The 122075-nt window shown below is 44.7% G+C and overlaps 11 protein-coding genes across 27 annotated transcripts; 5 read left to right on the top strand and 6 right to left on the bottom strand.

Annotated features, from left to right (window-relative positions):
• Positions 2756-4469, bottom strand: LOC8082009 (ethylene-responsive transcription factor RAP2-12). The gene is made up of 2 exons (XM_002465704.2): positions 3404-4469; positions 2756-3320 (listed from the first exon to the last, which is right to left on the bottom strand). The coding sequence occupies exons 1-2, from the start codon at positions 4179-4181 to the stop codon at positions 3091-3093; spliced, it is 1008 nt and encodes a 335-aa protein (XP_002465749.1). The 5' UTR covers positions 4182-4469; the 3' UTR covers positions 2756-3090.
• LOC110434014 (ethylene-responsive transcription factor 1-like) lies at positions 13430-15125 on the bottom strand. Its single transcript, XM_021457473.1, has 3 exons — positions 14812-15125; positions 13878-14661; positions 13430-13778 (listed from the first exon to the last, which is right to left on the bottom strand). The coding sequence occupies exons 1-2, from the start codon at positions 15071-15073 to the stop codon at positions 13916-13918; spliced, it is 1008 nt and encodes a 335-aa protein (XP_021313148.1). The 5' UTR covers positions 15074-15125; the 3' UTR covers positions 13430-13778; positions 13878-13915.
• Positions 20309-21722, bottom strand: LOC8082008 (ethylene-responsive transcription factor 1). Its single transcript, XM_021462207.1, has one exon. The coding sequence runs from the start codon at positions 21327-21329 to the stop codon at positions 20460-20462; it is 870 nt and encodes a 289-aa protein (XP_021317882.1). The 5' UTR covers positions 21330-21722; the 3' UTR covers positions 20309-20459.
• On the bottom strand, positions 27129-28397 carry LOC8082007 (ethylene-responsive transcription factor 1). Its single transcript, XM_002465702.2, has one exon. The coding sequence runs from the start codon at positions 28266-28268 to the stop codon at positions 27294-27296; it is 975 nt and encodes a 324-aa protein (XP_002465747.1). The 5' UTR covers positions 28269-28397; the 3' UTR covers positions 27129-27293.
• LOC8057668 lies at positions 31831-32875 on the bottom strand. The gene is made up of 2 exons (XM_002465701.2): positions 32354-32875; positions 31831-32226 (listed from the first exon to the last, which is right to left on the bottom strand). The coding sequence occupies exons 1-2, from the start codon at positions 32692-32694 to the stop codon at positions 32046-32048; spliced, it is 522 nt and encodes a 173-aa protein (XP_002465746.1). The 5' UTR covers positions 32695-32875; the 3' UTR covers positions 31831-32045.
• On the top strand, positions 36832-38004 carry LOC8082006. The gene is made up of 3 exons (XM_021451416.1): positions 36832-36990; positions 37155-37278; positions 37359-38004. The coding sequence occupies exons 2-3, from the start codon at positions 37213-37215 to the stop codon at positions 37713-37715; spliced, it is 423 nt and encodes a 140-aa protein (XP_021307091.1). The 5' UTR covers positions 36832-36990; positions 37155-37212; the 3' UTR covers positions 37716-38004.
• On the top strand, positions 43959-49951 carry LOC8082005 (protein STRUBBELIG-RECEPTOR FAMILY 7). The gene is made up of 16 exons (XM_002468344.2): positions 43959-44406; positions 45447-45579; positions 45676-45747; positions 45833-45907; positions 45996-46067; positions 46156-46227; positions 46342-46413; positions 46502-46567; positions 46646-46711; positions 46794-47089; positions 47177-47466; positions 47814-48085; positions 48601-48736; positions 49025-49155; positions 49249-49405; positions 49496-49951. The coding sequence occupies exons 1-16, from the start codon at positions 44265-44267 to the stop codon at positions 49634-49636; spliced, it is 2193 nt and encodes a 730-aa protein (XP_002468389.1). The 5' UTR covers positions 43959-44264; the 3' UTR covers positions 49637-49951.
• LOC8057666 (ATPase 10, plasma membrane-type) lies at positions 68336-73320 on the bottom strand. 3 transcript variants are annotated; one of them, XM_021460519.1, is made up of 18 exons: positions 73231-73320; positions 72975-73106; positions 72757-72891; positions 72457-72636; positions 72152-72358; positions 71944-72063; positions 71739-71858; positions 71509-71631; positions 71258-71362; positions 70984-71128; positions 70479-70891; positions 70346-70378; positions 70189-70270; positions 69920-70092; positions 69347-69508; positions 69051-69233; positions 68795-68967; positions 68336-68686 (listed from the first exon to the last, which is right to left on the bottom strand). In XM_021460519.1, exons 1-18 carry the CDS (start codon positions 73303-73305, stop codon positions 68590-68592), a joined length of 2658 nt encoding a protein of 885 aa, XP_021316194.1. In that variant the 5' UTR covers positions 73306-73320; the 3' UTR covers positions 68336-68589. The 3 variants fall into 3 exon arrangements, with proteins under 3 accessions (XP_021316194.1, XP_021316185.1, XP_021316190.1); XM_021460510.1 differs by having other exon boundaries at positions 69347-69520; positions 69932-70092; XM_021460515.1 differs by having other exon boundaries at positions 69347-69520; positions 69932-70092; positions 72975-73112; positions 73240-73320.
• On the top strand, positions 77305-84902 carry LOC8057662 (phytoene dehydrogenase, chloroplastic/chromoplastic). 14 transcript variants are annotated; one of them, XR_002455285.1, is made up of 11 exons: positions 77305-77475; positions 78160-78423; positions 78504-78610; positions 78731-78815; positions 78916-78973; positions 80746-81488; positions 82023-82140; positions 82312-82450; positions 82891-82935; positions 83404-83539; positions 83700-84237. XR_002455285.1 is itself a non-coding variant. In XM_021465468.1 (7 exons), the coding sequence occupies exons 3-7, from the start codon at positions 82435-82437 to the stop codon at positions 83966-83968; spliced, it is 351 nt and encodes a 116-aa protein (XP_021321143.1). In that variant the 5' UTR covers positions 81027-81488; positions 82023-82140; positions 82312-82434; the 3' UTR covers positions 83969-84237. The 14 variants fall into 14 exon arrangements, 3 of the variants coding, with proteins under 3 accessions (XP_021321132.1, XP_021321143.1, XP_021321139.1); XR_002455286.1 differs by having other exon boundaries at positions 77306-77475; positions 78232-78423; XR_002455284.1 differs by having other exon boundaries at positions 77306-77475; positions 78181-78423.
• Positions 84974-87387, top strand: LOC110437142. 2 transcript variants are annotated; one of them, XM_021465450.1, is made up of 4 exons: positions 84974-85399; positions 85478-85686; positions 86078-86495; positions 86832-87387. In XM_021465450.1, exons 2-4 carry the CDS (start codon positions 85636-85638, stop codon positions 86939-86941), a joined length of 579 nt encoding a protein of 192 aa, XP_021321125.1. In that variant the 5' UTR covers positions 84974-85399; positions 85478-85635; the 3' UTR covers positions 86942-87387. The 2 variants fall into 2 exon arrangements, with proteins under 2 accessions (XP_021321125.1, XP_021321128.1); XM_021465453.1 differs by having other exon boundaries at positions 84974-85686.
• LOC110433421 lies at positions 93046-93630 on the top strand. The gene is made up of 2 exons (XM_021455533.1): positions 93046-93298; positions 93411-93630. The coding sequence occupies exons 1-2, from the start codon at positions 93110-93112 to the stop codon at positions 93546-93548; spliced, it is 327 nt and encodes a 108-aa protein (XP_021311208.1). The 5' UTR covers positions 93046-93109; the 3' UTR covers positions 93549-93630.

Genomic DNA, 122075 nt, shown 5'->3' with positions numbered 1-122075 from the left:
GTCCACCCGCCAATCGCTCCCATCCCATCCCCGTCCCGTCGCCGCCACTTCCTCCGCCGGGGGCGGAGGCGAGGCCGACTACGAGGTCTTCGACGACCACCGCGCCGCGTGGGAGCGTCACGAGCAATCGGTGCAGGAGCTCCTCTAGCGGCGCCGCGCCTACGCCATGGCCATGCGGGCCTGCCTCCGTCGCCTCGGCGAGCGCGAAATGGAGCGCCACAACCGCGCTCCGAGCCCTCATGGTCCGGCTCGAGGCCGATGGCCAGGTCGACCGTCTCCTCCGCGCGCAGGAGGACGACCACGCTGCACGCACCGGCGAGGAGGAGCAGATCCAGTACCCCTTCTTCACCAAGGGCACGCAGGAGCTTCTCAAGGCGCGTGTCGACATTGCACAGTACTCGCTGCCCCGTGCCAAGGCCAGGATTGAGATGGCCAAGCGCTACCACGAGGATTCCTATGAAGGCCTAGAGGCGGAGGCCGAACTCGTCGTGAAGCAGGCCGGGGAGTTTGTCTTGGAGTGTAGCGAGATTGGAGATGATCGCCCTCTCATCGGTTGTTCCTTCTCTTGTGATGCATCAATGCTGGACACAAGGTATTTCCTCTTAATCATACGAAATTACATATGCTTTGTTCATGTATGTCTCAAACAAATGTTGTGATGAAAGGATGTTGAGAACTGTTACCTATTAATTGTATTATTATGTGGCGGCTGTGACTGTGGGCTTTTGTCACTAACTGCGCCGCTGGTTTTGCTTTGGATTGCACTGAGCGACAACAAAAGTGGACTGATCTGACGTGTTGTTTGATGAAATTGTTCCCTCATGTGATGCTTTTATGCTTTCTTTACCTAATATTCTTCCCTTTTTAATTTCTATACATATTTTATATCATTTTTTACTCTTTTTCCTCCACTGTACATGAAGATTTATGATTTTTTTATGGGACATGATTTTTTTCTATTTCTTCTCAAGGTGATTTTCGATATTAGATTGGTAGTTTTGTTTGTTTTGGTGGGGTTATATTAATTTGATTCAAGGTTGGACTAAACTCATTTAAATTTTACAAAAAGTGTACAATTATCAAATAATAAATTCTATACCCCGTTGCAACGCACGGGCATGTTTTGCTAGTCAATTTAAAAACCGAAATTTACACTCCTTGAACTATTAAAACCATCTGACTTACCTCCCTGGGCGATTTTGATATTGGTTTTGAATGACGTGGTGCCACATTAGTCGTTGTACGTGGTGCCAAGTCATCCACGAGGGAGGTAGATCAAACTTTCATGATAGTTTAGAGAGATCAATTAGATTTTATAAAAATATATAGAATTATTTTTTATAAAAAAACAAAAAAAATCTAGAATAGATATACACTAAAAATACTACAATCCAAATATATAGTTCAGGCCTGATTGATATGAATAAGGATAAAATACGTGTTTTACTTACCTTTATACTCCTCATTGGACATGTATGTGTAAAATTTGTATATGGAAGATGTCATAGCATGTGTAAAATTTTTCATAGATATTGTTCGGAAAGAAGTAGGTACTTGTAGTATTAGACCCAAGAGATATCTTAAAAATTTCAAAAAAAAAAGAGAGATATCTTAACAGAGTTCGATTCACTAACCTGTAGGCCAAATTCAGTGCACGCACAAAAGAGGACTATTGTTGCTTGCATTTCAAAAAAATGGATAGAACACCTTGAAATAGGATTAAAAAAAAACTCCATCCTGAAACTACGGAGCGGACGTTCTCACGCCGTGGTGACCGCGCTCCGCGCATGCCGCTTGCCACGCTCCTTATGTTTCTCGCGTCGTCATCCTAGCCGCTAGGGGTGAAAGTGGTGTGGATAATTCTCTGAACCGATCCGAATCCGAATTTTGAGGATATAGAGAAGGACTTTTAACATCCGTGCGGATACGGATAATCCGAATCCGATTGTCCGCGGATACGGGTAGGATATGAAATAGTTAAAATCCGGCGGATATTGATTATCCGCAAATTTTATACGGATTATCCGATGTTCAAAATAGGATATCCGAAGGTTTCTCTTCCAAGACTAAAGAATTTAGGATTTTAAAAAGTTTGTTAGCTGAGGACTTTTATTTTATGATGTGGTTGTTTAATTTTCTAATTTTTAAATTAAGAATTTTGCTAGATGCTATTATTTATTGGCTAATAATTTATTATTTTTTAGTGGAGATATCATGTAAAGTGTTAATTATTAGTGTGAGAGCAGCAACATGGAATGCAATGCAAGATTATTATCTATTGTCTATTCTTGTTCTGTACTAAATAATTCTTGACAAGCATATAAGGCCCTGTTTGGTTCCCCTTGCTAAATTTTAGCTAGCTAAACTTTAGTCACTTTAGTAGCTAAAGTTCCAAACACATTGACTAAAAGGAGCTAAAATAGTTTAGTTCCATTAGTCATCCAAGAGTAGCTAAAATAATTTTAGCTAGCTAAAATTTAGCAAGGGGAACCAAACATGCCCTAATTCTCTATGTATGCACATGTTACTCGACTATTAAAATCCGTCTCCGATCCGTTTCCGCTCTATATCCGTACCAGTTCCGACTACCGAAAAAAACCGTATCCACATCTCCATTCGTGTATTATCCGCTCCGCACCGAATTTGACAAAGAAAAGCGGATTAGGATATGGGAAAAACATTAGGCTGCGCTTCATCATCTGGTGGACGTTACCATAACAGATAAAGCTAAGCTATTAAACTAAATGCAAAAAAGTATTCCAAATACCCAGTATGCCTTATTCAGCAATCAAGTAAGACATTATCAGGTCCAAGAGCATTCAGGTCCTTTAACACTCAGGACAGAGTTTCCCAGAAAAAAAAAAAACTCTAGAAATAAGCTGCAAACAGAACTGTAACTGTAAGAGTAGGTAACTGTTCTAGTGCTCTTCTCTTACAAACACATTGTTCAAACTTCACAGTCATCATTCAGCCATCTATAATAGTCCATCGACGGCAATGGAATCAAATAAAAATTCTCCAAACACCAGCATTTCAGTTTCAGCACGAGGATGGAGCTGAGACATCATCATCGGAGTGACTAGTGAGTGATCAACGAAGCACTTGGGAAACCAGCTCAACAAGCTGCCTCTCGCGTGTCTCCAGGTCCCTCCGCAAGGCAGCGATCTCCTCCATCTGACGGCTGAAGTCGGCCGCTGTAGCCTCGCCCCTGCTGCCGTGCCTCATCAGCTCAGGCACGATCCTCGCCACCAGCCGCTCGTCGCGAGGTCCCTGCGCGATCAGTTCCTGGACCCGCACTAGCGTGCTCTCGCCGGCCATCTCTGCAAATCATATCACCTAGGTCATTAGTGCCTTGTTTGCTCATGTGGTAAAGCTAGCATGGCTGTCATGAGATATTACGTACCTGCATCTCCGTCAGCACCCGTCTTGCCGTCGCCGTCACCAGCCGAAGCCGGGTCGTCGAGGTCGTCGGAGGCGGGCGGCAAGTTGAGATCGATGGCCACCGGCGTCGGCGTCGGCGTCGGCGTGGGCGCGGGGGCGGGAGCGGGCGCGGGGGCGGGGGCGGGCGCGGGACCCTGGTGCGGGATGAGGGGGAAGTTGAGCCGCGCCCTCTTCCCGCGGATCCGGCGGGCCTCGCGGTCGTACGCCTGGGCGGCCTCCTCGGGGGTGTGGTACGTGCCGAGCCAGGCGCGACGCCCCAGCTGCGGGTTCCTGATCTCGGCGGCCCACCTGCCTGACTGGCGGCGCCGGACGCCCCTGTACTTCTTGTTGCGTGGGGTCGTCGGATTCGTGGAAGTGGAGGCACCTGCTGAAAACGGCGCGCGTGCGCGTGCGCGTGCGCGCGCTCCATGTTGGAGTGTGGTGGTGGTGGTGGTCTGACTGATCGTACCAGCAGCAGCAGGAGGAGGAGCAATGGCAGCCTTCGGCTTGCGGGCGCAGCCGCCGGCCTTAGGCGAAGCTGGGGGAGACGGCTCCTGGTCGTCGTCGAAGTCGAACTCCTTGTCGTCGAAAAGCTGGAACTCGGTCTCGAAGTCCTCGAAGTCATCGAAGTCATCATCGGCCTTCCGCTTGCCGCCGGTGATGGTCCCGCGCAGGCCGGCCGCTGGCCAGAGCGTGGAGGCCGTCAGCGGGCGGTGCACCCGCGCGGGGATGAGTTCGGCAAGGATGGCTCCCCCGCACATGTCGTTTCCCCGGGCTCTTCGTCTTGGACGTCTTTGCAGTGCAGCGGCGGCACAGGGACAGAGGAAGAGGGGAGTCTCGCTCTCGCGCGTGTGAACTGTAAAGGAAAAAAAAAATAGAGGAAACAGGTGAAGTGGGCCGGCACGGTCGGTCTCGTGTTCGTCGTCGCACCCCAAATATTGTGGGCGCGCGCCCACAGTCTATGGGCTGCGAGTCGAATGCTCGGACGAGGATCGAGTACGAATCTTTCTTGGAAAAAGTATGCAGCTGCGCATTCTAGTTCTAGAGCTCCACTGACTGACTGCTGCTGACGATGATGCAGCAGCCACCATGTAAACATTGAGGGGGAAGGAATTGCATCCTTGATAGCGATGCCATACTATGATCATACTATGGGCAAAACTAGCAGCATAATCACTCACATGCGTCTCATCAAACAACTGTGTGTGTATAACAGAATTGCCGCCTAGCTAACAATAGTTCAAATAAATTGTTGTCTGAACTTTACAATAAGCAATATATATTTGCAAGGATTAGCTCATTAGAACAACAATCCCCATAGTATGTAAACAAAGAACTAATGTATGCAACTTTATTATAAACTATCTAACTAGAGCAAATGATAAAAATAGCAAGCATGATCATAATCAACAACATACTTGGCAACAAAATTACTAAAGAGAAGTTTTTTTTAAAAAAAGATACACTATATTAATAAAAAAAAGAAGAAGCATACATGCACGAGAGGCGTAACCTATCACAGTGGCACCGTGTAGGTCGAGAAACAAAGCTGACTACTCGCTAACCACTGAGCTACTAGGAAATGCTAGAACCTTTCCCCTGCAGCAACATCCAAAACGAGCATGTATCCTTGATCTTTGTGAATATTGCCTATCCTGATTGTCTTGATTCCCTAAACACCACGAAATTTCATTGCTTCCAAATACAAACTGTAAGAATTGCTAATGTATGCGCCCTTTTGGTACATGCATTGGTCAGTCAGTAGAACTATTCGTCCATATCTTGTTCATCATTGCATTGCAAAGGATGTAAATTTGGGCAGCTGGACGGCTGGACCAAACTACAATAAGGCACTAGACTTTCTTCGAGTAAGGGCATTAGATGAAGAGGTGTGTAGCCGTTTCCAGGCACCTTTCACATAGTGCACAGAAGTAATTAGTTTTTGAACCCCGAAATCGTAAGCATGCTGCTATCTAGACCTTGTTTTGCGGTAGCATCCACAAAAATAATTTGCACTGTGGCGGCACCCAGGCTTTCCAAATTAGTTTGGGAAAATTCGAGGTAATCCGTAGCGTCTAGCACGCGTGTTTGTAAGGCCATTTCTAGATGCTAGATGATCTCATTGACAACTTGAAACTACAACTTAGCATTGCTGAGAACAAGGATTTGCTCCATTGTTTGAGAGCCTTCACCGTACTATACTTAGGTGGTTATGCAATCTTATCATCTCCAAGTCACCTCTATCTAGTTGTCTCCATGCTCATTCAACAATCTCATAAATGTCTAGCGCTCACATTCAGAACCGTTCAAAGCGGAAGGCTACTTTCTTCAGCGGAAGCAGGCGATTGCAAAGGAATAATGGGTAATGATTGGAGAGTGAGCTGGAGAGGGCCATCAGGTTTGAATCTACAAAGGTGTTGTCCCAAGGAATATTGCAAAAGATATAGTCTAAGTGAACTAGTGTTGGATTGCTTTGATTGTTGCTCCAGGTGAATTTGCGGTTAATAAGCTTTATTTCCAGTAGCTCACTTGCATCAAGTGACTGCCTGAAATCTCTCATTTGTCTCCTATTGATGTTATTATTATTCTTGTCCTCGGCTTCACAAGTGAGGTTAAATTCATCTAGACATAACCATGGGATCATTCCAGTTGGCTGGCAACTTATTAATTCACTCATAAATTTAAATTTCTTGTTATTCTCAGTTAGCTCGTATACTGCAATGATCCATATGGAGATGCTACTTAGCTTGATGGCCATTTTCATTGAAATTGAGTAACATCTTTTGACCAGCAGCTGTTCTGACTTCTAGTCTTGATCCCAAGCCACTAATATCCCACCTCTCGTGTCATTTGCCTCTACATTCATACCCTCAGCAGCTATAGCCCAAAAATCAACTGCTAGGTGATTAGATCTGCTATTTAACTTTGTTTCTTACAGATATACAATTCTTAGTTTGACTTGTTGGATTATCATCTTTATGGCTTCACTTCTTGCTACACTATTCAATCCCCTCACGTTCTAGTTCAAGAGCTTAGGCTCACTATAAACTGTTAGTGGCACCAATCATAGGCAATAAAATAACAAATGCAAGAAATAGCTACCAAACCAAACTTTGTTTCTAAAACCAAAAGAACACAACAACACATCAATCATAACAGGCTCAGCTAGGGGGACAACCCTATAGTTCCACAGTTGTCTCCTAGCTAGCAAACTATCCATAGCTCCTAGGAATACGTTATAGACACAGGCAATCCTAACTTGACTCGTAGAAGACCAATTGGTGCTAGCACTGAGCAACGATACATGGTTCACAGACCAATCAACACATCATCACTGATTGCCTCTAAGTCTTTAGGAGACCTCCATGTACATTGCACACTGTGCTATTGCAACTAGAGTCTTGGCAAGCTTCTTGTTTCCAAGACATGTGGTGACCCTAAGAGCCTTGACCAACTGCTCTAGGAGGTTGTCCCTATACATGTCAATGTAGGTGTTCACTGCTGCATCTGGTGTTGGAGACTTGCCATTAACAAAGTCAAGCTCACGCATGAGCTTGTGTTGCACGCATTCAGCCACCTACACCTATGAGGGGTGGGCCACAAGTCATAGGCTTGAGCGGGTGGCAGCCATGTTCTTTCACAGTCTACCATGCCTATTGGGTCTAGTCCTGGGGTCACTAGACGCATGACATAAAAGCAACAGGGTGAAGACACGCTTGAAGATGTAGCAGCAGAAGCTACGCCCAACATACGTCCCATCTAGGTGGTCAACATAGAGGTCATAATCATCTTGCATCTCCTCCACAGGGGTCTCACTATAGGTGTCATAGTCATCCACTGCCTCTTCCTTAAGGGCCTAGGCGTAAAGATCGTTCCCCATCGACAACCTCTACCAGCACCTACGAGGACAGAGGCAAGATCAATGTACATCTTGGTTACCTAGGTCAAGATGCCATTGACCTAGCCATCATTTGATGATCTAGCTAAGTCAGATTGCTAGGCTTCTAGGCTAGGTTGTCTCTCCTAGTGGGCCATCCTGCCTAACTGCTTTTTAGGTTCTAACTATTAGCTAAACTCTAGGCCTAAAACAGATATCTTTGCTGGTTATCATGTGTTCATCCTAAAGAATGTTTCTCATGGTCCATTGTGCTGAGACTGGATTATACATTCTCATACGTAAGGACTTAGGCACATCCTCGTCATCATCTAGCGAGTAGGATGGACTAGAAGTGTCACCCCTCTAGGAGAAGAGGGACTCCTTGATTATTAGGTCCTCCTCCTAGAAGCGGTAGCCCCTGGCAACAGATGGAGACCTACATAGCTCAGCCAATGGGTCTAGTTTTATCGAGTGGAAGATTATTAAGGTGTCTAAGGTGTTTCTAGATCATCCTTGGGCGGCCAGTGAGCGAGAACGGTGATGTTCCTAGTCCTAGACAATGTGTTGGAGGAGGTCATAGCCGCACATGGACCTTGATGGTGAGTGGGTATAAAAATACCCTTGGTCTAACTGCTCCTTGTCCAGTATCATCGCTTGGTGATAGGTTGGGGATGAACACATGCACACCCTAAAGGCGTGTTTAGAGGAGCATCCTCTACGGAACAATTATCGGACTCTAGAGGACCTACTAGTGTTGTTGCGTGGTCAAGGTCCCATCATCGTAGTCATGGTCCTTGTGCCTCAAAGGGGGGGACTCGAGCATGGTAGGGCTAGAGCCGCCTCTTGTCAGCCATCGCCCACCAGATGATGTCTATCTAGTACGCTAGGCCTCCAGTAGAAGGGGATGAAAGTTGGTGCTGACCTCCTTGTTTCGAAGAAGGCCCTAAACTTGACGCACCCGTGGTTTGGGTCCACCAATCCTTATACCCAATGAGGTGGATTAGGATCTCCTTCTCCCTAATCTTCCCCTTTGGGGGTGTAGATGTGACTCGATCCGGCCAGATAGCATGGAACCACTAGGATCAGCTTGAAACCATCCTCATTTCATGCCTTCAGGGGACATTTTCCATTGTGACCTTAGCATGGAACCACTATGTAGTCTCAATGGCACTCTTGGCAGTGCACCAAGGTGAATTAGGAGGACAATCTCACCCACCTCGATGGATCCCTTGCACAACTCACGATCTCTCTCTTAAGGGAAAGCTCAAAAATAGCAACGAACCCCCCGACTTGAGGCACCTAATGATGATGTCATGTCTCGACATATGCAATTGACTGCTCAAGGCATGAGTCATCTCCAGTGCACTAGCCTAGTAGCCCCTTCAATGGCACGACAATGGTTACCGCGTGCAACATCAACCACTAGGCCTATCTAGTTATGGTGTCAGTGGACTATGCTGCCACATGCAGAGTGGTCGAGGGCATACCTAGGCATGTATTCCATCTCCAAACTAAAGGCGGCTGGGACTCTAGGTGCATTGGATTGGCTAGAGGTAGAGGCGTCGTAGCATTGGTCGAGTGATGAGAGAGGGGAAAAGGTAAACTGACTGTGGATTTTTCAGGGGAGAAGGTTAGGCGAGACCAGAGTTCATCGAAGATTGGATGGCGACAGTGAGGATTAGGCAATCACGGCTAAGGACTGGCCCTCTACACTTGAGGCATCATAGAGGATCTCTGCACTAGGCAACTTAGAGGTCAGAGGCAAGGCATTGAAAGCAGTGGCCAACAACTGCCTTTTAAAGGCCTCGTGGGCACTCGCGATACGTTCATCTCTTCTCCTCTTCGCCATGACTATGGCGCTATCTTGCTCTAGAGGTGCAGACTGCCTCATCAATGCTTTTTTCTAGCTTTTTGCCAATCTGGTGAAAGGCCTTAAGTCTATAGCACATTAACACGGGACGACTCTCCATGCACCCACCGCCCACAAGGGTCGGAGTTAAGGCCATTCCAAGTCGATATGGATGACTGCTTGGAATGAAACATTGTATTGAAAGGAGGATCCTAAATTGGTAGAGTATGCCACGTCTAGCTGGCGCCAAACCGGCTTACAATGATGGAGGCGGGTGGATCGAGGTGGCTAGTGGCGTACCGTCATTAGATTCGGCGTGGATCGAGTGGATTGAGGCATCCTCCATCGATCTGACTTGGAGCAGGTGGATCGAGGTCATCTCCCTCTTGGCATCACTAGATCCGACGGATCCCACCACAGAGACCGATGACACCCTTGGAAGCATAGCAGAGGTCATCGGGTTAATCTCCATGGCGAGACCGGCAGGCTTTTCAGCTTCCTCCTCATCAATGGTGGGTTGAGGCTCGTCTTCAATGTCGTCTGCATCTGCCCAGTCCACCAACTCCACTTCTTCAGCTTCTTCAGTCAGGTAGGGTGGGGTTAGGATGGGTAGAGGGGCCGCTGCCAGCTCTGTGGAGGTGTGGGTGGTGAGCTGGGTGGTGATCGACGATGGCGGAGAGACTGCTTCCAAGGGGGATGTGGCCGGCGGCGACCGGGCGGCCGCCGCCGGGGCCAGGGGAGGGGGCTCACTCTCATTCAAATCCATCTTATTTTTTCTTTTCTAGACAATATTCGATGCAACCATGATTTATATGGAAAGTGGAACCACTCCCTTGCGAGAAAAACCAACATGCGACAACATGTAGGGAATCTACTATAAATATAAAAGATATAGGATGTGAGAGTCAAAGTTGACTTCAAAGCCTCATAAATTACATTATTATATTGATGTCGGTTATTGGATCCAACTTTATTATATGATATAATATTTCTTGAACTTGGAAAATAATTTTTTAAAGGATTTACAAATTTTATGGTTGACGAAATAACTCCAATAAATCCTCCTAAATCCATGTCCACTCATATGTCGTCAAACGATGTAGAGACTACAACCTCGTTCCATTATTAAAAAAAAGATCCACGTCCACTCCCGTGGGTAGTCAACGTATCACGTCTCCTCTCAAACCAAAGTACCTTTTCGCCCATAAGAACGAGTCATGCCATGAAGTCATGGTTGCAATTTGGTCACTATATATATATAAGCAACATTTTGCAAAATATGTGAATATCGAATGAACCTCAAATAGATAGAAGTTGTCACAAGAAAACATAGATTGGAGTGTTTTGCTTTCTCCGTTTTTCTTTAATTGCTTATTTGATAGTAATACCATACATGGTTCTTTTTTCAGCTGGCGGTCTGGGAGCAGGAGTCCCATGGTTTTTTCGTTTGTGTTTTGCTACGGCACTCCCAAACAACCATAAGCTCCATTTAATTAGATTTGGATAGTTTTACACATATTAACAGGAAAAAGAGAAAATATTTATAGAATAGGATAAACAGAAAAAAAAATCTTTGTTTATATGTAAGAAATATTTTCTTGTAGATCTCATTGTTGCATGCGTGATTTCTTGGATGTGACATTTTTTTAGAAACTTTGGAACATTACTTGTGATTAGTTGGACAATGTTTGGTTTTTGATGCGTGGAACATGGAACATGAAGGAATTTGATTGGAGCACACATATTAGCTTTTTTACGCCTAGAAGCCTAGAACGTGTGTTTGTTGAGGGAAAATAAGAGACCAAATAATCCATGCCCTTGATTTTTAGTAGGGATATAACAATTATCATATTAATTAAAGGAAAAAAAAACAGTTAGCCTAGCATGTTAATTTTTTATCAGAGCCACACTTGTTATGGTGCTACTAGTAGCACACCCGACGTCATGCACAACCGTTCGAAAGATAAACAGGCCATGTCAAATATGTGGGGAGTGTGCTCCAATCATGTCAAGTTTGGCGGGAATGTCTTAATTTAGGTCTTGGTTGAATGTATGTGTATCCACTTCAATCCACATGTGTTGAAATAGATTTGAATAGAATTTTGTTTAATTCTACTCCAATCCACTTCAACTGCACATGCCTTAAGCGATTTTTTTTTCAAGATGCCTTTTCCTTTGCTAGGGTTTTAATTATTTAATTGATTTATAAATGTTAAAATCTATAACTGTGATTTATTTGAGCTATTGCCTCCAACAAAGTAATGGAAGTACCGAAGTAAGATCTTTTCTGTTTACTTTGCCTGCTTTAGCTGCATCACTCACTTGCAGCTATTTGGAGACATAACAGAGTCACGAGCTGAACGAGGAGAGGGGCTCTGGTGGGGATGGGAATCATGAGATGGTATTGGGACTGGGAGTAACTGAGTAAGCAATGCCACTGTCTGGCGGTTTGGACGTTTGGTTGGATCGTTGCTGGCAATACCACGGGCACCCACTTTTCGGCCCACGGGCCATAGGCGTCCCGAGACTTCCCTGGGTTTTCTCCTCCCACAGACTTGCCACTTGCACACTTGCATCACCTGCAGCTATTTGCAGAAAGAACGGAATCACTTGTATAAGACCATGTCATTTTTCCACATTTTGTAGAAAGTGCTGGTTTGATGCGTACACACATGGCGTGGCATTACTACTTATAGCATCCCGGGGCCATGTACATTTCCTCATTTGCTCTTAGTCAGTTGTCAGATGAAACACAGTCCAAGCTGACGATGCCTCAGCCCTGAAGAACAGCCTGCATCGACTGTATTGGTTTTGGCAGAAAGAGGCGATTTCAGCGAGGCCCCTGAACCCTTCGTTTGCATGATGTAAGTGATGGATCACCTACACTTGATCTCTCTTTTTGTTGTCTCAAAATGAACAGGTAAATTCTGTATGTTATGTTCAGCCAGTTCAGATAACGAGTTAACGACGCAACAAATTCTTCAGAAAAAGCCATGCTGCTGTCTCTTCCAGGCTTTACTTCCAAGGGATGGACGATCGATCGGAGGCGTTTCCGGCTCTGCAGTTACAGAGCCATCCAAAATCTCTTGCAGAGGCTACAATCCTAAACTAGAGGGAAACTTGTTAACAGTCGCTCGCATTTTCTTTCTCTGCATGTATGGACAAGTAGCAGAGAAGCTTAATCATTGATGCATGGTTCTATTGATCTTGCAAGTTCTTTGCCAAGGAAAAGGATAAGCATGCCACGAACTATTCGCGGAGAAAACTTATTACAAGTTGGAATGCTTGGGAGAAGCCTCATCCTCTAGCAAATGCAACAGGTGGAAGTAGCCAAACGAATTATTCAGGACCTAGACAGCTACTTAATTTATTTTACGAGCAACCATGCATGAGGATCCAATCACTGTGAAGAATCATGGGCCGCAAAATCAGGCCATCATCACGGGCAGATTCCATTATGCAGATGGCCGGCCTGGTGCAACTGGCAGTTTTTCTGAAGGTCGGATTAGGTAGTGTACTACACTGCTGCCGACTGATAATGGCGTGGCGTTCAACTGGCAGTGGCAGCCAAACAAACGCAGGCCTCTGATGAAGAAGACTTCGGCGAGCTGCCCCCATATGAGGCCATGACCATGAGGCGTTTGCCTTTTCGCCACCACTTGTGAATATTTCAATGTTTGCTTCAGAATCCTGCAACTCAACTTAATTTGGAGCCTAGTTGAGCCAGGTCGCTGTCGCAACCACACCGAGGCAAACAAGATATGTGCAATTTGCAGCCTAAATTATTTCCCTTTGGGCAACTTTGCAGCCTAAATTATACCCATGCAGGAGTCCAAAACCAGCTGTGTCGATTAGGTGCCCACCGGATTGCGAGGCGGTTTTCGCATACGTTGCAAGACTATTTCTTGAAAAATATCTAGGAAAATGAGGCGTTCATTTGCAGGAAGTCAACATTATGTGTCATGGAATTAAACGAAATGGCAAAGAACAGTTGCCAGCGCATTGGAATACTGTATCTTTGTTCGTTTGAAAATGAAAAAAAAAAGACTGTTTGTGTTCTCTTCTCTAAACTCCTTCGGGAATCAGAAGTGCTAATTGGCATGTCAGATAATGCTTTTATGAAGCCTTTCTTTTTTCCATGTTTACGAATAGTGAAATTTGCAATGCAATCGCCGCAACCTATTGACAGTGTATCCCAACGAAGCAAAATTGTTCACGTTACAGGATTCAGAAACTTATGATCCCCTCCAACTCAAACATGGCAGTGAAGGCTAGGTGACTCATAAACAAGATACCATATATAGAACCAGGTTCACAAGCTTATTTTGCATAACAATCACAACCGTACAGTATAAAGGAACATCGCCGACATGGTCAAATTCATAGGACTATTGACCAACAGTAGGAAATACCAAACGAGTATACAGTACAAATATTCAGAGTGGAGTACAATCTGATGATCAGGGGGGCCTGCAGCGTTACAGATACAGAATCTACAACGATCAAACACACAAACAGTACCATCACAAATGATTACACAAGGCAGCAAATAGTACTAGCAGTAAGCATTCTCCAAAGTGGCCATCAGCCGCATCGATCGTCCGGTTGATCGGTTGAACACCAACATCGTTCCTGAACCAAAAAAACAGAATCTGACAAAGGGACATGGAGTAGACGAACGCAGTAAGGAACAGAAAGCGTGGTGAGTTGTTGATGAATTCAGATGCTTACAACTGAGTAGGAGTACAGCAGCTGATAGCTAGGGTACGTCAGAAAACATAGCCGTCGACGGGGAACTCGTCGAAGCTCCACAGGCTGACGCCGTTCATGTCGTTGTTCACGTCCTGCTGCACGGCCTCTGCGGCGAAAAGGCCGTCCAGGGAATCGTACCCGCCAGAGTAGGGCATCTGCAGTAGCATAAACGGATCGAACGCCAGCTCGTCAGCGAGCTCCAGCGCGGAGCCACAGCCGCTCCCCTCGGACGAGTCGCCGTCGTCGTATCTCAGCTTCTTCCCGGGGCTCCGGGTCTCCGACGTGGCGCTGCTGCCAGCGAAGGAGCTCTCCATGGCCGCCGCCGGCGCGGCTGGGAAGGTGGGGAAGGTCATGTCGAAGAAGCTGCCCACGTCGAACATGTCCATAGTAGTTTCAGGCTTCACGGCAACTCCTTCCAGACCCTTCTCCCCTCGAAGGAGCAGAGCGGGCTGTGCCTGTGCTGCAGGTTTCGGCGCGGTTCTTGGGTTGCCCTTGCCGCGGCGTGCGCGTGGGCGCGCGCTGGCTGCGGGGAAGTTGACCTTGGCCTTGCTGCCGCGGAGGCGGCGCGCCTCGACGTCGTAGGCCCGGGCGGCGTCCTCGGCGGTGTTGAAGGTGCCGAGCCAGACGCGGGTGCCCTTGTGCGGGTCGCGGATCTCCGCCGCCCACTTGCCCCAGGGACGCTGCCGGATGCCGTGGAAGTGGCGGCGGCCGCGCTTCGTCCTCTGGCTCGCCGCGGCTCGCGCATCGCGCCTGCCGTCGTGCGCTATACACAAAGAGTTTTTCCCTTGAGATTACACGCTAGCATGCAGTTCTTGCCAACGTCATGCCCAAATAAACCCAATTAAGGACGCGCGTGAGCATTATTATTGCACTTGCACCCTCGAATGAGTAACGATCGAAGTTGGTTAATTACCTGGGGAGAAAGCGGATTTGGACGAGAACACGAAGTGGTCAGGGTGGTCCTCGTCGTCTTCGTGCACGTCAAAGTCGTCGTCGAACTCCTCGAAGGCGGCCTCAAAATCGTCGTCGTCGGCGTATTCGTGGTGGTGCCTCTTGTTGCTGCCGCTGCCGGCTTTCTTGGAGCTCGCCGGCCAGAGGTGGCCCTCGGTCACCGGCTTCGGCGCCACGCGCCGCGTCGGCGGGATCAGTTCCGCGAGGATGGCGCCTCCGCACATTGTTCCGAGAGAGTTTTTCTTGGGTCTGTTTACGTGTGCAGGTCGTGCGAAGGTTGCCGACGGGCGACGAAGAGAGGAGATTTATAAACCAGCTAGGACCGTTGGCGGATGACTTGGCATGATGACTAAGCAAGATAGTATGCCAACATGGCACGCGCCTAGCAGCTTGACTGGATGGCACGGTGCATTTTGATGCCACGTGGTAAGCGTCACACGTTGCATTCTCTTTCTTAATGTTTTTTTGGAAAAAAATTCTAAATTTGGGATTGGAAAGTTTGGTTTTCCAGAGTTCATAGAGCAAGTTAACTTTTTATGACTGAATTTAGAAGGAGCTCCTAGTGATTTTGTGCTTATTGTTGAGTGATTCTATGCTTATTGTTGAGTGATTCTCTAACATTAGCTAGGAAGCTAGGAACTAATAAGACCTAGCTTCTCCTTAGTTACTTCTTACACATAATCACTTCCTATATAAAGTTTATCTTAGAGAATCACTTTCACTCTTAAAATCGTTACTATCATAGAATCACTTTTCTTGAACGAATCAAAAGCACAAGGAGATTAGCAAATAGGCCATAAAGATCCTTCGCCTTATAATTCTCAGTAGAAGTGATTCTCTGATATAGTACCTCCTCCTTAAAGGAAAGTGATTGTAGTTTTTTTTTAAACATGGAAGGGTTCTCCATTACTCATAAAACAACGCCAAATCATTGGCGATCAGAACTCGAGTACAATTTGGAATACTATCCACAATTGGACTAGCACCCAGACTCAAACTCGCCTCTAGGGCAGCAAGGCTACCGGCAGCCGAATTACATGAACGGGAGGTATGAACTACAGCATAAGAAGCAAAATTACTTCGAAGCATGACTTTAAGCCCCCACAGAAGGCTTCCAGCAGAACAACGGTCAAAATCTTCAGACCTCATCACTTGCACAATCGTAATTGCATTTGTTTCTAGGAAGGAAAGTGATTGTAGTTTTGGTATAAGTCAATTTACATGTATCACATAAAACAGATATACTACGAAAATATTTTATGATGAATTTAATGATACTTATTTGGTATCATAAATATTAGTATTTTTTATATATGAAACTTGGTATTTGAAATGTTTTGACTTAGCACAGAACAAAATAACTTTCTTTAGGGAGAGAGATCGAGTGAGTGACTTTGTAAATGAAAGTGATTCTCTCGAGATAACTCTATGGAGGAAGTGATTATGCGTGCAAAATGAATTAAGCAAAGCAAGTTTTTTTTAGATCCTAGCCCGTTAGTTCTTCATTTCAAAGAATACCTTTACATGATAGAATAACATCTCTGTAATATATTGTTTGGTATAGCTACTCCTAAAATCAATGTGGGAGATAATCTAAAAGAAGCACCACTAAACATGCTTGAACTAATGGTGATTCTTTCATAGAATGCTACATCCTTCCTACTACAAGTTCGTTCCTCAATGCTCCTTCGATTTCAGATCAACCTTAGCTTGTTTTAGAGCTCTGGCCGATGCTTAGGCTAAGCATGAATTACGTACCGTTGCTGATTACTTTAGCTGTTTTAGCAGTAATGGAGAATCGTCCTACTGCTCAGGCTCCTGCAATTGGAGGGGCATCTTGTGCTCGTTTGTCAGTTAGTGCCACTTGTTCTGCAACTATCCTGGTGAGTGTCCCTTCAGCTGCCGGTTCAGCCCTCCTCGTCACTCTTCAGACCAGAGCCTGCCGAGTTCCGACCATCCAGAGCAACTTGTGACGGCCATCCCCACCTTCCGTCCCACTTGGCCATTTGAACTTTAGAAAGGACGACAGCGACATAAGAGCATTTTGAGCAGTACTATCTAAAAGACTATCGATTTCTATGTTCAGCTAGTCACCTATTCTCAGAGTAGTTGTTTTTTTTTCTCCTGTCTTCAGCCGCACTACCTAAAACAAACTATATGTTTTATTTTCTCACAAATACATATTGTCCCTCTATGATCTTCATTTCTCCTCTATAATTTAACCAAAAGTATCTCACCCACAAATAAAACTCATAGTTCAAACATAATTATTCAAAGTACGATATTACAAAGTTCAAATAAATTATGATGACATACTTTGGTAGATAATCAAACAAAATCACATACAAAGTCTAATTGCGGATTTAACTCTATAAGTTCCATTCACAAGATTCAAAAAACGTTGAGACAAGGTTACTTAAATATCAAGTTCAAAGAGGCAGCATGCCACAAACAACAGCTGAACAACACCTAGTTAGATCAGGTTTGCTCTCCATCTTCACTATGACAACCATGGCGTGCCCACAAATGCTCCATCAATCATCACGAAGTTGCTCATGAATTGTTCGGTTTTCAATCTCATTATGTATATGCAAGAAATCACTCAAAACAAATGGGTCACGATGATAGTCCTCTGGCCTCAACACCTCATCACCAGACGATAATCCTCATAACCTTATATTGTGTTGTATTCTTATTTCACTAAACTAGCCTGTGTCGTTGATTACTCAAGCAATGATGTCATGGTCACATAACAACAACTGTCATCAGTCGTCACGCTAGTTTTAAGGTAGAGCAAATAGATCAACAAACAGCTAAGTAAGGGATTAGAACGGCCACATCAGCTAAACAGAAATCTTATCTGCCTAACCCCTTTATTAAGCTCGTCTCCATCATACTGCAGGGTTGGTGCTTTGACTACTTTAGTGTTCCTAGGTTTGGGTAGGCTTGTGGTCACCACGTTCCACTTATACCTGGCCAAAGCACGAAATATACTTCCTTCTTTTTAAAATATATAGTGGGTATTATGATTAAGAAAGATCTTCAAGAAGGGAGTTTTGAACGTTGATTTCTTCAAACATATATAATTATTTGTTACCAGATCAATATCTATATTAAAAGATATGTGAAATAAAGATAGATATAAAGATAATACAACTTTTAGACACTAAACATGAATATCATTTGACAAGTTGTTGATTAAAACTTGAAAGTTTGGTATTTTCAAAGCCTAATAACAAGCCCATATCGAAGAGAGATAATACTAGCTCAAGGAATAGAGTGGATTAAAAAGTAATGTGGCTAGGTACATATTCACTCTTCTCACGATGAGTGATGTTTGTGAAATTTGTTCATCGATGTTATAAACCATTGGCATTAATAAATTTGGGACATGAGAATATGAATAAATGTTGTTAGGATCTATGCATGATTCCATTGGGATACTAGGAGAAGCCTTCCATGTCTTTTTTACTTAAATTTTCTATCAAAAAGTTAGATCAATCCCTTATCTAGACGAGTCATATGACATACCAAAACCGCTATAGCCGCCGCCACATATACTTGGCTGCTAGAAACTTGTATTGCATCGCCGCTGTTTGGAAACACTAATATTTGGCTTTAGTATAATCTTGTTAATCATCTGTTTTCTTCGTGATATTCCCATTGACGACAACATACGTTGTCCTGCTTTAGAAAAATATCGTTGATACTACATAGAGTGAGGTGGAAAGTGAAACGGCTACTCTTTTAAAATGTACTATTACTAACTTCGAATAGTAAAGCATAATTTATAACGATACAAGGTTACCTTTTTTGTCGTTTGCTAGTGTGTCAGCCGCCTGATGCAGGCATCACAAAACCACAGCTAAAAGACTAAAACCAACTACGTCCGTACTTGTTTTGCATTTTTTTAAAAAAAAATTGTGAGTACATTACACACTTTTTGATTCTTACACATCTTCACCTTCTATTTATTTCCCATTTCTTATATAAAGGCTTAGCATAATACTCCAGCTCCAAAATTTGTAAAGGACTTGGAGCTTTTCCTATGTAAAATAAAAAATTATTTTAATTACTCCATCCGTCCACGAAAGAATCAATTTTTAGAGTTGTCATAAGTCAAACTTTTTAAACTTTTACCAAATTTCTAGAAAAAATGGTAAGATTTATGATATCAAATTAGTATAATTAGATTCATCATAGAAAATATTTTTATATGATACGTATTTTATGTCATAGATGTTATTACTCTTTTTATAAAGTTAGTTAAATTTAAAAAAATTTGACTGTCACGGATTCTAGAAATTGATTCTTTCGTGGACGGAGAGAATACATGAGAACTTTTACATTGTGTGGAAAAAATAAGAGTCATCCACTTATAAAGATCTAATTGAATACTATTAATGTGGTGGCTCAAGTTTTCCAAGATATAAATGATCTACTCAGCTAAAACTGTCAATTAGCCCCACTAGGCAGCGGAACAGGATTCATGTCGAATAGACACACAAAGCGTATTTTATATAGAGAAAAGTCAAAATTCCAAAATTTACATGTTTATCTCATAAATTCATAGGTAATTTTCACTTGAATTTCTAACATAAACATGTATCAATAAATTTGTATTTAATGTACTTTTTGAGATGATGTTGATTCTCTAGCAAATACCAATCAATAGTAGAAGGGATTAAATATCAAAAATTATTTTGTATGATTTTTCCTAATCACAAAGTATGTGTTTTTGTAAGATGTTGGATTGCAGTAGATAATATTTTTTTTTGTATATGTTGTTCACCAAGGCCTTGTTTAGTTCCGAAAAGATTTTACATTTTCGGACTGTAGCATTCTCATTTTTATTTGACAAATATTATCCAATCATAGACTAAATAGGCTCAAAAAATTCATCTCTTGATTTACAGGAAAACTGTGCAATTAGTTTTTATTTTCGTCTATATCTAATACTTCATGCATGTGTCCTAAGATTCGATGTGACGAGAAATCTTGAAAAAATTTTGGTTTTTGGGGTGAACTAAATAAGGCCCAATAGACAAATCTCTCTCTCTCACTCTCTCGTGCAAGATGTAACAAAAAATTACTCCCTCCGTCGTGAAACATTTAATTTCTAGAGTTGTCTTAAGTCAAATTTTATAAACTTTGATCGAATTTCTAGAAAAAAATACTAAGATTTATAGAACCAAATTAGTACCATTAGATTTATTATAGAATATATTTTTATAAGATACTTATTTTATGTCATAAATAAAAAATTGACTGGTACGGATTCTACAAATTTTAAATTTTCAGAGACACAGGGAGCATTAAAGAAGTTACTTATTCACTGGTGAAGGTGAATTGTGTCAAACAGCCCCTCTATAGGCCATAACTCACTCGAGACAATTCTTCCCCGTGAGTTTAAAGTGGCAGGCCAACTTTGTTTGTGGCCGCGCGACTTGTATCTAATCTGATCTCATAAGTCATAACGGCTTTGCATTTCGAAGAAACTGTGACACGCTGAAACCTTTGGCATGAGGTTTTGGTTGTCAACCAGACAGCCAAAGTCCATTTTTACAGGGAAACAACAAGGGCGACGAAGAAGAAGGAAAGCCGGCCGGCCTAGTAATAACACACGCTGTCGTCGAAGCTCCAGAGCCCCACGCTGTCGTTGCACAGCACGGCGTCGCCGCCCAACAAGCCGTCCATCGCAGTCGCGGCAGGCTCGTCGTACACGCCGCCGCCGTTGAACAAGCTGAACTGGTCGCCGAACATGAAAGCGTCGAACAGCATGTCGGCTGAATCATCAGACGGCGGCGCCTGCGCCACTTCTTGGGGCTCTGGCTCCGTCCGGGCGCGCTTCTTGGCGCCGCCGAGCTCGACCACCGCGCTGTCGTCGGTCGCGGACAAGCCCTGCCACGAGAAGTCCGGCACGGCGCCGCCGCCGCCGCCGCTGCCTTCGGTCTCGTTCTCGACGGACAGCGCGCGCGCGCCGAGAGCGCCGTCGTCCTCGTCCACGAGGTCTACGACGCGCGGGCCCGCATTGGCGGCAGCGGAGCGGCGCTTGGACGGGAAGTTGAGCTTGGCGTTGGCGCCGCGGAGGTCGCGCGCGGCGTGGTCGTAGGCGCGCGCCGCGGCCTCGGCGGTGGCGAAGGTGCCGAGCCAGACGCGGACGCCCCTGACGGGGTCGCGCACCTCGGCCGCCCACTTGCCCCACGGCCGGCGCCGGACGCCGTGGTACTGGCTGCTGCTGGGCGGCCGCCGCCTGCGCCGGGTTCCGGGCGCGGTCGCGGGGACCGCGAACCCGAACGCCTTGCGCTTCTGACGCTCCTCCTTCATGACCGCGCCTTCGTCGGAGTCCTCGTCGAAGTCCCGGAACGCGGCCTCGAAGTCGTCATCGCCGCCGCCGCCGCCGCTCGCGTGGCCCGGCGTGACGACGCGCCGCGCCGGCGCGCTGGGTATGAGCTCTGCGAGGATCGCGCCGCCGCACATGTTGCTAATGCTAGCTAGATCGTCGCAAGGTTGTCAGCTGCCTAGCGTGCTCTTTTCTTGGAGATGAGAGCGTAGGAGGGAGTGAACTAGTGTCGTGTTGGCTGTGATCGTCGGCAGTGCCGAGGTGGCGACTATATAGGCGCTTGGAGAGGGCGAGAAGGCCATGGAGGTAGTACTAGAAAAGTCCGCGATTGCGACTTGGACGGCGAGACCCTGCAAGTCAGCAGGTTCACCTTGACGACTAGACCCAGACGACGGCCAGGCTCGTTCAATCAAGAGGCGGGCGATGATGCAGAAGCCAGGGGGGAGGGGGCTTTGCACTCCCACCAGACGACAGGTGAGTAAGGGCACCCGATTTCATTCCGATTTCCGATCACGTCAAGCACGGCACGGCACGGCAATGGCCTCTTCCCGCATTCGCGCGTCTCCAGACTGGCTTACAGCACAGAGCACGCGCGGGCCTGGAAGTCCGCTTGGCCGGGCTTGCCGCCGGCGCCCCTATTGACACGGTAACAGCTCATGGACTCATCGTTCTGCCTTCGGCGATTGTGAACGTCTAGGAAATTTTGCACAAATTTATCAAATCATCAGATGGATGTAGTGTGCATCGTCTTACGGAGTTCAGTAATTAAGACAGTGGTTGTTTCTTCTTGTTTTCCCCTGCTGATGGTAGCTTGAAAGCGGTATCACGAAGTGCTTGAAACCTGGTACGGTCTGCCAGTTTCGGTGTCAAGGCGGTAATGTATCTCATCTAATTAACCCCAAGTGGATTGCTAAATTACTTTCGTGGCGCGCGCTTTAAGTTAGTTCGTGCGATTGGACGGACCATGCTACGTACATACTTATATGTTGCTACTACTTGCTACGAACATACTTACTTATCATCAACTGGATGCGCTACGTACCATCAACCGGAGCTCGTCGTCGTGCCTTTGCCGATAGCAAGGAGCAATCCTGAGCCGTGAGTCCTGACGCTAACCACCAAGTCTTCGTGCTGCCTACAGGTACTCTCGACTGCTGCATGTACAGAGTACCGAGTTGTTTACTTGTTTGAATGGACCATCCAATCGAATCATCAGTAATCACCTGTTTTTTTAAAAAATCAGTAACCACCTAGTAGTATGTTAACACTGCTGTCAACAACCAGCTACTCCGTTACTTACCGAGCAACACAAAACCACGGATTACTCCCAGTCCGATCCTAGGTATCAAGGGAGAGCGGTAGTATCTCTCACACTGGACAAACGTGTGGCCGGGACTAGGAATTTGGCGGACATCACTTCAGCCTACGATGATGACCCTCCCTTTTGGTCCTGGAAGAACAAAGGTCGTTCGTTACTAAATACAACTCTTGATGTCAACCGAAAGAAAAGTATATACTTGTCGCACTTGAGTTTCTTCACGGCAAAGATGTCGTCCTTTACATGGAAAATATACAAGTTCAGAGCTCATTAAGGATATTTGATCCTTGATGAACTGAGTGTAGCTTTAGTCGAGTTTTACGGGTATTTTCGTTTCTGTATCTGTGGTCTAGGGTGTCTTTCAGGGCCCTTCTTTGTGAGTTTAGAGTAAATAGTTTCTGTTGTTTTTCCCTTTTTGCTAGTAGTTTGTAGCTGGGTGATTGGCTTAGGTGCCATGTTAGCTGTGGTCTTTAGCTTGTGTTTCTCTTTGTAAATCTTGTTTATCCTTTTTTTCTTGTCTAATAAAAATCCTCTTTGTCGTCTTTTTTTTTTTAAAAAAAAAAGAACTGAGTGTAGCTCATTTCGATTTCCGATCAGATCAAGCAGGGCAATGGCCACTTCCCGAATTCGCGCGTCTCCCTACAGCACACGTAAACAGCCCATCGTTCTCTTCTCTTATATAATAATAAAACGAAATGCGTGCTAAATTGCACGTTCGCTAAAAAAAATTGTGGCGGATGTCCAGCGCATGTGTAGTTGGGGTGATCTGATCTGCAAGAACGGAAAATTTTGCAAAAGTCTTACGGAGTTCAGTAGGAGGACATCAGTAATTTCTTTCAATTTTTTTCCCTGCTGATGATAGCTCCAAATCAAAGCGGTATCCTGAAATGCTGAAACCTGGTACGATTTGCTAGTTACGGTGTCAAGGCGGTAATGTATCCTCTACCCCAACCAAGTGGATGCTAAATTACTTTGGTTGTGCTTTATGTTGTTTGTGCGATTGGATAGACCAAGCTACGTAGCTAGTTGGTACCAACATACAAGTTTTGTTTAGTTACACCTAAAATTCAAAATATTTTTAAAATTTTTCATCATATTGAATCTTACGGTTCATACGTAGAACATTAAATATAGATAAAAAAAACTAATTGTATAATTTACTTGTAGTTTGTAAGATAAATTTTTAAATCTAGTTATTCTATAATTAAATAATAATTACTAAATATAAAGAAAATTTTTGTAGTCGAAAAATTTTCACCAAGTAAACCACGGTATTGATTTATCATCAACTGGGTGTGCGATGTGATACCATCCTTTGCGTTTGCCTTTGCCGATAGCAACAATTGTCTCGTGCTACCTACTGGGCTACTACCTACCTACTGAGCTCGTGTGTCTAGACGGCCGGACTCACTGTTGCATACTACTGTACATGTTGCAGAGTCGTGCCTATTTGAATGGACCATCCAAATAGTAATAATCACCGAGTATGTTATTAGTAATAACAAGCTTCGTCTCTCCGTTAAGAGGCGCAGGACATACTACATACCATGCAACACAAAACCACGGATCACTCCGCCAGTCCCAGCCCTAGGTATCAAGGGAGAGCGGTATCTCACGCTGGACAAACGTGTAGCCGGCCGACTAGGAATTTGGGGTGGGGACATCAGCCTGGGATGATGATCCTTTTGGTAAGCGACAAGCATTTCTTTTTCTCCCACTTGAATTTCTTCACGGCAACATCCAAGTATTGTCGTTTTAATTTTTTTTCTTCTATATAACAAAGATTTAGTCCCTTTAGAGAAAACAATATCCAAATCAAAAGGCTATTCTCCCCTTATTAGATATATGGAAAATACAAGTTCATAGCTCATTAAAGATGATGACCATGGGTGAACTGAGTGTAACTTAGCTGGTACTATCCATCTAAGTTAAATAATTAATTTGGTATGCGTGCTGATTTTTTCTTAAATTTGTTCTAGTATTATGAATAAAAATTATTCTAGTATTTTCATTAAAAAGTAACCTCTGTTTGTTTTAAATTATAAGATATTTTATTTTTTTTAGATGTAGACATAGTATATAGGTGCATAGCAGAACCGATGTCTAGAAAATCCAAAATTTCTTATAGATTGGAGTGGGGGAAACCATATTTAGGCCTTGTTTAGTTCAATTTTTTTTTTGTAAAAATAGACACTGCAACTGTATTTGACAAATATTATCTAATTATAGATTAACTAGGCTTAGAAGATTCGTCTCGCAAAATTTAGATAAACTGTGCAATTAGTTATTTTTTTATCTATATTTAATGTTGTATGCATGTGTCGCAAAATTTGATGTGACGGAGAATCTGAAAATTTTGCAAATTTTTTTGAGAACTAAACAAGCCTTAGCAGCATTGTTTCACGGTGATACAAAAGCCAAAACGTGTCATAGATTGGAGTGGAGGAAGCAGTATTTAGCAGCATTGTTATCATGGTGGTGATATGCCTATATCGAGATGTCTGTCCTGAGTCTATCAATTTTAGAATCCTGCTTCATTAGGCATACATCATGCATGACAAAAACTGGAGCATGGATAAGTATTTTTTTTCGTATATCGATCAAAATAGTTCTGTACGTGTATGTGCACGTACACACAGCCAGCCAGGCTTGCCCTGGATCCCTGGTGATAGAGGTGACTATGGCAACATCTTGATTTGTTTGTTTATTCAGAGATCATGGAGTTGCTGTGCGTGTAGACCATGGTATGGAGCCCGGATGTCGACACCATTTTGAGCTGGGCTGTCTCTGACGATGGTGAGAATGCGACTGGTTTGCCAACAAAACAATATCACCGATAATAATAAAAGAAATCCTCCCTATCGTTTGGCGCTCATACTTGCAGCTGGCAAAGTTTATCTTATCATTTCCTCTCTTTTTTTCCCCATCGTCATTGTCTTCATCGAATGAATTTATGAATCCCTGACTTTGCAAATACAAAATGTCAAACTTTGCCCACTGCGCGCGTCGCTTTTGTACACAGAGTATGCCGCAGTGGCACCGTGTGGCCTGGACCTCCACGTTGTCGGTGTGGTCTCGAGTCCTCCATGATGGAGTGGTGAAGGTTGGATTTAAGGCTAATAAGGCTATGTCCGGCTCAAGGGCCTGATTGCAGGACTCTTCTTCGGCTCCAGCTCTGACTCCTCCAGACGAGCCCTGCCAAATATTTTCTGGTGAAACCATTTTTGAGTAAAAAATAGAGAAGTCGGAACCATTTTGGCGAAACCATAATTTGTGGCTTCACTAAAATGGCTCCAGCTCCTCTAAAAGAAGCCCCTCGTGAGGAGCCCTGCCAAATAAGCCTTAAGTTTCTGTAATAAACCGTGCAACTGTGATAAAATAAAAGAAGATAAAATGTTTTTTTTTCAATCTCCAACTTAGATAATAATCTAACTTTCAATCCTAAATTACGAAACCAAGTATTGGGCGGCATTCAATTGTTGAAACTGGACAAATTCAGTCCTTTATTAGCTCCTTTCAAAGATGGATTTCTATTTTCTAAATGATAAAAAAAATATGATTTAATCTCTAAAAATACATAAATAATATATTTTAAATCATAAGACGAAAGTAGTGTTTTTTCCTAAAAATATTATCTATCTGGTCTTTAGATTTATTTTCTTGAAATGCAAATAGTTTAACCGCGGCTATAGCTTTCATAGTGGTTTGAGCAAATTAGCGTGAAAATGCCATGTCTAGCCATTTTGAACACTGATTTTAGAAATTAAACTACATTTGCCACATTTGAAACCACTTGAATGGATAAATTTGTCTTGTTTTAAACGTTGGAGAGCATTGAGTAACCGGTTTCATAGTTCATTATCTAGAGGCCGATGGACAAAGCTCTTTGGAGCATATTCTCTACGAGAACCACTCCTTGTCACCCAAATAGTAAAATCTTACACAAATTATACCGGGAGCTGGGGGCTAAAAAAAACATGTTCCTTATTGCTCTCTATTCAAAAGCTACCAAAATGACTCTAGAATTAATTGTCATTTGCTTCCCACCTCCTTCAGTGAGTACCATCTTTTGTCAAAGTACAGTCAGATCTCCCATCCAAAGGGAAGGGGCAGGCAAAATCCTCCGAGAAAAGCCCCATCAGTAGCGGCATCCTGCTCCCTGTCTCCTTATCTCCTACTGAATTAATCCTTGAATTAATCCTGATTTTGTAATACCAAACCGGATTTGTCAAAACTGAATTTTCTTGATTTTGTAAAAGTGGTATAGCATCAACCCATGGTTTCTTACATGGACACAGGCGCCTCCATCGAGCAGGCGAGGGTCCGTCTTCAACATGGTCTAAAAGATGAATCTTCTAGTCGGGTTAGTCTGTTTCTGTTGGTCAATTATGAAATTAGGCCTCGTTTAGTTCCGAAAAAATTTCGGATTTCGCTACCGTAGCACTTTTGTTTTTATTTGATAAATATTGTTCAATCATGAACTAACTAGGATCAAAAGATTCATCTCATGATTTACATACAAACTGTGTAATTAGTTTTTGTTTTCGTCTATATTTAATGCTTCATGCATGTATATTTAATGTGACGAAGAATCTTGAAAATTTTTTGAATTTGGGAGTGAACTAAACAAGTCCTCATTGTATTCATGGATAGACAGATTTTTTTTTCTCGAGAACGATGATTTCATTCAACTCCTCATATACAGGCTGCCAAGTACTGGTACAGCAGAAACTCCACAAAACGTCGTAATTTACAAAACTGACACAGCAACAGTCGAAACTCTTCAAAACGACAGGTTGTCCTCGACGAGGCAGCCGTCATCGAAGCTCCACAGCGGCATGCCCTGGTCCGCCGCCGCGTTGCTCTGCACGGCGTCCGCGCTGAACAGGCTGTCCAGTGACTCGTACGCGCCGGCGTCGAAGAAGGCGAACTGGTCGCCGAAGAGGAGCGCGTCGAACAGCGCGTCCGGCTCGGAGCCGGAGGAGGCCCGTGGCGACGCCTCGTCTTCGGTGCTCTCCGGCTCGGTCCTCGGCCGCTTCTTATCGCCGCTCTGGCCGGCCTCCACGTCGACGGCGGGGGACTCGTCGTACGCCGACAGCACGCCCTGCCACGAGAAGTCCGGGAGTGCACCGGAGCTCTCGCCGGCTGCTTCTTCGGCGGCCTCGTGCTTCAAGGCCGTCGTCGCCGCCGCCGTGAGCTGCTCTTGTTCCTCTTGGTCGACGAGGTCGATGAAGGCGGCGTCGGAGGCGCGGGCGCGCTTGCGGCTGGCTGGGGCCCCAGCGGCGGCGGCGGAGGAGGAGGGGAAGTTGAGCTTGGCCCTGGGTCCGCGGACGTCGAGCGCGGCGTGGTCGTAGGCGAGCGCGGCGGCCTCGGCGGAGGGGAAGGTGCCGAGCCAGACGCGGACGCCCTTGACGGGGTCGCGGATCTCGGCGGCCCACTTGCCCCACGGGCGGCGCCGGACGCCCCTGTACTGCTGCGCGGCCTTCCGGCGCCGGATCGGCTGCTCCTGGCGCGCCGCCCTGGGCTTCGTCGCTGGGGACGACGGGGCGCTGAAGATGAAGGCGGGCTTGCTCTCCACCACCTCCGTCATCTCCTCGTCCTCGTCAGAGTCCTCGTGGAACTCCCGGAACGCGGCCTCGAAGTCGTCGGCCTTCCTCTGGCTGCCCTTGCCGCCGGGCCACGCCGCGCCACCGCCACCGCCACCGCGGCGAGCCGGCGTGCTCGGGATGAGCTCGGCGAGGATCGCACCACCACACATCTTCGCTCTGCGCCTGTCTCTCTACTTGCTTGCTTGTTGGTTTGGTTGGCTCTGGTCGAGTCGTACGCTAGCGAACTTTTCAGTGTTTGCTTGGGAATGGATGTGGAGTTCTCGGGACGACGAGGCGCTCTTAAATAGGGAAGGGAAGGAAGTGGGAGGAGGAGGAGGAAGGCGCTAGGGAAAGCGGCGTGTGAGTGACAAGAGACAAGTGGGTGTGGTGGTGATGGCGTGGGCGCTCCAAAATTCGCGGGAAGGGAAGGCAGCTTGATGACAGCGTGTGAGGGGATAAGGCCGGCCACCGCGGACACGGCGGCACCCTCGTCGGTTGGACGACGGGAGAGGTCGGGTACTCCGTACTCGGGGGGGTGGTGGTGCAAGGCATCTGCCCCCCGCGCGCGCCCAGCTAGTGGCGTCTGCGGGCCACGCTCGGTGAGGACGGAGGACGGACAGCGACGGCAACAGCCAGCCGTGTAGACCCGGGCGCCGCGGGCGGCGGGCGTGCCTGGTCCGCGGTTTTTGAGCTTTTCGGCGATCCGGGACAGCGGTCTACTCTGCGGCCATCGTTGTTGCCGCTGAACGCACCGAGGAGGAGAGCGTGCCCGCCACGGTATGGATACCTTGGAGCGCGTCGCGAGGTGGCCACAGGGGCGGTTGCCAGCCGTCGCGCGCGGCGACGGGGTCCGGCTGTCCGCCAAACCGAAAACCTCCTCCCGCCCCCCAGTTTGTGGGAAGGCTGTATTGGCAAGTGGCCCGACCCAACTGGGGATTTCTTCTAACAAGCAACTGTGCTTAGCTACTCCACTCCACCATTCAATTCCTTTCTTAACTATATATAAGCAAGTGTGTTAAGCTCCCGAAGGGTTAACGCTAATGATGATTTGACAAGTTTAGCAAGTGGTTGGGGCCAAGCATAAAGAGACGAGGAACACCAATGGCGTACCGCAGTCCTTTTTCCAAGTAGACAAATCGCGGCGAGCGGAGTGTTGGATACATCGTCTTGGGTCACGTGTAATGATCATCAGAGAGCCAAAAGCCCAAAACCACGGTGGCTCGCCCAAGTTTCTCGCGAAGTGGTATTGGTAGTACTGGGACTGGGAGGGGGTAGACATGGGAGACAGCTCACGTCGTTGCTGGGCTTAGCTGAGGTCTCGCCAAACTTAACGATCGGCAAGGTCGAGAGCTCCACGCAAACTCCAAGCTTGTCAACACTGGAGCTATAGAAAATATTGAACGCAAAATTCCACTTGCAACAAGATCTTTTTTTTCCCTCTCTGCGCGTCGACACAGCGAGAAAACGGGAGATGTTGTCGATATACTCGATGACAGGCCTACGAATTTATTATTTTTGAGATGATGACTTGACGTTTTCATCATTTTTTCTGTTTGTATGTACTGTTGGGCCCTTACATGGGCCTGTGAAGCCTTTTTCTCTGTCCTAAGCCAACTGGGCTGAATTTTGGTGAAACGCGTTTATGGGCCACGACCACAGCCCACAGGACTGCAAGATGTCCAGTTTGTTTGCGGGCTGGATGAAGATGGGGCTCATTGCTTTCTAAAATGCAAACCTATGAAACGTTGTTCAAGGGCTATGGATATGGAAGAGGTACATACAAAATTCCTTCAGTTTGGTTGCCCCAAGGAAATGATCATGTCCATTATGTCAATGGAGAATGAGACAAAATTGCTAATTGTCTTACTTTTATGGGGTCGGTGGGATGCGAGAAATAAAGCTAATTCCTGTGAGATGGTTTAGTACTACTTGTGACCAAGTAATTTACCGGGTGAAGCATATGACTAGTTTTTTTTTTTAGGGGAAAGCATATGGCTAGTGAAATTGAAGCTTTGGTACCTGGACATTACAGTGAATGAGTGAGGGTTCCAAGCTTTTTAAAATATTGGATCCTTCCCCAGCATGGAAGTTTCAAAATGAATCTCGATGGTGCTTTTGAAGCTGGAAACAAGTCTGGTGGTTCGGGTTTTGTAATAATTCGGAATCATGATGGAACAGTGGCCTCATTGCAGGAGATGCTAATCAGTAATCACCCACGATGTCCTTTGTACAGAGACAGAAGCTTGTCTTGCAGGTTTACAAGATCTTGTTTGGCAAAAAAGTCATGGTTGAAAGTACTATTTGCTAATTTATTATAAAAAAAAACAGTGTTAAATAACTAACAGATTCAGCAGCTGTCTGAAAAGTTATGATTAAAAATACTATTTCGTAGATATACATGCATAAGGGTAACCCGTGCGATCGAACAAGGCCTCAAATTCTTAGGGGGGCTAACAATAATAGCCTATCAGGTGATTAGATCCAGTACTCAATAGTCAAGTCCGCCTGTGATGATCAGTCCATAACGAGCGCATGCATACATCTCGAGTCCGTGTCATCAATGTGTTGCTTCCTGTTATGCATTTTAAGAACAACTCCAGCAATAGCCCAAAAAATAGAGTTCTTATTTTTTATTTGGGTGCTCTCTTACTTTTTGGTGTCTAAAATTTTTGTTTTCACTCCAACAGTACCCCCCAAATGAAGGCTCCTAAATTCAAATTGGTAGACAATGACATGTGGGACCCACACGTCATTGGGTCAAATCTTTCTTCCTCACATCCTCCACACAAAGGCCAGGACACAAATGAGATGAGAGCTCTCGGCGCATCAGGGCATCGCCTGTGTAGCAGCGAAGAGGCCGCGCCGGAGTTGCGCACCGGCGAATTTGCCCAGCAGTGGAAGTCGGGGGTGGAGGGAGGGAGCGCGGTAGTGGAGATCGGCGCTGGAGGAAGGTGGGTGAGGCTATGTTTGTACGGTGTGGGGAGGTAGTGGTCACACCACAAAGGATGGAGTTGGACTGTTGGGCCAACAGAAATAGATTCTGCCGGGAAGATTTGGGTACCCACACCAAATTGGGGCTCTAGTAGAGGCCCTCTTGTAGTACTGTTTTTAGATTGAGCATCTATATTTAGCTATGGCGGCTCAAGTAGAGGTTCTGCTGAAGTTGCTCTAATATCTCCGTCCATCTGACTCCATGGCGGCTCACTCAAACTCAATAATTTATCACCTCCGCTAGGCAGCCAGACAAGGGAATCTAAGTCTGATTTGCCATAGTGCTGAACTAGTGCTGAACTGCCGATGAGTTTGCTGCATCTAAATTTTGATACTTCCGTGGGTAATTGTGTCATACTCTTTCTAACTGTATACTGTATATTGTTGGGATTATTTAGGTAACTGTCTTGTACTTTCTTCGGTCCAAATCATAAGACACTTCATCTTTTCTAGATATATAGTTTCGTCATGCACTAAAATATTTACTATATCTAAATAATATAGCCTCAGATTTTGAGTTTATAACAGAGCCTCGGATTTTGTCAGCACAGCCCTGCCGTGAGAGAAAAACACTATTGAATGACCGACAGATTTAATAGATAAGCTAAAGCGAACATGACCATCACCCAGTTTTGCCTGACTACACAGCAAGGTTTTGTTTTGCAATCCACATGTTCTATAGTTTTAGTGCGTGATCACGTTTGCGCCAACAGTTTCATGAGCTTTCAAGTTTTAGGTTACTTGTGAATTCAAATTCTGTTCGTCGCTGATAATATTGCTCTCATGGCTGATTGCATCACTTGATTGTCCATGCACGTACTACTAGAAATATCCATGAGCTACCCCGTTGCACACAGTGACAGGCTAGTCTTCTTCAGTTCATACAGATCGAGATCCCCTCCTAATACGTAGTACTTGTATAACGGAAGAAGCAAAACAAAATTTGCACCGCACTATTATCGTGCAGCGGTTTGCAGCAGTGTGATGTGCCGATTTGATCCCTGCATCTTGGGCGCCGCTGCGTGGCGTCTGTGGAACGCGTCGCGGCGCTTCCTGACTAGCATCTCCATCTCCCGCCGCTCCTCTTTGGCGATGTGGCGGCACCGGCATTCGGCGCTGCAAAAGCCTTGCTCTCCTCTGCACAAAGAAATCATCCATCCATCCATCCATTCATTCATTCATTCATTCGAAACTGATTGCTTCACTGCACCGGCGGCAGAAGTGAAGAGGGTCTACGTTTATCAGAGGAGTGTATCGGTCTTACTTGTACACGAAGACGTCCATGGTGGCGTCCAGGTCCTTGTGGCAGCAGGAGCAGCGCTTCAAGAACTCGAGGCGCCCCACAAACACCCGGGCGTTGTTGTTGGCTGCGCACGTCGTCGTCGTCGCCGTCGCCGCCGTCGCCGGAATAATCCTCACGGCGGACTTTCTCAGCACCGTGGGCCGCAGCTGCTTCCTCGGCGACGGCTGGATGATGAGCCGGAGCCCGACGAGCAGCTCGCCGCCGCCGCCGGAGGCCACCATTGCTGCTGGCGTCGAGGTCGTCGAGGCACTCACACCCACTCCCTCCTCGAGGTGGAAGAGACTCGGCGCTCTTGGGATCATTCTTCTGTGCGAGATGTAATGTCTCTCTTGCTTTGCTTTCAGCAGTCTCTGACTCTCTCTGTGTTGCTAGGAGCGACTGAGGTAGAGAAGATGTTGCAAGAGGAAACGAACGCAAGAAGCAATGCCCGTCCACTCGTGAGGTGCTTGAGCGATCGGACTGCCGGGGCCCTGGGGGTGCGCTGCGCTCATATATAGCGCATCAATTGTACTGTGGACACACACGTTTTATTAGTTCGTTCTTGTGGACACAGTTTGCTTTAGTTGGCCGCCGGGGCCGCGAAAAGGCTCCCGTCCTGAGTCCTGACCGAGAAAGAAATGTTTGTTTTGTTGCAAGGAATCCGCACATGCCACACATGGATGTTGGCGATTTCACAGCGTGCGATTTATCACGCCATTGGGCTGGGGTCCCGACCTGGCCCGCAGTATTTGTGCTGCTGTTGGCCGTGTGGGCGCCACATGTATGTATACACGGATAACAAGGTCATGGTGACATGTCACATTTATCTACCGTTTCACTTTAGCAAGACAACAAAGAAAGCGTCCTTTAATTTGGATTGCGATATCTTTGTCAGCGTCATCACTGTCCACGCACGCTACGCTAGCGATTGCAGCCACACGGACACGGCCACTGCGGATTATATACTCCTATTTTTGAATTATATACTCCATATGGCGCGCGCGGTTGCTTTTTTTTTTGAAAGATCCGGTTAACCGGCATATCATTAATAAGCGGAGAGAAGCAAACAACACTTTTACATGCGCGAGTGGCGCAACCCCCCGACAACCTAGGCTGCAGGGGGGGTTAGAAAATGGAAAGAGCTATTACACACTAGGGTTCCTGGCAACAGTTAGCGGTTTAAGGCACTTTCCCCCAGCATTGGACCACATAAAGCAAGTGTCCCTAATGTCATCAAACAGCTCAGGCGCTGTCTTCCTAGCCTCCCTGAATACGGTGTCATTTCGCTGCTTCCAAATACTCCAAGCGGTTAAAATTGCAAGTGTATGGGCCATCCTGCTCTTTCTCTGCAACAGGTAGGAGAACCAGTCCTCGATGTCAAGCTCCTTTCTCCATTTTGATGGATGTAGGGAGCAACACTGACTCCAGTCTGCTACAAGGGTCCAGACTGTAATTGAGTAAGGGCATTCTGACAACAAGTGTGCGTGCGCGGTTGCTATCCATCGACTGTGCAAAACTGCCCAACAAGTGTGCGTGATTTGCCTGATCGAGCTGTGAGCTATGCCATGTGAGGCGCGCGTTACAGTTCGGTCGGCCTAGCTACTGGCCTAGTAGTAGCTAGGGACGACGGGATAGATTAGTTTTGTTGCTTTCTCTCCGCCGAGGGCAGGGAGAGAACGCGTGTGCAGTGCGTATATATGGTATGGACGTAAGGAGAAAGGCGGCATATATACATATGCTATGGGATAATCACAGGTGCGGACGTGCATCCGATGCGATGATCCTCGTCGTCGATCGTTCTCTCCACGACGCTTGGCGGCCGCGCTTCCTTCCGCCTCCTTGATTGAACATCGGGCGCATCGCAGCAGCAACAGCAGCTCTTCGTGCAGCACGTGCAGGCCCTTTTCCGAGACACGTATGCAACGAAGTGGATTCGGCTCGGCCGTGCGGGCCTGAGTCGTGCACCACAAATCAACTCGATCGGTTTTTGTCAATCTTCAAAGAAAACAAAAATAAAATAACAAATAAGTACTTCGGTGTTGTTGCTCATCACATCAGCACGAGGAAGGGATACGGTTCACTAATTATTCCCATTATTACTACTGGTCTTCTTGGTGCCACGCATACTGATAAAGAGTGATGACAAGTGTGGGTGTTGTCTTCACCGATCTAGGTGACAAAATGTCCTGTCCATTGCAATAACAACGGTACGTACAGAGTCAACGTACATCACTTTCTCATCAAACGCACGCTATACAAGACTAGACTCGAGAGGAGAAAACACACTAGCTAGCCATTCCACTCTCTCAAAATAGCCAAAAAGTTTACCGCGCGTACATATTAAGAAATCATGGTCTACAAGCCAACAGGGTGACACACTCTATTCGCTTGAGCCTATATATCAAATATATCAATCATTCAATAGTATTTTTCTCTCATGACAAATCAGTAAACAGATAAGTGAACATTAGCGACGCCATATTGGCATACCAATGAAAATGTAAGAATGTGCAATTTGCCTAAAAATGGCCTACAAATACAAATGGCCAGTGCTCATCCCCCGGCATGGCAAAGGCTAGTGTTCTGATCCCGCAAAAATAGAGCACCACTGTGTGGTGATCAGCAAGTCTAGCACAATCGAGCAAGTTGCCACAAAAGCTCGGAGCCCAGACGAGTAAGTAGTTATAGTACTGCATTCATGATGGTTGTAACTCGTATTTTTGTCGTTTAAAGTATGTATTGTGCATTTATGATTCTACATCAATTAGTACACTGTTGTAATAATAATATTCTAATATTTGGATTTTTTTTCATTTTCTCATAGACAAATATAAATTATAAGAGATATTTTCTTAGATTTAAATATTTTATATGGGTATTGTGTGTCCCAAAGTATCTCCATAGTTTTTCTCAAAAAATTGTAGACATTTTTCATGGTTTAAAAACCATAGTATGTGTCTATAATTTTTTAAGTATAAAAGATGAAACCACCTTGAAAACTTTTTCTTTTTTTCGATTACACCTCGAAAACCATTTCTAACTCGGTAGTGAAATAATAAACGGTATCCGGTTTTAAAGTTCGAGAAGAGAAATGGACTTTTCAAGCTAGGTAAGTCCCTTGGTGCTTGGGCCTTCAAATGGGCCGCGCTGAAAACTACCGCAAAGTGGCTGCAACGCTATCCAAACAAGCATGTTCTTTTTTTTTTGCTACTATCTCATCAGACTTAAAAAACTATAGTTTTGTCATAATACTCTTAATAAGCTGCACCAATTTGATGGAAAAGTATTAACATTTATAGCAACATATAAGTATAATATGAAATTATATACCAATTTGATAGAAAAGTACTTATTATTTGGTACCAATTTGATAGAAAATTATGTATCAATCTAGGTACATATATATTAAAATGAATATATCAAAGTCAAATCGATTTATAATTTGGAACGGAGGGATTATTATAAATATTGATAATTTCTTTTTAGATTTTCTAAACTTCATAGTTCATACAATTTGACTTAGAGCAGAACTACAATTTACTCTTTTTGGATGCCCTATGGCTTATATCATAAAATCTGAATAAATACTGAGATAATAGTAGGTAAAGAATTTGGTTGGATTTTGGTAACAATTTGGTCGAACAATTTGGTACCATAAAACCTGATCAAAATCCAACTCTGTATCAGACGGATATTAAATATTCTTCTCGGTAACTTTGAAATTCGAACTTTGATGGGATCAGAAATTATCTGTCACTTTCACCCTCCAAGATTACACACATGAACAAGGGAAAAAAGAAACTGTATTGTATACTTTCCCGCAATTGAATTATGGCTAGAGCAAACTGTATTGTAATTTCAATCTTTTTTCTTTCCTTCTCTGTTCCCTAATGCTCCACCTTCAGACTGTTTGTACATATTTTGTAAACTCTGGTTTTTCTCCTTTAAATAAAACTTTCCAGTAGAGGGCCTCCCGGACCTCTCCTGTTCATTCAAAAAAAAAGGGAAAAAGAAACCCTCAAGTGAGAAATAGAACCATGGTCCCAGCACCTTGAAAAACTGCTGACTACATGTGTCTGCTTGCCATCTCCCCCGAAGACACGAACGGAAGCATATCAGTTATTATCCTAGGACCGCAGCTAACGTGACAGCGACGCCTTCAGTAAGCATGTTGCAGCAGACACATGGGTCTACACACTTGAAAAGAAACTGTGAGTTCCGGTCAGACTGGGAGTAAAAATCAGCAGGGTAACAGACGTTTTGTAAAGGTAAACAAAGTGCAGAGCACGCAGCAGAGCTCTTAATCGATGCACAGGTACGGTGTAAACATAAAGGCTCAACACCCGTGCTTTGCCGCAATCATGCCAAACCTATCCCATGTTACACGCCACAAATCATGGCCGGTAAAACTTCAGAAACAAGCTAGGAGTAGAGTGCAGGCCTTCAACCACCGTCCTTATACTCCTTAAATGCCCCAACGGTCTGCCGAATTTCTGAAAACGCAACGGCTCCGGCTGTCCGGCGGCCATCGTTTCCTCCGGCGCTGCCTGCTGTGTTGCCTTCAACCTCACGCCGCCATCTGCTGCGCGCACTGTGCTCATCCGCCCGCTTGTTTCCAGGTAAACACCTCCGATGCCTTGTCGTACGTACGGAGTACCTCGCGAGTCATGTCATGACTCTCATCTCATCTCATCTCGATCGGCAAATAACTGCTCTCTTGTCCTTTGGTTTCCTGCTCGGATCGTGCCTAGCTTTTCACATTCTCCATGCTGTTTTCCTGCAGCTTGGTTGTGCACTGGCCATCGGCGACGGCGAGGACCTTCTGCTGGTCGCAGAAGACGATGGCCAGCAGGAACTGCGACGGTCACGGGGATACTTCTTCGCAGCAGCATCTCGGTTGTCGCCAGGTGACGACTTGTTTCGGTTTCAAACAAACGGCTATTCAAGGTTGCACCGATTTTTCTTGACATTATTCTTCCGATGTCAGTGCACGGACGGCGAAGCAAACCAACAACGGCTGTACGATGCAGGCGTTCAGCAGACACCTGCTGTACAAGGGAACTCGAAGAGGAAGAAGCGCCTGAGGTTTCAGAGCAAGGCGGCCGAAGCTGGAGCTTCCCCGAGCCAGAGGACGCGCCGAGCAGTCCTCCGCTCGTGCAGGGAGATGTTAGTCAGAGAATGGTGCAAACTGGGCAGCGCGATCAGGCGAGCAGCAGCGGTGTGTCTCGCGCCATCGACCGGAGCTGATGAGGATGAGCTTGACCTCCCGTACGTGCAGCTCGACAAGGTGACTTGCCGTGGGGTCAGAAGAGAGGCATTTGGCCCGCTTTACCTGGTCACATGATGATGTGCACTGTTGGTGATTCAGACTGAGGGCTGCGGATAGGCGATGATGGCCTTTTTCTAGTACTAAGTTGTTGTCAGGTAGCTTAATGCATTTGAGGATACAGCCCAAATGACGGCAACCCTTCCAACATTCAGCGAGAGTTTTTACATGTTGAATGTTCTTGTCCACGGACTTGTAATGCATGTGTGCTTGATTGTTGTGGCTTCTGCTGCTTTCCCTCAGTTTGTACTTGATCGGCTGGTTCGTGATTCCACACCAAGCAACAAAGCAGCTTGTTTTCAAATTCTTTCGGGTGTATTCTCTCCGTTCTAAATTCTAGAATGTTTTGACTTCCTAATTAAATATTTGTTATCTCCGAGTGTCTAGCAAAACCCATGTAATGTAACTGAAAAGTTTAAACGACTTATAATTTAGAACGAATAAAGGTGTAGTTGAACCTAAGCACTGATGAGCGCAGCTGCACAAGTAGAAGCTGTCCTGGGCTCATTTTAGCTGGGCCTATCTTCCACTGTCCAATATGACTGAATTTCTGTTTCTGCACTATATAAACTTTACTGATTTATCCTGGCGATGATCCGCCGGTGTGTGTAACGTAAACCTTCTCTCCTCATGCCCTTACAGTTAAGAAAACAAAGTTAACTGAAAGGATTTTTGTGGATAATTTGCAGCTGTGAGGAATTGGCCCCATCAAGACCATTGTGTCATGTGTAATGGGTCATTGGAAACTGGCCTTCACTTGTGTCTGCTATGCCCAGTAGCTAAAAAGGTCTGGTGCCTTGTGTTGGCGTGGGAGCATTTTGACACGGACTTAATCCGACATCAGACCCAACTGACAGAGATAAGAACGTGGTGGGAACAAGCGGCAACCAAAGTTCCAAGGGAGCGACGACGACACTTTAACGGGGTGGTGATATACACGATGTGGAACATTTGGAAGGAAAGAAACAGAAGAATTTTCCAAGACACAGTCATGGATGCTCGACAAGTGGCCTTGAAAGCTAAGGAGGACACTAACATGCACTTTAGGGTGTTTAACAACCAGAGCACCGGGTGTTTCCTGTTTTTATGTTTGCCCAAGGCGGCTAGTTGGACGTATCGTTTTTCTTGTACATATAACTTATTTTCTTCCTTAATTGAGAAGCAGAGCTCTTGATAAATTTTCAAAAAAAAAAAAGTGTTGTGCTGCCTTGTGTATATATGATCACTGGTTTATGACCACGGCGGGTTCTCCAGGTGAGTGCGTTCTCCTTTTCCCTCCAACACGTCTCCGAATCCTGATGGCAAACAAGTTCCTATCAGTTCAAAATCAGCTGTAAGTGGAAGTTAGTTGGCGTGTCGAGCTCAATGGAACAGGTACCTACGTATATATCACTGCCCATTACCCAAGGAAAAAGACTGAACCAAAAGACTAAGAGATTTCAGAAAGTTTTTTTTTGGGGGGGAAATATATGTAGAGTAGCCCAGGCAGCAAGACAACATGAGATTGGCCAAGCTTGAAAACCAAAAGAAGCAGTCACACTCACAGTGTTATCAAGCAACCTCACGGAGACGTAGGGAGGCAAAAGCACAGCACGGTCCACCGAACCTAGGCCGTACTCTATTGTACGAGCAGCACCTGCACACAGGAGGAACAAGCCCCATCATCGTGGACAGACAGACAATATTGAAGGAGGAGCGCACGTACAGGCGCGTTCTGTCCCCGCTCTACAAGTTGATTTGTGAAGATTAGCGAGACCAGAGCACGGCAATCGCCTGCATTCATCACTCAGCACCCCCTTGAAGTCTGGCAGCAGACTTGTACCGAACGAGAACCGATCGAGGAGTCGTCCAGTAGAGTAGAGGACACTGCAAAAAACTGATGGATGAATCGCAATGCTCTGCTATACTATGGTGGTTGCAGAGTCACCATCCCGGGTCTGAACTCTGAACCAAAGCAGGAGAACGGAGAGCGAATCCAGGAGAGCCACGGGTCTGGAAGCTTGCTCTTTTTCTCAGCAGGTCGGTCTCTCCTGTGCTTGCACGGCATTCCAGAAAGATCATCTGAAAGCCGATGCAAACCCTGTCCATTATGTCAGTACGTACCGCAGGGGTGCAGTGCAGGCAGGATCCCAATATGTCACAGTGCTCGCCAAAGTAGTACGAAACATAATCCCAAGCTGCTTTGCATAATTGTTGCATATATTGCGTACGTGGGCGGCCGATGAAAGATGCCGCCGCTGATAATACGCGCGACGACGCGTGCGGTGTGGGTGTGGAGCGGCACCTCTTCGGCGGGCACGTCCTTGTCTCCGCAGTCGCAGCCGAAACGGCTAATTTTGTTCAGGGATCAGGGATTGCCGCATTTGATTAGCACACATATGTCCCTGTGCTGAGGGTGGTTGGTCGCATGTTGCTGTCCTGTGTCCAGCTCCATGTTGCCACACACACACGACTCAAATCATGCATTACCATGTGGCCAGCCAGAGCCAGAGGGCGTTCTGATTTTGTGTGTGTGAAGCCAGCAGCAGCGGCTGTTGATATCCCGTGCGCTGCTCGGCGAGCGTAGGTTCGATCATGCATTGTTGCAGCATGCCCGGCCTCACACACTGACGCCACACGGTTTTCGGAGAGCGTGCCGTTCGTCACCGGTCGGCAGGCGCACGTCGTCGGCTGTCTTTGACCTTTGTGCACGTTTTTTTTCCTTTTTCCAGAGATCCAGCTTGCCTTTTTGCGTCACGGTGGAAAAGGAAAACGCATGCACAATTCCTCAATCTCGCTCCAACCATGATAGCACGGCTGCCATGCGCAGGTTGTTGAAAACTCAACGCCACACTCGCACCGTTGGATTGGGATAAGGGTCTGTTTAGATCGGAAATCAAAATTTTTTAGGTGTTACATCGGATGTGTCGGAAGAATGTTGGAGAAGATTTTTAAAAATTAATAAAAAACAAATTAATAGCTCGTTTGGAAACTGTAAGACAAACCTATTAAGCATAATTAATCTGTCATTAGCACATATAGGTTATTGTAGCACTTAAGGCTAATCATGTGCTAACTAGGTTTAAAAAATTCGTCTCACGATTTTCAACCAAACTGTGTAATTAGTTTATTTTTTTTATCTACATTTAATATTCCATACATGTGTTCAAAGATTCAATGGGATGGATGAAAATTTTTTTAGATGAGCAACTAATATGTTAATCACAGAGAGAGAGAAGAGAGGAAGTCGCATGTGGCATTGCCATCAAATCACATCATGGCAGGCATACATACGAGCACAGGATAACATGCTTTTAAGATTGTAATCATAGATCCAAAAATGGTCCGCTGCAGCTTTTCAGAGCTGCTGCGAAAGTTGCCAATGTTCGGCTGTTGCAGCTAAGGGTGTGTTTGGTTTAGCAGGCTAGCCCAAGTCTGTCTCTAGCAAGTTTGTTTGGTTGCATGCGCTGCGGAGCCTGGCTAGGACAAATTCGTGTTTGGTTTAGTGGCTTGGTTTGTATACAGTCATCTCTTTCTGGAGAGGGTGAGTTTACCTTCCTTTGGAGCATTCTCTCGAGCATCTTAACGGCAACATCTTGGTGGCAATGTCCAGGACTCGGATCTACCCAAGCGAGCGCCTTGACCCCCTCGACAGAGGTGATCTCGCGTGTCTACACATCCAGCTCGTCGGCATCGTGCAGCGTCAGGTCGACCCGGAGCAGCTTATTCCCGACGGAGATGGCGAGGAGGAGCGGGTCGGCGAGGGTCCCGCTCGATGAGGTGGAGCGCGGCGTCGAGGGAGCTCGGGAGGCGGAGCCAGGCGACCTGGAAGCCCGAGTAGGTGGGCGATGGGATGCGCTCGAACCCCAGCACAGCCTCGTAGAAGGCGGCGAGGCGGACCACGTCGGAGGTCTCCCGCGCGATGTGGTTGAGCTCCAGCCGACGAGGCGTCTCGGGTGTGATGCAGTTGGCCACCACCACGCGCCACTCCTCCACGACGGCCACCACGGCGGTGGACCCCACGTGGTCGCACTTGTGCGCGTCGCAGCGGCAGGCGCCGCTGGCGGCCGCACGCCTGCCCGCCGACATCACCGGGCCCAAAGGGACAGGGAGCCGGAGCCGCCGCCGCGTTGTTGCCGGCCTCGACCCTCCGCCTCGACCCTGCAGCCCTTGCGGCCTCGACCCTCCGCGCGGCGTCCCAAATGGAGGCCTCCGCGTCGTTGCCAGCCTCGACCCTGCAGCCCTCCGCGGCCTCGACCCTCCGCCGAAGCAGCCGAATCCACGTCGCCGTCGCCGGAGCAGCCGATTCCACGTTCTAGCCCCCATCCCCACCGCTGAATCCATGTTGCGGACTGGGCGCACGGCGTCGGGAGGTGACGAGGAAGGCAGCGTCGGGAGGTGACAAGAACGGCAGCAGACGGCTGGCCAGAGCCTGGCTCAGTTGGGAAGCCCGATTTGGGCTTCCAAAGCTGGCCAGGTTATCTCTGTACGGTTGGCCCAAGTTGGCTATGCCCTAAGCCCTCTTCAACCAACCAAACACACATTTTTTGGTCCAAGTCAGTCCTGGCCATATGTGGAGGGCAACCAAACACACTCTTAAGAGTTTTAGCTCTACTAGACACTGCTATTTGATTTAGCCGTAAATTTTCTAGCGCCGCTAATTCGGATGTTAGAATTTTTTTATTCTTTTACTTTATATAATATAGATGTTGCAGCATAATTGTTGTGTTCTTCGATCACTTAATAAATATAATCTATCGAGCCAATTATTTAGGTTGTCTATTTTGTGTGTTTAAGGGCACTCCCAACGAAGAGAATCACCATAATTTTTATGTATATTATTTGTACTGCTACCTAAGTATTTTATTAATATAGCAAAGTAATTATTAAAGAGAGAGAGCAAAAATAATAGAAAATTGAGTCTAAGTTAGAAACAATGTCTACACGAGAGCCAAGACATGAAGGGATGTGATTTGTAAAGAATGTAGTATATGTGATTGGATAAAAATTTTGTTCCGTAGAAATTATCCATTAGGTCCATGATTTCTATATGTGATGTTGTGACAATATACAAATTACATATTGTTTCTAGCACTGAGACTGTCTCAAATAAACTTTTCTTAGTTCTTTTTTTGCGTTGATGGTGCAATATTCGACGATCATCCAAATATGCCTCTGTCTGGAAGTTGTAGTTTTATTTTATGTGGTGTTTGTTTAGGTTGGTTTTTATGTTTTCTCTCACCTTTCTTGCTTTTATAACTTTGGGCTGATTCTGTGGTAATGAAATTTAGGTAGGACAATTCGTTCTGGTGATCTCCTAAAACAAGTTGTATAACTGATTACATTTCTTATTAAATATACTTGAATTTGACTAATATATATTAAAACTATTAATATTTATGGTACATAATTAGTATCATTGATAAATCTTTGAATCTATTTTTAGAATATATTTATTTGAAGATATAAATGTTACTAAACTATAAACCTAGTCAATGTTAAAAAGAAGATGTGACCAATACTCATTCCATGGTGACAGTTAATTAGGGATAGAGGGAGTGTAAACGAAGCAACGTGTTCACTTTTCCGAGTCCCAGCACTAACAGTCCGTGTTATTATTAACAGGGTCACGCACCCATATTTTTATGGATTATATATCCTGGAGAGAGCTGTACTCAACATCTACTGATACCACAAAGAAGAGAACAAAAGCACCGCCCAGCGTGCTGACAGTATCAGAATAATCTGCGACGGTTCGTGGACAGAATATCACTAATGATTCTTTTTTGTACCCTCTGCCTGTCACAGCTGGCTAACACAACACAGGGGCCAAAATTCCTCTGCCGCTGACCATGCCAACTGCCAAGTGCCAAGGCACTTGCCACGTTATTCCCTCACCAGGACTCCAAAATAGCCAGGGACATCCATAATCCCATGTTCATCAGTGGTTAATCAACGTAACGACCCATGTCCTGTCCGTCCCCAATAATTGCCTGTTGATTATCTGTCCTTCATATGACCTACTGCACGTAGGAGTACTAGCACAGCATTCTCAAATCTCAATGATAAATGAAGAGATTGGTTGGGATTTTTTTCCAAACAAAAAAACTCCCGCAATTCTCATAAATGAATTGATTGATTGGGATTTTTTTTTCAAACGAAAAAAAATCCGGAATTTTGTTGCCCAACGTTTTTTTTTACAAGGATTCCCGAACGTTACTCCTGCCTCCCGGCCAAGGCGAAGCGAATCACGAGGATGCCCATGCTCCTGACGCTGACAGGGATGCCTAGCAATTAGCAAAGCAATTGACCTCACCATCGCCCGGGTTCTTGTCCCGGCGCTCTGCTGCCAGCTGCTGCCGTGCTAGCTTCCAACGCGCGGACACGCGATTCATTCATCACCAACGTCTTGAAAAGCGGCAGCGTGATCTGTAAAAAAAAACAGCGGTAAACCAGTCGGATTCCGAGGAGCCTGAATAAACAAGGGAACTCCAGAGGAACTCCTCCCGGCCCAAAAAGCACTTTTTCCTCCTCGCGTCCCGTCGTCAGGGACAGGGAGGGAGGGAGTGGGGAGCATTGCTGTGCGGGATGCCGAGGAGGAGGAGGAGCGGAGGCGGTGGCGGGGTGCTGGATGTGGCGCGGCGGCTGATGCTGCTGTCCCTGGCCTGCTGCTGCAGCATTTCGCCAGGCGGGCGGATCTTCGCTGCTGCGGACACTGACCCCAACGATCGTGAGTTGGAAACTTCTGCTTCTTCTTCCGTGTGAATTTGTTTGTTTATCGTGTCGCTCTTTTGAGCTCTGTCTGCTGGATGTGTTTGGTTTGGGAGAGCGTTGGATTTGTGGGTGGCTCTAAGCCAGGCCTATATACATATAGATGGGTTGATCTTCGTGCTGCGTTCTGGTAGATTCGGTTTCGGAATCAGGAAGTCGGGCCAACTGCTATACCCTCCGACCAAATCTTTGCTTTCTCTTCGCGATTTTCGTAATTCTCTACTTACGGTTAAAGGTTACTTTAGAATTTTGGGTTGTGGAGGTCTTTGCTTTGTGCCAGGATGCTCTGAATTTTATCTTTTTTCTACATTGCGAAAAGGATGGTGTCTGAATTCAGCTGTTTCTTCGCACAAAACCTCATCAGCTGTGCTGTTCACCATGCGTCCGGCAGTTTCTGCAGTATTCGTTTTGCGACGAAATTGCACAATTTTTTGGTGGATTTAGACGGGTAATTCAGCAACGTGAATGCACGGGATTCATTGTTTCTGGACTGTTCTACGTGCTGTCTACCTATTGTTGTTGTTATCCTTTTATTTTCGTTCCATTCTGTTTTCAGTTCTTTTTTCAAGACTTTGGTTTCTGATATACTAGAAATCGGAAGCAGTAATACCACATACCTTCTCTCTATTAAAAACAAATCCCTATTATATTAGCTGATTCCTCTGAACTCTATACCTCAATCAGCAACACTTGAACTCAAACTACTATTTTTAGATTCTTGCATGTGCTGACGGAATCGTTGGATAGATGAGTAACATTAGAGAGGGAGATTTTGGTTTTAACAGCGCCCCTAGATAACACAAAAATTTTCCTTTCACGCAGCTTCTTGACATATTCTTTAGCTACAGCATGGTGATTGTACTACAGATTTCTCCAAGAGCTGCACTATGATAATCTGAATCTATGCATATTCTTGATACTTCAACTTTGCAAATGAACTGAGATTTGTGATGACACCTCCCCTAGTACTGTTCTAATTTGTTGCACTCTCGCATGCAGTTAATGTCCTCAACACGCTCTTCACCAGTCTGAATTCTCCTGGGCAGCTCACAGGTTGGCAGGCAAATGGCGGCGATCCTTGTGGCCAGTCATGGAAGGGCATTACTTGCTCAGGATCAGGGGTCACTAAAATGTGAGCCTTGTGATGCAGTATAGTTGCAGGCACCTGCTAGCACAACTTCATTTCTTACTCCTTCTCACCATATTCCCCTTTTGTTTGTTGCTGTAGCATATTACCAAACTTGTCACTCACCGGAACTTTGGCCTACAACATGAATAACTTGGGTTCATTAGTTGAGCTGTGAGTCCCTAATTATAAATTTCGCTCAAACTTGTTCATTGCGAGGCTTCAGTTGATAGGCACTCTAAATCAACTTTTGATGCAGTGACATGAGCCAAAATAACCTTGGCAGTGGAGCTCAAATACCGTACAATCTTCCCAATATGAAGCTTGAGAAACTGTAAGTTCCTATAGTGAATTTGTGCATTTGGAAATTTCTTTAATTATTCTGGTGGCATAGCTGTTAGATGATTCTTCTTTTTGTACAGCAATCTTGCAGGAAATCAATTTGGTGGAAATTTACCCTACTCGATTTCAACGATGCCTAATCTTAAGTATTTGTGAGTATTCTTGCATCCAAAACTTGATTTTACCTTGGAATATGTATCATTGTAAGGGATAAATGATTTTTTCCCTTGGCGCATGCAGAAACCTTAATCATAACCAACTACAAGGAAACATCAGTGATGTATTTTCCAGCCTTTATAGTTTGTCAGAACTGTAAGTGCTTTGTGGGCATCGTTAGATGGGTCTTAATCTTGTGTATTAAAACCCCTCATTTTTGTTATTCCTTGTGTTTTGAGTATCTTTATTTTCCTATCTAATGTAATGCAGGGATCTCTCCTTTAATTCTCTTAGTGGTGATCTACCACAAAGTTTCACTGGATTGTCAAGCCTGAAAAAAATGTATGAAATGATACATGCCTGTTTATTTTCATCTCCTATACATGCCTCATTAGAATGTTTTGCATTAACCCATTCCTTTTCTTCTCAGATATTTGCAGAACAACCAATTTACTGGTTATATCAATGTCTTAGCTAATCTCCCTCTTGAAACTCTGTGAGTAATCAACTGTGCAATTCAATGGTGCTTTATTTGCATGTTCAGTACCATATCTCATAACCTGCTTGCCTCTAGGAATGTTGCGAACAACCATTTTACTGGTTGGATTCCTAGTCAGCTTAAGAAGATAAACAGTCTACAGTGAGTTATCTTGACTTCTTGACATGCAACTGCTAGAGAGCTATATCTTGTAGACTTGTACTAATACACTTCTTGTGTATAGGACTGATGGAAATTCTTGGAGCACAGGACCAGCACCACCGCCACCTCCATATACAGCACCGCCGCCTCCTCCAAACCATTGGAACGGTGCAGGTCAGCATGGTGATGGTTCATCAAGTTCTGGTGGAAGATCTGGCATAGGTGGTGGAGGTGTAGCAGGAATCATTATATCGTTGCTGGTTGTTGGATCAGTTGTTGCATTTTTCCTGATCAAAAGAAGAAAACGCAAAGCTGCTATGGAAGAACACTTTGAACAGCACCAGCCGTTCACTTCCTTCCCTTCAAATGAAGTTAAAGGTCAGTTACTTGATGACTGTCACACTTGAGAGATGTTTCCACAGCTTTATCTAATTATGTGAATATTTGCTTATACACATGTTGCAGACATGAAGCCTATCTATGAGTCCACCGCAGTAGACATAGAGTCTTTGGCTTCACCTGCTTCAATTAATCTGAAACCACCCCCGAAGATAGAACAGAACAAATCATTTGATGATGATGATGATGATTTTTCAAACAAGCCTGTTGCAAAGAAAAGTAATATAACACCTATAAAGGCAACTGTTTATTCAGTTGCAGATCTACAGATGGCAACAGATAGCTTCAGCTTCGACAACCTTGTTGGAGAGGGTACTTTTGGACGTGTTTACAGGGCACAATTCAATGATGGAAAGGTATGCTATATATCTTCATGTCAAAATTCCTATGTGTTTCCAAAGGTACGCGAAAGTTTTTCTTGACTTCTGTCTTTAAGATCTTTGAAACCAGGACTAATATCTTTAGTCAGCTGGATACATACATGTCCACAGTAACCCTTATGTCACTTCATGTATATATTATCACATTAGTGAAAGGTGACAATTATAAGGAGCTAAGAATAAGCTATATTTCTGGAGCGAGGTGTTGCTTCGATTTTTCTGTTATAATATTTTCCCTGTTACTTTCGAAAGCACTTATGTAGTGGGATATAGTAGTCGAACCCTTTCAATATAAGGTACTTACTTTTGTTTCCTTTATCTAGGTTCTGGCCATCAAGAAATTAGACAGTACTGTGATGCCATTTCAATCATCTGATGACTTTGCTGAACTGGTCTCGAACATTTCAAAATTGCACCATCCGAATCTGAATGAGCTTGTGGGCTATTGCATGGAACATGGCCAGCACTTGCTTGTGTATGATTTCCACAGGAATGGATCGCTTCATGATCTACTCCACCTTTCAGATGAGTACAGCAAGCCACTTAGCTGGAACTCTCGTATCAAGATTGCACTTGGCTCTGCACGTGCCCTGGAGTAAGTGGAATTGTGGAAATAAACTATATATTTTTTTCTTAATCTGGATGTATGAATTATGATATTGAATATATATGCTATTTAGTATTGTGCATGATTTTAAATATTGTAGAAATTTCCCTGTCATGTGTGGCTCAACCTAACTGGACAGTAAAAGGACCTTGTTTGTTTTCATCATCCATGTAGTTGCACAAGTGACTTCTTATTAGTGGCCATCATATTAACGCTATTACTGTTGACCATATCATGCTATCCATATATGAGCTGGTAGCATCTTTGCGTATTACTGTTTTACATAATGGAATAAAACCAAATATAGACTTTTGTTGGGCATATTTTCTGCTCTTTTCTAGTTCTGTGGATGTGCACGAACATTGTCAAAATATCACAGAGTGATTGAAGAACATGCTTCAGTGATTATTTGAGCTTTGTTCATTACTTGATATATACTATGCCTTTTTTTCCTTATGAAATATGTAGCTCCTTATAACTTTAAACTGAAATATAACTTGTAGGTACCTTCATGAAATATGTTCTCCATCCATCATCCATAAGAATTTCAAGTCATCAAACATTTTGCTGGACTCAGAATTCAATCCACACCTTTCAGATGCTGGACTTGCAAGCTTTATTCCTGATGCTGAATTCCAGGTAATGGTCAATATACTAACATCCATTTCAAGAAGACTGATTGCATAGTTGAGTTAAATGAACTTAAGCACATGGAGAAATCTTTGGTAGTTGAGCTATTAAAATGAACAGTTTGATGAGTCTATATAAGTTCATGTATATATATATTGTACAATGATGGAAAAGCAAATATCTTTTGTGTCCTCCTGGTTATCTAGTATACATCATCTATGCAATTCTTACCCAGCCTTTCAGACACTGGCTCATTAACCATCTTCATAATGTTGATCACCAACTAAACTTGTGCAGGCAGCAGAACAAAGTGCCGGATACACTGCCCCAGAAGTGGACATGACCGGTCAGTACAACCTCAAGAGTGATGTCTACAGCTTTGGAGTCGTCATGCTTGAGCTATTGACAGGACGTCGGCCATTTGACAGGTACACTCCCATCATCTGTCTTTAAGCTTTCTTTTAGTTATAAATTTGGTATTGATGATCAGATATGCCATTGTATGACTGTTTCCATTACAGCTCTAGACCCAGGTCAGAGCAGTCACTTGTGCGGTGGGCAACACCCCAGCTGCATGACATCGATGCATTGGACAGGATGGTCGATCCTGCACTCAAGGGTCTATACCCAGCCAAATCTCTATCCCGATTTGCTGATGTCCTTGCCCTGTGTGTCCAGGTAGGAGTTCCATTCATCATCCTTGCAGGATAGTCATAGCATATCCATCTAAATAAAATCTGAACCTTGCGAACCAAATTCTTGTTGCAGCCTGAACCAGAATTCAGGCCACCAATGTCAGAGGTGGTGCAAGCATTGGTTCGACTTGTGCAGAGGGCCAACATGACGAAGAGAATGCTTGATGGAGATACTTCTCGGCGACCAGATGACCAGGACCAAGATTTCATATGACAAGCTGAACTCGAGCCTTTCAGCTACTTCTCAGATTGTATTTATTTCGTTTGACTAGCACCCAGCAGAGAGATAATCACACAAGTGGAAGAAACAGAACTTTGTCAGCTTCGCCAGTAAATAATCACAGGTTTTTCTTGGTAGAAAAGGAGTTGTGCTCTATGGACTATGGTTGATGGTTGTATTGTGTCACCGAAATAGTACCTTCATCTTACACTAATGATATTCTGTATAGTGTCAACTGTCAAGTTTGCCGAATGTTAAAATAATCAAGTAGTTCAGTGCTGCTGAAACAAGTTGCACGATGAGTAGTCATTTTAGTCCTATCACCTGAGCTTATTTCTTGAACTTTCAAAATGACAATTTCAGATTTTTTTTTGAAACAAACAATTTCAGTCCTCGTACTTTACTTTTGGCCTAGTTTTTATTTAAAACTATCAAAATAACAGCTTCAGTCCTTCAACTTTGCATTAGGCTCAATTTCACATCTGAACTATCAAAGTGCATTTCAGACCTCAAACTTTTCTTTTTGACTCAATTTTGTCCCTTGAACTATGTGGAACGCCTTATGCGGTTATGCCTCATCAGTACCGGCAGCACCTACGGTTGGAGATGGAAAAATAATATTCGGATGAAATCTTCAAATGGTTATGTCAAATAATAACCAATTTTTTCAAATGGTTACAAAGTCAAATAATAACGCTAGCCATTAATAATTATAATGCATTATTTCAAATGGTTACAAAGTCAAATAATAACCAATTTTAGATTAAAAAAATATGTTTTTGTTCATAAGTTAAAAACAATATGCTTTTATCCATAAGCTAAAAAATAATATTTCGTTGTTGAAATAGATAGAACAATAAATATATAGTTGAACTGTATGATATCTGAATTTGAATATGGATTCGAACCATCATATCATCGGAGCACGCAAAGAGAGCTTAATTAATAATGATTATTAATCGCTTACAATAGAAAAATAAAACAAAGGCGCTTAGCTCGTTCGGTACGAACTGTTTTGTGTGGCAATGAAGCCTGGGATCACGCAAGAGCCGGTCTAAGCGTCGCTGCTTTTCAAGCGTCGGTGCCGTCCGTAAGCGATTACATATTATTTATGGTATTTTGTGAGTGTCCGTAATTTGGATAAGGCTGGAGTACACGTTGGCAAAAAAGCAGCCCAACGGCCAATAGCTGCCCATAAGTGTCGACCATTGTACAGGCCCTCACGCAACTAGAACTATGGCGGGCACTTGGCCGTGTTCAGTTTACGTGCAAAAAATTCACGACACTGTAGCATTTTTGTTTGTTTGTGATAATTATTGTCCAACTATGGACTAACTAGGCTCAAAAGATTCGTCTCGTAAATTTTAACCAAAATGTGTAATTGGTTTTTATTTTTGTCTATATTTAATAATTTATACATGTATCTAAATATTCGATGTGACGAGAAATCTTGAAAAAATTTAGGTTTTTAGGTGGAAGTAAACAATGCCTTAGGATTGCATGTAGGGCACGCGGCCCTACACTCATCCACGGTGTCGAAACACAGCCCCCTCGGCAGTACTGTCAAGCAGCAGTAGCAGACATGTTTGGGACACAGTCTCGCTTGGCAGAAATTCAGCACCACCTTGCTCACATCTACAGTACTCCACTCCCAAGTGCGTCGCGTTAATGCTCGTAGTAGTCCCCACATTTGCAAGCCCCAGAGGACGACCTACTACAGTTGATGTGTTCATCAGTACGAAGTAGGATAATATATACAAATTTGCAACGAATTCAGTGAAAAAAGAGAGATAAAAATCTAAACTTTACATTGGGCTACAGGCGTCAATGATGCTACGAGAACGATCATCATCACGCACGCAAAGCCACCACACGAGTTCGTCGTACTCATGCTAGATCTTAACGGCAATGGAACTCAGTTACGGCCGCTACCTGTTACAGAGTAATCATTACCGCCATTTGTTTGATTCAGCATATAGATAGACGGGAGCTGCAAGAGAAAGAATGCATAAAAAAAATAAATGAAGAGGTCAGAGAAGAACACACGCCCCTTATCCGATTTGTTGATCTCCCCAATCTAATCTAATTTGATGCAAATCGTCTTCTCCGCATACCCCTCTCACAAAGCATCCCTTTCACTGAAAAATCCCATCCAAATCAAGAACACGACCCACATTTAGGGTTTGGGGAAAAGATTGGGGTCAGAGGGAGAGGAAAAAGGGGAAGGGAGATGGGATGGGATTAGGCCATCCTCACCGTGGACGATGCCGGAGCACATAGAGACTGGACTGGCGGATCTATAAACCGACCAAGGGAGTGCTAAATAATAGAGAGCTAGAGATTTTACGAGCCACTGTACATGATTCAATCTATCATAAACACCGTTGTTGGGTACCATAACAAGGGATACCCAAATCAGAATAACAAAAACGCGAAGGAACATACTAATTACAATCATCAGGGCCTCGGACGCAAGTTCCGACTCGGCCGACCCCTCAGGGCCTCGGACGCAAGTTCCGACTCGCCCGACCCCTCAGGGCCTCGGACGCAAGTTCCGACTCGTCCGACCCCTCAGGGCCTCGGACGCAAGTTCCGACTCGCCCGACCCCACAGGGCCTCGGACGCCAGTTCCGACTCGCCCGGTCCCGTCCAGGCTCGGGCACCGGGCCCCACTCCACCTGGTCAACAAGACTTCCCCCGACGTGACGGATGTGACGGCCCCCATGACGCGGCAGGGCAAGGAGACGACTGTTCCAACCGCCCCAGTCAATGTGGCCTTACCTCTGTCACTATACACCCTTACCCCTGTTCACTGTAGCACATTATCGCACAGTAGAAAGGGAATGGGCGAGGTAAAGCCGCACCACTGTTTGTGGTCATTTCCCACTGTTGACAGGATATGCAGCAGTGACCGGTGATCCGACCCCCGCGACCCCTACAGGACTCGGTAACCCTCTACAGGAGCAGCCATGCCGTCGACCATCCCCCAAGGACGAGATGGACAGGCCTCAACAGGGTCGGGACTGTGTTTTCACCCCTCAAATAAAAGAAATCTACTCATGTAAATACCTGGCCTCCCCTTGAGACTATAAAAGGGGAGCCAGGGTTCACAACTGGGGGACAGGTCCAGAACACGCACACAACACTCTTTCGCAGAGCAGCAGCCCGCACTCTGTCTACACCAAGCCGAGACCTGGGACTTAGCCCTCTCTCGCAACCAGCTTGTACCCCCTACTACAAGCACCTTTGGGTGCAAGGTTATACAGAATCCACCACTACACTGGACGTAGGGCATCCTTAGCCCGAACCAGTATAAACCCTCTGTGTCTCACTTGCATCACCATCCAAGCTTGGTCAGTCACGCAGATTTATACTTGTTAGTGCTAGACCGCGAGTCTAGACGCCGACAGTTGGCGCGCCAGGTAGGGGCCTTCTGCGTGACGCTCTCCAGTCCCTACTGGGGAGGTTTGGATGGCAGACGGATTTCACCCGCTCCGTCGCGGCACCGTCATGATGTTTGGGAGTTTGGAGTTCATGTCCCTCGGTTCCGGCTACGACATGATCCTCCTCCCGCCACGTGACAACGTCGAACCTAGCCCCGAGCCGATCCCACCACACTCAGAGCGTGGGAGACGTTCGGGACACCATGCGGGGGGCCCACGGAGGGGGCGTCAAAGATCTAGGATCTCCGACCCCACCACTGAGGCCAAGGTCCGTCCGGTCTTCCCCCCGCATGTTCCTCATCAGGTCGCCCGCTCCTCCGGTCCAGCCGGCGCTAGAGGAAGGGCTCGCGGGGCATCAAGCTCCGCTCCTAGGATCAACAGAGGGTCATCGCGGCCCCCCGTCCCACCCCGTTCAAAGGGGAAGGCACGGCCCACGCCCATCCCCCGCAAGGGGGACAAAGGGGCCTCGACGTCCCGTCCTCCTCCACCTGCGGATGACGTAGCAGCAACGGCACCTCCCGAGTTACCTTTCGGGCTCAGGAATGCCGCCGCTACCTACGCCTCTTCCGTAAGCACTTCATTAAGTGCGTACGCGGAACTTCCCGGGCACCACTTAAGGTCTACACTGGACCTCGTCTCCACACCGCCCGTCTCATCCTACCCAGAGGACCTCACCTCGGGCAACGACGAGTGGGCCGGCGCTGATTTCTCCGGGTATGGCGACCCGGAGACTTTCATGCGTTTCCTGGAGGCCAGCAACTATTGTCTCGGCTACTCCGACTCCGACGATGAAAGCTACGACCCGTCACGAGAATGCTTCAACATAGAAGTCGGAGGTACGCCGCACGGCGCCCACGCGGACGCAGGGCCCTCTAGGCAAGAGGACGCAACTCCACCTCCCAATCCAACTCCCGGAACCAATCTCGGAGCCCGTGGGGTGGCATCTGCCCCCGCTGGGGGACACCATCCTGACCTCGCACAGCTCGATGAGCTGGAGGCCAGGCTCGAAGAAGAGCGCACACGCCTCCGCCAACTCCGCGAGGCCCTGGTCCGAGAGCCGTCCGCCCGCGGAGACGGGGGCGAAGCCAGACGTCGCGCCCGAGACGTCAACCGTCGCATTGTTGCGGACCAAGGGGAAGACGCCCCAGTCTTCAGCACGACCAGCCAGAATGTGATGGCAGCCGCGCTCCTCCTCAGGGCGATGCCCGAGCCTTCGACTCCTGAGGGAAAAAGAGTGCGCCAGGGGCTACGTGGCCTTCTGGAACAGGCTGTGGTGCAGAACGCGGAAAGTTCTGCTTCACAATCCCACAGTGCGAGACATCGAGGGGAACGCCCCCCTCCTAACAAGGCACCAACGGTACAGGGTCCGCCGCCCCCTGACCCACAAAGGGGCGACAAGGCCCCGTCGGTGCACGAGCGCGTCGGAGCAGGCGCGAACGTGCAGGCCACCCTCGAGGCCAGGCGACGTGACAGGGATGAAGCCGAGTCCCGACGATACCGACCCCGCCGAGGTGGGAGGGACGACCCCGATCACGATCGCAGCGCGTCACCAGAGCCTCCGGGTCCCCGCGTCTTCAGCGAGGCCATACGCAGGGCCAAGTTCCCGGCGCGATTCCGACAGCCCGCCAACCTCACCAAGTACTCAGGGGAAACGAACCCTGAACTCTGGCTGGCGGATTACCGCCTGACATGTCAGCTAGGCGGGGCAGATGACGACATGCTTATCATCCGCAATCTCCCACTCCACCTGGCCGACACGGCCAGGGCATGGCTCGAGCACCTCCGTGGGCGCATGATCCACGACTGGGCAGACCTGGTCAGGATCTTTGTCGGAAACTTCCAGGGCACATACGTGCGCCCTGGGAACTCCTGGGACCTCAGGAGCTGCCGACAGAAGCCTGACGAGTCCCTCCGTGACTTCATCAGGCGATTCTCCAAACAATGCACCGAGCTCCCCAACATCACGGACTCCGACGTGATCGGAGCCTTCATTTCCGGTACCACCTGCAAGGAGTTGGTACACGAGCTCGGACGCAAGACCCCCACGAGCACTAGCCAGTTGCTCGACATCGCCACCAACTTTGCCTCAGGCGAGGAGGCAGTCGGCGCCATCTTCTCCGACGGTGCGGCTAAGGGGAAACAGAAGGCTGAGGCCACCGAGGCCTCGGGCTCACGCGACCCAAAGAAGAAGAAGAAGGGTCGCAAGGGGAAGCAGGGACAGCCGGACGACAACCTGGTCGCTGCGGTAGATCGCAAGAACCCCAAGCGGGCTCCTGCTGGCCCTGGCCTTTTCGACGAAATGTTGAAAAAGCCATGCCCCTATCACAGGGGACCAACCAAGCACACCCTCGAGGAGTGCACCGTCCTCCGTCGGTACTATACCGACATCATCACCAAGGAAAGCACCGAAGAGCCTCCCAAGGACGACGACCCCGAAGGGGAGGTTTTCCCCAAGATCAAGAACTGCCTTCTGATCTTTGGGGGACGCGTGGCTCGCCTCACTGCGAGTCAAAGGAAGCGCGAACTACGAGAGGTTTGCGCAGTTAGCGCTGCTGCGCCCTCGTACCTTAAATGGTCCGAGAGTGCGATCACGTTCGACCGACAGGATCACCCGGATCGGATTCCCAATCCCGGGAGCTATCCGTTGATCGTCGACCCCATCATCGCCGAGACCCGTCTCACTAAGGTACTGATGGATGGGGGCAGTGGCCTCAACATACTCTATGCCGAGACTCTGGCCCTCATGGGGATCACTAAGTCTCGGTTGAGGAACGACACTGCACCATTCCATGGAGTGGTGCCGGGACATCGTGCCCACCCCCTCGGACAAATCGATCTACCCGTCTGCTTCGGGACCCCCAACAACTTCAGACAGGAGGTCCTCACTTTTGACGTAGTTGGGTTCCCAGGGACCTACCACGCCATCCTGGGACGACCATGTTACGCCAAGTTCATGGCCGTCCCCAACTACACTTACCTCAAGCTCAAGATGCCAGGACCAAAGGGCATCATCACCATCAGCACGACCAGCCAGCACGCCTACCAGTGCGACGTCGAGTGCGTCGAGCAGGCCGAGGCTCTGGCAGAATCTCTGGCCATCCTTACCGGCCTCGGTGACTGCGACCAGGACGTCCCCGACCCCAAACGTCACGCCGGGAGCTTCGAGCCGGCGGAGGAGACCAAGCTAGTTTTCCTCGACCCCGGGACCTCTGAAGGCAAGGCACTGAGGATCAGCTCCAGCCTCGACCCCAAATAGGAAGTGGTGCTCGTCGACTTTCTCCGCGCGAACGCCGACATATTTGCGTGGGGTCCCTCGGACATGCCTGGCATACCGAGGGAGGTCGCCGAGCACTCCTTGGACATCCGAGCCGGCTCCAAACCCGTGAAGCAACGCCTGCGCCGATTCGACGAGGAAAAGCGTCGGGCCATCGGAGAGGAGATCCACAAGCTGCTGGCGGCCGGATTCATCAAGGAGGTATTCCATCCCGAGTGGTTAGCCAACCCCGTGCTAGTTAAAAAGAAAAATGGGAAGTGGAGGATGTGTGTAGACTACACTAGTTTAAATAAAGCATGTCCAAAGAATCCCTTTCCATTACCTCGTATCGATCAGATAGTCGACTCCACCGCGGGATGTGAAATTTTATCTATTCTTGATGCTTACTCCAGCTACCACCAAATCAAGATGAAAGAGTCCGACCAGCTCGCGACTTCGTTCATCACCCATTCGGGATGTATTGCTACGTAACCATGCCTTTTGGCCTCAAGAACGCGGGGGCTACATATCAACGATGTATGCTCCAGGTTTTTGGGAACCTTATAGGCAAAACGGTAGAGGCATACGTAGACGACATCGTTGTCAAATCCAGGAAAGCGAGCGGCCTGGTTGCCAACCTGGAAGAAACATTCCGATGCCTCAGGGCAAAAGGGATTAGACTCAACCCCGAAAAGTGTGTATTCGGGGTCCCCCGAGGCATGCTCCTTGGGTTTATCGTGTCTGAGCGAGGGATCGAGGCCAACCCAGAAAAGGTCTCGGCCATCATGGATATGGGTCCCGTCCGTAACCTAAAGGGAGTACAGAGGGTAATGGGATGTCTTGCCTCCCTAAGTCGTTTCATTTCTTGCCTCGGAGAAAAAGGGCTGCCTCTGTATAGGTTACTTAGGAAATCTGAGCACTTTTCCTGGACCCCCGAGGCCCAGGGAGCCCTTGACAAGCTCAAGGCTCTGCTCACCAAACCTCCCATCCTGGTGCCCCCCGCCGAGGGGGAACCACTTCTTCTTTACGTCGCAGCCACTGATCAGGTGGCCAGCGCAGTTATCGTGGTCGAAAGGAAGGAAGAAGGGCACGCCCTGCCGGTCCAAAGGCCGGTATACTTCATCAGTGAAGTACTCTCCGACACAAAAACCCGATACCCCGAGATCCAAAAATTACTCTACACTGTAGTGTTGGCTCGGCGCAAGCTCCGACATTACTTTGAATCACACCCGGTCTCGGTGGTTTCATCTTTCCCTTTGGGAGAAGTGATTCAAAACCGAGAGGCCAATGGAAGGATTGCCAAATGGGCTATAGAGCTCATGGGCGATGGGATCACCTATGAGCCTCGCAAAGCCATAAAATCCCAGGTCCTGGCAGACTTTGTGGCGGAGTGGACTGGGACTCAGCTCCCACCCCCACAAATCCAGCACGAATGCTGGACCATGTACTTCGACGGGTCTCTGATGAAAACTGGGGCCGGCGCAGGCCTTGTCTTCATCTCACCCCTCGGGGTAAGGATGCGATACGCAATCCGGCTCCACTTCCCCGCTTCAAACAATACAACAGAGTATGAGGCCCTTGTGAACGGTCTTCACATCGCGATCGAACTGGGGATCAAGCGGCTCGACATCCGAGGCGATTCTAGACTCGTCATCAACCAAGTCATGAAAGAATCTAGCTGCCATGACCCAAAGATGGACGCATATTGCAAGGCGGTTCGACGCCTGGAAGAGAAATTCGACGGCCTCGAACTTAACCACGTGTTAAGAAAGTATAATGAAGCCGCCGACGCGCTCGCCAAGATGGCATCCGAGCGGGCCACCGTCCCCCAGGATGTTTTCGTCAGCGACATCTACAAACCTTCCGTCGACTACAAGGACGACGGGGGGTCGGATAAGCCCCAAAACAAACAGAGTGCCGACCCCAAAGACGTTGTCACCCAAGAACAGGAGGCCATGGACATCGAGCCAGAGCCACCTGCGACTGACGACTCGCCTGATTGGCGCTACCCTTTGCTTCAACGCCTGGTCGATGGCACTCTGCCCCTGGACCAGGCTGAAGCGAGACGCGTGGCTCGACGTGCCAAGACCTTTGTCCTCCTCGATGGGGAAATGTACAAACGCAGCCCCTCGGGCATCCTCATGCGTTGCATCCCACGTCAGGAAGGAGTCAAGCTCCTACAGGACATACACTCGGGGGCTTGTGGCCATCACGCCGCAGCTCGAACGTTGGTAGGAAATGCCTTTCGACAGGGTTTCTATTGGCCAACCGCCGTAGCCGACGCCATAGAAATCGTAAGGACCTGTGAGGGATGCCAGTTTTACGCTCGGCAGATACATCAGCCCGCCCAGGCCTTGCAGACGATCCCCATCACCTGGCCTTTCGCCGTCTGGGGCCTCGACCTAGTCGGGCCCCTGCAGAAAGCGCCCGGGGGCTTCACCCACGTGCTTGTCGCAATCGACAAGTTCTCCAAGTGGATCGAGGTCCGACCCATCACAAGGATCAAGGCCGAACAAGCGGTACTATTCTTCACGAATATCGTCCATCGATTCGGAGTGCCGAACTCCATAATCACCGACAACGGCACACAGTTCACCGGACGAAAATTCCTACAGTTCTGTGACAGACACCACATACGTGTGGACTGGGCGGCAGTTGCTCACCCCAAGACCAATGGTCAGGTCGAGCGCGCCAATGGCATGATCCTCCAGGGCTTGAAGCCCAGGATCTTCAACCGCCTGAACAATTTTGGCAAAAGGTGGCTCAAACAGCTACCGGCCGTCGTCTGGAGTCTGAGAACCTCCCGAAGCCGAGCCACGGGCTTCACCCCGTTCTTCATGGTCTATGGGTCGGAAGCCATCCTCCCCACCGACCTGGAGTACGGGTCTCCAAGGGTACAAGCCTACGACGAAAACAGCGGCAAGACGTTCCAAGAAGACGCGCTGGACCAGCTCGACGAAGCCAGGGACGTAGCCCTCCTGCACTCCGCCAAGTACCAGCAGGCCCTCCGCCGATACCATGCGCGGCGGATCCGAGGCCGAGCATTTCAAGTCGGCGACTTGGTGCTAAGGCTCAGATAGAGCAACAAGGGTCGTCACAAGTTCACACCTCCCTGGGAAGGACCCTACGTCATCGCCAAAATCCTCCGACCCGGGACCTACAAGCTCGCCAATGAAGCAGGGGAGGTCTTCAAAAACGCATGGAACATAGAACAGCTACGTCGCTTTTTCCCTTAGAACTTTTGTAAAAATTTCTCATTTGTTCGTCACCTTGGAAGAATAAATGAAAAATTAAGTCATATGGTCCTTTTCTATCAGGGAGCCTCGGACCTGCCCAGCAGAGTCCGAGCCTCCCTCGGGGGCTACATAGGGGGGAACCCCCGTGTCAACTCCAAATCTTTTTTCTTTTTTCGTGCAAGTCAAAAGAACCCCGACCCAAGGACTTCCCCCTTTTTTCTCTTAGAAAGTTTCAAGAAAACCAGAAATTCGCCCCACAAATCTTAAGGCATGGGCTCTAGGAAAGGTCAGCGCTCACGAGCAAAAGACCGCTCCTACTCACCTTAGATTCGGGGGATAATTTCGGACTTCTAAAAACTACTAAGGGAAAAAAGGAAAAGGACTTAGGCTTGGGGTTTCTGGCTATCGCAAGTAGCTTACCCGACCTCGCGTTGCCGAGGTCGGATCGGCATAAGGAAAAAGAAAAAAAGACATTCACGAAAAAAGATTAAAGAGCAATTACACAAATATCTACATTCAACATTAAACGTTGTATAATACAAGGCCTACTGGCCCCAACATCCACAAAAAGAAAAAAAAGAAAAACTAAGAATTCTATGGCCTACTCAGGTCCTTGACCCCCGAGGGGGGGAAGCTCCGCCTCATCATCAAAAAAGGCAGCCAAGGCGTCTCCAGGGACAGTCGCGGCGTCATCGAGCCTCTGCACCTCCTCCTGGGCTTCTACTTCGTCGTCAGGGAGGACGTAGCCCTCACAAACCGCCGGCAAGTCAATGCCGGCGTAGTGAGAGCTCACCACTGCCAAGGCCTTCTTTACCCCGGTATGGAGCGCCTCCCTCATCTTCTCCCTAGCCCGGGAGTAAAGGGCCTCGACCCGACTCCGCAGCGACGACCCCGACACCGAAACCCCGAGCCCCTCACACGCCGAGGTGACCACGGCTTCAAGAGCCGAGCGGTTCGAAGCCTCAGCGTCGAGGGACTTTTGCAGGGCCTCGGCAGTAGAGGTCGCCTCAACCACCTTCCTCTCCAAATCTGATCGAAAAACAGAACAAGAAACAGGAAGTCAGGAAAAGCCGACTCAAAAAATATAAAGGGGGTCCAGGGTAAAGGGCGCAAGTCTTACCCTCGGCACGCTTCTCGTGCTCCGCCGAGCTCTGATGCCAGCGGGCCACCTCGCTCAGAGCCCCGGACAGGTCGGTCTGAGCTTGGTTCAAGGCAAGGTCTTTTTCGGCGAGCAAAGCTTCAAGCCGAGCGACCTCACCCTTGTACCCCTCAGCTGCTGCTTTCTGCGCCTCGGACTCTTGCGTGAGGGCCCCGATCCTCTCCTCCAGGGGGCGACCTTGTCTCGGGCCTCCCGAGCCTCGGTGGCCAGTGCTGAGCACTTCTGCCGAAGGTCGGCAGAAATCTCGCACTCCTTCGCGAGCTCCCCCTCGGCCGCCTCCCTGGCAGCCCTCTCCTTCTCAAAGGACGCCCAAGCATCCTTCTCCCGACGGAGAAATACCGATTTCTCCTGGGAGGTAGCCTTGAGCGCCTGCAAGATTAGAGGTCACACAGGGGGTTAGTACCGCAAGGGTAAGCACAAAACTATTTTATAACACAGATAAAAACCTTACCTGAGCCAAATTATACATATCGCGACCCACGAGCTGGGTAGCTCGGTTGAGGGCCTCGACGCCAGCGCGCCCACACGCATCCAGGCCCTGCCAGAGATAATCCTCTGACGGGTAATCCAGAACGAATCTGGCTCCTCCCTCGGCATCGCCAAGGTTGGGCCAGATCATGGGACTCTTGCCCCATCCAGCTTCTTCCTCCCTCCCCACCGCAGGGGCCTCGAGCGCCGCACTGGACGCCACGAGGGCTCGGCTTTCCTCAGCATGCGCAGGCCGGGCCGCACCTCCGAGGTCTGCGTCCTCCGGCCCTTGGGGCTTCGGTGCCCCCGCGTCTTGCCCCTGGTGGCGCCCCGCCTCTGCGTAGCCTGGAGGCGGTGGCGACGCAGGCCAAGCCGACCCAGGAGTCGACTGAGCCCCCCTCTTCATAGCCTTTAGGGGGGCCAGCGCCACCGAAGGAGCTTTTTGCTTACGGCTAGGGGAACAAAGTCAAGTCAGAAGAAAGAGAAAAACAAAAAATCGACAGAAGAATCAGGAGTCCCATCTTTACGTCGCCCGGGGAGCAGATTTCCTATAGGAGCCCGGGGCTCCTTGCGAGGCCCCCACAGCGCCAGGAGCCGGCGGACGAACCCTCGCCTCGACTGCCGACGTCGCAGGGGGCGCTGGGATGGCCTCGGCCTGCGACACCTCCGCAGGGGTACCGGCTCCCGTCCCGGACGTTGGGATGGGCTCGGCCGGACCCTCCGGCGCTACAGACTGAGGGGTGTCCTCCGCCTCGGCCTCCGACGCCTTCTCCCCCTCTTGGAGGCCCACGGGGGCCGAATCTTCACGAGGGGCGCCACCCTCGTCGTCCACAACAATTTGGGGGACGGGCTGCCCGCCCCCCGGAGTCTGGGTCCCCTCGCGAGTCTCCGACCCACCTCGGGCCTTTGACCCCTCCGGGGCCTCGATCCTCCCGGCAGGAGGGACTGCGTCGTCCTCCTCCATCAGCTCGTCGAGCCAGTCGACGTCGCCGCCCCCGCCCTCTATCTCCGAGACTGAAGTCTCAGGAGACGGGGGCGGGGCGACCCCTGCCTTCTCGGCTTCACGGCGGTTTTTGGAGGCGACCTCCCGTCTCTCCGCCCTTCGCGCCGCCTTAGCTTTTTTGTCTTCCTTGACCTTCTTTTGTTCTTCGTTCCGGGCCCGATTCTTGGCCCGGATCTCCTTGTCCTCTGGGACAGGGGGTGGGGAGTCCTTGACGGCCCCGATCCCCTGCGGAGCAGGAAGATCAACGAGGAGTCAAGCGAAAGAAGAAACGAAAGCAAAAGATCAAAATAAAGAACACCTTCTCACCAAAGAAATATAGCCCTTTTCAGGGCGCATCGGCACCACCCGGGAGTTCTTCATCTCCGGGTGCGTGGTCTTCTCGACCCGGGCGGCAATGTCCGAAGCCGATATCGGCTCGGCTAACATCCTCGTCCCTGCCCAAGGGACGTCCCGGGTCATTTTGAACATTGGCACCCGGCGCTGCGCCAGCGGAAGCAGGCTCCTCTTGTGGAACACCGTTGCCAGCGTGGCCGCAGTAACTCGGGCCTCTCGTAGCTTCTGAAGCCCCGCAAGAAGCGGGGCGAGCCTTTTTTGCTCCTCGGCCGGAGCGCCCCACGCCCACTTCTGGGGGGCCTCTGTCACCATCTTGCCGGAGTACTTCGGCAGAAGACCACCGTCATTCCGGAGGTAGAACCACGCGCTTTGCCACCCCCGGTTTGACGATGGCATCGTGGTCCAAATGTACAGTCCGGACCGTTGCTGGCGAAGCTGCAGCGTGCAGCCGCCGGCCCGCAGGGGGATCTTCTCCTTCCCCACATAGCGGGCCGACATGTCCGCCTTGAAGAGGTGAAGCCAGAGGTTCCAATTGACAGGAACCCCCATGAACCCCTCGCAAATCGTGGTGAAGACGGCGGCCTGCATCACCGAGTTTGGGTTCAGGTTGTGCAACTCCACCTCGTAGTAGTGGAGGATGGCCCTGATCAGGCGGCCGGCCGGAACCCCGAACCCCCGATCTAGGAACGACAGGAAGCACACCACATAGCCCAGAGGCAGGTTTGGCTCCCTGTCGTTCGCCGAGGGAACGATCCATTCCGGGAACCCGACGTCCTTGAGAGGACGAAGAATCCCGGCCCTCACGCGCGCCTCCAGCGCGGATTTGGTCACGTTGCTGGGCGGCCACGCCTCGACGACGGCCATGGCTCTGGGAGGAAGAAGGAGGCCTGTGCGATGGAGGTAGAAGAGACGGCGGCAGAAGAAGGGGCAGGAGGCAAAGGTTTTGTGGCGCAAGAGCAAGAGGAAAGAAACCAAAACCCCAGCGGCCGCTTTTATAGAAGGGAGCGAGCCACGACCACGCCCCTGCGAGGAAGGCCAAGAGAGAGAGAAAGAGAGCAACCGTCGCCCACTCAGGTGAAAAACTCGAAGCGCCAACTCCCTCCGATTCCCGCGCCCGCCGCACGCACGCATTAAATTCGCAGGCGAAACGTCCCGTCCAAACCGGGGCGAGACGGCACAGCCGTTTCGAGTCCCCACGCGCCGCGCCTCAAAAAGAGCGCCCTGAAAAGTTATGACAGGGCGGTTCCTTCCAAGAGACGCGGCGCCCGACCCCCCGCTGGCTAAGCATCGCATGGAGGTCTCTGTCGGGCGTCAGACTCCGTCTCGCCCGACCCCAACATGAAAGAACGGGTCTAAAGAAAACCTTTTAAGGCCCAAAATCCCCAGGCCATGGCCACCTACGTTCCAGAGGTTTCGAGACTGACCTGCGACACAGGTTCGAACAGTCGCCTCAGGATAACTGAGTGAGGGATGACTGGAGATGAGCACGATAGAGGCCAAGGTCCGAACCCTGCAGGGAGTCGGCGCATCTTTGCAAGTCATATCCGAGACCCATGCGGGTGTCACGAGAGTGGGATCCCATCGAGGGAGGCATCGAGCCCTCGGGACCTAACGAACGGTTCCGACATCCACCGTGACTACCCTCGGGTACCTTTTGAGATGTGCCCATAAGGCCACTAGCCGACCCCTATCGAACGGGACTCGGACATTCACTCGGATCTACCCGCCTGCAACTCCCGGGAAGTGTCGTCACTCGCCCACCGAGGGTAGGACGGCACGACCCACCCCTCCTCCGAGCGAAAGGAAGAATGAGGGACGGAATTACAAGACGAGAAAGAACCTGATCGACCCTCGCGGGGAAAGGGCTCGGGGGCTTCCTCGCACCATGGCAACAGACACTACGTGTAAAGAACACGCAAACTATCCCATAAAACACTCCAGACTAAAGATGTCAAGGGGTAAAAGCCTTTGAAGGAATAACACCATTCCCCCAAAAGTCTCGGGGGCTACACCCGGCGGGTGCGCTCGCGCGCCCCCCCTCGGCAACAGTAAAAGGCTCCGAGTCGACTACGGTCCACGGGGAAAGAACCCCTAAAGAGGTGACCTCACCCCTTCAGAAGTTCGGGGGCTACTGTTGGGTACCATAATAAGGGATACCCAAATCAGAGTAACAAAAAACGCGAAGGAACATACTAATTACAATCATCAGAGCCTCGGACGCAAGTTCCGACTCGGCCGACCCCTCAGGGCCTCGGACGCAAGTTCCGACTCGCCCGACCCCTCAGGGCCTCGGACGCAAGTTCCGACTCGCCCGACCCCTCAGGGCCTCGGACGCAAGTTCCGACTCGTCCGACCCCTCAGGGCCTCGGACACAAGTTCCGACTCGCCCGACCCCACAGGGCCTCGGACGCCAGTTCCGACTCGCCCAGTCCCGTCCAGGCTCGGGCACCGGGCCCCACTCCACCTGGTCAACAAGACTTCCCCCGACGTGACGGATGTGACGGCCCCCATGACGCGGCAGGGCAAGGAGACGACTGTTCCAACCGCCCCAGTCAATGTGGCCTTACCTCTGTCACTATACACCCTTACCCCTGTTCACTGTAGCACATTATCGCACAGTAGAAAGGGAATGGGCGAGGTAAAGCCGCACCACTGTTTGTGGTCATTTCCCACTGTTGACAGGATATGCAGCAGTGACCGGTGATCCGACCCCCGCGACCCCTACAGGACTCGGTAACCCTCTACAGGAGCAGCCATGCCGTCGACCATCCCCCAAGGACGAGATGGACAGGCCTCAACAGGGTCGGGACTGTGTTTTCACCCCTCAAATAAAAGAAATCTACTCATGTAAATACCTGGCCTCCCCTTGAGACTATAAAAGGGGAGCCAGGGTTCACAACTGGGGGACAGGTCCAGAACACGCACACAACACTCTTTCACAGAGCAACAGCCCGCACTCTGTCTACACCAAGCCGAGACCTGGGACTTAGCCCTCTCTCGCAACCAGCTTGTACCCCCTACTACAAGCACCTTTGGGTGCAAGGTTATACAGAATCCACCACTACACTGGACGTAGGGCATCCTTAGCCCGAACCAGTATAAACCCTCTGTGTCTCACTTGCATCACCATCCAAGCTTGGTCAGTCACGCAGATTTATACTTGTTAGTGCTAGACCGCGAGTCTAGACGCCGACAGTTGGCGCGCCAGGTAGGGGCCTTCTGCGTGACGCTCTCCAGTCCCTACTGGGGAGGTTTGGATGGCAGACGGATTTCACCCGCTCCGTCGCGGCACCGTCATGATGTTTGGGAGTTTGGAGTTCATGTCCCTCGGTTCCGGCTACGACATGATCCTCCTCCCGCCACGTGACAACGTCGAACCTAGCCCCGAGCCGATCCCACCACACTCAGAGCGTGGGAGACGTTCGGGACACCATGCGGGGGGCCCACGGAGGGGGCGTCAAAGATCTAGGATCTCCGACCCCACCACTGAGGCCAAGGTCCGTCCGGTCTTCCCCCCGCATGTTCCTCATCAGGTCGCCCGCTCCTCCGGTCCAGCCGGCGCTAGAGGAAGGGCTCGCGGGGCATCAAGCTTGGTCACCATCCAAGCTTGGTCAGTCACGCAGATTTATACTTGTTAGTGCCTAGACCGCGAGTCTAGACGCCGTCAACCGTAATTTTAGTACCAAATTCAGAGTTGTGTTCAGCTAAAATCTACTGTTGTCTGTTGTTTAATAAGAGACAAAAGCATACCAGCAGCCTGCAACAGGAGAGACGACACGAGCAGCAGAACTGCGGAGCGTGGGACGTGGCCACGTGGGTGCCTGGGCGGCTGGCTGTGGCCTCCGAGCGGAGGCCAAGAGCGGAGGCCGGAGGGCTGACGGCGGGGCGAGTCGGCTGTCGGCGGGGTCACGACCCTGTTCGCGAGGACGGCAGCGGCCTGATGGGGGGCACGGGGCGGCTCGCGGAGGACGAGTGCGTGCGGCCGCTCGGCTCGAGGACGGGGCGCGGCAGGGCGGGCTGGCGCTAGATTAGTGATAGTTTTGGGCTGGGTTTTGGAGACTCGTTCCCTGGTAATTCGGCCAAGGGGTAATGTTGTTGCGAAGGCCCGTATCCGTTACCGTGGGAGCCGATTCCAGCCCAACTGAACCAAACAAGAAGCAACGTTATCAAATAGCAAAGGTGAAAAAGTCTACTTTTCGTCCCTCAACTTTCACAAAAGTTTGTTTTTTTCTCCCTCAACTCTAAAACTGGATAAATCATCTCTCTTAGTTTTTCAAGCCGTGCTTTTTATCTCTCTAGAGTGGTTTCGAAGGCGGTTTTTCTACGGTGAATAGTGGTTTTGCTAAAGTATTTTTGTCTTTTTCTTTTTTAATTATTTCGGCTGAATATTTGAAAAACCATAGTAAATCACAGAAAAATTATAAAATAAAAAATCCAATTTTGTTGGACTCCACATAAGTAGATCTCCACAATGAACATATAATATAGTATGCTTAAGTATAAAGTTTTTGCTATAAGGTTTTGACTTTTTTTTTATTTATTTCGACTAAATATTTGAAAAATCAAAGTAAATTATAGAAAAATCATAAAATATAAAATATAATTTTATTAGACTCCACATGAGCATATCTACATAGTGAATATATAATATGGTATGATTTAGTATAATTCTTTTGTTGTAACTTTAGATCTATGCTTTTCTCTAATTAATTGAAATAATTCATAGCTGCAACTTTTATAATTATTTTTTCGGACTAAAACGTAGATATATTATATGTTCGTCATGTATATATACTCATGCAGAGTCTAAGAAAATTAGATTTTCTATTTTATCTTTTTTCTATGATTTACTATGATTTTTCAAATATTCAGCCAAATAAATAAATAAAAGAAAAGGAAAAAACCTTTATAGCAAAAACTTTGTACTAAAGCATACCAAATTATATGTTTACCATGTAGATCTACTTATGTGGAGTCCAAAAAAAATTGGATTTTCCCTTTTATGATTTTTCTGCGATTTACTATGATTTTTTAAAGATTCAGCCAAAATAAATAAAAAAAGAAAAAGACAAAACCACCGTCACCATAACAAACTACTATTTACGGTAGCAAAACTGTCTTCAAAACCACTCCAGGGATATAAAATGCACGGTTTGAAAAGTTGAGGGAGATGATTTGTCCGGTTTTAGAGTTGAGGGAGGAAAAACGGATTTTTGTAAAAATTAGGGGAGAAAAAAGTAGACTTTTTCCAATGGCAAATAGCAGTGTAAAGGGATAACGGGCCAAAAAGTCCCAACCAAACAGCACCTTGATTCGATCTTAAGTAGTACTGCGCTGAGTTCCTAACATGCCCAGGCCTTGGCCTGCTTGAAGGGCTTGGAGCAAGCTTCAGCAATGGGAATGGTGAATATGATATTGGAGACAGATGTTACCATTATTGCCAATGGAATTGGGGGTGATTACTTAGATAGATCAGTTCTAAGTACTTTGTATAGAGATTAGAGCAAACTTGTTATGCGATTTTGTTAGATGTTCTATCTCTCGGTGTCCAAGGGAATGCAATTCAGTAGCACATTCATTTGTAGCCCTGGGATGAAGTATGAACTATAATGCTAGTTCTTTGTTCTGGATGGACTGGACCATGTAGCTCATCTTGTGTATGGTAATTTGTATGGACACTGTGTGTAAGGAGTCTTCTTCCATAAAAATAAAAGTAAAAAACTCTGAACCAGACATCTTACACCATAAACTCTCAAGACGTTCGAATTATCTCCCAATATTGGTTTGAAGTGGTTTTGATGGCGGTTTTGTTCTTTTTCAGCTAAAAAACAGGTGAATACTATATAAGTTTATTAAACCACAAAAAATGCCTCTAAGATTCCAAAAATTCCAAAAAAAATATCTAAAGATGGATGGATTGAGATATGATAAGCTGAAAATATCTAAGTTATAAAAAAGGAAAACTAGTTTCAAGCTATGCTTCGGAGGAACTACACGACCTTTTCACTCTGATCAAAACACCACCACCTCAAGGCTCAAAGCAGCTAGCAGCTCAGACTGTCTGAGCAGTCCGGATGACGTGAGAGTCCACACGCTTCAGCCTCATCACAGACTCCACGCTAGCTCTCAGTGCATGCCTCTCTCCCAACCTGCAAACAAATTCCTCCGGATTGTCATTCAGTTTCCTGCCTTTTGTCACTGCCCCAGCATGAAAATCGTATCTCCCATCCCAATCGATCAATCCACGGCTCTTTTACCTGGCTATCTCGGCGCGCCACCTCGCCTGATCTGAGATCCTACTCCTAGAAGATGGTGTTGTGCTGCTGAGGAGATGATCAGAGAAAGCCCTCCGCTGAACATCTCTCCGTGAAAGCGCCCACCTGGCGCCCCGGTCCTCCTTCCAGATGTCGTTCTTCCTTGTGAATGCAGTCTGAACCATGAACAGTGCATCCATGAACGATTTTCTGATTTGTGAACGAGGAGATCAACAAGTACGATTGTGCAGTGTGGTACCTTCCTGTCGAACAGCAAGTTCCATGCTTTACCACTGAGGATGTACCGGGCGGCAATCTTGATCAGATCAAGTGGCACATAGAACACCAGACTGTATAGCCATATGGCGCCGGCCCAGCGCCATCCTATGGCGCTGATCGATGCGAAGCCGATTGTCGCATAGACGGCAACAAGGGTGGCCACCTGCAGATCAAGAACGTGAGTGGTGGCAAAGCACGTCTGATGACATGAATACGACGCTAAACTCTGGTACAGCTTAGTCTTGAGTCTTCTTCTCCAGAGGTTCAGAGAGTTACCAGTTGTGCTACAACGAAAGCACAGATCAACAGAGCTCCAGGCCTTTCGAGGAAAGACAAGCCACGACTGCGTGTGACGAAGATCAGAGCCTGGCTGATAATGCTGATCTGTAGATACATCGCGGACGAGATCATCTCCACGTCTTCCTTGAGAGGTCTCACCTTGAAATGTGACTGCACATATAGAGAGAGATCTTCAGTCGATCGGTGTATCTAATATATATATATATATATATATTATATCTTCGACGACGACCCATCCCCTGGGACCACCCTGCTGGATCGTGTCAAGGAGGAGGCCGATTCCTGGATCGCGGCGGGCTTCCGTAGCCTAGCGGCGTTCGCCTCCCTCGTGCCTTAGATCACGCTCTCTACCCCCCCAGCAGACCATCCTGTTAGAAGTACAACTGTTCCCGCTCCACCGTTCTAGCCGGTGCTTTGTGTAGTGTGTGGGGCGTTCCGGATACGGCATCTCGCCCTTCCCGGACGTTCATGTATTTAAGAACCCCTTTTTCCCTTAAAGAAGCACGTGCTTAGCACGCTTTCGAAAAAAATATCTTCAGCTCTGGATGCTGCAAATGTTACCTCAAAGAATGCGGTCCTTGTGACTGCCCAGTAGAAGAGCACCGTGACCAGTGCTAGGTAGGTTCCCATGACGACGCCAGTTGCAAATATCTCATTCAGCTTCCATCTATCCGGCCTTCTCGATGGCCGCACACGATCCTTCGATATCGTCATGATGGTCCCTGATCAGATAACAGTCCAAATCCATCCATAAACCTCATGTATCAGTCATGCAGTCATTTTGTGATGACATGATGACAAATTCAGAGATGCGTCACCGTCATTCAGTATGGCTATAATCAGAACCATAAACGGAGGGAAGTCGTACTCCCATATTGATGCCAAGAGAACAAATCCTAGCTGCTTGCACAGGGGTCAGAGTTGCAATGGAAGAGTTCAGTATCACAGGTTCATATGCTCCTATATGATTCTTACCACTATCCGTATGGTGATGGACACAGCGTAAACCTGCAGGGATGAAACAGGTTAATGAGCCAGTTTTACCACTGAATTTTTCTGTCTCGTGCGCATGGCCAGGCCACTGAATGAGATGAAAGGGGAACCGGACCGTGTAGTTCTTCATGCGCTGGAAGATGGCACGGCTGGTGAGGACGGCGCTGACGATCACGCTGAGGCCGGGCTCCGTGAGCACGATGTCGGCCGCGCCTCTCGCGGCGTCCGTGGCGTCGGACACCGCGATGCCGATGTCCGCCTTCTTCAGAGCCGGCGCGTCGTTCACGCCGTCGCCCGTCATCCCGCACACGTGGCCGTTCCCCTGCAAGATCCTCACGATCTCGTACTTGTGCTCCGGGAACACGCCAGCGAACCCGTCAGCCTTCTCCACGAGCTCGTCGACGGGGACTACCGTCGCGGCGTCTTCGCCGTCACGCTCGCGCCGGCCGAACAGTGACGCCGACGGGTGCATGTTCGTGCCCATCCCCAGGCGCCGGCCGGTCTCCTTTGCAATGGCCAGGTGATCACCTGCGCGGACGGACGGAGCTGCTGCTCAGGTTCTTACCATCACGCTACAGAAACTAGCAGAGAACAAAGTTCATGGCCATGTGCATGCACACCAGTGATCATCTTCACGCAGATACCAAGATCGAGAGCTCTGAGGATGGTGTCGGCGCTGTCGTGCCGCGGCGGATCGAACAACGGCAGAAGACCGCAGAGGGTCCATGGCCCACCGGGGCTGTGCTTTGATCTTTCTGGTATCTCCTGAGACAAGTCACATTTTTTTGAATTTTCACAGAGTTATTATTAGGAAGTAGCAACTGATACTTCAGTGTTCAATTTGCAGGGATGAGATGACCAACAAAATCTGCTAGCTTGAATTCCATGTGGTACCTGGTAAGCAACTGCAAGTGAACGGAGGCCCCTCTCGGCAAACCTGTCGACTACAATCTGCACCTTTTCAGCAATGTCATCTTTGTTGTAGCACAAATTCAAGATCTGAAGATAAACAACATCAGAAGTTGAGATCACTGAATAGTAGCATTTAGTCGCCTCGCCACAGCAACAAAGGAGCTCTGAATCTTGATGTATGAAGGTTTGGGGTAAATGCACTGGGATACAGTGCAGAGTTGCAACAGGAGTACCTGATCTGGAGCACCTTTGCTAACCCGGAACCAATTGCCGTTGGAATCAAGGTATGTTATAGCTGTTCTCTTATCGACAGGATTGAACGGAAAAAAGTGAACTTCGGTGATGTTGGCGCGTGCCTGACAAGGCCAGAATAGCAGATAAGATAGGACCCATCATTCAGGAGAAAAAAAAAGGAACAGATATCATCCATGAACCACTGCAAACGTGATTAGAAATTCAGAACCTCTTTGGGGTCAGCTAGCATGTTAATGATGGCCATATCAATTGCATCTTGATTCTCCACTCTTGAGGCTCTTGCAGCTAAAAGAATTACCATGTCCTTTTCCATTTCTCTACTGAACACCTGAAGTTAACGAATGATGATTCAGCTTAGCTAATTATCACCAAAGCAAATACACTGTACCTTTTTATTTTATCATAGAAGTTACCTCGATTAGGTTTTTGTCGACTGTAAGATGGTTGAGGGTAAGAGTTCCAGTTTTGTCACAGCACAGAACATCCATTCCTGCCATTTCCTCAATGGCTGTCATCCTTTTAGTGATAGCACCCTGCAAAATGGTACAACAAACTTAAGGACAAACGATGCATTAGCAACTATTATATATGAAGAAAGATGACAGCAATGCGCAACAACACCTGTTGAGATAAGTGATGAGAACCTATTGCAAGAGTAACTGAAAGAACGGTTGGCATCGCAATAGGTATCCCACCGATCAAAAGAACAAGCACATTGTTGATTCCATTTTGGTATGACCGGTGCTGTACTGGGAACATGATAATAACCTCAAGAATTACCCCTACCACAATGGAGCATATACAGAAATTCCCTATACAGGTTAGAACCTGAAATTTTAGTTGTTGGATTAGGTTAAACCACAGGCATTCATGGGCAACTAGAGCTTCAGTGCCCTAGATCATATTGTGAAGATCTGACAATTCACCTTATGGAAATGACCAACAACATCTGTGGAGTCCACCAAATGGGCTGCCTTTCCAAAGAAAGAGTTGATGCCGGTTGCAATGACAACAGCTTCAATTTCCCCATGTTTGCAGATTGAACCGGTAAACACTAGATCACCAGTCCTTTTGGTTACCGGAAGGGATTCACCAGTTAAAGCTGACTGCATTAAGGAATTGGGCAGATCAGTCAAGCTGACATGTTTGTTGACCCAAACATACCAGCAGCTCCTGCCTTACTGCTATATGAAAACACTAGCTGCTAACCTGAATTGGGTAATTACCTGATCAACTTTAACAGGATCTCCCTCTAGCAGGCGTGCATCCGCTGGAATGATATCACCAAGCCTGATGCTGATAATATCTCCTGGTACCAAGACAGAAGCATCCAGCTCCTGCCATTGTCCGTCTCTGAGAACCTAAAGATCAGTAGATCACACCCATGTTCTTTGAGCACCGCAAGATCGGAATGAAATACTTCAGTTTTTGTTTATATACAAACCTTTGTTTTCAGTGCCAAGCGAGACATGAGAGCTGCAGCAGCGTTGCCGGCATTGTTTTCCTCAATGAAGCTGATGACTGAGTTGATAACCAGAAGACAGACGATTCCAAGAAAATCCTCCCAGTCAGGACCCTGGCTCTGAACAAAGGCAGATGAAGATGCTGAAGATACTGAAACTAGTATGTCAGGTAACATTTTTCCAAGAGTTGTCGGGTAAATCAGAAGTCAAAGACCAGATTTTAGAACGTCACAACACAGAACTTACGCCGCCAACTAAGACCAATGCCATGACTGCTGCTGCCTCCATCACCCAGGACAAAGGGTTCCACATGAAGCTGAGGAATTTCAGCACCTTGTTCTCCTGCCATAGAACATACATAAAAGGAGAAGGGATCACGGGAAAACATATAATAGGAATTCAGGATGCAAATAATGGGGATCTAAAATGGTGAACTCACACGCTTCTCTTGTAATCTGTTCGCACCAAACAGCTCCAGGCGTTCTGCAGCATCTGACGACGAAAGCCCGCCGCGGGATGTGTTGAGCTGCTCCAAAACCTCTTCCAGGGGCAGACTTTCCTGCATCCGCGCAATGCTTGCATGAGAATCCAATCCAAGGAATATAATTTTTGCAGTGTCGTAGCCGGTGCACAGTGCAATTACCAAATCAACCTCATTGCTGCTGAATTTTTCAAACCCAAGCAGAGGACTGCCCAGTTCATGAACCACAGCCATCGTGGTCTCTGCGCATCATCATGCAGAACATGGCAAACTGTTCATGTAACCGAAGTACACCTTGAAAATGCAGTGTGAACTGTGGCGATGGATCAAAGAACTCACCGTTCACGAATGTGATGATGTTCAGCCAGTTCAGACTTCAGAGCGCTGGCTTTGAGAGCGAGTGAAGCTAATAAAGGGAGCTGTCACGGTGGCAGATGAGCTCCTAATCCTCATTCAACCCGCCATTTCGACTGCTGCAATCCAACCACCGTTCAAACTTCCCCGGCAGGCTCGCGGTGGCTGTCAGTTCAAACCAAACGGTCTCACTCGCCCTTCCTGTCGCGTGAATTCTGCATCAAGGATGGGGTGTCCAGGGTGTGGTGGTACGTGCCTACATGCATACTCCCTTCCACGTTCTAGCGTTTAAAAAATATACCAGAAAGGAAGGCGCTTTTGCTTCTATTGCTTGTTGTCTCCAACGGGAGACCCATTTGGGAACCCAAAGACAAAATAGGTCTCCAACACAATACCTATAGCCTCCAACAGAATACCCATACAGAAGACCCACTTTGGGTATCAGGAGAGGCATAACCCAAATTTGGGTATCCTCTCTCTTCGAGACCCATTTGCAGAGAGAGTTGTCTTTTAGGTCTTGTTGTTGGAGAAGACTAAAAATAGGTATAGAACCTTTTATCTGTAACGCTACCCAAAGGATAAATAGATCTTGTATTTTGGGTGACGGTTGTTGGAGATAGTCAATAGACTACGGTTTAGGTCATGTTTGGTTGGCGTTGTTAAATCTTAATTTTCATCATATCATATGATTAGACACATGCATGAAGTATTAAATATAGACTATTTATAAAACTAAAAACAAAACTAGAGAATAGTTATAAGATGAATATTTTAAGCCTAATTAGCCTATGATTGAACACTAATTATTAATATAAAATAAAAATACTAAAGTACTTACTAAAACACTAAACATGCTCGAGCATCTCCAAGGGTTTTGCATTTAGACTATGCATTCTTGTAATTTGTCAAAAACCATAAAAAGAAGTATCCAATGGTTTTGCATTTAGAGTTTGCATTTTGGGCAACTTGTCAAATGAGAGACCAAACTTGGCATATATGTCAAGCCGGCTGATCGTGCACGTCTCCCGGTCTCCCGCGCGACCCAGACTTTCGATCGCTGGGCAGGTCGTATTCGTCGGGCTGGCACCGCGACAGCACTTGCAATGAGACTAATACGAGTCGTCGCGGTGGCACCTACGACAAGCGGTGGGGAGCAGGAAGAACTGGCGCCGCGACCTGTGAGAAAAACGCGAAAACCGGCGGCGACTTTACGTGCGTGAAGGATAGTCGCGTGGGAAGACGATCGCGAGCACGCGCCAAGGAAAAAAATCGCAGCCGGGTCCACTTTGGCTAATTGCCAACTCAATTATGCAAAATCCTTGGAGATAACCTATTTTTATACTTTGCATTTTGTTTTGAGAGTTTGCAAACAACAACAAATGTCAATATAATTATGCAAAATCGTTAGAGATGCTCTTAGCAGTACCTATCGTAGGTCAGCTCCTGTCGTCCACTACGAATAAAAAATGAAAAGAAACAAATGGTGTGGAAGAAGAGGCTCCCAGTCAGTGTTGCTATCAAGATGCATGCATGCTGCTGCAGACGTCTCTTACAGCTAACATTTACGATTCCTCTATAGGTGTTAGGGTCTTTTTTTTTATCTAAGTTGAGTGGTTGATTTTTTATCACTTATCACATTGAATATTTAAACACATGCATAAAATATTAAATATAGACTATTTACGAAACTAAAAACATAGTTAAGAACAATTTACAAAACGAATCTTTTGAGCCTAATCAATTTATTATTGGACACTAATTAAGTAATTATCAAATAAAATGAAATAACACAGTATTTATTAATTTTTAACACCCCCAATTAAACACTCCCTTTCCCTTTTTGTGACAACTTACAAAATATCCTTTAATTTAGGACAGAGAGAATGTCTATTCTATTGATAGCAGCAGCGGAGCCTAGGAATTAAATAAGGAGGGCCAAATTGTTTAGTATAGAAACTAATATATAGAAAAAAAATTGCTGCTTCGGTCTACTTTTTTTATTATCTTCTCTTACTAAAATGAAAAAGTAAAAAAAAAACATTAGAGCATAGCCAAATTTATTGTTTAGCCATTTAATAAAAGGAAAAAGTCTACATAACTCGCCAAACTATCTAGAGTGGACTACTTAACCCCCCGAACTATTAAACCGAATATTCTATCTCCTGAACTTTCAAAACCAGTCAAATAACCCCCTCGAGTGGTTTTGGAGGGTGATTTTGTCTTTTTTTTTAATTTATTTTCACTTAATCTTCGAAAAATCATAATAAAAAAATTATAAACTGAAAATTTAATTTTGTTGGACTCCTAATGAGTTGATCTACACAGTGAATATATAATATGATATACTTTAGTATAAAGTTTTTGTTGTACCTTTAAATCTATGTTTTTCTGTAATTAATTTGAATAATTCATATATGCAGTTCCTGTGGTCCAATTGTGGTAAAATTTTTATGGTGGGCTCATTATTATATGCTTGAACTATGGTAAAAATTTCATACTCATTGGATCACGTATAGCTTAGTTATAGATAAAGCATAGATTTAACAAGAATAAAACTAAATAAATTGATAACTAAGTTATACGTGATCCACTAGGTACGCTATTTTATGGAGTTGAAGCCGATAGAGCTGTTTATGGAGTTGAAGCCCCCAAAAACAGCTTTACTGGTGAAGTGGAGTCATGCCAGACGGAGCCTAATTTTGTAGAATTACTGTGATGACTAACAATCTAGTGAACCTATCGGTCGGTTGTCTGCTAAGTGGGTTGCAGGCTCAATTGATGATGAGTAAGTACTTCCTCCGTCTAAAAAAATATCATTTTTAACTTTTATAGACATCTTATTTGACCATTCGTTTTATTAATTTTTTATATGAATATTATCTATTTTGTTATAACTTATTTTATCATTAGAGATATTTTAATAATAATTTATTTATTAATTAATTCACATAAATTTTTTAAATAAAACGAATCGTCAAACACATATCCGAAAGTTAAAAATGTCTCTTTTTTGACTGAGGGATTAAGTAACTAGAGTTTTGGACTGAGCCATAGGATCAACAATCGGTGCCAGGCTCGATCGATAAGGGTAAGGCAATGGAGCTGGGCCTGAGTCTATTTTTTTTTTGTCGTGCTGTCCAGGCCCATACGTTGATGTGGTGTTATCGGCGAGAGATCGACGGCGAGGGCGGTACATACCGGATACCGTGGAAACATACTCTCTCCGTCCGTTTTCCCTTTCCAAGAAATAACTTTAACTAAAATATATAGTAAAAAATATTAATATTTATAATATATAATTAGTATTATTAGAATAAATCTAGTTTTTTAATAAATTTATTTAGAGATATAAATATTATATATATTTCTTACAAATCAAATTAAATTTGTAACAGAAAAAATCTAAAACGATACTTTTTTTTTTTGACAGAGGGAGTAGAGCGCACCGGGCACCAAAAGGCGGCATCCTCCACCACCACATGTCCGGCCAGATCGGTCTCGTCTCGTCGTGCGGTGCGCTTGTCCCTTTCCACCGCCCCAACCAAATGAGGAGGAGGTCTTTCCCAATTGGGCTCCCCCGCCTCCACGACACTGCCTCCGCCTCGCCAAGTCCGCCGCCTCCATTCCTCTCCTCTCCCCCTCCTCCGGTGAGTACTTCTCTCTCTCTCTCGCCAACCGGAGTCCCTTGCTGATGCACACTGCGTTTCTGTTTAATCTCGCGGCCAGCGCTCGATCCGGTTCCGTATGGGGGATGGGGGCGTCTAGCGCCTTGCACGGTGACTAACTGACACTTCTCATTTAGTAACACAGGTTGTGGAAATGGGGGATTTCTTAGGGCTTTTAGGCTTTGAAGGCATAGGAAATTTGTAATTTGTCCAGGACTGGCATGTAGCAGGCTGCGATTATTGGGCGCAGTGGACAATGCTATGATGGACACTGTGGCATAGGGACTGGACGAGATAGTGTAGAGTGGAGAGCCTAGAGGGGAGATGCTGCTTGTTTAATCTGAGATGGTGGTGCTACGAAATTGTCTAGAACGAGGTCCGGGTCATGCCTTTTTTTTTTGACGGTCAAAGGGGGGAGACGTTCCCCACCTGATTTTATTATGGTTGGCCCAAAAACGGCCTTTCAGTTAAGCCGAGTTACAAAGTTTACAAAAGACAGGGTTACAATTATCATGCCATTTTTGTTTCTGTCCCGTTAACCCATCAATTGTTCTCAGCATAGAATAACTTCATTAGTATTTAGCAACCTGGATCAATTTACTCATGATACTTTTAAGTCTTAAGACGTATACATATGGGAAAAGGCTTCATGAACTGTGGGTCTAGTGGCTCCTCTTGAATTTGCAGTAGTCTGCCTGTGCCTATTGGCTGAACCAGAGCTGACCCCACTTTATCAAGAGTTGCCTCAAAATGGACACTGGCCGCCTGTCATCTATGAACATTACTGGAGCTAGCCAAGCAAGACCTTTTGTGGGACAACTTCCTCCTCAGAGATGTTTTGCGAGTAGTCACCATGTGAGCTTTGCCGTGAAAAATCTTGTCTTAAAGAGTAAAGGAAGGCGATCACACCGTAGACATGCTGCCTTGCAGGTCCATCTTTTTGTTTTTCACCTTTTCCATGTTTTCACTGTGTTTCTTGTGAAATCATAATTTATTGCCTTTTTCTGCAGGTTTTCTGCAAGGATTTTCCAAGACCTCCACTAGAAAGCATTATTTGGAAGCTGGGCAGTTTGCAAACGCCCGAGTAAACCGTTGCAGGTTGTGATTGCTGGTGCAGGTCTGATGTAATTCATGATTAATGTTTTCACAGACGTTATTTTCCTTTGTAAGTTGGGGAACTTTGAGGGAAACTCTAATTGTCTGTTAGCTTTATTAATCTGTGATGTTACTTTTGCAGGATTGTCTGGTCAACGGCGAAATATCTGGCAGATGCTGGCCATAAACCCATATTGCTTGAGGCAAGAGATGTTTTGGGCGGAAAGGTTGGATAGATACTTGCATGACTGTTTACCACTCTTTGAATTGCTCTCATGCACCGTTTTCATCATTTGTTCCTTTTATGATTTTGTATTGCATTGATAGGTAGCTGCTTGGAAGGATGAAGATGGAGATTGGTATGAGACTGGGCTTCGTATCTTTTGTAAGTTACAGTGGTCCTCGAGGTTCTCTTCATGATATTTGATGTTCTTGATTATTTCTATTAGGAAAAATACAGTTAATATGATGGCTTTGGCCTGAGTTCATCCATTTTGGGTGAATGAAGCCGGATAGACTATCTATCCTTTATCTAAAAAAACACCATCGCACAAACGTCTAAAGCACTCTTTCCTTGTATCATGCTTTTTTAATTTTCCTAGTGTCGTAGAAGTTTCTTTCAAGGACAATTTGTAAATATCTGTGCAAAATCACTATTGAGAAAGGGACTTTGTTAAGTTACTAGTAGTGACAAAATAGCCTGAAAATTTTTGGACTACTAAGACATACAACAGCACATGTTCAATGTCACAAACCATCTTGACCCATGGACCATCCTACGACAGAGCTGCCTGAAAATTTCCAGACTACTAGACATACAGCTGCCTGACATCACTGCAGCCGGGCGACGCGTCCGCTCCCACCGCTCTCATACGACAGAGGCGCTGATGCGGCAGTGCCCGCGGGCGAGCAACACGTGGTCATGGACGGAGGCCCATGTGAGCAAGTTGGGCCACTTGCTGGTGGGATCATGCCGAGGAAGGACTGCGCCTTTCGTATTTGCGGTGCCCATTGGTGTCGCGGTCAGCGGGCCGCGTTCACGTGGTGCGTGACGCGGCGCGGTTGCATCCTTGCGATCGCGAGAGCAGCGGCACGCTAGGTCGCTAGCGCTAGCTGACGCGGGGTCTCGCTGGGGTTTTGCCGTTTTGCTTCGCTTTTCCTTGTGCGGTGGCTGCGGCTGCGGGCTGGGCAGGTAGTTTGCTCTGGGAAACCTGGTGGCTACTGGTGGCTACTGATGGCGTGGGGGTATACCTGCGCGGGACCAGTTTTTCGGTGGAAAGTGGTGGGTTAGGGAGACGTGCGGAGAAGGCAGTGGTACTAGTATCCGAAATGTGACCGGGCAAGTTTTGTCTGGTGTCGTCCCCACGTGGCATGACGTGGCTCCGCCTTTCTGCTCCTAATCGGCGCCATCTCCTAGAGATGACCTTCCTTCTGGTGCTCCTCTGTTCTCGGCCCCAGCCGAGCCGAGCCGATCTCTACTGCTTCGAAGAGTTCCTAACTGGTCACTCTAATATTAAAATAGGAAATAGCTTGACTATTAACAATAACATTATTTGAACTCTTACCACCAATGTATAAAATTTTATATAGATTTACAACGCGAAGTTGGCAGCATTACTATATTCCTAATAAAAATACTTTCATAATATTTAAGTATCTTGGTTAACTATATATTTTTGTAGATGTCGCCAGTCAATAATTTAATACAACAGAGTTTTCTTTTTAGTGAAACTCATATTTGTAGTTAGAGGAAATACGAAACAGTTAACTATAGTAATTTTATTTTCTAGTAAGCATATAACATGTAATTGGTTAAAAGTTTCCAAATATGTAGAAAAAAGCCTTAAGTTATATTTAAGTCTTCAATAAATTAATAGGACATAAGAAATGTAAATATGACTTATGAACAAAAGATACGATAGCTAGTGAATATGTGGCAGTGTTTCTTCTTTTACACTGCAATAATCTCCTGCATTTTCCGAAAAAATAATCTTAGGTTAAAAAATAAAATCTATGACGTACACGAAAGTTTGTCTCCTCTCACACGTGACATGGCTTGATTTTTCCGCCACTATATCTTTATTAAATCTCTCATACGGTACATCATTCTGAGTGTGACGTGTGACTCGTCTTGTTCCTCCTCCTCCTCCTATTTAGGCAACTCCCGACGGATCTATTGCCTCCCCCTGCCATGCTACTCCGTTGGCCGCCATGAATGACAACCGGGGAAGCTTATCCCCCCTCTTATCGAGCCCGAACTGGCTGCCAAGCGACAGCCCGAGGCTGAGCTCCACCTCCTCCATCTCCTCCCACAGCTGCCCCGGTCTCTGCTCCGGTAGCGGCGCGTCTCCCTTGCCAATCCCGCACAGCAAGTCCCTCGGAAAAACCCTCCATCGCGCGCGCAAGCTTGTCTCAGGGAGTCTCAGGGAGCAAGCTTGAGACTCCCTGAGACAAACTTGCGCGCACGATGGAGGGTTTTTCAAGGGGCCTGCTGTGCCGGATTGGTAAGGGAGACGCGCCGCCACCGGAGCAGAGGCCAGGGCAGCTGCGCGAGCAGACGGAGGATGTGGAGCTCAGCCTTGGGCTGTCACTAGGTGGACTGTTTGGGCTGGGCAGGAAGGGGGACAAGTTCCCCCGGTTATCGTCCGTGGCGGCCATGCTGACGCCGCCGGTGGAGGTGCCGGCGCTGCGTGCCCTCCTGCGGACGAGCTCACTGCTGTTCCTGGCCGAGGCGTCGCGGACGAGCTCACTGCTGTTCCTGGCCGAGGCGTCGGAGGTTGGGAGGCAGCAGGGGCTGGCTGGATGGGGTTCTTGCCGTGATGGCGTGGAACACGCGGCGAGGCTGCCGGCGAGTGGGAGCCCTTCCTCTGCCTCGGTAGGTGATGGGCAGAGATTGCAAGGTGTGTGCGGCTTCTCTCTGTGGGGTTTATACTAGCTTTAGTATTTTGCTACCCTTGATAATTAATTTGGCTTTTAGATACCATGCTTAGCAGTGCCGATTGTGATCGCTTTCGTAAACGGTGGTAGTTGTGAATTATTTTGCAAAACTGTGTTAAGTAGCTAGCATAATATTTTATTTGCATAGAACTCTGTTGATTCAGTCATTCTGTTATAGGTGTATTTCTTCATCAAATATCTCTGAGAAAAGATCAGTAGTAACCTGTGTGATGTTACAGTTTGAAGTTTAGTATTTGATATTTCCATGAATACTTAGTGTATGTAAAGAAGCAATACTGTGTCTCAAGTACTTTCAAAACATAGTTAGATCCATTACCATAGTCAAATACATGTTCTTCTGTTCACATGAGCACTGGATTGCTACCATGCCCTTCCTAGCATATATGACACTTATTGTGTACGTGTATGTAACCATGTATTTTGGAATTTTGGTTTAAGTTGGAGCTTATTCCAACATACATAATCTGTTTGGCTAGCTTGGAATTGAGGATCGTTTGCAGTGGGAAGAACACTCCATGATATTTGCCATGCCAAACAAGCCAGGAGAATTCAGCCGATTTGATTTCCCAGAAACTTTGCCAGCATCTGTAGACGGTAAGACTATAAACAATTTGGAGTTAGTGCAACAGGTTCTCATTTTGCTAATATATATTATTTAGGAGGTTTATTAGTGGCAATAATAACACTACATCTTTACTGTTGAGCTTAACTCTGCTAATTGGTGCCATACTATGATTCACTATTGTGCATTTGTGCTTTTAACAGGGATATAGGCCACTGAGAAACAATGAAATGCTTACCTGGCTGGAGAAGGTGAAGTTTGCACTGACTTCTTCCAGCAATGGTTGGTGGCCAACCTGAAGCTCAAGATGGCTTAACTATTTGAGAATGGATGAAAAAGCAGGTACGAGGTCCAAGAAACAGATAGCTGACACTTGGTGCTCCATCTTTACGATGGCTAGACAGGGTCAAGGTTAACCTGCCTTTTTCTTTTATCTCTTTGTTGCTTCTAGACTTTTAAGTCTCTGAGTTTTGAGCTTTGCTCCACTCTGTAAACCAACGAGCCGTTTTGGGCTGTTTAATATATTCAGGTGGGGAATCTCCCCCCGTTGACCCTAAAAAAAAAATGTGCTGATTACACTAGTTTCTGTGTAGAAGACATTTTGCCATCTCATCAACATTAGAGAGCTTGTAGTTTGCCAGTAATTTTCCATTCTTGTCATTAATGCATTTTTTGTGCAGTAAACTTTGATTATGATTATTTATCAAGATATTTTATGTGCTATTCTGGTTGAATGTTCATGTTCAGTTTAAATACCATATTTTTGTTTGTTTTCTTTTCAGGAGTTCACTTTAAGTGTCTATGCAGACATGTCAGTAACCTGCAAGGTACGAACTTGAGGAGCTTATCATCACTCCACAATCATTAGCATACTATATCTTCACTATTTCTAGGGCCTCAGCGACCTTCTCACATACAATTTCCACATTAATTTTCCTTTATTAACTACAACAAAAGACATGCAATATCCACCTGAATTTTACTTTATTAACTACATTAAAAAGGTCCTACGGCTTATGCCATTTAGAATGAATTTATTATTAAGTGGAAATATAAATATCTTGCGCATTATGAATTTTAGTCATCTGCTCACATAGATGTATTAAAGTGTAGTACTTTAATAATTGGTGAACATGTTACTGGAGTACTGGACACTATGTTGTAGTCATGGATCACGATAGCAAATGACATGGATGCACACTCATCTGTTTCTTTCCTTCTTCTTTCTTTTTTCCCCAATTCTTCATAGGAATACTATGATCCAAATCGTTCAAATTTGGTCTTTGCTCCTGCAGACGAATCGATTGGTCGAAGTAACACTGAAATCATCGATGCAACTATGGAAGAGCTAGCCAAGTTATTTCCTGATGAAATTGCTGCTGATCAGAGTAAAGCAAAGATTCATAAGTATCATGTTGTGAAGACACCGAGGTGAGGATATTTGCCAAAAACCCTCCCTGATAGATAATCATTAGTAGCTCTAGCTCTGATTGTTTTATGTGTTGTCTTCTAATATTTGTATTCTGGCTTGCTTTTACACATCGGTTTACAAAACTGTCCCAAACTGTGAACCTTGCCGACCTCTCCAAAGGTCACCGATCAAAGGTTTCCATGTTGCTGGTGATTACACAAAGCAGAAATACCTGGCTTCCATGGAAGGTGCAGTTTTATCTGGGAAGCTTTGCGCGCAGTCTAGAGTGCAGGCAAATACTCACCATGGTCCTGGTTGTACACAAAGCATCAGATTACTGTGTTGTTGAATTCGTTTCAGTATGATACATGTTTTGCATGTAACGAATAAACATTTACTGCTTTCAGGATTATAGCAGGCTTGCTCTCAGGAGCCAGAAAAGCATATGATCCGAAGAAGTTCTTGTTAGTTTAGCTATCGTCATCCCCACTGGGTGCCACCTTATCGCCTATTTCATGGAAACCCACCAAATGGTCATGTTGGAGACACCTGTTATGGTCCTTTGACATTTCTTTAGAGTTGAATTGTGACTGTAGTTGATATCATATTCGGAAAAAGCGATATATATGTAAAAGGACCTGCATAGCAATTGTTAGACCTTTGGGAAAGCAAAAGCGATAAAGAGATCTCAAATAGATATTGTGTTGTAGCACTTTCAGATGGTGGTTCCTATCAGTCGGTTAATTCATCCCACATGGGAAGAATTGTCCATTGTGCTTGAGGTAAGATTACTCAGCAAACCTTTGGCGGTCCCTGCTCCCTGAACTTTATCAGGAGAGTCACTGAAGAACATAGACAATCCCGAAGCCGTGTGCCGTTTATCTTGTTGGGCGTACTATATTTGCCAAGTTGCAGTTATTAAGCACAGGGAGGTGCGGAATGCACTTTGGCCGTCAAGATATTTTTCTGCACAGATTCCTGGCGTCTCAATAATTGTCCTTTTGAGCCCATATATTATCACTGGTCACATTTCCCTTATCTGTTTGTACTGGACTACTATATAGGAGTGTTTATTATCTGGCAACTGGCATCCAGAGCTGGATGTGTGTGTGCCACTGATGTTACATCTACCTGAACGAAGTGGTGTAAATGGACCAAGAAAGCATCAGAACAATATACCTTTTCTTGTTAGATTTGTATTGCTATAGAATCATTTGTTGACTGCTTAGGATATAACAGATAAAGTAAATGGCAGATTATTCAGAGAGCCATGCATACGACAGCAGGACAAGACGGGGCGCTGAAGATAAACATCTCCAGGCTGTGATGATCCATCCCATGCGCCCATTGCTTCGTTCCTCCGGTTGGCGGCGGCGGGTCCCAGGTGCAGATCTTTCTCGCTACCCTTTTCCCTTTTCTGGCGGTCTGCGAACGGACGAAGAGGGCCAACAAATATCTGAGGCCCGATATTTTCCCTGCCCCTGCCACGTGTCGGTCAGCCACGTGGAAAAGCGCCGGCACGTAGGCGTAAAGCTCCCGTCCAAGTCCAAGGGCCCCGGTCGGCGCCGATCCCTCTTTAATCCTGTCTATATCGTCGTCCTTGCGTTTCATTTCAATGGCCATTCTCCCCTCTGCCGGCTGCGGCTATATACCTCTCTCTCCCTCTCCGTCCCCTTCTGTTCTTCCACGTTTCTCCAGAGCCTGAACCAAATCTAGGGGCTTCCTTCATCTGCTGTCCGAGGGTTGTTTGATTTTAATTTTAGGGGTAGTGCGGTCTAATGAATTCCGCCGAAATTTGCCGCGGCAGTTCTTGCCTAGGTGTGTAGTTGTCTTCTGATCCTTGGGGGTTTTCTTGGTTCTTGAGTTGTGATCTTCTTCAGGTTTGTCTCCCCCAATCCGTAATCATCCGGCGTCTAGGAAATTCTTGCATTAATTGTTCGTTTTCTGCCTTCCTCCAGCCTGGTTAAGATATCGAAAGGGGAATTTTTTTTATGTTCCTCGAGGGAGGAAGCAGGGAGACGTAATTGTTGCATCTGTTAAAGTTCGAGTGAAATACAAGCAAATCCTTGGTATTTGCATCCCTTTGCCGGTTCTTTTCTGATTCGAAAGAACCCCAATGGGGGATGTGTCGTTGAATCGACCCATTAAAGCCGAGCCAACTGCCAAGGTACGAATAAACAATAGAGTTTTTTTAGGCCTTGTTTAGTTCCAAAAATTTTTGTAAAATGTGAATAGTATCAATTTCGTTTGTATTTGATAAATATTGTCCAATCATGGACTAACTAGCCTTAAAAGATTCGTCTCGTTAATTTCCATATGTCTAAAGATTCGATGTGACGGAGAATCTGAAAAATTTTGCAAAATTTTTTGGGAACTAAACAAGGCCTAGCATATCTGTCAGTTCTTTAGTTGCGTGTAATTTCCTGACTGTCCGTTGAGCTGTTGTGTATACATATTTTCATGATCCCCTTTCTCTTAACAATATATATTTTTTTACATCATTTTGTTACCCAATTCCTATACACAGTAAACAAGACGGTTTATTTATTCTTTGACAGGGCAATCGAGTTCTGGACACGATGTCCGCCGGGTGGACAGACGAGAGGCACATGATGTATATAAGCTCTATGGAGGCTTCTTTTGTCGATCAACTATACAATCACGGAAACCATCCGCACAATGCAAATGGCACTGGCTTCAAGGTTCTCCGCAGGGGTGTGTGGGAGTACATCAAGTATGAGAAGACTAATAATGCTCCTGTGCGAAGTGGGGCTAAATGCTGCGTTCCTGCAAATCCTTGGATCCAGCATTTCAGGCCACGTGATTGCGGTAGTAATGCACAAAGTGATGGGCTTGAGGCTTCAGTGGGCGATCATGAATCGGGTACTCAGGCAAACCGGAAGAGCCTTTCGGTGTCTCATGGAAGGGAATGGGAAGCTTGTAAGGGAGAACCCCAGCTTCTTGTCGAAAGCACAGGTGGCTAACTTCACTTTTATTGCATTGGCACATTTTGGTCAAATGCCCAAACTCTGCTGTAGTTGTCTGAACATCTCTACTTAGTATCTGAACATTGTTTTTATTAAGCATCACAGCCCAGCTAATAAACTGTCCTAATTAGATATGCAGCTAGATCTTAATTCAATGCAGTTCATCCATGATGTTTTCCATGACACGTACTGTGGTTGCACAACAGCTCAATTACTCCAATAACTTGTTTGTTTTTGTTCTGAATTCAACTAGCACTGCTCAACAGCAGCACCGGGCAGTAAACTCGTTTCTAATGCTAATTTTGTATCTTTTCTCCCTCTGCAGAGGTCTCTGATCAAAATTTTGCTGATGATGAGGCCGAAGTCGAAGCAGAATCAGTGAAAGCATGCAAGAGGAAGAGATTAAGTAGCACTTCGCACTACCGTGATGAATGATCAAGTAAATTTGCAGGATCAATTAGCTTAGCCTGTTGCAAGAATTGAGATGACTATCCTAAACGAAGGCACTCAGATGATGGGACATGTCTCTCAAAATTTCAGCTGTTGTCTGTTGGTAGCCAAGACACTTTGAATCCGAAGGAAGGTGTTGAAGGGTAGCTGTTAGTTATTTTGTGATATGAAGAGTACTGGAGCAGCTAGCATCGGCATTTTAGTGGATTAAGTTCTTGTTATGTGTATCTGTTTATTTTGCAGTCTTCATCAGTAGTGCTGCTTAATACCTCATCTCTCTCGTCAGAAGGATATTAGGCTAGGTCTCTCTCTACTTGGTGGATATATGTATTGGTTGATCCTACGAGTGTAATGTTTTTTGCTGCAGCTTTTGGGGCAGCTAGTATTAAATTTTCAATAACAGTGAAATGTGCATATACATGTTTGCCAAATGGTGAGAATCATTACTGATTTCCAATCCGCAAACTATTTTTTATGCCTCACTCTGTCGATGTTCCCGGAAGGAAGGTACAGGTCATGCTTGCCGTTTGCCGTTGAATTATGTTTTTTTTTCCTTGTCTTCAGAAAACTGAAAGTGAAGTTACAGTGAATATGATCCATCCCTCCCCGTTTGATATCATGAATATTACTCTCTAATAATATGATTTTTATCAAAAGATTTATTAGATTCTTTATTAATTATATTTTTATAGTTTACCTATCTAATATCATAAATCTTTTTAATTCTTTTTATAATTTTGATTAAACTTTAAATGGTTTGACTCTCTAAATAAGTTGGAGCAACTTACAATTTGGAACAAAAGGAGTATTATAGAAGAATTAGTGATAAAAATACGCATCAAAGATTGCACAAAATCAAGTACGACAAGTATTTTGATTTTGGCTGGCTGGCAGGGTCGATTGCTGAACCCGGCTGGGTTGGTGCGTTTGGTCCTGAGCGCCATCCCAATTAACATGCTGACGTCCCTCAAGCCACCAAAACAAATGCTAGAGGAGTTGGATAAGTTACGCAGACATTTCCTGTGGGCTGGTGACGGGGAGATCACATGTGGAAAAAGGCTATGGCTAGCTTGGAGCAATGAGGTTTAGGAGAAGTAGTTATTAGCTAGTTAACTACCAGTGCCCATGATTCCAAACAGACCGTCTTAATAGTTAGAAGTACTTAGTTCAATTTAGGAAAGCCAACTTATAACTTTTATTTTATTTATTTTAAGCCATTAATTACTCTATCTATTCTAAATTCTAAATTATTTTTTATATAATTTTACCTCTTACCATGTATCTGGATAGATGGTATATCTAGTCTAGAAAGCTCAAAATGATTTATAATTTGAAATTAAGAAATGTGATGTTTAGATCTATTAATGCTAATTGTAGATGCTAACAATTCGTACTAAAAGATGCAAATAAGTCAGGCGAGCCGAGAGTCAACCCATTCGCCGAGGGCATGAACGTGATGCGAATCCAAACCAGCACCGAGCATAAAAATGTCATGTACGGAAACAGATTGATCACGGCTCTCATTCTGTCAGCTTGGCAGCGATGCATTTCAATCGATCCAAACTTCTATTTCTGCTGCTGGTCAATCATGTACTACTACGTTTGAACGTGTTCCGGTGTTCTGGCGCAGTGACCAGTTACCCCAACTGTTTGCTGTTATTTTCTTTTTGGGTTAGGCCGGCCCTCTGTGTAGTTTGGTTGGGAGGTTGTCGCCTCTGTGTCCCTTTTGCGTGCGTGCCGGTCTTTCATAAGCGTTTAATAACTAGCCTTGTTTAGTTGGTAATTTTTTTATTTTGGGTACTGTAGCACTTTCGTTTGTATTTGATAATTATTATTCAATTATAGATTAATTAAGCTTAAAAGATTCGCCTCGCAAATTACAGACAAACTATGTAATTAGTTTTTATTTTCGTCTATATTTAATATGTACGTGTCCAAAGATTCGATGTGACAGGAAATCTTGAATTTTTTTGAAACTAAACCTTCTTGATTTGACAGTTTTAAAGAGAAAGAATATGTGAGTTTTGTGTAGATAAAATTAACTTGACTCAGTTTTCAATTTTGAACAATCAAACAATTAAATATCTATAAAAAGAACAAAAATAAACACTATAATAAAAGTAACTGATCACCATGTTTTTATAAATAATATGTAATATTTTTAAAAATAACACTATAAAACTCTCAAAATATATAAGCACCGTCCGTCGATTCACTAAGGCCTTGTTTAGTTCGTCAAAAGATTTAGATTCAGCTACTGTAGCACTTTTATTTATATTTAATAATTATTATCTAATTATGAATTAATTAGCTCAAAAGATTTATCTCATAAATTATATAAAAAACTATGTAATTAATTATTTTTTATTTATATTTAGTGTTTATGTATATGTTCAAAGTTTTAATGTGATAAAGAAATTTAAAATTTGTTGGGAACTAGGCTGAGCTTTTTAACTTGAGCCAGGCAGGTTGGCGATGCCGCGCAGGTATGATCGGTGGGCCACACGGAAGAAGCGCGGCTCAACATGGACTGTACCACTTTCTGAGCTCCAAATTATTTTATAAAATGGATACGGTAGTATTTTCGTTTGTATTTAACAAATATTGTTCAATCATATATTAACTAGCCTCAAAAAAATTGCCTTGCAAATTGTGTGTGATTAGTTTTTATTTCTATCTATTTAATGTTTTATACATGTATTTAAAGATTCGATGTGATGAGGAATATGAAAAATTTTATAAAATTTTTTGGAACGCACGAACTGCCAGAGAGAAAACCCCTTCGTCACGTTATATGTTTACTGTTCACGGGGCCCACTGGCCTGGAGTTGAAATATACTCGGCCTTGTTTACAAGGGAAAAAAAATTAGATGTCATATCAAATGTTTCGTAAGATGTTGAAAAAGTAAACAGATACTTATAAAAAAGCTAATTATATAATTTGACTGAAAACTACAAGACAAATTTATTAAATCTAATTAATCTATTATTAATACATATACGTTATTGTAGCACCAAAAGTTAATCATAGACTAACTAGGTTTAAAAATTTTGTCTCGTGAATTTCAACTAAAATGTATAATTAATTTATTTTTTATTTATATTTAATACTCTATGCATGTATTGAAACATTCTTTTTGATTAATGAAAACTTTTTGGGTTTCAAAAATTTTTAGTTACGTCAAATTTTGTGGTACATGCATAAAACATTAAATATAGTAAAAAACAAAAATAAATTACACAGTTTACCTGTAAATTACGAGATAAATCTTTTGAGTCTAGTTAATTTATGATTGGATAATAATTGTCAAATAAAAACGAAAGTGCTATAGTTCTAGAAACAAAAAAAACGGAACTAAAGGGGTGTTTGGTTGAATTCTTAAAGTTTAACAGGTACTATAACATTTTATTTTATTTGATAATTAGTGTCCAATTATAGACTAATTATATTCAAAAGATTCGTCACACAAATTACTCTTTAGCTGTGTTTTTTTAGTTTTATAAATAATTTATATTTAATACTTTATACATATATCCAATATTTGATATGACAGATAGTATATTTTAACTGGTGCAACCAAACATAGCCACCCTAAATCGTGCGTGTGTTGCGCACTACGGGACAAGGGAGTGCGTGTGCCCGTGCACCGTCGATGGAGAAGGGGTGACCCACCTGACATTGGGCACCTTCAATCACCAAATATCACTATCCCCCGATCAAATTATGTTATAAGAACACCTGAATCATATAGTTTCAAAAAATATATACTGGACTAACTAAATACACAAGAAACAAAAATATAGAATAAATGTCAAGTCAAAAAGGAATCAAACCAAAAAGTCTACATAATCCCTTAACTATTCACGGTGGACTACTTCATCTCTAAACTATAAAATCAAATTTTATACCATATGAACTTTCTAAAACCGGTCAAGTAACGCCTCAAGCGGTTTTAGACGGTGATTTTGTTATCGTGACGGTGATTTTTGTCTTTTTCTTATTTATTTTTGCCGAATTTTTGAAAAATTATAGTAAATCACAAAAAACATAAAATAGAAAATTTAATTTTATTGGACTCCGCATGAGTAGATCTACGCATTGAACATATAATATGGTATGCATTAGTATAAAGTTTTTGTTGTAGCTTTAGATCTATGTTTTTCTATAATTAATTGAAATAATTCATAGATGCGGCTTATGTGAACCAATTGTGGTGAATTTTTTATGGTGTGCTAATTATTATATAATTGAACTATAATAAAAATTTAATACTTATTTAATCATGTATAACTTAGTTATAAATTTCTTTAGGATTCTACTTGTTAAAGAGGTGTTTGGGACTGCTCTATTCCACGTTTTTTTAACTTTGCTCCATATTTTTTTAGTCAAACGGTTTCAGCTCGAGAAAAAATGGTGAAGTTGTGAGAGCACGTAAAGAGTTAATTCATAAACTCCGGTTTTTTTGGAGCTGCTCCACGATGGAGTTTGTGGAACAGAGTTTGTGGAGCAGTCCCAAACACCCCCTAAATCTATTCTTTATGTATAACTAAGTTATATATGATCCAATGAATATCATATTTTTTACTATATTCAAGCATACAATAATTAGTTCACCATAAAAATTCACCATAATTGGACCATAGAAGTTACAACTATGATGTATTCTAATTAATTACATAAAACCATAGATCTAATGGTACAACAAAGACTTCGTATTAAAGTGTACCATATTATATGTTCACTATGTAGATCTATTCATGTGGAGTCCAACAAAATTGGATTTCCTATTTTATGTTTTTTTTGTGATTTACTATAAATTTTGAAAGATTTTGCGTAAATAAATAAAAATAAAAAACAAAACCACCATTCAAAACCCTCTGAGGTTTATTTGACCAGTTTTGAAGAGTTCACGAGACAAAATCCGATTTTATAGTTTAAAGGGTGAAGTAGTCCATCTTAAAGTTTACCTTTTCTTCCTCAACTTTCATGAAAGTCCGTTTTTCCTCCCTCAACTTTTTAAATCGTCATTTTACCTCCCTGGAGCGATTTTGAAGGTGGTTTTGCTACAGTAACGGCGGTTTTATCTTTTCCTTTTTAAATTATTTTGGCTGAATATTTGAAAAATCATAATAAATCATAAAATAGAAAATCTATTTTTTTCTACACATAAAAGTAGATCTACACATTGAACTTATAATATGGTATGCTTTAGTACAAAGTTTTTGCTATGTTTTGTCTTTTTCTTTTTTATTTATTTCGGCTAAATATTTGAAAATTCAAAGTAAATTAAAAATGATAAAATATAAAATATAATTTTGTTAGACTCCACATGAGCATATCTACATAGTGAATATATAATATGGTTGATTTAGTATAATTCTTTTGTTGTAACTTTAGATCTATGCTTTTCTCTAATTAATTGAAATAATTCATAGTTGCAGCTTCTATAATTATTTTGTTGGACTAAAACGTACATATATTATGTTCATTATGTATATATACTCAGATTTCTATTTTATGATTTTTCTATGATTTACTATGATCAAAGATTCAGCCAAATAAATAAATAAAAGAAAAGGACAAAACCTTTATAGCAAAAAATTTGTACTAAAGTATACCATATTATATGTTTACTATGTAGATCTACTTATATAGAATCCAAAAAATTAGATTTTATATTTTATGATTTTTCTGTGATTTACTATAATTTTTCAACGATTCAACCAAAATAATTAAAAAAAGGCAAAACCGCCTTCAAAGCCACTCTAGGGATGTAAAATGCACGATTTGAAAAGTTGAGGGAGATGATTTGACTAGTTTTAGAGTTGAGGGAGAAAATGTGGATTTTCGTGAAGTTGTGGAAGGAAAAATAGACTTTTTCCTTTAAAGTAACACTGTAGGCTGCTATAAAGTTCGCTAAGCGGGCCTCCGTCTGACGAAGTTGGGCCGGTATCATAGTTGTCGGCCTGTCGATGAATTCCCGGTCGAGTTGTGCTGCATTGTCGTAAATCTGTACTCTGTCTGGCACGTCTTCCTCGCTGCCTCCGCCCCCAATTTCCTCGCCGCCTCTCCGTCTTCGAGAGAGAGGCCGCAACGCTCAGCTCGAGGAACGCATCAGGGAGCGCGTCGTGGGCAATCTCGTGGAGTTGTCCATGGGCCGATACGGGAACGATGTGGTACAAGAGTGCTTCGTCCCTAGTAAAGAAAAGGTGCCTTCGGTGCCTCTGCTGCAGCGCGGGCTCGACGCGTTCTTGCGCCTGCCCGACGAGCAGCTCCGGGAGTTGGTGCAGAACCACTGGGCCGGCTACGTCCTCCGCCGGCTACTCCAAACCAGCGTAGAGGTAAGTATTCGTCTATCCTTCCTTTCAAGTTTCAATGGCAATGCCCGCGCCGGCCGGGCGCTCGATCGTTACCTGAGACTGGTGTTTGATCTGTGCGGGACGTGTCATGCAGCGCAATATGGCGGAGGAGGAAGCGATGCAGCTGGCAGAGCGGATCTTGGGAGTTGGGGCTGCCGGAGACGAGACTGATGCTGAACTCCCTCGTCCGGCGGGTGATCCACGAGGGCAAGCCGTAGCTATTTTGCACTAGTCGATGATTTGCTCCGCTGAGTCAGAGCGCGCCACGATGCCTAGACTGTTACTGCGAATTGCGACAGGCCGTTTCTGCCTGTCTGCCTCTCATGCTGATGCATATGTGCCAGACCTTGTTTAGTTCGTAAAATTTTTTGTTTTTGGCTACTGTAGCATTTCGTTTTTATTTGATAAACATTGTTCAATCACGGAGTAACTAGGCTCAAAAGATTCATCTCACAAATTACAAGTAAACTGTGCAGTTAGTTTTTATTTTCTTCTATATTTAATGCTCCATACATACGACCAAAGATTGGATAAAGTTGTACGCCTACGAATTGTGTGTTGACTGGCATTGCTTGCTGAGGTACACTGTCAAATGTCTCTGGTGGTTTCTCTGTACAATGCTACTTCTTCCGTTCTAAAAAGAGTGACGTTTTTTACTGTGTTTGACCGTTCGTCTTATTTAAAAATTTTGTGTAAATTATAAAATAAATAAATCATTAGTAAAGTATCTCTAATGATAAAATAAGTCTTAACAAAATATATAATATTTATGTAAATTTTTTGAATAAGACAGATGGTTAAACAAGATGTCTGAAATTCTAAAACAATATTCTTTTTGGCACGGAGGGAGTACGCCGTTGCTGTACCGCTCGATTGATTTCAAGAAAGAAAACTAAAGATTTCGTAGAGTCTATGCTTGTGCAGTAGTAATCGGTAGGCAGCATATCCATGTTGCCAATGTTATGTCTGTACTGGTACCGTAAAGGTTCACCGCTCGCGCTCTGACACCGCACAGATGGCACGCACTGTAAAGCAAGATTATCAGGATACCGATACGTATTGTCATGGCCCAACATGGCATCTTAATAATCATAAGTATCATATATGCATAATCATCTTCTAAAGTTTGTTTTTGTAAAATTAGTTAGCCTTAGCTAGAACTTTTATGGCTGTGCTGTGATGGACGGTGCGCGGCATCCCTATGAAAGATCCGCCAGCACAAGTTCTAGGTCAACATACATACGTTCAAATTGTCTGTCTAATTTCATCATGGACGGTTCACAGAAACTGATCTGGACTCAGGATTAGATATCACTTTATCTGTTGCTTCGGTCCCACCAATTAGACCTATTTGGCCTCTCCACTAGCTGCACACGCTCCCACTCTTTCTAGCTCTCGAGTGGGAGAGCTTTGGAAGTTTCACCGAGTCTGAGGGAGGAGGAGAAATATGATAGGAGGAGTAGAGGAGAAATATGATAGGAGGACGAGTAAGCCAAGACCTCCGTCCCCATCTGCAGTAGGCAAGGATGAGCTAGTTAGGAGAGTTCACCGCTTTGCTAAGAGGAGGAGGTTTCAAGGCAACAAGCAAGGAGGAGAACCAAGACCAAGCACATGCTCATCCCCAAGCCCTCTCATATCTACAATCCTTTTGGTGATATGAGATAGGTACATTTTCAATCCAAACCTTAAAATCAATAGAGATCAAGGTAGTGTAGTTTTTTTTTAGCTCACCTACAAATTAACCCTAAATGGCTAAAACATGACCTAGGTCATTTTTTTAATGCAATGTACCTTCTTAGATCTGCTCACAAGCACCTTAGAAACACATGTGCACAAGCACAACCACATACCAAGTTCTACCTCTATTAAATTCAAAATAAACATAAATAGGAGGTGTCACCATATCTATCAACTCTAAATAGAATATTTCCTTAACAAAACACATACTAATGATAAATTTAATTAAACTTTATGAAATAATTTTTTAATTTTCCAATTCAGTAAATTGTATACATTTTGAATAAAAATAATATGACCTTTGAATAGTGGTAGTTTAATTGTTCACAGTGTATTTTTACATAAAACAAAATAAGCACGATTTTTTTAAAAAAGAGAAAAATTCAACATCTTAAATGTCATTGTGTAGGTTAAAATGAACGTATATGCCATTATAATAACTAAGAGCCACATGCATCTCGAGAAATCGCTTCATTATATAAGGGTTCACCCGCACATTTTTTTGGAAAGGCGGAAAATGTTATGCCGGATTTTTTACTGGACGGAAAAACAGGGGGTGGGGTGGGGGAAACAACGCACCTGCACCCTGCTCAATCAGCAACACAATCCAGCACGGTTCGATCGCCATGGAGCCGAACAAGCAGGGTGACGCCGCCTTATCCAACTTCCAACCCCACCGTCGACCTCGATGCCCGCCTCGACGCCATGCGGCTCGGCGATCCCTCCTCGCCGCCGCTGAGCCCGCAGCACGTGCTCGTGCCGAGCCCAGCGCCCGACATGAGGACGCCGCCGCAGATGCCTCGAGTGCTCGTGCCGAAAGCGGCGAACGTCGCACGGCCGCTATTGCTGTAACTCGAGATTAATTGTTGGATCATTTTTTTTAGGATTAATTATTGGATCAGTTTGAAAACACGGTAGGAGCAAAATTCGGTGGAGAAGTTGAAATCTGAGCTACGGCAAGCGGAATCAGACCCTTTGAATTGTGTAATGAACTGACGAACACTGAAACTTGCTAGTCACGTTTACCCATGTTTCTCTTGTTGCCAATGATGTTATCCTCATTTACTACATCAGCTGATAAATACTACTTGCCGGTCCGTTACGACATCAGCATTGCATTGGTAGTCCTGCATAATCTGCAGCTATGAATTCAGATTCAGGCTGAACCGCTTGGAGAGTTTGCTTTATCGTCTCCATTTGTTCGTACATACACAAGTCAGTAGTCACAAACTACAGTCAGAAACATACTCAAGTATATTAAAGTTACTCTTTCTATCCCATCAATATGATCTAGGCCTTGTTTAGTTGCATTTTTTTACAAAATAGATATTGTAGCATTTTCGTTTGTATTGTTTAATTATGGGGTAACTAGGCTCAAAAAATTCTTCTCGTAAATTACAGTCCGACTATGTAGTTAGTTATTTTCTAATCTATATTTAATACTATATGCATATGTCGCAATATTCGATGTGACGAGAAATTTGAAAAAATTTGTAATTTTTTTAAGTAAACAAGGCCTATTGCACCATACAAGAACAGAAAATGCAAAGGTTACCTAACCTGAACATCAATCAACAAATAGGTCTTGTTTAGATTCAAAAAGTTTTTGAATTTTGACATTTTAGTACTTTCGTTTTTATTTGATAAACATTATCCAATCATAGAGTAATTAGGTTTAAAAGATTCGTCTCACGATTTATAGGTAAACTGTGCAATTAGTTTTTATTTTCATCTATATTTAATGCTCTATGCATGTGTCACAGAATTCGATGTGACAAGCAATCTTAAAAAGTTTTTGGTTTTTTTGTGAACTAAGGCCTTGTTTAGTTGCCGGATGAAAAAAATTCGGCTACTGTAGCACTTTCGTTTGTTTGTGGCAAATATTATCCAATTATGGACTAACTAGACTCAAAAGATTCATCTCGTGATTTACAGGTAAACTGTGTAATTAGTTTTTGTTTTTGACCATATTTAATACTTCATGCATGTGCGGCAAGATTCGATGTGACGGGGAATCTTGAAAAGTTTTTGATTTTTGGAGTGAACTAAGACCTTGTTTAGTTCGCAAAAATTTTCAAGATTTCCTGTCACATCGAATCTTTGGTCGCATGCATTGAGCATTAAATATAGACAAAAATAAAAACTAATTACACAGTTTACCTGTAATTTATGAGATGAATCTTCTGAGCCTAGCTACTCCGTGATTAGACAATGTTTGTCAAATAAAAACGAAAGTGCTACAGTAGCCAGAAACCAAAATTTTTGCAAACTAAATAAGGCCTTAGATTCAATTTTTTTTGGATTTTGACACTGTAGCATTTTTGTTTTTATTTGACAAACATTGTTCAATCATGGAGTAACTAGGTTTAAAAGATTCATCTCGTGTTTTATAGGTAAACTGTGTAATTAGTTTTTATTTTTGTCTATATTTAGTGCTCCATATATGTGCCGCAAGATTAATGTGACGGGGAATCTTGAAAAGTTTTTGGTTTTTGGGTTGAACTAAGGCCTTGTTTAGTTCCGAAAAAAATTTCGGATTTCGGCACTGTAGCATTTTCGTTTTTATTTGACAAATAGTATCCAATCATAGGCTAACTAGGCTCAAAAGATTCATCTCGTGATTTACATGCAAACTGTGGAATTAATTTTTATTTTCATCTATATCAAATACTTCATATATGTGCTCTAAAATTTGATGTGACGGGAAATCTTGAAAAGTTTTTGGATTTCGGGTGAACTAAACAAGGCCTAAACAAACAAGGCTTAAACAAGTCCATAGAAACAATTGTGCACAGAGGCGCAGTCACGCATTTGATCTCTGATCGGTGATCGTCTGACGGTCCCACCCGCTGCATGCCCCGCATCCGCTCCGTACAGGCAGTTGGCAAATCCAGCCGAGCGTCCCCACCCCTCTTGAGCCGGGCAGGGCAGCGGGCAGTGGGCACCCACTTGCCTTGCCGTCGTCGTGTGGTCCAAGCGTACCGAGCGCCGCTGCCTCTATATAAGCTAGCTCCACCACCGCAGCCACCACGCCCGCATTCCCCGCAACGGCCCTCGTGTTTCAGACGCCGCAACGAAATCCAAGCGAGCGCTATCAACCTCGGCGCCTCCACCCGTCCACCGCCATGAATCCATGGCAGGGCGGCGACCCCGACAACTACGACCCAGCGCAGCGTCATGACGACCCCTCGCGGCCGTCGACGCGATGGCTGCCGCTGCCGCTGCCGCTGTTGACATCGCATCCCGACTTTCAGCCGCAGGGTTCCTATCCGAGGTCCTTCAACGTCGGCATCCCTACCGACGGCAACATCTCGGGCAACGATTTCGCTCCCTTGGCCGTCCCCATGCCCGCCCCCGGCTACCACTACTCGGAGGTGGCGCCCGGGCCATCGATGCCGAACGCCACCGACATCCAGAGCCAGTACAAGCCTCATCCTGACTCCGCGGCCGTCTTCCCCGCGTCCGGGTACAACAACCCCGTCTATCTGCCTCAGGCGGCGGTCTACGCTCAGCAGCCCAGCTCCGCTACCGTCTTCAACGCGCCCGGGTACATCAACAATCCGCATGCCTTCGTCAATCAGCCCGGGGCACCGCTCTACTCTCAGGCCGGCACCGCCAACAACAACCCGTACACCTCCGCCGGTATGGTCGTGGCGCCCGCTTACGCTAACCTGCAGGGTGCGAGTCGCGCCCCAGTGGCTGGCGTTCCAAACCGATCCCGTCCGGCGCTTCTGAACTCCCGGGCGAACGAACTGCTGCACGCCGTCCAGCTTGCTCGCACGCCCAACGACGTCGAGGACATCGTCGAATCGGTGATATGGGACCAATACAACGGGGTCCGGGTCCCCCTGATGGAACTCGCCGAAACTAGCGACAGGTACGTTCTGGGATCAATTCCTCTTCCATGGCTCCATCGATTTGGCGAAAGCTGGTTGGGGGTGGGGGTGGGGGGGGGGGGGGGGGTGTTTGAAGTTCGAATCGAACCCTCCCATCTTTCTCACGGTTTTTGATCACATGTGTTTCGTTTGGCTGTCAATCGATTCAAACTTTAACTGCTACTTCCGTTGAAATGTCACAGCATTTCCTGAGATTCATTGATTCTGCTGTACATGTGAACTTAAAAAACTGTGGATGATCTGGGTGTTGCCCTGCTGTGTTTTGCCTTGCTGTTGTTTTGCACGGTTGCAGGGAGACAGCTCTGAAGGGGCTCGTCAGGGCCACGCTGCACTTGGCCCCTGGAGCATTGCAGCGGCTATTCAGGTGCCTAATCCATGGATGGATAATGGAACAGAGAAACGGCCTGCTTCAGCATTTCTTCACCACGCTTGATTACGTCCATTGCTCGGTATGCACCCACAGCCCATCGGTTGGCCGCAATGGAGTGCAGGACATACGTATTGCTATTGCTCGCTTTTTTCTTGGAACATAAATTGCTCGCGTTTTTCTGATGGATTTGTTTAGATTTTCATCGACGAGCTCGCCATCCCCCGCTTCTGGGAAATGGTCACTTCCAGGTTCGAGCATGCGCGTATGAGCATGATGATGTGCCTCGACAATACGGGATACTACACTGACCAAGGTACTGCTCTCCACGTCACCTTCGTGTACCACTCCGTCGAGATCGCCAGGAACATATACGGGTGAGAGCTGAGCATGCCATTACTACATTCATACACCGCGTGGTTCTTGTCGTCAGTTTTAACCTTCTCAAGCAGGAGAAGGGGGTATCTGAATATGTGTGGAACTAACGGGAAACCTCCTTCCTGTGTGTCGCAGCTTCCTACTCTTGTGGGCCGTCTTCGAGAGAGGCCGCAACGATCAGCTCAAGGAACGCATCAGGCAGCGCGTCATGGCCAATCTCGTGGAGTTGTCCATGGACCAATACGGGAACAACGTGGTACAGGCGTGCTTCATCCCCAGCATTAGGATGCCTTTGTTTTCGGCGATTCTGCTGCAGCGTTTTAAATTTCATCTGACAAAGCTTGTTACAATGTGCAGACTTACCTTCCTCAGGTGTCCGAAGAAAATGGCCAAGAAAGTACATCATGGATCATGGTTAGCTCTGAGACTGAATGTTTTTCCTGTACATCTCATTACATATTTATTCTTCAATATTCGATTTTCGATAGATAATTTACCACTGTCTTGTGCATCTTGTGCCTGTATCTATAGACTGCAGAGAAGGCTTGTGTAAATATGCACGTGTCTCCCCACATAGTCCTTTTTAAAGACAATATTATATCCATCTCATCCACATGCATGTTCTCCCTAGTCTTCTTAAGCCCATATGAGGTTCAAACTGTTCATATCTTAAGTATTAGATATTCCTGAAACTTTGTTTGTTTTTGGAGGGCAGGGCGGTTGGGGGATTAGTTTTAAACAGTTGCCAATTTTATGGTTTGTACAAAAAAAAACAAATATTAACATTTTGTATGGATAAGAATAGGCTGTTCCATAGGTTAAGTTGGCAGTACTACCTATCCATCTGTTTAACTGTGTCAGACAATACAAACTGATCCTGATCAATAAAGGAAACTGGGTCACAGTAGCTGATGTATTAAATCAGGAATCCTGTACCATATAAGTGTCATATAGTTAAGGCTTTATTGACCATGTCATGACTTAACTTTGCACAGAGTGTATAGAGCAACAAAACTACACAATCAGTGATTCTCATCCTTCTCGCTATATTTTTAAAAGGTTTCGTCAGAGGAAGATGGGTGCCTTGCATTTGAAAAAACACCCTTTGAAAAGAAACCAGGTCAGCCAGGAGCCCGAAAACGGTATGCTACTTTCTTAAGGCACTGAACTCACTTTCAGTCAATGACAATGGTATCCATTGATTATGTAATCAAAAGCTAGTGGTCTGGATTGTCTAGGATAGGTTACAATAGAAATTATAATAACAGAATTGCATGCATTATTAAATTATTCTATAAGCTTAAACTTATTTCTCAGAAAGATCATGTCCAATCATATAGTTTAATTTTACGATTCTGCTAAAGTAAATGAAAATGTAGAGATATTTTCCACAAAACCTAAGTCTGCAATGTTTAAATTTGAAAGCTCATTCATGTTTTTTCCACTCCCTTTTTATTTACTTTGCTTCCATGACCAGCAGTAAAGGTGATACTGCATGCTTTGTTTCATTGTAGGAAATCAGGGTCGAAACTAGGAAGCAAAGAGTTTAGGCAGTTTTGGAAATTGGCAGAACAAAGCCCTGTAAGTTTACATACAAGCCCTGTAAGTTTACATACATCTTACCACTATCATGCCAAGTTAATAATGAAATGAACAAATCTATCAGTTTGAGGCCCTCGATATTGAAAAATATTATTGTGTACTATTCCAAGAATCATGGTGCTTGCAGTCCATTTCTGTCTATACATAAGTAATTGCAAGTCTTGGTGGCAGTCCCTGGTAGGACAGTGGCATAGTACTTTTGTTTTCAAAGTTTTCACTATGTTAACCCTCTTTAAATTCGAGCTTCTTAACTAGTCTAAAGATATCGAATCAGTTTGGCATAGCCCTAATAAGTGATTAAAAGATTAAAGCTATAAATTAGTACTTGTTCCTTAGTTTGAATTTCACACTTTCTTTGCGTTGTTTAATCTACCTATATAGGGCCAATCTCCCTTAGTTTTGAACATTAATTGTTCCCTTCCATCCATACTCCTTTACCATTTTTGTCACAGAATTTTCTGTCATTTAATTTATAACCACTCACATTTAGTTTTTATTGGAGCTGTAGAATGTTTTGACTGTGTCCACATGCTATCAATTAAGGAATACTGGAAACCACTTGCAGAAGATTTAGCATTTTGGCTTTCTTGCACCTTTTTTTTAGAATTATAAATTTACATGGTTGTTTTGCACTTTGGCCATTCATCCTTTTGCTTCAAATGAAGTTTTAAATAGTCCCAGAATTACAGTTGCCTATCTAAACATGCAGATGGATCCATTTACTGGAACTGAAGTAGTGTATCACCACAGGAATGATTGGGTAAGTTTGAATCCCAATTATACTAATTACTAGATTGCTGGTTGTCTAAATTTTGACTTGAAACTTGCACCCCAACGCATGTTTGCGATTTTTTTTTGACTTGATGGGAAGGGAGGTTCTGGTTAATTAAACATTTCTGTGCTTTCCTATAATGTTTGCTTCTCCTGAATGTGAAAGAAATTTGCTAACAAATAATTGCTGTGTTCATTTTCGGGTTGCCTATTGTTTTTCTAGAAACGTTCATTCTAAGAATGTATGTCAAGGGCAGATTATAGTTCATGCCACATTATAGTAGTAGTTTCTGGCCAGCTGTTTGACCATTAAGCATCTGAAAGAGCTAAATGTTGCATGTTTTCTATTTTTAGGCAAAAAAAGGATTTCCTGATGTGTGTTCTGCAATGTCCACGGGACACTCTACAACACCAAGAGGTGCAGTCCCAGCTGAAAATGGAACTGCAACAAGCAATGGAAGTTCTATAAGTGTGAAGTCTTCTAAGAGAGCTGCTAACACTTTGGGGTCTGGTGATGACAATCCTAATGATGAAGAAGGACGAAAATGTCTTGAAGGCTCACATTCAAGACCGCGTGTGCAGAGAGTTAAAATAGGAAGAAGGGAACAATTGGATAATCTGAATCCTGTTGATGTCATTCTGGTCCTTGACGAATCGTCGCCTGTAGAAGAATGGTCCCAGATTCTCAGGGCAGGACAGGCCAGAAATTTTCAGTTTGTCAAGAATAGAAGATACTATGAAGCCGTCTATCATTGCATCTGCCGTAACAGTGAGGCACAGGAAGCAGCTCCTGCTGTCCAACAGCATGGTCCAGAACTACCATCACAGCCACTGGACGATGATAGTGAGGCCCTGGAGAATGAACAAGATGCTGAGGAGGATCAGGAAGGAACTCATTTCTTCCTGGAGCATGGTCAACAACAACTATCACCAGCAGAAGCAGACCTTGCAGATCTGCTACCAGAGGAGGGCATGGAGCCAGTGGATGATGATGGTGAGGCCATGGAGAAAGAGAAAGATGCAGACTATTCACCATCGAGTTCTTCTGGTTTGAAGGAAGACAATGATGAATGGCTCCAGTTCCCATATTTTTTTGAAGAAAACATTGTTGAGAATCTGGATATACCGGCCATTAATGTAGATGAAGAGGAAGAAGTGCCAGAGGATGATACGTCTGATGAAGAGGGTCCTAACACAGATCCGGATGATGATGACGAGCACTTCCTTTCTGACGAAGAGGGTTCAGACAGAGATTCTTCCCCTTCTGATGATGAAGATGAAAGTGATGACTGGATCCAATTTCCTTTCTTCTTCTTCGAGGAAGAGGAAATGGAGCAACACCATGATGCTGACTATTCACCATCGAGTTCTTCTGGTTCGGAGGAAGACAATGATGAATGGCTCCAGTTCCCATATTTTTTTGAAGAAAACATTGTTGAGAATCTGGATATACCGGCCATTAATGTAGATGAAGAGGAAGAAGTGCCAGAGGATGATACGTCTGATGAAGAGGGTCCTAACACAGATCATGATGATGACGACGAGCACTTCCTTTCTGACGAAGAGGGTTCTGACAGAGATTTTTCCCCTTCTGATGCTGAAGATGAAGGTGATGACTGGCTCCAATTTCCTTTCTTTTTTGAGGAAGAGAACAATCTTGATCTTCCGGCCAGTGATAGAGAGGAAGAAATGCCAATGCCAGCTGTTGAGCAGCCTAATCATGAGTTTGATGGACAGGAAGAACATGATGAGCAGTGGATGCTATTTCCTGAACAGAGCTCAGAATCGGAGGAAGAGAGCATGACCTTGGAGGAGACGTCTGATGAAGAAGATGAACACAACTCTGATCCAGATTATGCCCTCACAGAGGAGGAGGATCCGAGTGCTGACGAAGCAGAATGGTGGTCCAATACTGATTTTATGGATGATCTTTATAGTGAATCAGAATCTGATATTGATGATATGGGCAAGGATCCTGATTACTATCCTTCATCCGGATCGGGCGATGGCGAGTGACTAGAGGCTTTTTACCCTGACTCGAGGTTCTTGTTCTAGTTTGATGCACTGATGCTACATCAGTTAATGCATTGCATAATCATGTCCGCTCAAGTGGCGATTAGCCGTCAATTATTAGCAATCAGTAACAGTTTGACCAAATAAAAAGAATCTTGAAGCTAATGGTACTCACTAAGTGTAGATCTTGTCAACTCAATTGATTAGATGTGCAGTTTTCTTATCTTCGGAAAGCATGTCCTTCTGTTGTCTCAGATTCGAATGACAACCGGGGATAAAGTTTCCAAGCATTCAGTTGTAGATAGCCAGATGAATTCCATCAAATTAAGGACTTTTGTTGCTTTGACAATGGATTTTGTTTGTGTTTCAGCTTCCCCTCGGCAATATTTCTTTGAGACAAGAATCAATATTTTAAATTCCTCTTATAACCTCTCTATTCTTTTGATATCACATATCTCTAGCTAATATATGTAATACCAAGCTGTCAATGCTCAAATAACTCCAATGTTCTTTGGTAGGTCATGAACTTCTTTTTTTGCAACAGCTGAACGTGAAAAGGAGAAGCTTTAGTACTCCCTCCATTCTAAATTGTAAGTTGCTCCGGCATTTCTAGATACATGGCTTTTGCTAGGCACCTAGATATACATTATGCCTAGATACATAGTAAAAGCTATGTATCTAGAAAAAACAAAACGACTTACAATTTAGAATGGAAGAAGTATTTTGCTTCTCCTGAAGGAAGAGATCATCTTTGCCAGTTAGAGATGAGGAAGTCTTCACCAAAGCTTTTCTTAACAACAATTGTTTCATGAAAGGCTTAGCATGCAGAGGAATTTTGGCAATAATATGCCCATTTTGTCTCCAGTAAATTTCCATGGTTCAGTAGTGACATGATTATTTTTGTTGACCCGATCGCGAAAAAATGACTTGGAGGATTTTTCCTTTTTGAATGGCTGGTGCATCTAATGCATGCCCTCTCATCATCCCTATTGGAGCCTGTATTGCTGCGTACATGGGCGGATCTAGGGGTATTCCCCAGTATTCCCGGGAATACCCAACTATTTTGGTACACTTTTATGTAAATATGTGTAGATACTTATATATATAAATGTATAATGCTATAATATATAGTATTTTTGCACATTTGAGCTCAAAACATATAAAAAACTAGCATTTCAATTAGAAATCTATATTCTAGAAAGCAAATGTTAGTTTAAAGTTGCTAACTTGCAGTTTGATTGGCTATATTTTAAACCTATAGATTCAACTTTGTGGAAGTAGGAATACCCAAGTTTAAAATTCTGGCTCCGCCACTGGCTGCATAGGTGGTAGGTGTGTGAGGTGGTCGTACGTGGCTTGAACGCCTGGCGGCGGGGCGGTGGCGCCGAGGCTAGGGCTAGGAAACAAGAGAGAGAGATTAACTCTAACCTCTAGCTAATCCTTTCATTAAATAGTTGTTCAAGCCTTATAGGCAAATCCCAACAAACCGCTAACAAACTCCTCAAAACACTCAAGTGATCTAACAAACCAAGGAATAGCTAAGGTCCTAAAATGATGGCGCCAAGCCACCGTGGTGACCGCGCCCAGCGTGCCGTGCTCGCCTCGCGCCCCTTAGCCACGGCTGCGCTTCCTTCTCTGGCAGGTGTGGCCCACCATAACAATCCCCATTGGCACATCCAAATCAAATTCATTTCACTATCAGCATTGCAGCATGGCTTACTCATTCAAGAAAAGCTGGCATGTACTCTGCTCTACATGGGTGAACGGGCTCAATCCAAAGAAAGGTATGTTCTGCTTCAGTTAGCTTATAGTCGGTATCCTGTCTTCTGCTCAACTTTCAGTTAGAGCGTGGCTTTCATGACAAATAAACTAGTCCCACTGCATGGCTTTCATTCAGGCATTCACACTGACCATGACTAGATTGTGTCAAGGCAAATGATCGACATTGACCAATTTATTAGAGTGAAAGGGTGTTAGTTCATTCAATAATAGCTTAGAGCATAACTTTTTTGTTAATCTGCACCAAACCTGTAACTTGTGACGGATGTGGAATTTGTTTGTCAACTACTGAAAAACAACTAGTTTATTTGCCGTTGAAATATAAATACTTTTTCATTCCATAATTTCTGACTTTATGTTAGCTCTAACTTTGAACTCTGAACATTACACTACAGAGATGTTTGGTGTGGACTATTGAATTTCTGAATTTTCTTGACATTAAAAAATAAAAAGCGACAAGTAACTCATATTGGGATAAGGAGCCTCTTGTGCATTCACAAGTTACATCTGAAATTTGTTGGTACAAGCAATTCAAGGTAAATTCTCTCAAATGTTCTGTACAAGCTATTTTCCAGGTTCTTCTAGTCACTGGTATTTCTGTATTTTTCTTGTTCTGGCGTTTTCAGTTTACTTGTGTATTTTTCAGGTTCTTCTAGTCTACAAATTTTTATGCCATTGGGGATTTTGACTATTACAGTCCTTGGTTCAGTATGAAACACTTTTTGCAGCATCTAGATGTATGTGTATTTTTTCAGATGAACTGGTGTGTTTGTGCTTTATTAAGAAAAGAAAGGCTTCTTCATTTGAACCTTCTGTTCTGATTCATTACTGCCTACTACTGTGTGCAGGCCAAAGATGGAAATTTCTATCCTCGGCGAAGTGTCGCATGCCTTCTTCCTTCCCCCCCCCCCCCCACCCCTTTGCATTTGAAATGTGTAGAATCTACTGATTTTTTTCTCGAATACGTAAAAGATTTATGTATCTTTGTATTTACTAAATAAATGCCCGTGCGTTACAACGAGAACACATAATACCAAGATAATATATGCATAAGCATATGTTATGATGTTATCTGAAATAGATACTGCAATCATGATGTTCCAATCAACACATGTTGCATAATACATGTCTTACAATATATTATACAATTAAGAATCTAATGTCTCAATAGTTCGACCAGGAGAATATACTTTGCGTGGACACCATGCTGCACCGGGTCACCAAACAAACAACAGTAGAGTATTGGGTGCGCCTAAATCAGAAAAGTCTATACATGTCTTAGTGCAGAGTATTACCCTGTATATTCAAAAAGTCTTTTTTGGCTTGCAGATTATTGTTGCCACTGACAGTGCAAAATACAGAATGAATAACCAGGGTACAAAGCAAATGAAAGCAATGTGTCTACGTTATGATTGAATCAAATAGCATGTCCTCAAAATAAATTTCCAAGTTTGTTGACAAAATGAAAATAGAGTTGAAGTAGGAAGCGAACCTTTGGACTCGGTGATGTCGTTGCACACAGACCTGAGAAGATCGACACTAATTACAAGCGACACAGTTAAATTAGAGCTAATACAATAGCATATACTCCCTCCATTATTATTTCTTAGGCCATCCGTAATGGTTATCAAATAGCTAGCTAGGAGAAATTGTATTTGGCTCTCAATAGCACTTTACAAGTAGCTAGCGAGATGACGTATAAAAATAATAAAAAAGTAGCACTCTCATTGGCTATCGAGAAGAGAGATCAAATAGCTAGCGACTTCCTAATAGCTAGCGACTCATAAATAACTAATCTAGCATGATCTTCTAAAAATAACTTTCTCACAGTACTCTCCACAATAGATAGCGTCATAGCGACTTTCTAATAGCTAGCGACTTCCTAAGCTAGCTATTTACAAATTGCCATTGAGAACCAATAACATTCTTCCTAGAGATCAAATAACTAGCGATTTAAACACCATTGCGGACGCCCTTAGATTGATACACACCAAGTGATGGAGCTAGATGATGGTTATGGTGATGGAGGCAACTAAAAGATGATATTCAAGTGCTCCAACTTGGAAAAGAAGAAAGAGAAAAACAAAATGAGCTCAAGGCAAAGGTATTTTTAATAGGGAACCATTTTGTTTTGCCACTCAAGACACCAAGTGGGTGTGAATGGATTTAGGATAGATAACCGAACTATAAAGAGAGAAAATTTTTAATTGCAATAGTTATCTAGTGCCACTAAGTGTGAGTCGCTTTTGTATATTCTTTGTGTTTAGTGACGTGGTGAGATGCATAAAATATTTTTTTCTAAAAAATATTGGTGAGTATTGCTATATCAAATACTGATTTTGGTTGGCATTTTTGAGAAGATAGCGATTAATATAAAAGGAAAAATATAGACAATTTTTTCGAGGCCGAGCTGATCTCCCGAGGGCACATGCATGAGTGCATGCTGCCTGCCACTCCTTTTTGTGTGAAGGCGTTGGCTTTTTTTTTCTAAAAAAAATAGGAAGCTTCAAGGAACCTTCGTGTTGTTATCTGTGTTGACAAGTGCCTTAAATAGGAGCTGCAGTGCTTTGGCTTGAGTGTGCTTGCCGCTGCAGGCCCTTGCTTGTAGAGCGCTAGGGGCTTGTGCATGAGGGCTTGAGCGGTCGCTCGAGCAGTACGACGGTGTGGATCGCAGGAGACCCAGCGGGGCTGTGCAATTAAGGCTTTGTTTAGTTTACTCAAAAACTAAAAAGTTTTCAAAAATTTTCGTCACATCGAATCTTGCGGCCAATATATAGAACATAATATATATATATAAATAAAACCTAATTACACAATTTTCCTGTAAATTATGAGATGAATCTTTTATCTCTAGTTAGTCTATGATTAGACACTATTTGTCACAAAAAAAAATGCTACAGTAGCGAAATCCAAAAAAAATTCAAGTCGGCCCTGTTAGTTTCCCACCTAAAAAATTTCATCCATCCCATCGAATCTTTGGACACATGCATGGAACATTAAATATAGATTTAAAAATAAACTAATTACACAGTTTGATTGAAAATCGCGAGACGAATCTTTTAAGCCTAGTTAGTCCATGATTAGCCTTAAGTGCTACAGTAACGCACATGTGCTAATAACAAATTAATTATGCTTAATAGATTTGTTTTGCAGTTTCCAGACGAGCTATGTAATTTATTTTTTATTAATTTTTAAAAACCCTTTCCGACATTCTTCTAATATATTCGATGTGACACCTAAAAATTTTTCATCTCCAATCTAAACATGGGCTAAACAAGGCCTAAGTAGAGCACTCACGATTGGCTCAGGCCTTGTTTAGATTAGAGATGAAAAAATTTTTGGATGTCACATCGAATGTGTCGGAAGGATGTCGGAAGGGGTTTTTAGAAACTAATAAAAAAACAAATTACATAACTCGTCAGGAAACTGCAACACAAATCTATTAAGTATAATTAATCTGTCATTAGCATATGTGGGTTACTGTAGCACTTAAGACTAATCATGGAGTAACTAGACTTAAAAGATTCTTCTCGCGATTTTCAACCAAACTGTGTAATTAGTTTATTTTTTATGTACATTTAATGTTTCATACATGTGTCCAAAGATTCGATGGGATGGATGAAAAAATTTTGGATGGAGCCTCGAGCAACATTGTGCCGTTGCAGTGGAGGAGGCAGTGCAGCAGCATGCGGGACCCACGCCTTAAATAGGCTTAGTGGTGTTGCTGCCTCTGAAAAAAATTAGAAGCGTTGTGAAGGTGTGCTCGTTGCTATTGAGAAGCCGCCGGTTGCTGTTGTGTTGTTTTGCTGGCCACAGTCGACCGTTACGTGTGTGGAAACTAGGGATGGCAATGGATAAATAGTCGTTGGGTATGTGTTACCTATACCTTTACCTATGAGAAAATATTTTATTCGTTAATTTATCCATACCCATGCACGGGTAAGAGTTTTTTTCCATACTCTTACCCATGCGGGTAACGGATAACCCATGGGTTATCTTTACCCATGATTTTAAGAATATTTGCTATGAAAAAATACGTGTTTTAATATATCAGGCTCCCAAATTTAGCCAAAATATCATAAATCATTAATAAACTCTTCAAATATACAAGCTACATGAACACACAATCAAATGATCTAATAGGTAAATTCATCATTACTAGATAACAAGTCATAAAATTCACAAGTTCCATGATTCTAGTATAATTTATCAGGTTCAATTTACCCATGGGTTAACGGGTATGGGCAATGCAGTCCCATACCCTTACCCGCTGGGTAAAGCTTTTTTCCCATTATCTTACCCATGGGTAAAAAAAATAGCCATACCCTTACCCTAATGAGGTAATTACCCATCGGGTTTCGGGTTTTGGGTAAAAATTGCCATCTTTAGTGGAAACTGACCGCTTCTGTGTCGACGAAGGGATAAGGTTGCGCTCAGACCAGTCTCAGTGCGATATTTTAATGCACTGTTTCCAAAATAAATCCGCTGATAGGGCATCAATGAAACGAATAATGAAACAACCTCCACAATATATGAGTTTCACCTTGATGTTTCCTAGACTGGGTAAAGCATTTAATTACTGCAAAATGATTGGATCACATGCAAGATGGTGAAACGATTTAGCCCTCAATAGGGATTTCATCTCATTTCACCGCGTGGGAAACAACGCCCACAGGGTTTCACCATGGTGAAACTACTTCCTTTTCTCTCCTCTTCGTTTCATGCAAAAGATGCAGTTTTGCTGACATGGCGCTCTAATAAATGTGCATGACATCCTGGTGAAACCCCCACTGAGACTGGCCTCAGCTCTTCCCCTTTCTCGCTGTGGACAACAGAATCAAAAATAGAATAGAGTTCTTCCCTCTCGGTTGCCCTTCAAAGAGCAGAGAAACTTAAGCTCTCTCTTCCTCCTCTCTCACTCCTCAAGCTTTGTGCTCCATTCAAGTGAGAGATCGAACTCTAGTGATTGATCTGAGAGCTTCAAGAGCATCTCTTCCCTCTCCTTTCTATCTCCATAGCTTGGTGCTCTTTGGTGAGAGGATTTGAGGGGAAACCTTAGTGTTGTGCATTTGTGATTTCATTCTTATGGCACTATGTGATGATTGTAACTGTGGATATTTTATTACTCTTGGTGATTGCCGTCACCTAGACGGTTATGGATGAAAGGTCCAAATGGCTAGAGGGGGAGTGAATAGCCTATTTAAAATTTCTACAAACTTCACTAATGTCACACCCTGGCTTTTAAAATAAGACCAGAGTCGTCATATGTGTGCCCAGGAAGTCCACACATATAACAAAAGAATAGAAATATCAGAATCAATGTTATATATAGCGGAAAAACATATTTATAATAACACTTACAAAACATCAGAGTACGCGGAAACAGTAGCTAAACTTCTTAGGCTCCAATCTTCTCAGGGACGGTTGACTGGGGGCTCCGTACGCCAAGCACTTCCCATAAGCTTCTAGAAAACTCCATGACCTCTTTATCCTTCTTCTGAGCAGCACTTTACTACACACTGGGGGTGTGGGGGAAATAGCAAGGGTGAGTTCATGTCGAACTCAGCAAGTACAGACGGAAAGTATAATGACATGCAAGGCTTAATCAAAGGAAAAGCTGACACTGTTTAACTGCAGGTGAGCTTTTTAGTTGGTACACTTTTATTACAATTCTTTTATTAAAACAACCTATTACTAAATATGAGTGAAGCATCCCAACCCTTAATTAGATGAAAGTATATTAACAATTTTATTAATCATCATTATAATTATTACCGAGGTAGCAACCTCAGATAGTAACTCGGGGTAGCAACCCCATTAAGGTCATGGGATAGCAATCCCAATTTAGAACACAGGATAGCAATCCTGCCAACACGGAATAGCCATTCCGCCAAAGCACGAGGTAGCAACCTCAACCAAATTTCGCCTCCAAGTATCCAGTGAATCCAATTTGCTCATCAAGTGAGGGTCTGGGCCGCTCGTGACCGTGAGCACAGCTGATATATCAGTTTTACACTCTGCAGAGGTGTGCACTTTCACTCCAAGTCGTGATTCCCATTTGCCCGGGGTCGCGACTCCCCAAAACACTTCCAAGGTGAGCAGGCAGGGTCTCACTACGAGACCTTTCACAGGGTCCAACTAATAGGATGCCACTCGCAAGTTTTCGCCGGGGCGCTCGATAGTCGATACCCATAGCCATGGCGTACCGAGCAGCCGCTAACTTAATATTCATTACCCAAGTTACTTCCTCACGCCTACCCGGAAAGTAACACCCTACTAGTGGAGGTCCTGCTAATTAGTCAAGACAGAGCCATATAGCTTGGAGCTGCACTGTAAGTCCCAGGGGGCCGCTCCCTGACTAAGTCCTTACGGAGAGCAGAGACGGGTACGCCCGGCAAACCGGACCACCAACAGTACCCGCTCCCCCTTTCCTCAACCAAAACACGATGCTCGCAAGCACCGCAACATCTCTATCACCGAAGTGACCATTGTTCACCATTTAATCATTAATCATCATTGAAGAATTTATTAAGCAAGATCATTATTTTTATTATTATATAGATTAGATGAGTAGAGCAACTAAGCATATCTACTGTTCACTATACTACCCATGTATAACCCAGGCATACAAGGAATATAGTAGGAGGCTAGTCAAGTCCTTATGGTTTGCAGTATTAAGACACATGCAATGGAAAGTAAATATATTTAAAGTTCATAGGTACAATATGATCAAAGGGTGCCTGCACTTGCCTTTATTCCCAGTGTATAACTGCTCAGAATTCTTTGGCTTCTATCCTCTGATATCTATCTTCTGCTTCGACTGTCGGTCCTCAGCTCCTGATCTTCACTGTTGACGAACCACGCTCCTTCTACTCGTAGCAACCAAGCAACACAAACAGACAAACAACAATCACGACTAAGAACAAGCATCAATCAAAAGAAAAGCTTTGAAAAGAAGAGCGCAATAAACGACACGACTTATTGCTACGATCGTGACCACACAAGAACCATTGAGAACGGAGCTATTCGTTAAATGAACACGGCTTTCGAGGTTCGAAGTGTAACGAAGAAGATCAACTATTCGCTTGATCTATTTTATTTGATGAAAAGAGATGATAGACTTTTAAGAGAAATATCATAAAGTAAAACTAAACAAACTATAATTATAAAAGACAAAGTATAGTTCCAGTCATATTCTATTTATAAATAATTATAGAAATTATTTAAACTATTTTAGCATTTATAGCTTAGAGAATATAAAACGAGTGAGAACAACTTAATTAGAATCACTATTTATTTTCAAAGTTGAGCTGAGCAAGTCATAATTAACAAGGCATTTATGTTGATATTATATAATTAATATAATTTATGAAAGATCGGAGATAAACCTAAACTACTTCAAATTCAAAAAGGCATAGAACAAATACTAATCAAATTCATCTAAAACTACTTTATATGATCATATTTGAACAAGGCAAATTAAAAATTAATAAATACCCATTTAAGTTGACAAGTAATTATAAAAAGGTCAATATTTTCATATGTTACTTTTATTTAGAAACAAACATGTGCAATCATTAATCAAATTATGTTTTATTTAGAAAGAACCTTTACAAACCTTAATCATATTGTAGTTATAAACATTTAACATTATTTAAGTCACTTAAATATTTCTAATTTGGAAAGCACAAAAAATATGATAAAAATTAGTCGATTCATTGTTTCGTGACTAAACTAGGCAAATGATATTTGGCAAAGAAACATTTAAGTTTGTATAAATCAAGCTAACATTTATTATTTATAAAAGACTGAAGATAAACCTAAATTACTTTTAATTTAAAAAGACATTGAATAAATATTAACCAACTTAATTTCATGCTTCACGTTTAACTAAACGAATTATAATTACTTAAAACACATTCAAACTGGTGTTAACCAAGGTAACATTTATTCTATAAAAGACTGATGTTTATAAATCTAAGTTCCTTTTATAAATATAAAATGCACTAAATATTTTATTATTCAAACTAATAAGATTTAAATTCAAAACATAGAACATATGAGAGCACTAATTGACTATTTCATGCAGAGTGTATATCTAAGCAAATTATATTTAGTAAAGATACATTTAAGTTGGTATTAATCAAATTAATTACATGCTTCATGTTTAACTAAATAAATTGTACTTAAGAAACACTTAAGCTAATATTAATGGCTAAATAAATTGTACTTAAGAAACACTTAAGCTAATATTAACGGCGTTACCATTTATTTATTTATAAAAGTTGAAATTATAATCCTAAGTTGCTTTTAATTTAGAAGAGAATTGACTATTCATTAATCAAATTCATATGAGTAAATTTATAGACACATAACATGGCAACGATCATAACTTACATCATAGCAACAAGAATAGAATTATAACCCTAGGTTATTTTTAGTTAGAAAGTTATTAAATAAATATTAAACAAATTATATTTAAATTAATAAATGTATAAACAAGTTGCATAATAAACATTTGTACTCGAACACGACGACATGAATCTAACGCAACTAGAACGACTCGAATCGGAGTTAAAACGATTAAATGACGGAAATTAACAACTGAATGGCAGAAACGTAAATACCATCATCTTCTTCCTTTGGTCATGTTCGTGAACGGCGCTGGCCAAGTTGGAGATGGGAAGCAGCAGCTGCTGTGCACCGAGAAGGGAAGGGAGGGGCTCGACCAGACAGCAGGCTAGCGGTGGCAGCGGCGCGCCTATCCCACCGGGCCGCGGTGGTGGGGCCGACTACGGGCCGCACGGCTCGCGGGCATGGCCGACGGCCGCAACTTGGCTGAGCAGCAACGTCTGCTGCTGCTGCTCGGGAAAAAGGGGGCCACGAGCACATGGCTGTGAGATGCGTAGGAGATGCCATTGGGTGGAGGCTGGATTGGCATCGGGCGGCCGGAGTCGAAGGAGATAGCTGGCCATGGTGCTTCTCACCGGAAAAGAAAGAGAAAGGTTAGGGAACAATAAACGAGCACAGATTCGAGAAAAGGATGGCGTGCCGGTGTAGAGGATGACGAGACGAACCTCGCAGCGGTGACGGTTTTCGCAGAGGATGCCGGAGTTGGCCGGAAAAGCTCGCCGAACTTTCACCGGAAAAGTTCGCCGGAAACGAGATCCGAAACTTCGGCGATGGATCTGCGGCGCTACGAAAGGCGGCTCGTGAAAGCGATCGTACTTCTGGAACCAGCGCGTCGAGGGCTACACCGGCATATATATATGTCTAGGGTTTGGAAAAATTTTGGAATTTCTTAATTTCGGGATTTAAAATAAATCATTTTCAGTTCCAAAATAATTCCAGAAAAAGCTGAAATCATTTTAAATTTCTGAAAAATATTTCTAAAATTCCAAAAATTCAATAAAAACTAGTAGAGATAGATTAGGAGATTATGAACCAAAATAAAGTTTTTGGAGCCCATGAAAAAGTATTTTAGAGCATACAAAATTATATTTTTGTTTTAGGAAAATAGAAAAAAAGTCTCGAAAAGGTCCGAAAAATTCTCGGAAAAGATTGGACGACATCTAACGTGTTTTTTTAAAATCTTAGCACACATAAAAATAATAAACTCAAGTAATAGACAAGCATCACATCAACAAAAGCTCGTCTAATTAATTCCAAAATATTTGAAAAGGACCATTTTTCTTTGATAAAAATATGTGGAAATCTAAACTATTGTTGGAAAATTTTATCCACATATTAAAACCATACATTTTTTTAATATTTTCTAATAACAACCCGAAATAGAAATTTTGGGGTGTTATAGATCTACCCCACTTAACATAAATCTCGTCCCGAGATTTGAAGAGACTAGAGAGATAGTCCAAGGAGATCATCAAGATTGTATTAAGACTTTTGACAAGATATGATTTAGGAATTAGGGATAAAAAATGAAAAAGAATTCAAAGATCGATTCTCAAGATTGATTTAGAGTTTATGGCATGAGGTCAACGAATTGAAGATCCGCATAGGTTGAAAAGCAAGATAAAAGGAAGTTGAAAAGATAGATAAAGGTTGATCACTAGGTTTTCACATTATAAGGTGTAAAGATAAGGAGTGAAGATTAGCAATCAATGATATATACGATAAATCAGTGCTCATAATTTCTTGATTCAAGATTTAGAAGATATATGATGAAAATATTAGGAATTGTCAAAGATTAAAAAGGAAGACAAAGATTGAATTATAGTCTTCACGCTTCATTGATTCCAAGACTATGAGATGTAAGATCAAGGACCAAAGGTTGGCACACAACGATCAAAAAGATTAAGATTGATGACAAAAAGGATTCACAAGATAGATGAAGACTTATCTTTAGGTCTTTATATTAATGGGGATACAATCAAGGGCAAACAAAGATGATAAGAAGATGGAGTTTTGTGACAAAAGGATAAAGTTTGATACACAAGAAAGATAAGCAAGAGATGGTCTTGAAACTTCAAACTTCATTTTGTTCAAGATATCAAGAGTGATAGAGGATCTACCCCACTTAACAAGAATTTTGTTCCACTTGTGTTGTTGAAGGCGATACTTTCTCTAGGGCTTGCTGCTATTAGGGCATCTTCATGTCTTGATTCCTCCATTAAGTTGTGATAAAGAAGAAGGCATCAAAAACTAGAGTGGGTAGGGATGGTGTAAGAGAAAAGACGATAAGGACCAAGATTGATAAAAAAATTAGATCAGATAAGAGACGACACTACCCCACTTAACACAGATCAAACTAAACCCCGAAAAGTCACCTTCTAGGCCTCCTTCAGAACATAAGAGCAGAGACAACACACAAAACAACAAGCCAAGCAAAACAAGCACACATCACATCAACGATACTACGCGGGCTTCTTCAACAGTGGTGGTCATCCTAGAAGGTAAGTCTGAGATGATGAAGGGCCATCGAATTTTGGAAATAAAGCGAGGTTTTGCAAACATTAGTAAAACAACTAAATAAGTGCCAAGGAGATAAGTAGAAATAGCTCAAAGGAAGCTATTCAAGGAGGAGATACAAAATGATAAGGGGAAGGAAACAGTCAGAATCAAAGAGTCAAGGGATGAGAAAATAGTTTTATATCAAAATAAGCTTTAGAAATCGACCAGTGCTATCTAGGCATACGTCCTACAGTCAACATTGCTCTGATACCATTCCTGTCACACCCTGGCTTTTAAAATAAGACCAGAGTCGTCATATGTGTGCCCAGGAAGTCCACACATATAACAAAAGAATAGAAATATCAGAATCAATGTTATATATAGCGGAAAAACATATTTATAATAACACTTACAAAACATCAGAGTACGCGGAAACAGTAGCTAAACTTCTTAGGCTCCAATCTTCTCAGGGACGGTTGACTGGGGGCTCCGTACGCCAAGCACTTCCCATAAGCTTCTAGAAAACTCCATGACCTCTTTATCCTTCTTCTGAGCAGCACTTTACTACACACTGGGGGTGTGGGGGAAATAGCAAGGGTGAGTTCATGTCGAACTCAGCAAGTACAGACGGAAAGTATAATGACATGCAAGGCTTAATCAAAGGAAAAGCTGACACTGTTTAACTGCAGGTGAGCTTTTTAGTTGGTACACTTTTATTACAATTCTTTTATTAAAACAACCTATTACTAAATATGAGTGAAGCATCCCAACCCTTAATTAGATGAAAGTATATTAACAATTTTATTAATCATCATTATAATTATTACCGAGGTAGCAACCTCAGATAGTAACTCGGGGTAGCAACCCCATTAAGGTCATGGGATAGCAATCCCAATTTAGAACACAGGATAGCAATCCTGCCAACACGGAATAGCCATTCCGCCAAAGCACGAGGTATCAACCTCAACCAAGTTCCGCCTCCAAGTTCCATGTGATTCCAATTTGCTCATCATGTGAGGGTCTGGGCCGCTCGTGACCGTGAGCACGGCTGATATATCAGTTTTACACTCTGCAGAGGTGTGCACTTTCACTCCAAGTCGTGATTCCCATTTGCCCGGGGTCGCGACTCCCCAAAACACTTCCAAGGTGAGCAGGCAGGGTCTCACTACGAGACCTTTCACAGGGTCCAACTAATAGGATGCCACTCGCAAGTTTTCGCCGGGGCGCTCGATAGTCGATACCCATAGCCATGGCGTACCGAGCAGCCGCTAACTTAATATTCATTACCCAAGTTACTTCCTCACGCCTACCCGAAAAGTAACACCCTACTAGTGGAGGTCCTGCTGATTAGTCAAGCCAGAGCCATATAGCTTGGAGCTGCACTGTAAGTCCCAGGGGGCCGCTCCCTGACTAAGTCCTTACGGAGAGCAGAGACGGGTACGCCCGGCAAACCGGACCACCAACAGTACCCGCCGAACTTTCACCGGAAAAGTTCGCCGAACTTTCACCGGAAAAGTTCGCCGGAAACGAGATCCGAAACTTCGGCGATGGATCTGCGGCGCTACGAAAGGCGGCTCGGGAAAGCGATCGTACTTCTGGAACCAGCGCGTCGAGGGCTACGCCGGCATATATATATGTCTAGGGTTTGGAAAAATTTTGGAATTTCTTAATTTCGGGATTTAAAATAAATCATTTTCAGTTCCAAAATAATTCCAGAAAAAGCTGAAATCATTTTAAATTTCTGAAAAATATTTCTAAAATTCCAAAAATTCAATAAAAACTAGTAGAGATAGATTAGGAGATTATGAACCAAAATAAAGTTTTTGGAGCCCATGAAAAAGTATTTTAGAGCATACAAAATTATATTTTTGTTTTAGGAAAATAGAAAAAAAGTCTCGAAAAGGTCCGAAAAATTCTCGAGAAAGATTGGACGACATCTAACGTGTTTTTTTTAAATCTTAGCACACATAAAAATAATAAACTCAAGTAATAGACAAGCATCACATCAACAAAAGCTCGTCTAATTAATTCCAAAATATTTGAAAAGGACCATTTTTCTTTGATAAAAATATGTGGAAATCTAAACTATTGTTGGAAAATTTTATCCACATATTAAAACCATACATTTTTTAATATTTTCTAATAACAACCCGAAATAGAAATTTTGGGGTGTTATAACTAAGCAAGTGAGTTTGTAAAATAAATGGCGAAGCAATTCTAGCACTAGCTCAACTAAGCTATGCAAGCCACCTATACAAACTAGTACAAGGCTAAACACTAAAGCACAACAACAAGAAAAGGCTAGTTACACTCCTAAACAAGAGGACTAAATTAAACAAGCTAAACAACTAGCAAGGTATACAAATAAGTAAAGGAGTGGAGAGTGATTGTTATACCAACGTTGTAGAGTAGAGATATATCCAATCAATCAATCACAATCACAAGAGAATCCTCGGCAAGAGATGACACAAGATTTTTACCGAGGTTCACTTGCTTCCCGGCAAGCTACTCCTCGTTGTGGCGATACACCCACTTGATGGATCACGAGCTAATTGTCAATCCAAAGCCAAACCCTCAGCGGGTGCCGCACATCCACTCACAAGATGGGGATCCTCTAAGCCACGAGCAATCCACTAGAGTCACCAATTTGCGATCTCCCGCGGGGAAGGCTCAAAAACCCCTCACAAATCACTTGGTGAGGCTCGAAACAATCTCCAATCACGAGCTCGACACCACCGCTGCTCCAAGCCATCTAGGGCGTTGGGAAACACCCAAGAGTAACAAGAAATCCGCAGCAAACTCAAGAATCAAGTGTCACTAAATGCAACTCTCAAAGCAATGCACTTGAATCTCACTCAATCTCACTGGGATTGGCACTCAAGCAAGGAGATGAGTGGAGGGAGTGTTCTCTAGCTCAATATATGTCTCAAGTAATCAAATGGGCAAGAGTTAACCTCCCAAAGCCGGCCACCCTCTATTTATAAGCCCCCTCAAAGAACTAGCCGTTGGCCACTTTCACTGGGCTGAAATCGGGGGCACCGGACGCTACCAAATGATCACCGGACGCTCGACCCCCAGCGTCCGGTGCTCAGGGAATGGCCACGTGTCCTACTTGGATCTCACATGTCAGTCTCTAACGGCTACCTGCGAATCACCGGACGCTCTACAAGTCCACACCGGACGCGTCCGGTGCACACCAGACTCATGCGCAGAGAGTTTCGCAAACTTGTAGGGTCACCGGACATGAGTCATCGGACGCACCCTGAGCGTCCGGTGCTCACCGGACTTAAACACAGAGAGGGTTGCAAAATGCCCTCACACCGGACGCTCTCAGAGTGCGTCCGGTGCTCCACCCTAGCAGGGTTAAGCACACCGGACTCTGAGGCAAGCGTCCGGTGCCTCCGCACTCAACGTCCGGTGAATGTTTCTCAGTGAGAAAACACTCCCACAACTTCTCCAAACATCCCATTGGCGCAATAGAAAATATGCACTTAATTTTCTCAAAAGCCAGGTGTCCACCACCAAGGTGCATGTGTGTTAGCTTTTCACCTCCTTTGCAAATGTGCTAACACCAACAAGTGTCCACCACCAAGGTGCATGTGTGTTAGCTTTTCACAAATATTTTCACCAAAGGAGTTAAGTTAGCACTTTACTAGATCCTAATGCATATGCTCAAGATATGGACCTAGTAGCACTTGATTTGAGAGATGACCGTGATTTCCCCTCTTGATAGTCGGCTATTTATCCTAAACCCGGTCAATCACTTCTCTACTCATCTTAGACCGGCAAATGTAAAACCCTATGTTTATACCTTTACCTTGATAACTTTGCTCCTCGTCTATCACCATGATCTTCACTTCATGCTTCATCCCTTTGTGATCATGTGGCCACCTTTCCATGCCACCATGCACCTTCATCACATGTGTTGCTATGCCTAACACAAATCATTTGAACACAAAGTATTAGCAACTTGGTGTCATTAATTATCAAAACCAAACTTGGGCTTTCAGTGGATTTGTTGATTGATGAGGGGATTTGGTGATTGTGTCAGCCCCCAATCAATATGATATTTGTGAGGGGTTCTTGGGCTTATTTCCCGGCAGAGTGCCAAAAGCTACTCTAGGGGATTGCTCGTGTCATTGAGCTACCTCACTTGTGTGTAGGTTCTTGTAGTGCCCATTTGTTGGGCTAGGTTTGTGAAACACCTATTAGCCGCTGAACCACCAAGTATTGGTTGACACAACGAGGACTAGCGTGCCGGCAAGCACGTGAACCTCGGGAGAAAAATATTGGTGTAAAAGCGAAGCTTTTTGCTCTAGCTCTAATGGGGTGTTTGCAAACCACCTATTCAACAATTCTAGTTGATATGATCACTAGGCACACAAGAGCTATGTCACTACAAGCTACACTAGTGAGCTATACTACACAAGTCAAAGTGAGCAACTAAACTAATTACACTATTTTGCGGTAAATAAAGGATAGGATGAGATATTTATAACGTCGTGTAGGGGATGAACCAATCACCAATATAGACAATTAAGCACCGGGAGAATGCCAATCAAACACAATTGAGACATCAATTTTTCTCCCCAGATTCACATGCTTGCCGGCACGCTACGTCCCCGTTGTGTCGACCAATACTTGGTGGTTCGGCGGCTAAGAGGTGTAGCACGAACCTCATCCTCACTAGGACACCGCAAGAACCTACCCACAAGTGAGGTAGCTCAATGACACGAGCAATCCACTAGAGTTATCTTTTGGCTCTCCACCGGGGAAGGTACAAGACCCCTCACAATCACCGGGAGATGGCCATGAACAATCACCAACTCGTGCCAATGCTCCTCCACTGCTCTAAGCCGTCTAGGTGGCGGCAACCACCAAGAGTAACAAGAAAACCGCAGCTAAATCGATCTCCAAGTGCCACTAGATGCAATCACTCAAGCAAATGCACTTGGAATCACTCGCAATCTCACAAAGATGATTAATCTATGAAGGAGATGAGTGGGAGATGTTTCGCTTAGGCACACAAGGATGTCAAGTATGCTAGAATACCAAGAGAGTGAGCCCCAAGCCGACCAACAACTATTTATAAGCCCCTCAAACAAATAGAGCCGTTGGCTCCTTCACTGGACAAAACATGGGGCCACCGGACGCATAGCTAGTGACCACCGGACGCACAACCCCAGCGTCCGGTGCACCAGAAGAAGCCACGTGTCAACCTTTGAACCAGGCGATGAACCACTGGACACGCGTGCACACCGGTCACTTGCGCAGAGAGGTCTGCAAACGCATGGGATCACCGGAC

Source organism: Sorghum bicolor, chromosome 1 (genome assembly GCF_000003195.3).
Source record: "Sorghum bicolor cultivar BTx623 chromosome 1, Sorghum_bicolor_NCBIv3, whole genome shotgun sequence".
Classification (NCBI taxonomy): Eukaryota; Viridiplantae; Streptophyta; class Magnoliopsida; order Poales; family Poaceae; genus Sorghum; species Sorghum bicolor.
The sequence above is the reverse complement of the archived record's forward strand: the minus strand, read 5'-3'. Positions and strand labels throughout refer to the sequence as shown.

Excerpts from the sequence above, each read along its gene's own strand:
- LOC8082009 (XM_002465704.2), bottom strand. The coding sequence starts at position 4,181 with ATGTGCGGGGGAGCCATCCTTGCCGAACTCATCCCCGCGCGGGTGCAC. Across the intron at positions 3,321-3,403 it reads GGGTGCTGACGGAGATGCAG|AGATGGCCGGCGAGAGCACG; the intron begins GTACGTAATATC and ends TATGATTTGCAG.
- LOC110434014 (XM_021457473.1), bottom strand. The coding sequence starts at position 15,073 with ATGTGCGGAGGCGCCATCCTCGCGGAACTGATCCCGCCGACGCGGCGC. Across the intron at positions 14,662-14,811 it reads CAAATCCGCTTTCTCCCCAG|CGCACGACGGCAGGCGCGAT; the intron begins GTAATTAACCAA and ends CTTTGTGTATAG.
- LOC8082008 (XM_021462207.1), bottom strand. The coding sequence starts at position 21,329 with ATGTGCGGCGGCGCGATCCTCGCAGAGCTCATACCCAGCGCGCCGGCG.
- LOC8082007 (XM_002465702.2), bottom strand. The coding sequence starts at position 28,268 with ATGTGTGGTGGTGCGATCCTCGCCGAGCTCATCCCGAGCACGCCGGCT.
- LOC8057668 (XM_002465701.2), bottom strand. The coding sequence starts at position 32,694 with ATGATCCCAAGAGCGCCGAGTCTCTTCCACCTCGAGGAGGGAGTGGGT. Across the intron at positions 32,227-32,353 it reads ATGGACGTCTTCGTGTACAA|AGGAGAGCAAGGCTTTTGCA; the intron begins GTAAGACCGATA and ends TTCTTTGTGCAG.
- LOC8082006 (XM_021451416.1), top strand. The coding sequence starts at position 37,213 with ATGGCCAGCAGGAACTGCGACGGTCACGGGGATACTTCTTCGCAGCAG. Across the intron at positions 37,279-37,358 it reads AGCATCTCGGTTGTCGCCAG|TGCACGGACGGCGAAGCAAA; the intron begins GTGACGACTTGT and ends TTCCGATGTCAG.
- LOC8082005 (XM_002468344.2), top strand. The coding sequence starts at position 44,265 with ATGCCGAGGAGGAGGAGGAGCGGAGGCGGTGGCGGGGTGCTGGATGTG. Across the intron at positions 44,407-45,446 it reads GGACACTGACCCCAACGATC|TTAATGTCCTCAACACGCTC; the intron begins GTGAGTTGGAAA and ends TCTCGCATGCAG. Across the intron at positions 47,090-47,176 it reads CCCTTCAAATGAAGTTAAAG|ACATGAAGCCTATCTATGAG; the intron begins GTCAGTTACTTG and ends CACATGTTGCAG.
- LOC8057666 (XM_021460519.1), bottom strand. The coding sequence starts at position 73,305 with ATGTGGAACCCTTTGTCCTGGGTGATGGAGGCAGCAGCAGTCATGGCA. Across the intron at positions 73,107-73,230 it reads TAGTTGGCGGCGTAAGTTCT|GGTCCTGACTGGGAGGATTT; the intron begins GTGTTGTGACGT and ends GTTCAGAGCCAG. Across the intron at positions 72,892-72,974 it reads GCTTGGCACTGAAAACAAAG|GTTCTCAGAGACGGACAATG; the intron begins GTTTGTATATAA and ends ACTGATCTTTAG.
- LOC8057662 (XM_021465457.1), top strand. The coding sequence starts at position 82,435 with ATGGATGAAAAAGCAGGTACGAGGTCCAAGAAACAGATAGCTGACACT. Across the intron at positions 82,936-83,403 it reads ACATGTCAGTAACCTGCAAG|ACGAATCGATTGGTCGAAGT; the intron begins GTACGAACTTGA and ends TTGCTCCTGCAG. Across the intron at positions 83,540-83,699 it reads CATGTTGTGAAGACACCGAG|GTCACCGATCAAAGGTTTCC; the intron begins GTGAGGATATTT and ends ACCTCTCCAAAG.
- LOC110437142 (XM_021465450.1), top strand. The coding sequence starts at position 85,636 with ATGGGGGATGTGTCGTTGAATCGACCCATTAAAGCCGAGCCAACTGCC. Across the intron at positions 85,687-86,077 it reads AAGCCGAGCCAACTGCCAAG|GGCAATCGAGTTCTGGACAC; the intron begins GTACGAATAAAC and ends ATTCTTTGACAG. Across the intron at positions 86,496-86,831 it reads GCTTCTTGTCGAAAGCACAG|AGGTCTCTGATCAAAATTTT; the intron begins GTGGCTAACTTC and ends CTCCCTCTGCAG.
- LOC110433421 (XM_021455533.1), top strand. The coding sequence starts at position 93,110 with ATGGGCCGATACGGGAACGATGTGGTACAAGAGTGCTTCGTCCCTAGT. Across the intron at positions 93,299-93,410 it reads TACTCCAAACCAGCGTAGAG|CGCAATATGGCGGAGGAGGA; the intron begins GTAAGTATTCGT and ends CGTGTCATGCAG.